The following is a 129,517-nucleotide window of genomic DNA, read 5'->3' as shown; positions in this document are numbered from 1 at the left end:
TACCATTATTTTCCTCCTGACGTGATGGGCAGCTGTCAGTGAGCCATCCCATCATACCTGTTGGTAAACGTCATTCATTGTGTGACACGACAGCATAGTGATAATCATTAATTTTGAATTGATTGCACCACAAACACGGGTCAAAGCTTCCCTAGCATTGCAGCTTAGTTTTGTTTACATCCTTAAGCATTTACGTGCTTCATTAAACACATGATGGGGCTTAGCTGGCTACAAACAGACAGGTGATTTTAACACTCCCCAAATATAGTGAGGCTGAACTTCCAGCTTGGGGGGGGGTCCTAGTGGCTTTGGGGGCCTGATACATCTGCATAGTCCGCATATAGCAGGAAATGGCTCTGGTTAGGTTGCAAGAGCAGAATAATATAGATTTCAAGATAATAAACTGCGCAAAATGCATGGAAGATTAATTTACGCCTTTGGATAATTGTGGCCTTATCTGAGGTAATACAATAATTATTACTTTGTACCACAGGGTCTAATTTTCATGCTTAATTTGATTTTTTTATTATTTATGATAATATTGGCAGACAATTTTTATATATATATATATATATATATATATATATATATATATACTGCAGTGTAAAATGTTTCATTAAATGTCAGTCTGCCAAAAAATAATCTGTTTTGCAGATTTATTTCCGTATAAAACATATCCAAACTGATGAAGTGCAATAAACTACTCTTGGATGGAGTGCCATCCTGCTGCAGTAGCTTACTTGGAGTACAGCTGCAGCTTGTACAGTAAGTACACTCTTAAAAATAAAGGTGCCAGAGCATTTCTTTAGAGCGATGCCATAGGGGAACCATTTTTGGTTTGAAAAAGGCCCAACTCCATGAAGTTTCCAGAAAGAAGCTTTACTTATTTAGACTCACAAAAGGCTCCTAACAGTAAATAACCATGAACAGAAGTTAAGTCCAGGTTTTCTTATTCTATTAGTGTCCTGCTAGGTAGCCCACCAAACATTAAGGATTTCACTTTTTCCCCCACATATTAGAAAGTTTCAGCTAAGCAGAAAGAACCAACATCATATACAAAGAACTCATCAAGCAAAAGTTCTATGAAGAAGCACAAAGCCCAGTAAAGAACCTTTAATATAGACACATGCAATACGTTACTAAGCCGTGCGGTAGAAAGTAGAACTTTATGTTCATTCATAACTTGACTTGATGTTATTTTGGAGTAAGTAGGTGAATAGAACTAGCAAACTTGATGGACTAAATAGTCTGTTGTACTAAGATTATTCAAATGTTCTAGTGTTTCTAATTCTCAGCTTTGTCTTTTCAAACAATTTTTCTCCAATTTTCTATTATGTGTTCAATGTAATGACTTATCTCTCTATTATAAAAGAAAATCTTGAGACCAAACTATTGCCAAGAGATTTTTTCAAGTCCTGCCCTCCTTTCAACCATATTCAACCACGCCTACAGTCGTGTGAATGCTTTTGTAAGACACAGTTCCTACACTCTCCACTCCTATAAATTTGTACGTTTTCCTCACTTTAAGTTCCCATTAAAAGTAGACTTAGTGATGAAACTCTTCAATATGAATTGAACATCATAAGGGTTATCAACAGAAGAAATGAGTACACGGACAATCCCAGCACCAAGAAATGATGAAGACAAATGAATTAACATGAAAATTGTCAAACGGTTACACGGCAATGATATGTAAAATTTTAACATACGACAAGAAAGGTAATGTAGTACAAAGGAAATCTTGATATTCCATTTGCATTAAAACGTTTACAGTTTCCCATTAATGAACAAATCACAAGGACAAACATTCGAAAAAGTCATTTTAGTTATTACAGAGAAAGAAACGATATTCACTCACAGGCAGTTATATTTTGCGTTGTCACAAAGTAAGTCCAAACACAGAATCAAAATTCAATGTGATATTAATGAAAAGTTAATTAAAAAAATAGTTTTTACTGAAGTTTTACAATAAAAGTGTAAGTTTAAAACTATTTGCGTGTTAATTCAAAGCCAGAACAAAACATATAATGCAAGCATACCGTCAAACATAATTTTCTTTCAATTTATTATGTTTTACTATTTTTTAATATGGTTAATTACTCGCTGTAATGAGACAGTTAGTTCTATTATGTATATGTAACATTCCCCATGAAAATAACAATCTGTTTAAGTTGTACATCCGCTTCCCCATACGCAAGCAGCAGATCTGCGAAGTGACTAGCCTGTAGCTCCTGCTGGGGTTAGCGAGCAAAGCAATATTTGGACATATCAAAATTGAATCTTTATTTGAACAGTATCTTTAAATAAAGGTGATATAATTGAAAAGGGAAAAAAAGCAGTGTGCCACTTCCATCCGTGGGAAATAAATCCAGGCTCTCTTAGCTGGTATTGTCCCCTCTAGTTAGTGTTTCGTAAAATTGACTAGTAGTCTCTGGTATTTGCTCCATGCTGAATTCTTTCAGCTATGCAATGTTTGAGGGGTGTCCTTTGTGCACATCCCATTTAAAATTCCCGCACAGCATCCTGATTGGATTCAGATCCAGGCTTTAAATTGGCAATTGAATCTTTCACTTCTTTTTTTTTTTTTTTTTTTTCAGCCATTTCTCAATAATTTAACTATTATGTTTGGAGTCATTGTCTTGTTGCAAGGCCCACTTTTGGCTGAGTTTCAATATTCTAACAGATGGTGTCACGTTAAGCCCAAGCACTCTCAGGTACACTGCTGCATCAGGGTCCAGACAGTTCACCATCATAGAGTCCACCGTGAATTCTTCAAAGTACCCCAAACAATGACATTTCCACCTCCTTGTTTTACAGTTGGGACCAGTAACTTCTGTTCAAATGCTGCCTTTGGTTTTCTTCAAACGTGTTTTCTGGAACATATAACTCTAACTTTGCAAAATCTGTCCAGATCACATTGTTTTCAGAACAGTAAGGGTTTCCTCCTGGCACACTTCCCATTTAGATCTAATGTGTGCAGGCTCTCTATAATGGTAGATTTGTGCAATACAGTAGCAAGAACTACCTGTAGATGTTATGATGAAATTTTGGGGTTATCAGAGACTTCTTTTAGCATCTTAAGTTCTGCTTTTGGGTTGGACTTGCTGGGGTAGTCTGGCCAGGATAAGTTGGCAGTTGTGTGAAATCTTCTCTTAACTTGTAGATCTTCCAGAGAATGGAAAGGTTGATTTCCAGTTATTTGGAGGTTTGTTAAATCCATTTCCATACTCGTAGGCACCTACAACCTTTTTTTTTCTGAAGGCCTCAAATAGCTTTTGATTTAGAAATGGTGATAGCACACAATTCAGCAACAAAGAGCAAACCAAACCAAACTAAACGTCTGAGGTTTAAATAAGATGGGTCCGAACAAAATCCCCTGTAGTGAAATTCTAATCATGTGCACCTGATTCTAATATGAGGTGTCTGAGGCAGTGAGGATTGGAGGGGTTTACATAAGCTTTCTACATGCAAAATTTGCAGTTATGCTTATTTAAATTATACAATGGGCTACAAAGTGTAAATGTAGCATGATGTTTGTGACATTATATTACCTTTATCTATAAATACCGTTTAAATCAAGATCAACTCAGAGAAGGAAAAACATTTTATGAGGTGCACTTACTTTTTCATAAAACTGTAGGAAAATTGTTTTTGGCCCCCAACAGAATTTTCATGCCAAAAATGACATTGACCCCCACACATTTTTATTGCTTTCCCAAAAATGGACTTTTTTTACTTACTTTGCATTTCACTGGCAGCAACACAGGAGCGCCACAGGGGACTGTACTTTCTCCGGTCCTGTTCAGCCTATATACATTGGACTTCCAATACAACTCGGAGTCCTGCCACGTGCAAAAGTTCGCTGATGACACTGCTTTTGTGGGCTGCATAAGGAGTTGGCCGCAGGAGGATTATAGGAACATAATCAAGGACTTCGTTAAATGGTGCGACTCAAACCACCTACAACTGAACACCAGCAAAACCAAGGAGCTGGTGGTGGAGTTTAGAAGGCCCAGGCCCCTCATGGACCCTGTGATCATCTGAGATGACTGTGTGCAGAGGGTGCAGACCTATAAATACCTGGGAGTGCAGCTGGATAATAAATTGGACTGGACTGCCAATACTGATGCTCTGTGTAAGAAAGGACAGAGCCGACTATACTTCCTTAGAAGGCTGGCGTCTTTCAACATCTGCAATAAGATGCTGCAGCTGTTCTACCAGACGGTTGTGGCGAGTGCCCTCTTCTATGCGGTGGTGTGCTGGGGAGGCAGCATAAAGAAGGATGCCTCATGCCTGGGAGAACTGGTGAGGAAGGCAGGCTCTATTGTAAACATAGAGCTGGACAGTTTGACATCCATGGCAGAGCGACGGGCACTGAGCAGGCTCCTGTCAATCATGGAGAATCCACTGCATCCACTGAACAGGATCATCTCCAGACAGAGGAGCAGCTTCAGCGACAGACTGCTGCCACTGTCCTGCTCCACTGACAGACTGAGGAGATCGTTCCTCCCCCACACTATGCGACTCTTCAATTCCACCCCAGCTAAACATTAATATTATACAAAGATATTGTCTGTCTGTTATACCTTCATTGTTATCACTCTTTAGTTCAATATTGTTCTTTATCAGTTTGCTGCTGCTGGAGTATGTGAATTTCCCATTGGGATTCATAAAGTATCTATCTATCTATCGACTTGATTTTAACTGCAACTTCAACAAAAGCTTTAATTAAGATATATGAAGTTGATATTCATGGATAATAAAACCATATGAGCTATATTTTAGAATGGCACAATGGTGCAGGGCATGGCAATGACATGCATTGGGTTAATCCTCTGTTTGTGTAAGGGGGATGAATGTTGTGCCCTTAATAAATAATTTTTGTAGTGTCTTTTTTTTCTACAATTAAGTTAGGTTAAATGCTCACTTTTTTAAATATTTTTCAATATGCACAATAATTTGAAATATCAAATGTATTTGGGCCTGCGGTGGGTTGGCACCCTGCCCAGGATTGGTTCCTGCCTTGTGCCCTGTGTTGGCTGGGATTGGCTCCAGCAGACCCCCGTGACTGTGTTCGGATTCAGCAGGTTGGCAAATGTATGGATGGATGTATTTGGGGGGGTGGTACAAAAATTAATGCCAAATGACAGACTGATACCAGGATTGTTGACATTTTTGCAAATTCATTTAAAATAAACAACTGAAATATCTCTTTGCCACAAGTATTTAGACCCTTTACTTAGTACTTGCTTGAAGCACCTCCAGTAACTATTACAGCCTGGAATCTTTGTAGGTGCCATGTGTGGATGAAAACGTCAGACTAGACAGCAGGTGTGGTTATAAAGCAGCTTTATTTTGCAGAGTCACAGTGAAAGGAGTTTCAGAAAAGCAGACAATCAAATATACATGACAGCGTCAGGGCTCTTCTGAACCCCATCTGTTAGGTGGGGCAACAGAATGCGTGATTTAATATCACTATGAAATGTAACAGTCAACACGTTTATTACACACAATCCTTGAGCCCCTTCAACGCCCCTTGTGCAACTTGATTTTCTTGGCTCCTTTTGTTATGGCGTTCAGATCTAAGCTAAGGGAAAACGTGATAAGGCAGACTCATGTGTGGAATGCTCAGACATTGAGTCTTTTGCACAAATATTTTTCTGATTGCTAAAACAAAGCATGCTTTTACATGGTTTAGTAAGGCTTACTTCTCAGACATGAATTAGTACAAGGGAATGAAGAGAACATTCGTCTTCCACATTCCCCCCTTTTGAGCAAACAAAAAATATTTGATCAGGGTAGAGTTGAGTGGGAAAGGGTAGGAGAGGGGGATGGAGTGGAGTGGGCGGAGGAGTGTGGGGTGGCTGTGCTGATGTGAAGCATTTTTTCTTCGTGTAAAAAGTAAGCCTTTGCCATAGAGGCAGTAAAATACTTGGATACAATATAACTTATCAAGGGAACAATACAGTTGCTTTTATCGTTCTCCTGCTTGTAGCTTGCTGTAAGAGAGATGAAAACTGACTTGAGCCATTTAACCAGGTTGAGTGGAGGTGTGTTCTGGTTCAGGACCCACAACAGTGGCTAAAGCTAAGCTAAATGAGCCACCAGTGCATACAATTTTTACTATTATGTTCTAGAAAATCTGTAGGAAGAACAAAAAATCCAGCTTTCTTTCAAGCAGTGCTTTATATAGCATCTTTCATACATTTATTAGTCCATCCATTTTCTAACCCGCTTCAGTTCAGGGTCATGGTCATCTGGCACCTATCAAAGGTGTGGGCACTGGAACCCTTGAACTGGATGCCATCCTATCACAGGGCACACTCGTTCACATGTCCATAAGGAAACACCAGGCAAAAGTTAAAATTCTCCAGTTAACCCAATTTGTACATCTTCAGGATATGGCAGCAAACAAGGATACCACAATCAAGGGTGCCATCTTTTGCAATGTGAGACGTGAATCCAAGGAGGCAGTCCCTCAACTTTAATTAACAGTGTGTGGTGTCGACAGCAGAACTTGGAACGGTCCTCTCCACCGAGGGTGATGCCAATGTTTCCTTCGAGTATCTCTAACCAGAATCCAGGTTCCTAATGGAATCGGGGAGTCCTTTTATGGAGGACTAGTTCTCCAGGCCTAATTCACCTGCTCGTGGACTTCCTTCAGACTGGAAAGATCATTGTCCACAGTATGCAGTGTAACATTACCTATGACCATGCCGACTGGCATGGGCCGTCCGGTCAGAATTTCGAATGGCGACAGCCCTAAATGCCGATGTGTTCTTCCCCTTAATCCCATCAAGGCCAGGGGTAGAGCATCAGGCCAAGTTAAATTTGTTTGCTCACAGATTTTAGCCAATTTAGATTTCAAGGTACCATTGCATCTCTCTACTATACCCCCACTTTGAGGATGGTATTTGCAATAATGATGTACATTTATCTGAAGCCAAGTAGTCAATTAATTAATTACAGAGTTCACAAAATGACTACCATTATCAGTCTGCAATTTCTGTGGTATTCCCCATCTTGGAATGATTTCCTTTATCAAATCTTTTGCCACAGTTTTGCCATCTGCATGTTTGGAAGGGAAAGCTTCCACCCATCGGGAGAACACATCAACAGTTACTAAACAGTATCGGTACCCCTTTGATGGTGTTAATTCAATGAAGTCCATTTGAAGGTGTTTGAATGGACCCATTGGGTTAGGTGTAATGGCAGGACTTACCTGAATACCCTTTTCTGCATTAAATTTCTGACATACTGCACAGCGTTTACAAAATTGCTCTGCGTATCTAAAGAAGCCTACTGCTTCCCAATGTCTCTCAACCTCTTGAACCATTGCATCCTTTCCAGCGTGATCCAGGCCATGTGCAATTTTTGCCATACCTGGAAAAGAAGCTTTAAGAAGGAAACCAATGATCCTTCCTTAGACCAGTTTCTTCTTTCTTTTTCTGAAGCTGAACTCTGTAAAGAAATGACTAAATTACAGGAATCTCTGTCATCTGTCTGTTGGAATTAAGAGATTTGGGTATTATTATAAGCAGCTTGTTTCGCGAAGTGATCGGCCAGTTTGTTTCCTTTACTAATGGGATCTTGTTTTTCAGTATGGGCTTGGCATTTAACTATGGCCAATTTTGATGGCTTGGTTATAGCTTCTAAGAGGGATTCTATTCGTTTTTGATGCTTAATGGGCTTGCCAGTACTGGTCTTGAATCCCCTGAGTTTCCATAATGCCCCATGATCATGGCAGACTCCAAAAGCATATCTAGAATCAGTATAGATAGTTACAATTTTTCCCTCTGACAATTGATAAGCTCGGGTGAGAGCTATCAACTCAGCTGCCTGCGCGCTCAAACTTGAAGAAATTCGGTTTGCTTCCAGCAGGTGGTCACCTTTGACCGCTGTATAGCTGGTTGAAGGTGTTCCATTTTCCAATCGTAAAGAACATCCTTCCACAAAAATTATCTCTCCTGTTCCTAAGGGTGTTTCCTGTAGGTCTGGTCTAGGTTTTATAACCTTAGTTATTTCATCATGACAGTTGTGGGGCTCCCCTTCCTCTTCAGTTGGAAGAAGAGTAGCTGGATTTAAGGTGGAGCACCTTTATATGGTATACATTTTGATAATGTATTGCCCTAGCAGTAGTAAGATGTGAGGTTTTAGCCTGTACTAAAATGGAGTGTACTGCGTAAGGCACTTTTACCACTAGGGGGCTCATGAGCACTATATCTGTACTGGCTAGCATGGCTTCTGTTGTGGCGGCTACAGCTCTGAGACAGGTTGGAAGTCCCGCAGCCATTGGATCCAATTTTTTCAAAAAATAGGCTATTGGCCTTTGTTTTTCTCCATGGAGTTGTGTAAGAACTGCATTCATATACAGTATCCCCCCTTTTCGTCCATAAACAGAGTGAAAGGACGAACATATTCAGGAGTCCCAAAGCAGGCGCAAACAGTAGTGCACATTATTTTTTTTTAAAGTCACATAGAGCCTTCTCAGCTTGATCATTCCATGCCATCTGACCAGAAAGGGGGAGATCAGGGGTGTTCGCTAAAGTTTGCAAAGGCTATGCTCTTTCAGTGAAGTTTAAAATCCATTGCCAGCAGTATCCTAGAATGCCTAATACAGACATGACCTGTTGCTTTGTAACAGGTCTAGGAAAATTTTGAATGGTGTTTATATGGTCGCTAGAGAGACCACTTGTTTCGCAAGAAATGTCATGACCTAAATATTGCACAGTTGTTTGAACTAACTGCAGTTTTGTTTTAGAAACTTTATGGCCATTTTCTGCTAAAACTAATAACAATTTCTGAGTATCATGTGCACAATCTTCTTCCGTAGTATTACACAACATTATATCATCTACATACTGTATCAATACACTGTCTTTATCTGGCCAAAAGCCTTCTAAATTTTGAGCAAGAGCTTGTCCAAACACACAAGGGGCTTCAGTATATCCCTGAGGCATAACAGTCCATGTCCAACTGTGGTTTTGGAAAGTAAAGGCAAACCAGAATTGAGAGTCGGGGTGCACAGGAATAGAAAAATAAGCATTAGGAAGGTCAATAACAGAGAAATAACGGGCGGACGGGGGTATCGTAAAAAGAATAGTGGAAGGATTAGGAACAATAGGTGCCCTAGGAAAAATTGCAGAATGAACTTGTCGAAGATCTTGAACAAAACGCCATGAACCGTCAGCCTTTTTAACAGGTAAAATGGGGGAGTTGACTGGAGAGTATTTAATTGAAATGATTGCCCCACTTTTCACGAGATCGGAATGTACGGCGGAGATGCCAGCCTCTGCTTCTGGAGACAGAGGATACTGGGCGTGATGTGGGCGGAAGGAGGATTTTGGGTAAATCACCAGTGGCTCACAGTGTGCTATCCTTCCATAATCATTTTTCCCCTGGGACCACAGTTCATTGGGAAGTAAGAAAAGCCAAGAGGGATATGAAGTCTGTAATGAAAATGTGGAAAGGGTGGGATGGCATAATGAATGGATTACTGGAAGGTCATCCCAAAGTAAAACCTTTGTTATCAAATGATCTGAAGTATCAAAAATACCCGGAGCAACGTGTAGCCAGTCCATCCTATTGAGACATTGTTCCACCCATTTCCCAATTTCGACCCAGTGAACGGTGCTAGATTTGGCTAAAGAAACATGGGGAACCGAACCTCCTAACTGGAAAATGCTTTGTGAATATGTGAGGTGAACTGATGCAGCAACTTTGGTGGATGAGAAAAAAATGCAAGGGATATGGAGGGTCTTTGAGCTAGTACCTGAAGAGAGAAAAGATTCTAACCAAGGTGTGGCCACTTCAGCAGGGAAGTACTGGGCAGTGCAGTGGAGGGTGTTGGGGACTTGCAAGTGAGGAAAAAGACATGAAGGAAAAGAGTGTAGGGCTTTAAGGAGAATGGTGTGTGAGGAGATGTTCAGGGTCCAGGCTGCAAAAGAGGGCTTAGTGTGGGGGGAGGTTTGGCACAGGAGTTTAAGAATAGAACACTAAAACCCTTGTTTGGTTAGAGAAATAGAGAGGGAGAGCTTAGTCATCAGATCCCTTCCTAACAGATTAACAGGGCAGAGCTGATTTAACAAAAACAGTGCATCAAAGTGGAACCACTGGAATGAAGCTGAAACCGAAGAGGTTTAGACACCAGCAAAACATGTGGTTGTCCAGAAGCAGTAAGCAAAGTCACTGTATCTTTCGAGGCAGGGACATCCGTCAGCGAAAGGGTGGAACGAGTAGCTCCAGTGTCAACGAGAAAAGCAGTTTCAGTGCCATTCACCAGCAAAGTCAATAAAGGATCTGTGTCCGCATTGCGAGTGAGGAAAGGCAACTGAAGAGAGTGGCTGGGGGTCCCTGCGAATTCCTAGGACCAAGAAATATCCTCAGGTTCAGGTAAGGGAGGCGGTGGAGGAAACTTATGTGGACAATTGCGGCGGAAATGTCCAGTCTCACCGCACCCGTAACAGGTATAAGATGTAGGTGCTTGATCTGAGGGGAGAGGCGGCTGAGCAGAAGAAAAATTCAGATTAGGAAGCAAAAATCCGCGACCTCTCCCCCGCCCTCGCCCCTGTCCTCGGAAAAATCCACGTCCTCCATGTCCTCGGCCCCTGCCTGAGGCGGCTCCACCTGCATAATAATTCGTTTGTGCTGCGATTAACTTGGTTTGAGTATACTGACTCTTTTTGCTTAGTCTGTCGTTCAGCATGTTCCGCGTGTCTTAACTTCATCAAAAGTGGCACTTTCCCATTCAATACAGGATGTGCGTACCTTATTTTGGATGTCACTTCTGAGCCCTGACACAAAAGGAGGAACTGTTGCCTTGGCACGGTCATCTGGGCTGTCTAAGCCAGAATGGTTTGTAATCAAGTCCTGAATGCGGTGTGCCCATTCATCTACCATCTCATCTTTCTTTTGTTTGGCAGCTGAAATAAGGGACCAGTCGGTGCCCATTTTATATTTTGCAGCTATTGCAGTTTTCACGGGTTCCCATTGGGCAAGGAAAGGACCCTCATTATTTTGTCCACAAGGCAATGCCTCATTCCACTGCCACTGTACTCCATTATGCTGCCCATGGTTGACAGTATCCCAAGTTGTGCCCAACTTTCTGCATAGCACCTGGGTCCACTCGGCCGCACTGGGTTTGTACATGTCGTCTAGTTGCTGCAAATGTCCCACAAACTTCAACCCACCGATTACCTTAGGATCAGGCAATTCGAACACTACGTCTTTCAGCTCTTGAATATCCCAGTTACGATGTATCATTGCAGTCGTGGGGTTATCATTACCTGGGGGTTGTGTGGGATCATGTCAGGGGTTAGGGACCTCAGTTAAAGGGCATGAAAATGTGGGTGCTAAAGGTTTTGGGTACTTAAACGGGGTAAAGTGTTCAGGGGACTTATCTCGGAGGGTCTTGCTTCTAGTACGTTGTGAAATGGAGGGCTTTTTGTGTGAGTTAGAACAGCCTCCTATAGCCCCTAACAAGTGGCCGTCAGTCTCATCAATATTGGGGTCACACTAATATTGTTCATCAAAGAAATCATCAGTAGCTGGGGCATCGGTAACCACAGGAGACGTTGAGGTAATGAGTGAATGTGGCGGTGGAAGGGGTTGGGGGTAAAGTGTTGGGGAAGAGAGCACGGGATATAAAGGGTCTTTTTTATCACTCCTTTTCCTCCTTTCTTCAGACTGGGGTCCCGAATCAGCCTGCACTTTCTGTAAAGCTATAAGCAGCTCTTCCTTTTCCTTTCTAGTCTTAACTTCGGCAGCTAAAAGCTCATTCCGTTTCTGTGCTGCTTCCAACGTATGGTCTTTAATAACCAATCCATCCGATAAGGACCTCCATTACAACAACGCTGTGTATTCCTGCACAGTATTTTTCTAATTTCCTGTATCTCACTCATATCTCCGGTTCCTTCCACTGTCCTTATTCCACTTTCTACATGTCATTTTTAAAATCAAATCCTGTCTTCTTTTCAATGAGCTTTCTAGTGGATCCGCCTTTCGATTCTGACAGCGCACTAGGAGCCTGGTGATCCCCCGAAAATAATCCTTCTAACATTAGGTTTTTTGGACTCTGGGGGGACTGTTTCACTGGCTTGCTGATTGTTTTTTCCATAGTGAGCGGCAGGATATCAGAAAAAGTGACTCAGCCCTCAATAAACCCCATTCCACCCGCCGTCCACTCCTATCCCCGGATTACAGCTTCAGGTGACTTTATGTCCGTTTATTCGCATCAGCAGAATCCTACATCAATACACCCCGTGGAGTCCGGGATATGGAGGTTTTAACCCCAATCCCTTCATCAGACGGTTTGTATGCATCAATCTGCCAGGGTATTGTCTCCGTCACCTTAGCAACCCGTTGAGACAAGAGTATAACTAAACAGCGGATGAAAAACTCGACCTCCCGTTTATTTAGACACACATTCTCTAAATACGCCCTTTCACCCCATTCCTCTAATTATTATAGGAGCGTGCCACTCGGCCCTTTCTATTCCAGATCACAATGGGTGACTTGCTAACATTCACACTGTGCCGTTTTCCGCAGGGTCCCTAAGCCACTTTCCATGAGACTTCTGTCTGTCTACAATGCTATAAAGCACAGATCGTTGGAGTTTGGCAGTGATGTTTGCCTCTCTGGAAGTTTCTCCCATCTCCACACAGGTTCTCAGTTGCTCAGACTGAGAGAACATTAGGTTCTTGATCACCTCTTTTACCAAATCCCGTCTCTGCCAATTGATCGCTTTGACTGGGTAGCCAGCTCTAGGAAAAGTTATAGTTATTCCAAACTTCTTTATTTAGAGTGCCACTGTACTCTTGGGAGCCTACAATGTTGAAGAAATTTTCTGTAGCTTTCCTCAGGTCTGTGCCATAACACAATCCTGTCTCTTCGCTCTGTAGGCTATTCATATTTGCTAATTTTTGCAAAAGTGTGGGGCCATCTATGGACAGGTGCGTGTCTTTCTTAATCACATTCAGTCATTTGAATTGAGCACAGGCAGACTCCAAACAAGGTGTAGAAACATCTCAACAACGATCATTAGCATGGGAGGAACCTGTGCCATATTCCAAGAGTCATAAGCGAAGGGTCTGACTACGTGTGTTAATGTGATAATTCAGTTTTTTATTTTTAATAAACTAAGAAAATTTTCAAAAAGTCCTGTTTATGTGTTATCACTTTGGGGTATTGAGTGTTGCTTGATGAGAGAAGAAAATAATTTAAATGCCTTTAGTATAAGGCTGCAACATAAACAAAATGTATATATACAGTATATGTGCATTCAATAAGAACTGATTAGAAAACTCTGAACTTGAGCAGAAAGTGATAAGTTTTCAAAGACGTTTGTTCAACCTGTAGCTCTGGCTCTGCCTATGGGGAATTTACAGATTATTTCATTTTACATGTGGGTCTTCCTCAAGAAATTCCAGATAATCTAAGTTTGCCATGTATCCCTTTTTAAACTATTCAGTAAAGAATGTTTGGTAAATTTGCCTTCCAAGCCAATGAAAGTTATAACAACAGTGACAAATACCATCAGTGAAAGAGATGGATTGGTCTTATTTTGCAGGATACCCTCTTATATCATGGAAAAGGTCAGAATGCTGTTGCCCGGGTGCTAACATCTTGTGTAATCTAGCATGATATGTATCCTTTGTTAGCAGAACTACACTTGGCTCCTTTCAAGATCATACATTTTAAAAACTGCTTAATGCTTAATTGTGAATTTCCCCTTGGGATTAATAAAGTATCTCTCTATCTCTCTATCTCTCTATCTATCGCATAGTAGTACAGTAGGTAGCATCAATCCTGGCGTCAAACCCAACACCTTTTTGGTGGAGTTTACAAGCTCCTTCTGTGGTTTTTTTTTTTGGGTATGCCTTATAGTTAGCTTTCCTTTTATCCCAATAATGACATGCTGGTTAGGATGTCTGGTCACTGTAAATTATCTATGTCTGGGTGTGTACAGTGCATCCGGAAAGTATTCACAGCGCATCACTTTTTCCACATTTTGTTATGTTACAGCCTTATTCCAAAATGGATTAAATTCATTTTTTTCCTCAGAATTCTACACACAGCACCCCATAATGACAACGTGAAAAAAGTTTACTTGAGATTTTTGCAAATTTATTAAAAATAAAAAAATTGAGAAAACACATGCACATAAGTATTCACAGCCTTTGCCATGAAGCTCAAAATTGAGCTCAGGTGCATCCTGTTTCCCTGATCATCCTTGAGATGTTTCTGCAGCTTAATTGGAGTCCACCTGTGGGAAATTCAGTTGATTGATGTGGTTTCTCAATTTTTTTATTTTTAATAAATTTGCAAAAAATTTTTTTGAATTATATTATGTAGCTGGGATTTCATGTTTTCAAAAAAACTAAAGTACTGTAATTAATGGTGTTATTGCCAGGTATACCAAGTACAGTGAAATTCTTTCTTGCATGTCTGAGCAACATGAAACACGCCACTACTCTACAGCACTATGATAAACAAGCCCATTTCATTTGCTTTGGATTTAATCCACGTGCTGCTTTCACATGTGAGCAATTTTTGTGGTGTAGGCTATAAAAGGTTGTTTTGGTCCATCCACCTAATGCAGTTTTCTCCCGAGGGTAAAGTCATTGCCAGCAACTCTCTATTCTCAGCACTATATATTTAACAATGTCACTTTACAGGAAAAGAATTCAAATTGCTAGAGTTTTCATGTGTCTTGAAATTATTGAGCTATAACTGCCGTAACTCTCTTACTAGAATTATTAACCTGTTATTTTAACTTCAGGAAGAAATCTGTGTGAAGTGTAGTGGGGCGAATGATGAGGCAACAACAACAACATTTATTTATATAGCATGTTTTCATACAAATGATGTAGCTCAAAGTGCTTTAAAAGATGTGGGAAGAAAAAAGAAAAATATAAACACAAATGATCTAAATCAGTCCTCGTGATTTTCAGGCTTCATGTGGAAGAATTAGACGATGATGGTCATGTGAAGAGGCACGGTGGCACAGTGGGTAGTGCTGCTGCCTCACAGTTAGAAGACCTAGGTTCGCTTCCCGGGTCCTCCCTGCACGGAGTTTGCATGTTCTCCCTGTGTCTGTGTGGGTTTCCTCCTGGTCCCTAGTGTGTGTGTGTGCACCCTGTGGTGGACTGGCACCCTGCCTGGGGTTTGTTTCCTGCCTTGCACCCTGTGTTGGCTGGGATTGGCTCCAGTAGACCCCCGTAACCCTGTAGTTAAGATATAGTGGGATGGATGAAGGAAAAAAGTAGTGGAAGACATTGAACATTTAGGAAAAAAAATTGCAGAATGAATGGAACCCTGACACTCTACCAAGATATATTGTCTATCAAGATGATGATAAATTATTTACCATATATACTCACGTATAAGTCGGGTCTTGAAACCCGAAAAATCGATCATAAAATCAGACCCCAACTTATACACCCATTCAAAAATACGACACTTCATTTTTTTTTTTTTACATCTTCTTGCCTCCTCCAATCTCGCATCAGTTTCTCAGACAAATCAAATTTTGTTGTTTATTTTAAAACCAGCTTCATATTTTCTTGTAATCGAACGCTCCATTGTAGATAAGGGATGCTCTTACAATAAAGGTGTATGAAGGTGTGAGATACAAAAAACACAAAACAGTGCAAACGTTGCTTCAGAATAGTTCGGGTATTACGATGTGGTCACGTAGACACAATACAAAGAAAAAAGGGCAGTGTCCACATTGGTTAATCTCTCAGGTGGGCGTTAGCATATCATAATCTTGTGGACCAATAGCGTGAGTTTTCCGTACTTGACTTGTACAACTGACATAAAATACCAGAAATTATAAGGTAAAATTAAGCCCTGACTTATCTGCGGGAGAACTTAAATGTGAGTATCCATCCATTATCCAACCCACTATATCCTAACTACAGGGTCACAGGGAGCCAACACAGGAAACAAACCCTGGGCAGGGTGCCAGCCCACCGCAGGGCACGCACAAACTAGGGACAATTTAGAATCACCAATCCACCTAACCTGCATGTCTTTGGACTGTGGGAGGAAACCCATGCAGGCACGGGGAGAACATGCAAACTCCACGCAGGGTGGACCTGGGAAGCGAACGCAGGTCTCCTAACTACAAGGCAGCAGCGCTACCCACTGCACCACCATGCCGCCCTAAATGTGAGTATATACAGTATAAAGTCACTTTAAAAAAGAGAGCACTCAGTTTAACACAAACTCTAAAAGCCATCAACATTACATACAATGATTTTATAGATTCATCTTTGCTGAAGAAACAACCATATTTTGGCCCACCAGCAGCTCAAAAATCTAATTAGATGAGAAACAGATTTATAATACCCAAGGCCTAAAAGGGAAAACAATCGGTACACACAATGGCTGAAGTCGAAAAAGGGAACTGTTGCTCCATTGAATAACAGGGTTTTTATAGGTTGTGGGGGTTTCTGTGGGACTAAGTGTATGCACCAGTTTGTATGCATTACTGACCGGTGGAAGTAGAAAATGCTGGCCGTCTTCACACACAACAGGAATAATGACAATAAAATATATAAATCATGAAGATGCAAGAGCTACTTGGTTATCAGCCAAGTATTGAGCAACTTCTGGCACTTGGCTTGCTTTGATGAAGTCTAGACAAGACAAACCACTTTTATTATCGCAATATCAAGGTGGTGGTTTACATTAAGTACAGAATTATGCAAATACAATCCAAACAATAGATGCAATACTGTACAGTGCCAAAGAGCAAGGTCATAAGAGTGAGACATGTGATTAACTCTCTGAGTTGACGAATCTGGCAGCCAAAGGAAAAAACTGTTCTTGAAGTAAGTGGTTTTAGGGCATGTTCACAGTGCAGTTCCCTGAGTTATTTCCATAGCCGCGTATCACTGGTAATAAACAGCACACCCGTGAAATCAGTTGTATTCATTGGTATTTTAAGGGAAATCATAGAATTTTTAAAAATAGTGATATGTTGCTTATTTTCAGCAATTAGATGCAAGAAAGCTTCCATTTGTTGATATTAGCGCATTTTTTTTCCCCTTGAAAAAATGCGTCACAGAAAGTCTACACCTTGATTTGCCCTAACAAACACTCTTTCTTGGAAAGAGAAGCTGATTGTTAAGATTGCAATTGCCATGATTGCCATTGCAACTGGTAATGTAGCAGCTGCACTATGGAGCGAGAAGTGAAATCAGGAGATGGTTTTGGTTTACTCCATACATCTTACAGATGCACTGGTAAGCATCCACAGTTATGTAATCTGGAATTCTCTGATGTTTCAGGTCTTCAACATCAGGCATACTCATCCAGGTGACCCAGCCAGTGGTTTCAATCCCCAGCTTGCGTCCCAGGATCAGTCAACCACAGGGCTTCCATCTTTATCCAGAGCCATCTGTGGTATTATGATTATCCAAATTGCCTTCTTCTTTGCAAGCCCCACTGTGTCCAACCGGGTTATAACTTTACAGAGTGACTGGCCTGCCGAAGCCCAACACCCCACTTCTACTGGCTCATAGCAAGTGTTCAAGCCCTATCTGATACATTGTTCAACCAGCACCTGGTAGTGTGTGGGCTTTCTCTCATTTGCCTTATAGATGCGCTCTTACCAGGGTTTGGTGAGTTCTACCATAACTGTTTTTTGATGGAGCTCGAGAAGATAACCATGTCTGGATGGAGTGTTGTTCTGGCAATGTATTCAAGAAACCTTAGTGGATGGCCCAAAATCTACACTCAACTGCCGGTCTGCAGCTGAGGCAAGGAGGTCTGCTGCTAATCTTGACCATGAGGTGAGCTTTGACAAACCCTGACAAAGTACAGTAGATGATCTTCTTCTTGTGGTGGTAATGGCTGAGGCTACTATATTAGCAAATGCTTTGAGAGCTTTCTGCAAGGGCAAAAGGACACAAGATGCCCAAACACAGAGGTTTGCTGGACTTGGTGGACCATAGTGTGTAGCCATGATCAGAAATTGGACACTGTGGTATTTTTCTTGCAGGAAACTTTCAAATGTAACCTTGTGCTGTACTACAGATTCCCATCTTGTCCAGACACCCTGTTGTCTCAGTCTCACTATCCTGCTAGGTCTCTCTTCCTCCATACATGCTCATTCCTCAACCTGGATCAGCTCATGTCTCTCTTTACCCTGGGCTTTCTCAGTCTGCCTCCTGGGCAAGTAGCCAAATTTCTCATTAACTCCTTCTGCCTCAGATGGGGCTCTGCCACATTCAAAGTCTTGGCTACTCTCCAATTCCTGCAATGGCACTAGATGACACCTTTAGGTCTCTCAGGTCTCTGTACTGGAGTGTCTTTCTTGTCCACAACACCATAAATTCCTCCATCAGGCCACTGAAAGGGATTCACAAGATGTTACTGTTGCCGTAAAGTGTCATACTGCTAAGACTAAAGGTAGACCAAGTCACCTGCAAAGATAGCTGCTGATCCACCTCTCCAGAGACTCAGCTGTCATATAGAAATCTCCTATACCAGAAGAAACCATAGTATCCTTGGCAGAATGACATACTGGTAAATCCAGCACTAAGACCTTTACTGTTTTCACTTTACATGCTTCTACTGGGATCTATCACTAGAAAACATAATGTTAATTTTCACTCATATGCAGATGACACCCAACTATACCCTTGTTTTAGACCAAATGATGTTTCTTTGATTCGGCCCATAATTAATTGTGTCAGTGAGGTGAAGAAGTGGATGGTTGAAAATGACTTGTCTCAGAATACAGAAGAAACAGAAATGTTAATTATTACAGGAAATAATGTTGACTACAGCAACACTCTGTCACTGTTTAAGTCACTCGGAATTACCATTAGTTTTACAAATTCAGCACACAGTTTAGGTATTATTTTTAACACTAGCGCATCATTTAAAACACGCATTTTAAAACTATCCAAAACCTGTTTTTTTCATGCTTAAAAATATTGAAAGATAAAGGTGTTTTCTAAATATACCAAGGCACTGAGAATTTAATTCATGCATTTATTTCTAATAGGATTGATTGCTGCAATGTGTTATTCACTGGTTGTTCAAGTAATTCTTTATTTAGTTTTCAGTTAATTCAAAATGCTGCTGCAAGAATTATTACAAAACAGAAAATACAAACAAATAACCCCAGCCCTCAAGTCTTTGCACTGGCTCCCAGTTAAGCATAGGGCTGATTTCAAAATCCTCCTTTTAACATATAAAGTCTTAAATGGCCAAGGCCCTGCTTACTTATCTGAGCTTATCATTACTTACAGACCAGAGTGCACATTGGGATCTCAAGATGCCGGCCTGCTTATGATTCCAGGAATTAATAAGATAACAGTGTGATGTTGGGCTTTTATTTACAGGGCCCTGAAGCTGTGGAATGATCTGCCTGCTGTAAAATGCGTACAAATTCAAGCCTGAGAGATAACACAGCCTGGTGACATTGCTGGGCTGAGGGAGGGGATATATGACACCATATTACTCACATTCATGATTGTTTGCCCTGTTGCTTAGGACATCAAGGAAAGACAGGCTCATAAAGATGTCTTAGAGTTTCCAAAACAGGTCTACAGGGTTAATTGTATTAAAGGAGGAATCAACATCTACAGTATGAAGTAGGACTTGATCATAGGTGTTAGAAGACTCCAGACGTTGGAGAGTATAGTGTGGGAGAAGACTGGCTAGATAAGGGACTTACCTCGTATCTAACAACTCAACCTTGGTTGAGCACACTTTTTTGTTGTGTACAATACTTATCAATGTTTTATCAAAAATGTGAAAGATAAATGTTTATGATATTGCTAGCATATTACCAGACAATTTGACTATTTGACCTGAATAATGATCGGCAAAATGATTTATGAAAAATTAAAAAATGTGAAACTAATTTCAAGACTATCAAAATTAAAGCAATTAGTATATATATTTTCACCTCACCGGCAGACTTTCTTTTTAAGTACAATGCATGGCACAATGGGACAACCTGCAAGCACTTCACTGCTAAAATCCATTGGTCTGGATACGTGCCTGCCAATGAGTTTTCAAAAGAATCCTTTTTTTTTAGATTTCTTAGGGAATTTGTGAGAAATGCAGATGCTGTTACCCCTGACTCCATATGAGCAGTGCAAGGCAGTGTGAATCTGCAGGTAGTGCATGAGGCAGATGAGAGCATGTGAGCCAGATGGAAGGAGATGCAGGTGATTGGTGTAGCCAAGAAAGGAGACAACAGTTTTGGCCATATAACATCCCTTAGATAGCAATATTCATCGCGTTCCTCCCCCAGCAAATGTACATTTTATTGAGTTTCACATTTTTCAAAAGGCAACATTATATTTGACTCCCAAACCAGGGAATGGCGCTGTGGTTTAATTGGTTTAATGCCTTACCTCCTCCTCCTTCTGTAGAACAGAAGCCTAACTCCAATTATGATGTCACTTCTATTGTCTGCCTTCCTGGACCCTCCCCTTTCTGTCCAAGACCTATATAATCAAGATGACCACCAGTCTAGTTTAGTTCTAACTTGAAGTAGTGTTTGAAAAGACATCTACGCAATTTTTTGTGTGCTATCCAATATGGGGTTCACCCAGGGTGATGCTCCCAAACTCTTTAATTTTGTCTTATCTTTACAATAGTTAAAAGAAAGAAACAGATTTCTTAAAATTAGCCATTGTAATTTTCTTCCCTCAGAGCTTTAGGAAATGTAATTTATGGCTGGGGGGTTGGTGCCATGCATTGAACCGATTTGGCATGACAGGAGTCTGTAAGCTGTCTGTTGCAGGAAGGTCATAAACTACCTAGCTGGTATTAAGGTCTGAAGGACTGAAATGTGGATGTTTATGATTAGCCATTCTGTGCCACAACACAAAATAGTCCAAAGGAGTTGCCAACACCCATTGGTCCATCATTTGTGACAGGAATGCTACTAGTTAGTCACTCCACCTTTCTCTCATTTTCTTGCCATCTTGGTATGGAGAGAAGACCACCTCTATCTCTTGCCATTTCTTAATGATGAAGACAACTATTTCTTCATCCATATTGGTGCAGACATGTGGCCTGTTTCAATTCCCCATTCAAAGGTCATATAGTAGCAAGGACCAAGCTAGACAGAAGATAAATAGAGAGTCGCCTATAAATACAAAATACACTGCTACTTGTAATCACACCCATTTTAATTGCTTTATAACTTGGGCATATTATCTACAATACATAATTAAATGCGTAGCTCCTTCTTCTGTTTGTTTTTTCATTAATCTAATTGCCTGAGGTTATAGATAAAAAAAGGGAAGGGGGATGGGGAGTGCTAATGTGCAGTACTCCATATGATAAAACACTAACTTTGAGGTCTTGCGTGAAGTGGCATTTTTTTGTCTATCGTTGCTGAGTTGCTGATTGGTCAGCGCTTTCGCACAGGGATGCAAACATACTACTTTTATGGAGGTTTCTCCTTGTGTACTTTTAACAAGGCTGAACTCACTGCAGCTCCCACATCCCATTCCATTATGGTCTTCCTTTACTGTGGTCTGACACTAAATTACCCCTTGGTGCAGAAGGGCTACTCCAGGCTTCTGTTAACACTTTGAACCCAAGATACGAGTTAAGTCATATCTCATTGAGTCTGTCAAAACACGACATACAAGAGAAGCCATATCTCAGTATACAGCCGCTATAGGTGAGATATGCTACTAAGTCTCAGTTATATACTGTAGTGCTGCCATGTAACGGATAGACATAGAATTATTTATTTTTTTTATATATTTTTTGGTGGCAACAGCTTAATAGTGCTATAAATAGACAGTCTGAAGTTATGTTGTCACGACAAAGGTATAAAGCTGCTGATGTTTTAGAACAATAAGCTTTATTGCAAGATGAATATTTTGATGGTAATTACAGTGATCCGGATAGTGACAATCAGTTGGAGGATGTGGAGCCTGTAGGCTTTGGCACTGATGCAGATTGATGCGCAGAAGGGATTTCCTCATCCCAAGCCATCTGACCTGCCACCACCGTCAGGAGCGCATTACATGGACATCCTGCCACCCACTGAGCACAAACAGTCAAGTCGAGTCAAGTTAGGGAGCATGCACTGGTACAGGGCATTGCCGCACCCACTGCACAATGAAACAATTTGGGATCCCGGTTGGCAACCCCCAAGGCAGATGCGCAGTCTAGTCTCACCCTCCAGAAATGACCCTCTATCTGCCGCAGGCAGGTGTTACCTGGGCGACCCCTTGGTCTGGTCCAGCCACCAGGGTCCCCAACAATGAGGATCTTATGAGCCAGATCACCCTCAGGGAATCCTGCCACATGGCCGTAGTGCTGTAACTGACACTCCCTCACAATGCAGGTAATGTGCCTCATTCGGGACTCCATGAGTAACCACTCAATCGACACAAAGTCAAACCAATGGTACCCAAGGATTTTCTGGAGAGATACAGTACCAAAGTAGTCCAGCCTTCATCTTCATATAGCAAGACAGGAAGCACCAGAACTCTATTAAGACTTGGATCCTCGTCCTTTTGCATAGATATCGGGAGTGCCACACACCCCTTTCCAGTGACCTCATGACCCCCATGCTCTCCCAATCCATCTACTGACTTCACAGGAAGAGTCACCAGAGACATGAATGTCACTGCCAAGGTAAGTAAACCTCTCAACAAGGTCGGCACTCTCTCCGCAAACAGACACACTGCTGATGGCTGTGCCCAAGAGGTCATTAAAAGCCTGGATGTTGGTTTTTATTCAGGACACTCGCAAGCTCAGACACTCAGACTCCTCACTCAGTCTCTCAAGCACCCCGATCAGAGCCTCCATTGACTCCGCGAAGATCACAGCATTGTCAGCAAAGTCAAGATCCGTGAATCTTTCTTCACCAACAGATGCTCCATAGCCACTGGACCTCATGACCTTGCCCAATCAGACAAACAGTCACAAACTACCAAATGTGTTGTGTGCAATAAGTATGGACAATGCAAAGAAACATGTTCTATTTGTGGCACATGGTCTTCTAAGCCTGCACATTGCGAGGTGCCATGCATCAAGGATTTTCATTTAAATGGAGACTTTTAGTCGTGTTGCTGGTGAAAACCATGTAAGTAACAGTTTCTTTACATTTTTATAGAGTTATTGTTGATAATAAAAGCATTGCCTACTAATACATTTGTTTACATTTTTTATAAGGTTTTATAGTTAATTATTTACCATATATGCATAGACCCATATTATAGTATCCTGGTAGTAAAAGATTCAGCAATTAATGTGTTAAAAGCCACACACTGGGAAATAGGGTGTCCTGCTTTGGAGCGGCATTCCCAAGGAAAGTGAAGTGCATGCTCAGAGTTGTAACTGTATGCCTTTGTGGTGGACATGACTACAAGAAGAACGTTGGCCAGTACTGATTGAAGCACCTAATTTAATTCAGGAAGCCCTGAGTTCATCATCAGGAGACTGCATCTGAATTATCCGCTTATAAACACCGACGATTTGTCCACACCAATCAAAAAACAGTTACTGCTAGAGCTCACCTCTTCATCTTTGACAGGTGAAAATGACAGTTTTCATTTCAAGGCATATTTAATGCTGCGTGCAGTGTCACTGAAATAAATGTATGAAGAAACAGTTTAAATACATACATATAGAATAAGCAACAAAATGAATGGCACAATTAATTATTTTTGCTCACATATGACTGTGTTTTTATTACTTTTTGACACATTTCACAATACTAATTGTACGAGTAATTATATATTTAATTAATTTTGTCAAAAGTATTCCTCAATACATTATGAGCATCCAGGGCCCATTCTAACTACATGGTGGTGTGAAAAACTATTTGCCCCCTTCCTGATTTCTTATTCTTTTGCATGTTTGTCACACAAAATGTTTCTGATCATCAAACACATTTAACCATTAGTCAAATACAACACAAGTAAACACAAAATGCAGTTTTTAAATGATGGTTTTTATTATTTAGGGAGAAAAAAAATCCAAACCTACATGGCCCTGTGTGAAAAAGTAATTGCCCCTGAACCTAATAACTGGTTGGGCCACCCTTAGCAGCAATAACTGCAGTCAAGCGTTTGCGATAACTTGCAATGAGTCTTTTACAGCGCTCTGGAGGAATTTTGGCCCACTCATCTTTGCAGAATTGTTGTAATTCAGCTTTATTTGAGGGTTTTCTAGCATGAACCGCCTTTTTAAGGTCATGCCATAGCATCTCAATTGGATTCAGGTCAGGACTTTGACTAGGCCACTCCAAAGTCTTTATTTTGTTTTTCTTCAGCCATTCAGAGGTGGATTTGCTGGTGTGTTTTGGGTCATTGTCCTGTTGCAGCACCCAAGATCGCTTCAGCTTGAGTTGACGAACAGATGGCCGGACATTCTCCTTCAGGATTTTTTGGTAGACAGTAGAATTCATGGTTCCATCTATCACAGCAAGCCTTCCAGGTCCTGAAGCAGCAAAACAACCCCAGACCATCACACTACCACCACCATATTTTACTGTTGGTATGATGTTCTTTTCTGAAATGCTGTGTTCCTTTTATGGCAGATGTAACGGGACATTTGCCTTCCAAAAAGTTCAACTTTTGTCATATCAGTCCACAAGGTATTTTCCCAAAAGTATTGGCAATCATTGAGATGTTTCTTAGCAAAATTGAGACGAGCCCTAATGTTCTATTTGCTTAACAGTGGTTTGCGCCTTGGAAATCTGCCATGCAGGCCGTTTTGCCCAGTCTCTTTCTTATGGTGGAGTCGTGAACACTGACCTTAATTGAGGCAAGTGAGGCCTGCAGTTCTTTAGACGTTGTCCTGGGGTCTTTTGTGACCTCTCGGATGAGTCGTCTCTGCGCTCTTGGGGTAATTTTGGTCGGCCGGCCACTCCTGGGGAGGTTCACCACTGTTCCATGTTTTTGCCATTTGTGGATAATGGCTCTCACTGTGGTTCGCTGGAGTCCCAAAGCTTTAGAAATGGCGTTATAACCTTTACCAGACTGATAGATCTCAATTACTTCTGTTCTCATTTGTTCCTGAATTTCTTTGGATCTTGGCATGATGTCTAGCTTTTGAGGTGCTTTTGGTCTACTTCTCTGTGTCAGGCAGCTCCTATTTAAGTGATTTCTTGATTGAAACAGGTGTGGCAGTAATCAGGCCTGGGGGTGGCTACGGAAATTGAACTCAGGTGTGATACACCACAGTTAGGTTATTTTTAACAAGGGGCAATTACTTTTTCACACAGGGCCATGTAGGTTTGGATTTTTTTTCTCCCTAAATAATAAAACCATCATTTAAAAACTGCATTTTGTGTTTACTTGTGTTATATTTGACTAATGGTTAAATGTGTTTGATGATCAGAAACATTTTGTGTGACAAACATGCAAAAGAATAAGAAATCAGGAAGGGGGCAAATAGTTTTTCACACCACTGTAGTCTAGCTAAACTACATAGGCATACAGTCTGTAAATGAAATGTACTTTAAAAGGGTGTCTTTGAGAAAACTGACAGTTATTGCAGGCCAAATGGAACATGGTTTAGATTCAGATGAAGTGGGCCTTTATAAGCTTTTCATTTCTGCTGTAACTTGATTTTTAGTGATTTAAGTTGCTATTTTATAATGATTTTCAGTCATCTTGCAGCCACTCTGGAAGTTTTCTGGAGCCCCCTAATGGGCCACTCTGCAATCCCACCCCAAGCTGGGAACCACTGTAATACTGTATATGAAGTGGGACCCTTAAAATTGTTTTAAAAAAATATTTATCATAAAATTTACAGCAAGCCCCTTTAATTTACTTTTATGACACTCTCCTTGAGATGCAATCCACTTATCCCAGAGCTTCTCCCATTCCTGGAAACATTTCCTGTACTCATCTTTTGTTACTTCAATTTCTTCCACAGCAGCAAAGCCTTTTCTCTTCAGTCTCAGTTTTAAAAAAGAAGTCACAGGGAGTGCGATCATCTGAATATGGGGCTGCAAAGCAAAAACAACAAAAACCATTTGACTTATAGGGGTGGGGTTGGATTGATTTGTGTTCAATCCTATTTTTTGTAAAAATTGATCTATCTGTATGGAATGATTATGATAAAATCAATAATATAAAAAAAACTATTTGACTGACAATGCAGTGTTGTTCTGGTGCACTATCATGGTGCAAAATGCAGTTTTGCATACGCCATTTGTCCTCATTTTTTTCCCATGGACAACTCAGAAGTTCAATATAATGTCACTGATTTAACAGTCTGTCCATTGGGAAAAAAATCTTTATGAACGGGTCCACCAAGGTCAAAAAACATAATCATCATTGTCTCTTAAAAATCTGTTATGTTGACAAAAATTGTCCAGATCTTCAACACCAGAAATAACACACTCAGTCAACTCAGCATGATGTCACTTGGGCCATCCTTCTGATGAGAGGACCGGGGGAGAGAACATTTTAACAGCAGTACCTCCCCCAGAACACTAGAGGGCAGCCCCCTGAATTGGGTCATGGGCTTGGAAGCTCAACCCTGCTCAGCCACACCTGGAAGTGCTGCCGGAGGATGATCAGGGAGTGCCTGGAGCACTTCTGGGTGCGTTTTAAAAGAGGCCGCCTCACTCCAGGAGCCAGAGTTGGGAGGTGGAGGACAGAGCTTGCGAGGAGAGGAGTGGAAGCGTCAGAAAAAAAGAAGGAAAAAGAAAGGACTGAGCCATTATTGTGGATGATTTGTGCACTGTGTGCTGTGTAGAAATGAAATAAACATGTGTTTTGGGACTTCTGTGTGACCTGTGTCTGTTAGGGTCTGAGCTAATTCTACATGATTAACCAGAAGATCACCACGTGAAGTGCCAAAGATTGCCACTGCAATACAGTTGGACCTCACAAGATGAAATCAAACAAGAGATACACTTGAACAAAGGAAAATGAAAAGCAGCCATGTGCACAAGTGAAATCTCTGCATGGGCCTTGAACATCAGGGCAAAGCCTCCCTCCATTGAGACTACAGGAACCAAATAAAGAAGAAGTATTGATGAGCGCATTAGCATGCATATTTCTGATTGTTGGTTGAAAGTGAAGTAAATCCTTAGCTTTAATAAGTTAATTCCACCAAAGCTCTTGAAAGTATCAGCTCTTTCCATAATGCTGGTAGAAGTTGGCTCAAGCTTCCCTTCATTGATTTAGACCATATGTGACATCAAACACAAATGTAAACGCAAAAGCAAGAATGCTGTTAAAAAAATGGTATAAAAACTGGCTAATACACCAGAAATCTTGCAAAGCAATTAAAAGAATCAAATGAATGAAGTTTTCTTTGACATTTTTTGCACAAGAATTAAACAAAGGGATGTATGTGTGATTCATAAGATAGTGTCCTCCTTATAGAAGAAAAAGAAAAAGCAAATCAAACTTATGCTTTGTGATGCTTATTATTCAGTTTATGCATACACCTGCTTATATCCATCTTCTCAATTCCTTGTGTAATAAATAAATTATTTTCATTAATGCAAACATTTTTGAGTTAGTTATTGAATGGTATAACTTGCCCAAGGTATAAAATGAAGAAAGTGAAGAAGTTTATGTGATCAATTTCCTGGAGTTAAAATGATACATCTAAAGGGAAAAGGAAAAACAGTGCAAAATACCATGCTCAATAACAAAAACTATCAATACTTGATTTAATGTATTAAGTTATTTAGAGAAAATTAAAAATCTCAAATATCTATATAAAATTAAAAATTAAAGAAGTCATAAAGATTAAAAAATCTACATTACAAAATAAAGTACAAAAAAACATTCAAAAGAAAGCCAAACGCTCACAAAAAATGCAATCCAATAAAAGACAAGGCAGTCCCGATCGAAGGCAATTTGGTGCCCTAGGCAGGTTGAGGAATGGTGCCCCTCAGTAGCCAGTATGAGACCCTTCCATCACCAGTGTTCAGAGGAGACAATGCTATGGCGCTCATCTGTGTGCATACCACAGAATTTACAGAGTGCCCACCCCTCAGGTGAAGGTGCATAAACAGCATTACCGGACTTCAGTCATCGGGGTTGGTGCCCACCTGGGCCGGTCCTAGACAGGCATATATGAGGGGGCAGACAGAAATGTGAAGGGGGCACATGGTGGCAACGGAGGTGGGAAAGGGGTGGGGTGGTGGTGGGAGTGGGGGTGCTCTGGATAACTGTTTTTGTCATGTAATTGGATTGCACTTTGTCAGGCCTCTACCCTAAGACCTGTCCAACTTGGGTGCTCCACCTGAAGGCTAAGCTTCTGCTGGTGTAGCTCTTAGGGTCACTGAGGCATGTAAACCCCCTGACCACGATAAGGTGGCAATCCCTCAGGAGGAAAACTGAAAAATAAAACAACAAAAAATAAAATAAAATATTCCTCTTCAGATTATAACAACTAAAAACATGACATTTACCTTAATTGGATGGCCTATATCAAATATATTCGAACCCAACAATAACACTTCTCACTATTACCAATATTAACAAAACTAAAAAGGGTAGGCCAAGTTATAAAAAAAAAAAACAATTCACCAAGTCTTGAAAAATAAAACTGAAAAATAGAGTAAAAAATAAAAATAAAGAATAAAATAAAATATCCATCCAGATCTTTACAACCAACAACATAAAATGTATCTTAATTGGATGGCCTAATTCTCAAATAAATTTGCAAAATAAGGTAAGAATAAAATAAGACCTCTCAATATAACCAATATTTACAAAACTAAAAAGGGTTGGCATAGTAATTAAAAAAAAAAAAACAATTCACCATGTCTTTTCCTACAATTCTCAAACTAATTTCTAGAACACAACAGATTTAGAAGAGAACATTTGAACTTTTTTCTTCTTTTTTTGTCTTGTTTTCAGCTTGTTTGTTTTGTAAGCCACTGAACTCTCTGTTTGTAACTGAACAGCTCCGCTCTCCTTTCTCCTCAATCCACTCTACAACAACAGTCTCCTGTTTCCCTTTGCAAAAACTCTTCCAAATTCATCATATCCAAGTTATTTGTTATGGACTTCTCATGGGCCAAGATCACCAAATTCCTCTTTCTTTTATTTAACATGGTGTGACAATAGGGGGTTAGGACACGTGACAAAGTGGAGAAGGAACTATCACATGATGCTGAAGACACACCAATTACCAGGACTGTTACAATTTATGCAACATAGGAAAGGCTTCCTTGTACTCCTGCAGGAGTTTACACACAGTGGACAGGTCTGTTTCCTTTGAACATTTTTTGAGCAGCATCTGTTTTGCCACAAGAACTTCATTTTTCAGATTTACAACATCTGCTACAGTGCCAGTCATCACAGCCAGAGGGTGCAACAGGGAGGGATCTAGAAATGCTAGATTTGGGTGCAAGACTAGATATGGCTCTCATCAGGTCAATATTCTTGTGTGAAAATCTAGTTTCCATTTCTGAAATGGCCCTGTCAAGGATGTTGAGCAGGGATCTTTTCAGAGACTGATGGGGGGAAATGGTAGGGTCACCAGAGTCTGTATGGCCCAAAGCTGAGAGCACAACACTTTGACCCAGGTGTTTGCTCATTGTTCTCCTTCTCTTTGTTGGATGTGACTCATCCTCAGCAGGAGATGACACTCCCCAACAGTCATCCTCACGGATGGTTTTTAAGGAGTCCAGTGCTGAACTAACAACCTCAGAAGCACTGAACAGATCAACTGACTGAGACTGTAGAATAGCATTTGCTGGTTTCAAGACACCAAGCACCCGCACTGGGAACTTTCCAATCTCAAAGAAGTGATGCCTCTTAATTTGGCATAGCAGGCCTGATGCCTCGGTGCACAGGTCAACTGCAGCATCATCATCCTCTGTCATCTCAGATAGGATACTAAGGATTTGTTCTTGATTGTCCACAGTGCACCTTGTCACCTCATAGTGGCTTGTCCATCTGATCTCAAGCAGCCTTTTAGACAAGGTGCATCATGTTTATTGAGCACATAGTGGTGGTGAAAAAAGTTGTAGAGTGAACTAGATAGGCTAAAAAATTTATTTGCACATGGGTCACTCTGCATGGCATGAACATGTGCACACTAAGTGCAGTTGGTGGTTGTAGCAGTGGATGTATGGGACATATCTGTCAAGCTTCTTTTGGAGCAGAGCTTGTACACCACCTCTAACCCCACTCATCACAGAGGCCCCATCATAACACTGGCTCAGTATACTGTCAGCACTGTAGCCAGCATCAGAAAGGTGTAACAGCATCTCAGAGGTGATGTACTCTGCATCAAGTTGTTGCAAGTCAAGCAACCCAATAAGATGCTCCTCTGGCATGGAATTTCTGACAAACCATATTATCACAGACTAATGTTCCACATTGCACCTATCCCTGGCCCCATCACTTTTGAGGCAAAACCCTGCAGAATCAGCACTTTCATATTTTTTCCTGACCTCTTCAAGCACCATGTGAGCCAGTGTTTGGATAATTTCATTTTGGATATCCTTAGATGTGTATTTTGCATTTTTTTGGGATACCCTTAGAAATGCTTGCTAGCTTCTCATCCTTCTTTAAGGTATATTCCATCAGTTTTAGAAAAATACCTGAAGCAATGTCATCATCATTACCCACTGCATCATGTCTCAAGGTTTCTGCAGTCCCACGGAGCCCCAACTCATTTACACAGAGAAACCTTATAGCACTACCAATACTCTTGACACAGTAATGTTTTTTTTTCAAGTTGTGTTTTACCAACCAACATTGAATCCACAGTCCCCCTGTGGCCTCTCTGCTTTTATGCTCAGTCCAGATGGTTGAAGCATGCACATGGTTGTGGCTGGACACATATCTCTGTAGCCCCTTGTCTCGATCAAGTGCTGCTTTCCAGTTGTTAAAACCAGTTAAGGTAAAACTACATCCCTCTCATTAACAGTGCTGCCATATTTTCGACAGGGGAAACAGAAGCATGCATCCCGCACAACAGAGTACTCCAGCCATGGTCGTGTGCGGTACCAGGCAGGATTGAATGATCTTAATGTTGTACCACCAAATACACATTTGGGGTAACTACCTAGTATTGGCTGGGATAGTGTATTGCCATTTAAGTCACTGGGTAGCTGAGTGGGTTGTTTTGGGGCAGCAATTGTTGGCAGAGGTACAGGAGAAGCAGTGCCTGTTGATGCCACAGGAGTAGACATGCTAGCTGCCGTCTCTGATGTACCAGCAGCAGCATCATTGCTACTGCTATTGGTACAGGCAGGAGCAGCGCCACACTTTTTAAAAGCTTGGAAAAAAGGATGCATCTCACAGCATTAACTTTCCCTTTGTGGGCTGCTGGAAGCTGGGGTGGAAAGTGAATAAGCTTTACTAAAATCGCTGTGATTGCATCAGTATATGAAACGAGAAAACTGTTGAGTGCAGACTAGTTGAAAGCTGGGGTCGGGCTTTGTGTCAGGGTCTGACAGACAGACACAGGTCCTCCAGTCGGCTCTATGTAGTGGTGGTGCTTGTGGGATCGAGAAAGAAACACTTCTCTACCAGACTGAAACTGTGAGAAGAACACTGGACTAGTCCCCCATTGACTGTACAAATATAGATGTATTTTTTAGTTGTTAATTATCTCACGAGTCGCTGTAATTGATGACAGAGATTTGCTGCTTCCTCAAAGCCTCCCGCCGTTGCGCAGCTCATTTTGCTCTGCCCTGCCTACTGAGAAACCTGACACCGGGTCATTTGCATACTAACAGTGATTGGATGTTTAGCTGGGGGGAGGGTGAGTGGGGGATCTCTGCCGAGTTCTGTGTGAGCCTGCGGACAAAAAAAGCATGGAGGGAAAGAGCGAACAAGAGGTCAAACCTATCATCTCATTTGTGCCTTTTCCAGTGGATTTTTCAGCTACTGTAGTAAATCTTGTCCATATTCAGTTTGTGGGCAATCTATTATTTTCTTTCTAAACCTCTAAAAGTTTGATTTAAGGGGGCAGGACGTTTATTTAAGGGGGCATTGCCCCCTCTTGCCCCAGCGTAGAGCCGGCCCCGGTGCCCACCTCGGTTTACAATGGTAACTCTCATAAAGGGCACCCCTAATGAATTGACCAGCTCAGTCTGCAATCACCATTTGGTGCAGGCACCCCAAGAGCCAAAAACCAGAAGATCAAATCAACAATGTTCAGACAATCCAAAAAACTCATTTAAAAGGATATTCTCAAAGGAGAGCCAAAGAACACTTGAACGAGTTAGCTATTGTGTTTAGCATATTTAAACAAATGTCTTAAATTGGACCTGGACAAATTTAAAGAATCAATAAAAATGTAGACAATGGAAAGACAAGCGGTGAGTCGGGTGCTAAGTGGGGGAGAGGCTGGTTTGGGGGAAAATGTCAAAAAAACAAAAAGACTTAACAACAAAATCAAAATCAAGTTACAGTAGCTCATACATTGAAGTTACTCTTTCCTCCCCACAACAGCAAGACTGATGAAAGGAATTCTGCTACTGAAGTGCGGTTAAAACACTGAGAGAAGACCAGGTTTAATAAGTTAATACTAAAACTGGTTGTAATTTTTTGTATCTTTTATTCTAGTTTTTTTTTTTTTTTAAGATTGTATTACTTTCTTCTTTTCAATCTTTTTACCATTAATTTCCATTTAAGTGGGTTTATTTTTCTTATTTTTTGGTTTGTATTTATTGTTGAGTGTTTCGGTGTTGTCAAATTCTAATATCATAGCAAACCTTTATTACATATTGTGGTCTATGGCCGGCTTGTCATCACGGCCAATACCCCCAGGCCGCAAGATGGAGCTCTCCCTGCAGCATGGAGGTGCCCCGGATACCAGCAGGGAATCATGGACTTTGGAGTTTTCCCCTACAAACCTGCAGGATACCCCAGGGGCCAACAGAGGATGCTGCAGGGAGGCATAGAAAGTCATATGTGCCCTATAACCCGGAAGTGCGTCATAGGCAGAGTGACAGCAGAAGTGACGTAATTCCAGGATGAAGAAAAGGACTTTTTATCTGACCCGGAAGTGATAAGGATCACATGAACTGGGGATTGGAACACTTACGGGTCAGGGACTTTAAGAGGACTGTGACAACTCCCAGACGGGGAGCTGAGCTAGGTGGAAGGGTGGCAACGCGTCTGGGAGTTGGAGGATTGGTTTATTGTAATTGTGGTTAATTTAATGAGTATTGTGGATAGGAGGGTGTTGTTTTTTATTTGGTGTCTGACGTTTTATCGGAGGGTTCAAGGGAGCGATAGCGCCCCCAATCTGTCACAATATATAATTACATTGTTAGTGATCAATTTCTATAAAAGTTTGTGAAATTAAACAAACAGAAATAAAAACATACTGGGTTGGTTAGCCTTGTAAAGAACACTCTGCCCTACCTATACTGTATACTTTAGTTGTTCATGCCAGTCACCAGAAATCACTAGCAGCTTCACAGAAAATGGCAGCACAGCACCAGTGAGAGAGACATTTTAAGGCTTAGTTTTTACAGCAAGGGCTGATTGAAACGTTTTGAGAGTTGACAATAATGTGTGCATGCCAAGGGTGCTGCAGCAGTCATGGTCAAGGCAAAGTCAAGCCTGTATCATCATCTTCTTCTTCTTCTTCCATTAGGGATCACCACAGCGGATCATCTTCTTCCAAATCTTTCTGTCCTCTGTATCTTGCTTTGTTACACCCATCACCTGCATGTCCTTTCTCACCACATCCATAAACCTTCTCTTAGACTTCTTTTCCTCTTGGCTGGCAGCTCCATCACTAGCCAACTTTTTCCCAATATGCCTAGAATATTTCTTCTGCACACATCCAAACCAACACAATCTAGTCTCTCTGTCTCCGAACTGTCCAGTCTGAGCTGACCCACTAATGTTCTCATTTCTAATCCTTTCCATCCTCATTGCACCCAGTACAAGTCTTAAAATCTTTAACTCTGCCACCTCCGGCTCTGTCTTCTGTCTTTTTGTTAGTGCCATTGTCTCCAACCTATATAACACAGATAGTCTCACTACTGTCCTGTAGACCTTCCCTTTTACTCTAGATGGTACCCGTCACTTACAAACCACTCCTGACACTCTTTTCCACTCACTCCACCCTGTGTGAACTCTGCTATTCACATCTTTCCATATTCCCCATAACTCTGTACTGTTGATCCCAAGTATTTAAACTCATCCACTTTCACCAACTCTACTCCCTTAGAGCCAATCCGATGTTGTAATCCCACCTCAACCTTAAATGCATCCGTCACTCCTATCGCAGACCTCACCACTGTCTCACTTCCTTCATACATATCCTGTACAACTCTTTCATACTTCTGTACCACTCCTGACTTCCTCATACAATATAACAACTCCTCCCTAGGCACCCTGTCTAATGCATTCTCCAAGTCCACAATGACAAAATACAACTCCTTCTTTGGCCCTCTATACTTCTCCATCAACATCCTCAGAGCAAACTTTGCATCTGTAGATGCTCTTTCCCAGCATGAAGACATACTGCTGCTCACTAATCATCACCTCACTTCTTAACCTAGCTTTCACCACTCTTCCCATAACTTCATTCTATGGCTAATCAATTTTACCCCTCAATAGTTACTACAGTTCTGAACATCACCTTTATTCTTAAAAATTGGTACCAGTACAATTCTTCCACTCCTCAGACATCCTCTCACTTTTCAAAATTCCATTAAACAATCTGGTTAAGAACTCCACTGCCATCTCACTTAAACACCTCCATGCTTCCACAGGTATGTCATCTGGACCAACATACTTCCCATTCTTCATCCTCTTCAACTGTCCTTACAAATCATTCAACCTTCTCTCTCTCTCTGCTACATTAGAACATTTTTGACCAGAATTGTCCATTCAGCCCAACAAAGCTTGCCAATCTTATCCACGTAATTTCTCCAAAATACATTTTGAGTTTTGAAGGTCCCAAAGGTTCTACTGTTTATCACATTATTTGGCAACTTATTCCATATGTCTGTGGTTCTCTTTGTGAAGAAAAAGCCCTAATGTTTGTGAAAAGTTTACATTGAACAATTCTGAGCTTAGAGGTTCTTGCATCATCGTTTTTAGATTTCTAGTTCTCTCAGTTACAGTCTCATTTTTGTCCATTACTTCAGTTCAACTCCTAGTTCAATTAAAATCTTTACCAATCCTTTTGTTCAGTTATTAAACAGAAAAGAAATCAGCCTTGTCACTCTTCTCTGTAGTTTTTCTAGCACTGCTATGTGCTTTTTTATCGTAGCCTGGATATTAAAACTTAACACAGAACTCCAGGTGAGGTCTCACTAATGCGTTATAAAGCTTAAGCTTTACCTCCTTTGACTTGCACTTTACACATCATGTTATAAAACCTGACAGTCTTTTAAACTGCTTAATGGAATATGAACACTGTCTTGATGTAGATAGTGATGATTCCATTTTGTCAACCAGGGGTTTCCTCATCAAAGGTATATTCAAGTTCCAGACCTACCATTGTGTGTATTCAAATCGAACATATTTACTTCCAAGTGTAACACTTTGCATTGACTACTCTTGACACAGTCCCTTATCTGGCAATCCATCTAGCTTGGTATCATCTACAAACTTAAATAGGTATATTCCTATCCAGATGATTTATACCTAATAAAAACAGCAGTTGTCCCAGCAGTGACTCCTGTGGGACACTACTCTTAACATCAGCCAATTCTGATAAAATTTCCTTGCACCATCACCCTCGGCTTCCTGTGTTTTACCACACTACATCCTGAACTATCACATCTTTTAGTTTGATGCCCCACCTCTATGTGGCAGCTGACCTTACCCAATGCCTTCTGAAAATCAAGATAAACAATAAAGCACAAAAATGACACTGTAGCTCTAGAAAATCAATCAATTTCTTCTCAGGACTAAAATATGTATCCTATTTTGACAGGATTAGGAAATTAAACTTTTTTAGTCTTGAACAAAGAAGATTGTGTGAGGACCTGATGAAAAAAGTCAATAAAATTGATCAGGCAGAATTCTGTCAGTAAAACAGTTAGTCACATAGCTGAGAACACTCTTCGAAGTTATGAACAAGAAACATATCTTCTCACAAAGGCTCATAAAAATCCAGAGCAGAATTCCCAAGAAAACACAGACGACTTTTATAAAGTATCTGGATGAGATATTGGGGCAACTGGGCCATTAGCTAACCAAACAAGCTTGCTACACTGAAAATTCCTCCTCTCGTTTGCTATATGTCTTATGTATCTTATGTATAAATGAATTTAATAATAAATTAATAACACATATAGATTGTGTTTAGTTGATTAAATATCAATTAAAACCAATTCTTTTAAAAATCCTAAATTAAAAAAAACAGACTTTAGGAAAGAAGATTGACAAAGATGATCACCTGACTGGACAGAGGCTTTTATATCCACCACAGTGCTCAGGCATAAGATTCAGATTTCTTATAGATATAATTCAAGACCTTTAATCATACTATAATGAATAAAAAACAATAAATAATATTGAGTTCTAAACCATCATTATGAACACATTCCAATTTTGAGTTGCAGAAGTCCTTTGCTATGCATCTGCATGTATAACAGGAATTCCTCTGACATCTTGTGCACTCCTTTCTTCGGTCCTACATTATCGTAGTAATGGTGAAAAATGGGTTTTCGATTCAAGTTTGAGGAGAAGGGCCAGAAACCATAAAGGGTGACTTTGGAGCAAAGCTCTAGGGCAACACTGACCAACATCATGCCAGATGAGAGCCGCTGGGCAAGCAATCCTTTACTTTTCCAGTAATTATTCAGTCGGAGTAGATATTCAGGATGAAAGAAGGTGACATTCTGCAGATTGAAGTCCTTCAGGGTGAAGAAGGCTCTGAAAGAAGGCTCTGTACATGAGGCATAACTGAACGCCGGCATGACCACCACAGACTGGCCATACACCTCCATCATCTTTTCAAATGATTTCCGAGTGTAGCTTAGGAAGTCGAATCTGACAGGAAGAAAAAAGCAACAGACATTTACATGGATTCATACAATTGTCCCAATTTATGTATGATGCTGTACTCAGAATAGGACAAAGTTAAGTCACATTTCTGCTACGCAGGACTTGTAGAATTAGTTCAAGAAATCATATACTTTCAACTAAGACCAGGTGTATACAGCACTCAAATATTACTAATGTTATCAATTAATTCATTAAACCTCTTTAAGTTAATGCAGGGTAGGTGGGAACTGAAGCCAATCCAAGAAAACAGGCCAAAGAGCAGGAACCAACCTTGGATATTGTGGCAGTCTATCACAAGGGGTATACACATTCTCACTAATTCCAGGGACAATTTCAAGTCATCAATTAACCTAAACTGCATATTTGTGGATTATAATAAAAGGAGATCACAGGAGAAAAAAAAAAAACATGTAGGCATAGGGAGAACAAGTACACTTTCACAAACAGACACCAAGTTTGAGTTTCAACCCAGGCTCTTGAAATTGTCAGTATGCAGTAGAAACCACTAAAATGGCTGTCATAGTGAAAACAGATCTCTGCAAAGAGATAAGAACTGGAATATAGCATATGATGATGTTATAAGTGACACGGTGGTGCAGTGGTAGTGCTGCTGCCTCGCAGTTAGGAGAACTGGGTTCACTTCCCGGGTCCTCCCTGCGTGGAGTTTGCATGTTCTCCCCGTGTCTGCGTGGGTTTCCTCACACGGTCCAAAGACATGCAGGTTAGGTGGATTGGTGATTCTAAATTGGCCCTAATGTGGGCGTTTGTATGTGTGTCCTGTGTTGGGTTGGCACCCTGCCTGGGATTGGTCCCTGCCCTGTGTTGGCTGGGATTGGCTCCAGCAGACCCCTGTGTTCAGATTCAGCGGGTTGGAAAATGGATGATGTTATAAATGATTTTGCTTCAAGAAAGTCAAGGTGTGTCCACTTTTAAAAAGACTTTCATTTGCAATGTTAAGACCCTCCATTTACCAGCGATAGGTTTCTAATATTATTTATTTGTTGTAGTTTGTAAAGTCTGTTAAATACGTTATTTAATACAAAGTAGTTTTATTTTATTTTATTCTTCTATGCAGTTTTGGATGTTTTGATAAATAAAATATTTACATGCAAAAGATTTCTATTTTTATATTATTATTGTATTTCTATAATTTTGTTTTTAATTAATTAAGAGATTAATTTGTGTCAGTAGCATTGTGCAGTTTGTGTGTGTTTATGGTGGTGTGAAGGGAGGGCAGATTTTTTGCCTAGGGCACCAAATAGGTCAGAAATGGCCATCATTGGGGGTTTGTGGGAAGAAATGTTGAGGGTGTAAAAAACACACGGTGCATCAGCAGGGCTTGAATCACAGCATTTGTATGATTTCTATTTTGACATGTTATTATTTGTCTTTGGTTCACATAACTACTTGTGCAAAATAGCGACATATTGGGGTTAACAAACAAGCACCTTGCTGAAAAGTGAACAAGTTTTTATGGTGTATTTATGAAACAAGGTCACGGAAATGTCAAAAAACATTCATAAACCATCATTCTAAGAATTGACCACCATTCAGCCGGGGTCACTACAGAGGGGGCATCTAATATAATATTAAGTAAAAGAAATATAAAGATTTAAAAAAAAATTGAATAAACTGTAGGTATATTATATTGATGCATAAAACATTACACGTGTTTGATTTTTACGAAAGATGTGTGGTCTATCCACATTCTCTTGTGGGCAGCCGTTAGCAGTGACCTTCCGGCTGTAAGCATGTCAGCAGGCTGAGCCTACCTTATATTATGTCAGGCCTATATTGTACATATTATATTTATATTTTATTTATTGCACTGCTGACAACCTACATTACTACAAAATAAGTGAATAACTCACAACAATTAAGACAAAAAATAATACCCAGAGCTGATTGGCGCAAATACACAAACAGAAATTATTGTACCTTGATATACAGTTTCTTCTACTAGAAGCAATACATACATATGAACTTAGCAATACATCAGCCTCATTCTGAGTTTTGCACCTTTTGTCAACCATACACATAGATGTGCCTTGTTCAGAACTTTAATTATTGTCTTCCCATGCTACTATTACATTCCATAAAGGCACTGTTTCATGTTTTAGGTAAGAAATAACAATTATTTCTACAGTATACAATTTCAAAGAAAACTGGCATATAGCTGACTTATTAACCAAATTTTCACATTATTTCATTGTATGTTGCCGCTTGACTTGCTACTGCTGCTACCCAGTTACCCTTCGTCATTTCAAGGACGGGATTGTGACCCCTAAGTCATATGACCAATGACAGCTGCTAACAGATCTTGTAACAGGAGCTGTCATTGGTCTAACAGTTTAAAACCACATGCTTTCAAACCACCAATCGCAAATCATACAAAGTTACTGTAAGGATTGGCAAACATGAAATGGTGGGAATTTTTGGAAAAAAAAACAAAAACAAAGGGCTTAAGGTGCACCACAGGCTCAATGGCCTGTGGGAAATCCCATCAACTCTTCATGGGTGCTACACCACTGTAGCCATAACTTCTCAAATAGATTGAGATTTGGAATCCCAGCTACTGTTATACTGTAAATTCTACTTTAAGACACTAAGCGGCAATCAATCCTTAATTATTAAGACTAAGAACTGAACCAGCCTGAGAAAATAAATGCATTAGAGCTGGAAGTAGGAGGGAAGTCTGACATTAACAAGAATTTGGTACCTAGTATTATGGTTTCTGCTATTTATACTGTTATATACAATTGTTTCCTTTCTTGGCCAAATGCTTTATGTACATTTTCTTGTACATATTGTCACACGTGGGTCACAAAGTTGCACAGGAACACTCAGGAGATTCAAGAGACAAAACCTTTATTCAAACACTTCAAATAAACAGGTGTGAATCAAGCTCCATGTGACCACAGCTTCGTCTCTCAATTAAAGAACAGAAAATCTTGCTCTTCATAGGGGCACACCTTGGGAGTGGGAGCCTCAACAGAAGCAGAAGATGTCTGGGCGGACAGAGGCAAGGCAGTGAGACAAAAGGACAGCTGCAGCACAGGCTTTTAAACGTTTGAAGCACCGCACGATATGCAGATCATCTGGCACAGCAGCAGCAACAAGCCTGCAGGTGATCTATCAAAGAGCAGGTAAAAAACTGTATTTGTTTTCCATTGAACCATCGTTTAAGAGGGGGTTTCGGAGGAGTGACCACGTCTCCTTGGGGATGCATTCAGCCTGTTCACAATATATTTCATTTCCTTAGCTTAGTTAGGCCAATAAAAATTTAATAACAAAAAAAATAATAAATCCAGCTGCCTGATTGTACAAGATGGGTAGAAAGGGAGTTCACTACTCCTCAGATGATCTCTTTCATTTTATTTGGTTCCTGGAATTTCAGGTGTGATGTACCATCATCAATCCACACCTTGAACCTGTCCCAGTCATTCAATACATAAGACACAATGTTCCTCCGGATATCAAGAGTGAGCCTGATATGGCCGTGCAATATGTAACAAAGAGAATGGAAAAGGTAGGTGCTATCTCCGGGCATGGAAACCACTCGGTAAGTAATAGTTCTTTGATCGATAGTGATCATCTCGATAGACATGGTAATGCGGGTTGAAATGATAAAGGAAATGGGTACCTGAACAATGTAAAGTAAGTGTAAAATACCTATACAATAACTATAATTGTAATAAACAAACAATAAAACAGCGGAGAAGCCATGGATTAAACAAAAAGGCTGTAGTTATCAGTAGGGAGACGTGAACTCCGTGGCGAAGCAAGGTAGGGAATGTAGAGACTGGAGCGATGGACGGCCTTATATAGGCAGGCAGCCAACAACGTGGGAGGCGTTGGGATAGGGGAACCAACGGCGCCTCACACGGTGACCGAGCTGCAGGCTATGGACGTATATATGTACGTAAGTAGGATTCAGTTAGCGTTGGGAACTCGTGTACCAAATTTCTTGAAGATGGGCCCATAAGTAACAAAGACTGTTGAAAAGTTCAATATGGTGGCCGACAGTGGCATCATACCACCGAAATAAGTATGTACATTGGTTTTGGTTAGTGCAGGGAAGCCGCCAACCAAATTTTGAGAAGATGGGGCCATAAATAAGAAAGTTCAACATGGCGGACATTGTTGACCGTTATGACCATTACGCATAGAATTTCGAAATGAAACCTGCTTAACTTTTGTAAGTAAGTTGTAAGGAATGAGCCTGCCAAACTTCAGCCTTCTACCTATACGGGAAGTTGGAGAATTAGTGATGTTGGAAAATTCAATATGGCGGCCGACAGTGGTGTCATACCAACGAAATAAGTACGGACATTGGTTTCCGCTAAAAGTTCAATATGGCGGCCAACAGTGGCACCATACCACCGAAATAAGTACCAAATTTCAGCCTTCTACCTACACGGGAAGTTGGAGAATTAGTGACGTTGGCAAGTTCAATATGGTGGCTGACAGTGGCGTCATACCACCGAAATAAGTATGTACATTGGTTTCGGTTAGCGCAGGGAAGCCGCCTACCAAATTTCGTGAAGATGGGGCCACGAATAAGAAAGTTCAATATGGCGGACGTTGTTGATCGTTATGACCGTTACACCTAGAATTTCGAAATGAAACCTGCTTAACTTTTGTAAGTGAACTGTAAGGAATGGGCCTGCCAAATTTCAGCCTTCTACCTACACGGGAAGTTAGAGAATTAGTGACGTTTGGAAAATTCAATATGGCGGCCGACAGTGGCGTCATACCATCGAAATAAGTACGTACATCGGTTTCGGTTAGCGCAGGGAAGCCGCCTACCAATTTTCGTGAAGATGGGGCCATAAATAAGAAAGTTCAACATGGCGGACTTTGTCGACCGTTATCGACCGTTATGACCATTACCTGTAGAATTTCGAAATGAAACCTGCTTAACTTTTGTAAGTAATAAGCCTGCCAAATTTCAGCTTTCTACCTACATGGGAAGTTGGAGAATTAGTGATGAGTCAGTCAGTCAGTGAGTCAGTCAGTCAGTCAGTGAGGGCTTTGCCTTTTATTATTATAGATCTAGTGAATTCAAACTCATTAAACATTTGACACAAATACAGAGGGCACTTTGTTCAAGTCTCACTAATGGTAGTTGCACCTTTTCCACAAGCATCTCTCAAAGAAACATCTGGGTCTGAGGTAAAGCTTCTTCAGTGTGTGGAATTAGCATGTTCCCTCTGTATGTCTGTGGGTTTTCTCCCTTATCCCCAATAAGCAAAGGCTATGTAATTTTGCAACTCCAAATTGGCCTGCTATGAATGAATATAAGGGCACTATTCTACCACTTGTTTTTTATTTACATCCATTGATATAAAAATATGATATAACTCCAAATGACTATGTAATCTGATAAAAAAAAGGTTTGCAAAGGTCAAGAAAAGAAAATACAAATGAGTCTGGGAAATACCAAGGAAAAAACACTGAAGTTCAGCATTCTAGGGATCACGATAAAACAAAGAAAAGTGAGACATACTTTTGTGATTCTCATGATAAGCTTCTTGCTTTTGCTCTGGTGCCAACTTTTCACCACATAGCACAGCTCATGAAATCTAACAAATGTCCAAGTTAGGACTGCTCTAAAGTGAAAGAGGCCGATACACTGTAATTGATTTCTGTTATACTTTTATGATGAACTAATTCAATATTATTTTCAGAATTTCCAGGTAATTACAAACAGAAATGATTTAAGCATAGGAGTCCTGAAGCTGACCTTCTCAAGATGGTGGGATTCGCTGTCACTAGACTTGTCTTCATGCCGACATCATTTTCATTATTTAGTGGAGGCAGGTTAAGCCTAAAAAGAGATCAATAACAAGAGAAGCTCTTCAAAATACAGTAAGTGAAAAGAAAACATAACAACAAACTGTACATGTGTAACCTCTGTCTAAGTGCATTAGTATATAATGCACAAAGCACCTATTATGATAGCTAATGTCTGTCCTTCAATCTGTCCGCATGAAATAATTTATCCACCAGTGGACCAGTAGTTTGTTGAAATGTGGCACATTTGTTAAAGGAAATTTGTTGAGTCAGTACAATTTTCGTCAAGATGTCTTGAACAGATTGTCCTGTACAAAGTTTTAAAATTTCTAAATCTCCCATTGAAAAGCAATTGCAAATTTGCAAACATATCTATCTTTAAAGAAACATTCTGTGCAATTTAAACTGCAAATAGTTTACTGTTTCAATTTCACCTTAACAGAGGCTATATCAATGTTTACATATTGCATATTTTCCACTTTTTCGCCTTTCAGAGCCACTATTGATAACAAACAGATCCTCAGTACAAGTTAATCAAACACCAGCAGACTGCGTGTGTGGACAGAAAATTACTCGCTGTCACTGTCTGCTTGTGAGGACATATGAACTATCAGGCAATCCGACATCTGCAGGTCCATCCTGGCACATGAAGAAACCTTTCTATCAGCGCGTTGTTTCTGCTTCATAAAGTCGTCCCAGAGGCTTGAGCATAAACAGAAGAGAATCGATCCACCAGCATTTCACTCCTCCCAATGCTTGAGCGTTTCCCATGGAGCAGCACCGGTCTGTTTTGTGCCAGACCATGAAAAGCCAAGCGAGGCAATTATATTAACACTGTAATTGACTACTGCCAGTCCATTTAAAGCTGGCTATGAATTCCACTGGTCCACGGACCTCCACTGCTAGAAAATCCAGAAGTAACCAACTCTTGCATCTACTATTAATTGAACAAGCTTCTGAAAATCCCACAGGGGGCCCAAGTTTTTCAATCAAATGTTAATTATTTGCTCTGCTTGAAACTCCTGGGAGAAAATAAAAAAATAAGCCACATGAAGATTTTAATGCTCAAACAGACTGCTTTAAAGGTTAAGCTGCACAAGACAAGTCCATTAGGGCAAACAACACTGCAAGTACAAATGCAATTAAACAAACTGAAGGTCTTCACAGCTACATGGTGGAGGCTTGGAAAAGGCCTGACCTGGCAGATATGCCCAATTAAAGTAGCTTTACTGAATGTCAATTTGCATTGCAACTTAATCTATTGAGACAGAGAAGAAATGGTTGATATCAAAAAGGGCTATAAAAATGTGATAGTGAAAGGTGGAAGGATTCCAGCCACAATCACCTTGATCTAACCCAACTTAAAATAACAATTACAATACATGGTAGCAAAGTATAGGTCGGCTGCAAGAAAAAGAGACTAAGAAGAACAAGGGCAAGGGCATATCATGCTTGTGATGATGGCAGGACAGTTCAAAGTATGTCATTCCTTTTGATGGATTATCTTATTGAGCAAAATTAAATGAACTAATTGAGTTTCCCTATGCTGAAGTTACAGCATCAGCACAAACAGACAAAGTCCAAGCTCCAGTGAGTCAGTACTCTGACCACCTTTAACCCATGTAGAGGCTGTAATACCAAAGACTCCTGTGCAGATGAGGATGAAAAGTGATAAAACGATAAGTATTATATGTAATAAGCAAATATAGAGATTGTAAAATGTATGGTGTGAGCCATAAGGAAATGGGAATTGGTATTTTGAAGCATTTGGTTTAAATGTGGATTGGTGTATAGTTTAAAATTTCATAAGCAGTACATTTAGTTTTGTCAGAAAGCATCCTGATATTTTGAGTAACTAGGAAGGCAACTAAGGGGACATGGCATGAACCTTTGTCTCAAGAGCCTAACCCACAAGGCAGCAGGTGCTGCTACATTTGCAGTCCTCCAAACTGTCTGAAGCCAGAAAAGAGGGGTCACATGTCACTATGAGAAGGTCAGCAGCAGGAGATGCCTGCTCAAAATAACAAAGAGCACAAACAATGACTAGAACAAAGAGAAGAGTGACTAAGTATTTTCAAAATACCAAAACAGAAGAAAAGAAAGTGTTAAGGTATTCCTGGTGTCCATTTCTTGAAAGATGATAGAAGAAGCATCCTTATTTGCGAAAGGAAAGTAGTGTCAAAATGGCAGGAATATTTTGATGAATTGCTGAATAAAGAGAATGACTGGAATAATGATTTAAAGCATCAGCCTGTTGAAGGACATGTGGAGTAAATAAGCAGATGGGACATTGTTGAAGCTCTGAAATGGATCAAGAACAAAAAAGCTGCTGGCCCAACTGGTCTTGATGCAGAGATGCTAAAGGCGGTTAGCAACTTTGTAACCAATAATTTCACAGAAGTCTTCAATATCATCGTTTCAATGTGTGAAATGCCTCAAAGTTGGTCTCTTAATGAAACTGTCCATATTTTTAAAGGCAAAAGATAACCTATGAAAATGTAGCTTGTATGGAGGAATTAAACTTTCAGAACAAGACAAAATTATGACAAAAAGTGAAAATCGTGTAATCTTTGTTGCCAGACAACTCCAACGAAAACACAGAGAGAAAAGTGAAGGTAAAACTTTGGTGGTCATTTGTCGACCTTGAGAAGTTTTTGATTGGGTATCTTGTGAGGTGGTCTTGTGGGCATTAAGAGAATCTGGCATTGAGGATTAGTTAGTGCCAGCAATGATGATCATGTATGTTGGTGCTAAAACGAGAGTCAGGACCAATACAGGCTGTAGCAACTCTTAATGTCAAGGTAGGAGCTCATCAAGGGTCCACCTTGAGTCTGCTTTTCTTTATTATTGTGCTAGAAGGTTTATCATGGGCACTCCTCAGGATCCTGTTTGGCAACACCCCTCCAGAAATGAGCATCTATGAAATGAGCAAGGTCGACACTCTCTCTGCAGACAGACACACTGCTGATGTTTTGCCCAAGTGGTTATTAAAGGCCTAGATCTTGGTTTTCAACCAGGACACTCACAAGCCCAGACACTCAGACTCATCGCTCAGCCTCTCCAGAGCCCTGATCAAAGCCGCCATTGACTCTGTGACGATCACAGCATATTCAGCGAAGTCAAGATCAGTGAATCTTTCTTCACCAACAGATGCCCCATAGCCGCTGGACCCCATGACCTTGCCCAACACCCAGTCCATGCCAGCATGAACAGAGTAGGAGCAAGATCACACCCCTGACAAACCCCAGAATCAACTGGGAAAAACACAGAGGTTCTGCCTCCACTTTACACAGCATTCACAGTACCAGTGTACAGGCTGGCCATGACAACTAACAACCATGAAGGGATTACGCAAAGTCTCACGATGTCCCACAGGGAAGCTTGATCAACTGAGTTGAATGCTTTATGAAAATTGACAAAGGCTGCAAAGAAAGTCTGTTGATATTTGTGTTTGCATTGGAAAAGAACCCTTAGTGCCAGGAAGTGAACAATGGTAAACTTCTTAGGCCTCAAACCAGACTGCTCCAGTTTGCTGGTAGGTGAGCAAGTGATCACAGATCTTAACGAGAAAGACCCAAGCAAGGCCCTTACCCAGCACCAAAACTAATGTTATCCTCCTGTATTTGCAGTAATCCAGGTGATCACCCTTCCCTTTCGAGATAGGAATGACAAGTCACACTTTCCAGTCAGTTGGGATGACAATCCGCCTCCCAAATGGAAGCAAAGATTACTTACAATGCCAGAAGGACAGCCTTACCATGAGCCTCAAGAAGTTCACCCCACATACTACAGATTCCTGCAGCCTTCCCTACACTCAGTTAGTTCACCACCTGTGCAACTTCAGTGGGATTGGGTGCTTCACAGCTAATTGGAGAATCAGCCTCAAGAACCTCAACAGATGTCCAATGTCCTAGCCAGAGGATCAACTTTAAACAGCTGCTCAAAGTAGCCAGCCCAGTGGGTCACAAATGCAGCATCATCCATAAGGACCATTCCATCACCTACCCTGACTGAGACTCTCCAAGGTACAGATTCAGATGTATGTAATGCTTTGATTCTTCTGTAAGCAGAATGTGGGTCGCTAGACCATAGATGGTGTGCCACTTTCTCACAGATTCCTCTAGCAAATGGCTCCTTATCAGCCCTTAGAGCCCTCACAGCTGTCCTTCTCAGTTCCTGGTACAGACCACAGTTGCCATCAAGCCATGTACTGCAACTTCTCTTGATAATATCCAGTGTTCCCTCAAGATGAAATACCTTTTTCTGGGAACACCGGCCACACCAACACAACCCTTAATAATCTTCATTGTTTTGTCATGGAAGGTCTTTCACATCACATTAAAATCAGTAGTAGTACCCAAGTTCCACACATAAACAACTTGTAAATTCATTAAAAACAGCCTGATCTCAGAGTCTGGCCAAGTCAAGCCTCACTCTCCTAGTAGGTGATAGCCTACTGGACCTAAGGTGGATCTTCAGGGTACCAACATCAAGTCTGTCACAAACTGGGCACTTCTGTAGACCCTGCATGTCTGTAGGATCCTCCAGTGTCCTCCCATGAGGATGTGATCAATCTTATTTACTGCACGACCAATATTGGAATACTAAGTTCAATGATGCAGCTAAGGACAATGGAACCAGAATCGACAGATCTGCAACCTCTGACCTTTTGCAAAGTCAAGGAACATGGTGCCACTTTCACCATGCTTGCTGGACCCATAGGGACCATCACAATCCAAGGAGCCAGCTCTGTGAGTTCCAGTGGTTGTATTGAAGTCACCAATGACCAGAGGTGTGTCACCTCGTGGGTACCCATCAACAACCAAGCAAAGTTACGAGTGGAATGTTTCCACATCACTCACCACAGTCATAGCATACACTGAGACAAAAGACAAGGTACCCAGAGAGTGCCATTAGCCTCATAATACGCTAATTGAAAGGAGTGTCATCAGACATCATTGGAAGAAGTCAGTGCTCCACAGCATCAGCTACTCCTTGAGTATGACAGCCATCAGAGTGACTAGACCAATAAAAAGTGTACACTACAGAGATCTGGCATACCTCAGAGAATGCCGCAACTGAAATGTGGAATTTACAAAGCTCCTCCCACAGCAGAGGAAGATGGTTGTCACACCGGAGAGACAAGATGTTCCACGTGCCACGTATGGGCGACGCCTCAGCACTACACCAGTTCTGAGCCCAAAGGGCCTGACTCCATTGGCTCCATTGGTATCTCCTCCTCCCAGGAAGAGGCTCCCGAGGGCTTTCTCCCATCCCCTTTATACTATGAGCAGCCTTCCTGTGGGTGGCTGCAGCAGAGCTAATCCTGTGGAGAGCTGAAAGGAGTTGTTTCGGAGCTGCTTGAAGTTTTTATGGTGGCAGGAGTTTTCCCTGCAAGTTGGAGGACCATTTGCAGGGCCGGATGCAGTTTAACATCATACCCAGGATGCTGATGAATTACAAAAGTTTTTTTTTTTAATTTATTAATTCAGGCTATGTTACTTGGCACTTTCAAATTGTCTCCATGTATGAATATGGTGTGTGTGTTTGTATTTTTGTGCGTGTCTTGGTGAGATTGGTCCCTGCAATGGACTAGAGTACTTTACAGGCCTTTTTTTAGCCTTTTGCCCAATCCCAGTGGAATGGCCCTCATAACCCTGAAATGGATTGAGAAGATTCTAGAACCTAACTACTAAACTAAGCCCTTTGAGGGCTGCAGTACTTGGACAATCTCTAAATGCACCAGAATGTTACGACATGTGTACATTTTCTAACTTGTTTACCATTATTGAAAATAACTTTTGTTTTCACTTTGTCAATGGAAGGCACAACTGAGAAAGGTCTTCACTTATAAAAATTAAAAGTTAAGTAAGAGTTATGGAAATACATGTAACATTAAAGACACAAATTTATGATACAGTGGGATGCAAAAGTTTGGGCAACCTTGTTGATAGTCATTATTTTCCTGTATAAATCGTTGGTTGTTACGATAAAAAATGTCAGTTAAATATATCATATAGGAGACACACACAGTGATATTTGAGAAGTGAAATGAAGTTTATTGGATTTACAGAAAGTGTGCAATAATTGTTCAAACAAAATCAGGCAGGTGCATAAATTTGGGCACTGTTGTCATTTTATTAATTCCAAAACTTTTAGAACTAATTATTGGAACTCAAATTGGCTTGGTAAGCTCAGTGACCCCTGACTTACATACACAGGTGAATCCTATAATGAGAGATTATTTAAGGGGGTCAATTGTAAGTTTCCCTCCTCCTTTAATTTTCTCTGAAGAGTAGCAACATGGGGGTCACAAAACAACTCTCAAATGACCTGAAGACAAAGATTGTTCACCATCATGGTTTAGGGGAAGGATATAGAAAGCTGTCCCAGAGATTTAAGCTGTCTGTATCCACAGTCAGGAACATATTGAGGAAATGGAAGACCACAGGCTCAGTTCAAGTTAAGGCTCGAAGTGGTAGACCAAGAAAGATTTCGGATAGACAGAAGCGACGAATGGTGAGAACAGTCAGAGTCAACCCACAGACCAGCACCAAAGACCTACAACATCATCTTGCAGCAGATGGAGTCACTGTGCATCATTCAACCATTCGGCGCACTTTACACAAGGAGATGCTGTATGCGAGAGTGATGCAGGGGAAGCCTTTTCTCTGCCCACAGCACAAACAGAGCCGCTTGAGGTATGCTCAAGCACATTTGGACAAGCCAGCTTCATTTTGGAATAAGGTGCTGTGGACTGATGAAACTAAAATTGAGTTATTTGGGCATAACAAGGGGTGTTATGCATGGAGGAAAAAGAACACAGCATTCCAAGAAAAACACCTGCTACCTACATTAAAATATGGTGGTGGTTCCATCATGCTGTGGGGCTGTGTGGCCAGTGCAGGGACTGGGAATCTTGTCAAAGTTGAGGGACGCATGGATTCCACTCAGTATTAGCAGATTCTGGAGACCAATGTCCAGGAATCAGTGACAAAGCTGAAGCTGAACCAGGACTGGATCTTTCAACAAGACAACGACCCGAAACAATGCTCAAAATCCACTAAGGCATTCATGCAGAGGAACAAGTACAACGTTCTGGAATGGCCATCTCAGTCCCCAGACCTGAATATAATTGAAAATCTGTGGTGTGAGTTAAAGAGAGCTGTCCATGCTCGGAAGCCATCAAACCTGAATGAACTAGAGATGTTTTGTAAAGAGGAATGGTCCAAAATATCTTCAACCACAATCCAGACTCTCATTGGAACCTACAGGAAGCGTTTAGAAGCTATAATTTCTGCAAAAGGCGGATCTACTAAATATTGATTTCATTTCTTTTTTGTGGTGCCCAAATTTATGCACCTGCCTGATTTTGTTTGAACAATTATTGCACACTTTCTGTAAATCCAGTAAACTTCATTTCACTTCTCAAATATCACTGTGTGTGTCTCCTATATGATATATTTAACTGACATTTTTTATCGTAACAACCAACGATTTATACAGGAAAATAATGACTATTAACAAGGTTGCCCAAACTTTTGCATCCCACTGTACATGATAGTTTTAAAGTTGAACATGAATGGGCTTGATTTTTTAAAAGATCACTGATTTGCCTTTTTTTTTTACTAAAATAAGTGGCTTATTGCAAATATTATTATTACATATAACAGTGGTCTCAAACTCCAATCCTGGAGGGCCGCAGTGGCTGCAGGTTTTCATTCTAACCCTTTTCTTAATTAGTGACCTGTTTTTGCTGCTAATTAGCTTCTTTTGAATTCATTTTAATTGACTTGTTCTTGAGGACTCAGACCCCTTTATTGTTTCTCTTTTTCCTTAATTAGCAGTGAAACAATAATGAGATATAAAATGAGCCAAAACATGACCAGCAAACTGTAACCAGCATGCAATATCTGAAAATAAAGATCTGCTCAGATCCCCAAAACATTTTAACAGTGCTCTTAGAAAAGAGAAAATCAATAATTTTGGAAATTTATGCTATTGCACAATGAGAGCAGCAACAGGCCACAGAATTAAAGAACGGGTTTAATTAGCAACAAGACTCAACGCCTAATTAAGCAACTGGTTGGAGTGAACTTGGTTGGAGTTTGAGGCCCTGACTTAGTTGGTCTTCTGTTGGTTCACTCACGTTACATTTCATTTCTGTTAGGGTGCCATTTAAGTAAAGAAATGACACAATTCACATGAATGATAAAGAAATTCAGGGGATGACTGTGACACATATACAGTACAGGCCAAAAGTTTGGACACACTTCCTCATTCAATGTGTTTTCTTTATTTTCATGACCATTTACATTGGTAGATTCTCACTAAAGGCATCAAAACTATGAATGAACACATGTGGAGTTATGTACTTAACAACAAAAGGTGAAATAACTGAAAACATTTTTTATATTCTAGTTTCTTCAAAATAGCCACCCTTTGCTCTGATTACTGCTTTGCACACTCTTGGCATTCTCTCGATGAGCTTCAACAGGTAGTCACCTGAAATAAAACCATTTTGCGTTTAGTCCCCCTCTTCATAACAACTCATAGCACTGGCAGAAGGGGAAAGAGGTTGGCGAGCCAAGTGAGTAGGGAGCGAAGCCCCTAGTCTATCTAATAATGAAGGTACAGAAAATGGCAGACATTATAAGGATTAGTAATGGGGGATATGACTCCATTCCTCATGATTAGATAAACATAACACGTTCAGAATGACCAGAATTTTCACTCCTGAAATGAAGCTTTACGACCTCCAATGTTTGACATAATGAATTTAAACAAGGAATTTTAGGCAATCTATACTAATAAAAGGCAAAGCCCTCACTGACTCATTCACTCACTGACTCACTCACTCATCACTAATTCTCCAACTTCCCGTGTAGGTAGAATGCTGAAATTTGGCAGGCTTATTCCTTACAGCTTACTTACAAAAGTTGGGCAGGTTTCATTTTGAAATTCTATGTGTAATGGTCATAACTGGAACCTATTTTTCTTCATATACTGTAATGGACGCTAGCTCTATGGCCGTGGGGGGGCAGAGCTGCGTGTGACATCATCACGCCTCCCACGTAATCACGTGAACTGGCTGTGACCACAGTACGTAGAAAAGAAGAGCTCCCTGAAGAAAAACGCTGAATACTTTATTCACGAGATACAAGTTTAATGAGAAGACACGAGGTATAAACGAGACTTTGGATCACTTTGTAACGGAGTTAAAATTGCTGTAGCAAGAAACTTTTCAGTGCCAGGTCTTTGCTAACATTAAATAAAGCCGTGGAGAGCAGCTCATGTGAACTGACTGAACGCAGTACGAGTGATCACTTCCATGCATCAAACCTGTTCAAAAAACGCATTACACAATTGACAAGGTAGGAAAAGAATATGCTCCGAGCTGAGCTCCACAGCTAACGCTGTCTTGGGAAGCAACTTCACACGCTGCCACCAAATACTCACAGAAAAATCCACAAGTTAATACACACGCTGTCTCTAGAGTTTCTCCACACTCAATGTATTCCTCGCATCCCCGTTATACCCTCTGATCTCCCATTTCAATTCAGATGCCTCCAATTTCTAGTAAGGCTCTGCTTCGCGATGACAAGTAATAAGTTCAGGGACACACCCTACAAAACGATGCCATTGATTTCAGGCAAGATTGCTTTTCTCCTGGACAACTATACGTTGCATTCTCAAGAGTGAGCTTGCGCAGCTTCATCATATTACAACCGGAGTGCAGCCAGAAACTTTTAAGTGCCGGGTCTTAGCTAACATTAAATAAAGCCGTGGACATCGCAACATCACACAAGAGAGCAGTTCACGTGAACTGACTGAACGCAGTACGAGTGATCACTTCCAAAAAACGCATTACACAATTGACAAGGTGATGGCTTTATATGTCATTCATTTATAAACAGTGGAGAAGCTGTGTAAAGGCTGTTTCACAAAAAAACAGCGGAGCGCCTTATATGAGCAGGCAGTCAGCTAAAGAAGGGAATCAATAAATATCTATAATCATAATAAACGAACAAAAAATAACGTGCAAGCCGTTGATTAAATAAAGGAAATGGGTACCTGAACAGTAAAGTAAGTCTCGAATAGCTACACAATAACTATAAGAATCGTACTAAACGAACAATAAAACAGTACAGAACCGCGAAGCAAGGAGAAACGATGGCCTTATATGGCGTTCGTTTATAAAGCAGCAGAGAAGCTGTGTGAAGGCAGCTACACAAAAAAACAGCAGAGCGCCACACTCTGAATGTATTCCTGGCATCACCGTTATACCCCTGATCTCCCATTTCAATTGAAATGCCTCAAATTTCCAGTAAGGCTCTGCTTCGCGATGACAAGTAATAAGTCTCAGGGACAGACACTACAAAAGGTTGCCATTGATTTCAGGCAACATTGCTTTCCTCTTGGACAAAACTATACGCTGCATTCTCAAAAGTAAGCTCAGTGCACAGCTTGGTCATATTACAACCGGAGTGCTGAACTGACAATGTGGTATACAAAGAGATCCTTAACAGATAGTTATTGGTATATTTTCCCTCAGTTTAAAAAGGTTTTCTTTTCTTCTTAATAAAAATTTAAAAGCAGTTCTTCATCGCTGCGAAGCGTGGGGATTTTGCTATATGCAGTATATATATATGTAGATATATATGTATGTATGTTTATATATATATATGTAGATATGTATATATATGTGTATATGTATATATATATGTGTGTGCATATATGTATATATGTATATATATGTAGATCTGTATATATATTGTGAGCTGGAGGGCTGATCGCACCCCAAATAGAGACAGACGCCCATGGGAAAACCACAAACCCTGAAACACTGACTACACATTGCTCCTTATCCTTGCACTATAACGCGTAATACAAGCCTCGCGGTACTCCGCCGACTTATAAGCCTTGCAGCGCCTGTCAGTTTGGGAATTGATTGTTTGCTTTTATCTCTCTCTGCTCCTAGCGGAACTGTTATATCTGACTTGTCATGGAGCACGTTTAAGCTCATGTGTTTGCGGTGTCTGAATAAAAATCCTTCTTTTTTTTCTACGACCTTCTGTGTCTCTGTGCAAATCTGTGACCCAAGCGTGACAAGTGGTACCAGGAGTGGTTGCACAGATGGATGCCGCCGAAGACTTATTTCAGAAGTCTAAAACATTTGCACTTAAAGACTGGAAACTAAACATGGATGACCCAATCCGTGCGCAAATTCAAGATTTGATACATAAAGTGCACTGTTGGTTTGAAGGAGACGTGATGGAAACAGTTGTCGTGAATATATTACTGGCGGCATACCTGAAGTTCTTCGAGATGAATTTCTACGCCATGATATTAAATCATTAACGATTATGTCCAGACGATTAGAGGGTTCACAGTCCACTTGGAGAAAGAGCGGTGGATTTCGTGCTGCTTCAACCTGTGAGCGAACGTCCAGGACATTCTCGCCGCTCGATCACAAGCTGCAGGACCTGAAAATCTAATGGGGTCAGGTAGGACCCGGAAATCCAGTCGTAGATGGGACGCCTGTTTCTGGGGAGACAGCGGCAACAGCGGTCGACAGACCGTGGAGGCTACAGAGCACGCGTCGGCGTGACGCGTCGCAGAGGATATTTCGAAACGGAGCCGACCGTAGATGTTTCCGATGTGATCAGCTCGGCCATTTGGCAAGAGATTGTCGCTTGTCTCCAGCTCATTCAATGGAGATTGGACTGGCCGAGATTTGTTGCTCAACTATTACATATCCGGATGGAAAAGATGGCTTGTTGATCCCGGTGAAATTGGGGACAGAGAAATCTCAGCATTGTTAGATTCGGAAGTGACCTTTGTATTGTGAGACGAGACTGTCTTAATGAACAATGCCTTAGAGACTGTGAGACTGTAAAATACGCTGTGTACATGGTGATGTTAAAGATTATCAGACTTTACTTCTTCCTTTAACTTATAGGGCGCCACTTTAAGGTTTGGTCTGCCGTTTGACTCGTGCCCTTGGCCATTACTCATAGGACGGAGAAATGCCCTTTTTCGAAACTGATTAATAAATGTAAGGGACCAGTAGTCCAGTCCACTAATGAACTTGGTGGGGGAGAAGAAGAAGAAATCCAAGACGAAGAACTGGTAGCGGCCGGGAAAATCTAGAGCCCAACTTAGATATTGAACCCGATCTCTCCAGCGAGACGGAGGAGGTCACCCCCGACAATCTTCCAGAATGGGCTGCTCCTTCTACATCTTCCCAGATTGCAAACGCCTCGAACACAAACCGAGTGTTAACGAACAATCAGATTTTGTGCGTTTGCAGCATACTGATAGCTCATTAGAATATGCATTTAAACAGGCTCGCCCTGCTAATGACTCTTATTACCAAGAGCGTAATTCCGGGGGTGTGAAAACCCCACACTTTATAGAAAAGGACGGTTGCCTTTTCAGAGTGATCTCAGATCATTTGGAGGGGGAATTTATTGAACAACTGGTGGTACCTGAAGCACATAGGGAAACTGTTTTGCATCTGGCACATTCACACATCTTGGGGGGGCACCTCGGTGCCGACAAAACTAGAGACCGGTTATCAAAACGATTTTATTGGCTTAATATGGGAAAAGATGTTGAACGATTTTGTACTTCATGTCCAGACTGCCAGATCGTCTCTGCTTATAAGCCTCCTCGGCTCCCCTTTGTCCTATGCCCATATTGGAAGTTCCCTTTCAGCGTGTGGGATTAGATATTGTGGGACCATTACCTAAGACTAAGGATGGGTACCAATATTTGCTGGTGTTGGTTGATTATGCGACACGATATCCAGAAATGATCGCTGAAAAGGCCAACTCTTCGGCTGTAGCCAAAGCACTATGTGAAACTTTTACTCGTATTGGTATCCCTAGAGAAATCTTAACTGATCAGGGCACACCTTTCACTTCTCGTGATGAAACAATTGTGTGACAGCTTTGCTATTAAGAAATTGAGTACTACTGTTTACCATCCTCAAACGAATGGTTTAACCGGCGATTTAACAAAACATTGAAACAGATGATCAGGCGAGTTGCTCATAATGATCCCACAACATGGAACACTGTCCTACCTTTGTTTTGTATGCGTGCGAGAATCACCACAGGCGTCCACTGGCTTGAGTCCCTTCGAGTTGTTATTCGGCAGGCGGCGCGGGGCATCCTGGATGTGGTATATGCGTGAGGAATGGATAGGAAACGAGAGAGCAGCTAAGGGTCCAAGCTTTGCAGATCGACTAATTTCGTTGCAAGACAGAATTTCTATGCTTTCCTCTATTGCTGTGGAACACCAACAACGAGAACAGGAAACTCAGAAGCGTCTTTACGATAGGCGCAGCAAGCTCCGTGAGTTCAAACCTGGCGATCGTGTTTTGGTACTGGTTCCCTCGGATCCACACAAATTCTTAGCTAAATGGCAGGGCCCGCCATTATTGAGGAGCGTATGAGTCCGTAAATTACAAGGTTAGAATACCGGCGGCGCAAACCATTCCAGATTTTACACATTAACCTCTTGAAGGAATGGCACGACCGACAAGAGGTTAACACTTCCTTGGCTGCTGTTTCTCAGTCCGATGTTACCATTGGTAACGATCTTACTGACACGCAAAAGACAGAACTGTTATCTTTGATAGAACGGAACACTGATGTCTTTTCAGATTTACCAGGCAAGACTAACATTACAAAACATAAAATTACCACTGCACCTGATGTTCGCGTACAGATGCGGCCGTTCGGATACGGAAGCGCGAAATATTGTGCGAAGAGGTAAAAAAGATGCTGACACTGGGTGTAATTCGTGAAAGTAAAAGTGACTGGTGCAGCCCAGTCGTATTAGTCCCAAAGCAAGACGGTTCGGTTCGGTTCTGTATCGATTTCAGACGCTTGAATAAGGTCTCTAAATTTGATGCTTATCCCATGCCCGTGTCGATGAACTGTTGGAAAAACTGGGTCAGGCGAGCTATATCTCCACGCTAGATCTCACGAAAGGCTATTGGCAGGTGCCTTTAGAGGCTAGCAGTTGTGAGAAAACGGCATTTGCGACTCCTGACGGACTCTATGAATTTACAAGACTCCGTTTGGTCTTCACGGGCACCTCTAACTTTTCAGCGTATGATGGATCAGATCCTACGTCCTCACTCTGAATATGCTGGGGCATACCTTGACGATGTCGTGATTTTTAGCAATGATTGGAAAACACACTTAGAGCGGCTTCAAGCCGTTCTTGAAAGCTTGAGACAGGCTGGCCTTACTGCTAACCCTAAGAAATGTAAACTAGGCATGTCCGAGACTCATTACTTAGGCTATTCTATGGGCAAGGGTTTACTTAGGCCACAATTAAGGAAAATAGAAGAAATGCTTGTTTACCCGAGACCTGAGACACAGAAACAAGTACGCGCTTTCTGGGACTCGCTGGTTACTACAGAAAATTCATTCCAAATTTTGCACATAGAGCTGCTCCTCTTACAGAACTTACTAGAGGCAGAAAAAACCGACCTGTCCTGTGGACAGAAAATTGTGAACGTTCTTTCAACGATTTAAAAAAAGCATTGTCTTCTTACCCGGTTCTAAGGAACCCGGATTTCACAAAAGATTTTATCTTGCAAACAGACGCAAGTGCATTTGGTGTGGGCGCAGTCCTGTCACAAATTTTGATGGAGAAGAACATCCAATCACATATTTGAGTAGGAAATTACTTCCTAGGGAACGCAATTATTCTACAATTGAGAAAGAATGCTTGGCAATTAAGTGGGCTGTGGAAGCGCTTCGCTATTACTTGTGGGGACGAAACTTCACTTTGGTAACTGATCATGCTCCACTCCAGTGGTTGTACCGACAGAAAGATACAAACTCTCGTCTAATGAGATGGTTTCTGGGTTTACAACCTTACAGTTTCACAGTAAAGCACCGACCAGGTTCTGAACACGTCAACGCAGACGTGTTATCACGACTAAATGAACCTAGTACAGAGAGTCGCTTGATTCACAGGAATGTGAATAAAGCTGAAGGGGAGGGTATCAATTCCCAAACTGACAGGCGCTGCGCAAGGCTTATAAGTCGGCGGAGTACTGCGCGAGGCTTGTATTACGCGTTATAGTGCAAGGATAAGGAGCAATGTGTAGTCAGTGTTTCAGGGTTTGTGGTTTTCCCAGGGGCGTCTGTCTCTATTTGGGGTGCGATCAGCCCTCCAGCTCACAATATGTATATATGTGTCTGTGTATATATATATATATATATATATATATACAGTATGTATGTATGTATGTATGTATGTATGTATGTATGTATGTATGTATGTATGTATGTATGTATGTGTATATATATATGTATGTGTATATGTATATATATATATAAATATGTGTATGTGTAGATACTGTATGTGTATGTGTAGATATGTATATATGTATATGTATGTGTGTGTGTGTATATATATATATATGACAGCAACACTCATAACAGTGACAAAACAATTACATTGACAATCATGTTATTTTTAAAATGTTTCCATTTCTTTTTCATAACTTCTTTAACACACTACTTCTCCGCTGCGAAGCGCGGGTATTTTGCTAGTATTTAATAAATAGGAATTTCAACTGTGATTCATCACTATGACCCTGTCGTGATTTAGACAGTGATTCTTCTTGGCTCAAGCATTGTGTCTATTAATTCAACCTTTCCTGTTTTACAAATGTTACTTTGTATATTTGGATTTTTTTTATTATTATTATTTGATATTGCGTTATTGAATAATTGTATCATTTTTACATTGCATATACTAACTTGCTTTATTATTGTCAACTGCCTTGTCTCTTACATCTAGAGCCCAGGGACGTAGGGCCACTTCAATGTACATCTAGGGTCCTATCCCCAACAAGCATTTAAAGAGAAGCTGTTTTATTGCTGGCTTGTGATTTTTCATTTTGAGTTGGGTGTTTAAATTTGCATTTACTGACTTCCATATTTGATTTAATTTTCAAAAAATTTTATATTTCTGGTTTGGATTTCCTTTTTAGGCAAAATCTATATTTGGTCCTGCCTATTTTAAGTGCTTTTTTTCAACATTTTTAAATAAATATCTAAATAGAAGGAACTTTGTTTTGTTACTCTTGAACCAGATGTGTGTCAGTTTTTCTCCTCTTTAGTGGGACAGTTTGGGATTTTTTTTGTTTGGCCTATTAATGACAGTAAGCCTATATTTTGTGTTTGGGGCAAGGCTGTCTAAGCTGAGGCTTATTCATTAGCAGGACAGGTCAAGCCTTTTGTGTGGGTTTTCTGAAGCCTGATCCCATTTTTGAGCTTGTTGTGGCAAGAATCTCAACTAACCCAGACTGCACACGATAATTAAAATATTAGATGTTGCTTTAATGTTTTAAGTATGGTAAAAAATAAATTCTGAAGTTAGACTTAATTAAGGATTTTTATTTAAAGTTGGAATGTGTCAAACTTAAAGGATAAGTTTGATATTTTTCAAGTCAAATACATTTTTCACAGTCATGGTATACAGTACATTAATTTGCCACAAGAAATTGTGTTTTTAAGTGAATCACTTTCATAAATTGAAAAAAAAATACTGCTTCCATTCTTCCAGATTAAAATACAGTCTATGGGCCATTGGAGTAAACATGAATAAAGCCCTCAAATTTACCTTTTTCTTACATAGTTGTTTGTTCTACTCGAGTTAAAATGGGGTCTCCTCCCACATCTCCAAATACATGTTGTTTATGTGAATTAGATAGATAGATAGATAGATAGATAGATAGATAGATAGATAGATAGATAGATAGATAGATAGATAGATAGATAGATAGATAGATAGATAGATACTTTATTATTCCCAAGGGGAAATGCACATAATCCAGCAGCAGCATACTGATACAAAAAACAATATTAAATTAAAAATTAATAAAAATGCAGGTAAAAACAGACAATATCTTTGAATAATGTTAGCGTTTAGGGGGTGGAATTGAAGAGTCGCATAGTGTGAGAGAGGAACGATCTCCTCAGTCTGTCAGTGGAGCAGGACAGTGATAGCAATCTGCCGCTGAAGCTGTGACAAGTGACATCAAGGGACTTTTGAACCAGAAGAAAAGGGCCTTTAAAGGCGGTGATCAGCATGAGCTCAAGCGTAAAAAAAAGATTGTACCCTAAACAGGTATCATGAGTTAGAGCTAATTCCATAGCAAAAAGGGTGTGAGGTCTCAAAATACCTTCACAAGCCAGATCTGGCCTTCTATGATTCCCTAGATTGGAACTGTAGGCTGGCATCAGACATTGAAGGCTAAAAGGGTTTGTAAATAAATAAATGAAATAAATGTAAATGTCCTAAATATGAAACGTATCTCAAAGAAAGGAAACTACAAAAACATTTGTACATATTTTTAGAAAAGCAAAAATATTACACTGCACTAGAATAAGACAATCCACCACAAAAAAGTATCAACATACGATCAATAAGAAAAAAAAAAAACATTAACAGAGGATTACATAATTTAAAAAAATCCAGAAAATCCAACAAGAAACACGGTACTCGCAATAACTCCAAAGCACTGTCTCAGAGTTCTCCTTTGGCTTTACTCTAAATAGCCAGAGGAAGTGCTCAGGCATGGTGATGTCAAAATGGCCCCACCTCTTTTATGGGGTACCACCCATAAAATACACAGGACATAAAGAGCATTTAGAGGAACAAAACACAATAATAAACATAACAGAAAATACTTAAAATTAAGACATATAATCGCTTAAAAATAACAATAAAATACATAAATTCAAGTACTATAATACCATAACATCAGGGCTCAACAAGCAGAAAGCCAAGCAGAGATTGTATCTATCAACCAGGCACAAGGTGGCACTCATAAGCACACTGGCTCAAACATACAGAAAGCTCAACACACAGCATTGAATACATTGTTTTATGTAACAGAAGGTAATAAAATAAACAATAAAAATACACATGCAAATTTAAGAATATATTTTTAATAGCTTAGCTTAACAAGGCCATTAAAATAACCCTGACAGGCTGCAGGCTTAATATTTAGTCAGCAAAAGACTTAACTGTATAAAAAGTAAACCTGTCTTAACATTGATGTGTAATACTGCTAGCTTAAGACACACATATATAAACTGCTGAACTCACCAGTAGAAGAGTTGAACTTAATGAGTATGGAAATTGAATCTCTGCAATCTCAGCAACCCACTGCTGTCTAGGAAAACTAATAATAACTAAATAATTAATTAATTTTAGTTAAATAATTGACAAACAGTAATTCTTATCTGGTTCATTTTTATTATGTAATTTCTAGCATGTATATTAGTATGCACATATATAAAAATATGTTTTTTTAAGAAATCATGCGGCGAGGGGCAAATGTGTCCAAGTATTTTTAAAATGATAGAACCTCAAAAACATATATATATATATATATTGTCACGCACGCGCGAGTAGGAGGCCGCGGACGGATTTTAACACACCTGGGAAAACATTCGCCGGCAGGGAATGGCGGGTACTAACTTTCTCCCTGTGCTTTCTTACAGAAAAAAGGACGCTCCGCTACCATAAGCCGGCCTTGCCCGCAGTACGTTTACTTCCGCCCTTCCTCCGCCATCTTGTCCTGACATCATTGGTCCCAGCATCCCTCACGGTTCCTTCCCAGCATTCCTCCCTCATAAAATGGCCGCCGACGCCATGTTTCGGCATCTCGCATTTGAATTGTTTAGTTTATGTTTGACCTGCTTTTCTTTTTTTGATTATTGTGGATCGTCTACAATATACGGGGCCGGAAAACCCCAAACCTTTGTGCTGTCTCCTATTGGAGTTATTACAACATATATATATACAGTATATATTTTTGTTACTGGATATATTTTACACTAGTCTTGTGCTCTCAAGTACAGATCAATATTTAGTAATATACTTGGTTTCAAAATGGACGGATTCAGTACTTTTTCTTGGTTAAGTTCATGTAAAAGTGCTCCACTTAAGAACACAGTTCTCAGTCGCAAATTAATGTATACAATGATTGGAAAAAAATATTTGACTTGAAAAATAGCAAACATATCTTTTAATCTCAACTTTCACATTCACATAATACCTGATAACAAAGTCGGCTTTGTCAATCTGCTGTCCACATCTGCTATTATTTAAAATGCCTCCATTCCCAACAACAGCACAGTGGCCCAATGTTTGGCTCCATAAAGGCTCCTGAAAAGAAACGTTCCTCAAATGAAAAACTCTTTGACACTCTATATGTTTCAGCTAAGAACATTATATTTTTGTAAAACAGAGTTCAGATTAATACAAGTACTAGTGCTGTGAATAGGCTGTTAAATAAACTATCTATTATTAAACAGGTTTAAACCACATATGTTGAAAATATAAAGTCAGACACTTAGTTACAACAGAGAACAGGAAAAGAGATGGTCCAGCATAAAATGAATGCCGGAGAAAAACAACTCCTGAGGAGCTTTGATTCTTTCACAAATAGACACAATTCAGCTGGTGGTCCAACTCATCCAGGACTGACACAGCAAAATAGGCCCTCATCCAGATTAAGAATATAATGATGCTGCTTTAATATATTGTGAACATATGTCTCATAGTAATTTGGTGATTAGCTGAAGCGATACTCAAGAGGCCTTTAAAGAAAGTCTGAAGACTCATTATTTTAGCATTGTATCCTTTTATTTGAGCTGCTGCTGTGTCTTTTCAAACTGTTCTCCAAAATTGCCTTTAAAATTGACTGAACATTCTTTATTGATTCACAATGACAGAATCTTTTTCTTTCTCTTACTGTATGTGTAAGGCCTAGAGCGATCACAAGGCAATTTGGATTTGTATTAGGACCAGAAGATGAAACAAAGTCTTAATAATGGGCAAGAATGAATACCAGAAAGTCAAACGCATCAAATAACCAGGCCAAAACACCAAACCAAAAAGTAAAACCACAGTAATCTTTTACTGGGAAGTTAACACATCTTTTTAAGAAATCCATAATCTTGGATAAACTCTTAAGTGCGCAACTTTGACCTTTATACCATTGTGATGGTGATGCCATGTGTTGCGTACCTGCAGGCACCTCACATTTTCTTTACGTAGGGAGACTGTAAGTTAAGGATGGCGTTTTGACATTTTACACAGGTGGACCCCAGTTTGCCATATACAGGTATATGCAGCTTCAGTCTGAATAATGTTCTAGTTTGTCTCTGTACTTCTGTTAATTCAATAGTGATATTCTGCCATGATTTGTAACAAATGATGCTCTGTGCCATTTGTGTCAACTGTCTGATATAGTGACAGAACATTCTGTATACCATGAAATCATCTGATTGCGTAGCATCTGACATAATTCACATCATTCGCCAACACCGGTGACACAGGTATACTCAAAGCATACTATTTCCTTATGCCATATGTACTCAGTGGTATTTTTTTATAGGAAATGCTGGCATGCATACTGAATCACATACAGATATTATGGTTTAATAAAAGATGTGCACTCATAACATGGTCATTTTTTTTTCCTAAAGGGTTTTTTTTTTCTCCTATTACATTCACACGAGTTCAGCATAGTATGTACTAGCAAACATGCACACAGTGGTACCCTATGGGCATACCATGGGCAGCACAGGCTTGGTAAAACCCAATTAAATACCACACTGGCCCAAAGTCGGGTCTGTAACAAGGGGCTGTGACAGTGTAAGTCGGCTCCATGTTCCCACTACTGTTTTGGGAATCCTGTAGAACCCGACACCATCGATAATGTATCCGGATGGGCTAGGCAGATAAGGACACACACAACACAATGCAAGGGGTAGGTGCAAAGTGCTTTTATTTTTAAATCAAAGCAAACCAACAAAACACTGTGCAAAATTAATAAATAATCAAATAAAATGGTGTTCATAATGGAGGTTAAAACCAATAGAAGACCCATGAAAACAAAGTTAAAAACACAGGCAAGAAATTGTCCTTAAGTCAGAGCCCTTGTACCCTATTATAACTGACATCTCCTCAACCTTTTGTCTTGGGCAGAGTTCCGGCCTCCAATACCACAGCATTCAATGGAGAGCCACCAAAACCTGCTCTGCTCTACACCCACCACTGCCGAATGGCTCCTCCTGGTAAAAGTGAGCTGTCCTCCAACTGCTATGGTTCCTCGTGGCGAGAGCACACTCCTGAGCATGATGGTCGCTCCTGCTTCCTGGTCACTCAACAGGAGTGACCCCTCAGCCCCCTCCTGAGCTCTGGTCACACACAAACCTCTGTGGGGCTCCATTCTTGTCTGCCTACTTCTTTTCAACATGCAGTGGCTCTTACTCTCTGTTTCTGTTGCTCACATCCCTTTAACCTGTGTTTCTTCCTTCATTTTTCTTTCTTTTTTCCTACCCCTCTGTGTCTTCTCACTCTTCTTTGATATAGTGGGAATGCTTGGAGGTGTGATTGTCTGATTGCTGCCCCAGGTTGATAGCAAGACAATCAGACAGTCTGCACGTGTTGACAAGGCAGCGCGTGGTCAGCTGACCTCCTTGCACCAACTCGGAGATGAGCCGTCCTCTCAGCCAATTGCTTCTCTCCCAAGATTCAGCGAGCCACAGACCTGTCTTACCACTGGTGCCCCTTAGCAAAGTTCCCCTTGTGTTCCAGAAAGCGCTAATCATTGGCACAATTATCTATCACACTAATCCTGGAAGTGAATTCAAGTACAAACCAGGCATGATTCTTTGTCCAGTCTGTACTTTAAAGGGCTTCACTTTGAGAGAATCAGACCAGGACCTGGGAGGTTAAAGAAGCAAAATCCATTTGTCTGCAGAACTGATGGACCAAAGTGTACAAAATCTACAGCATCTTTATATATACACTAGAGTGTGTTCTGGGAAACTTGTAACATTTTAAAAATGCAAAATGATCTATAAATGATGAGGTATACTGAACGGTAGGGTATAACAGCAATGAGATAATCTCCCTGGCCTTATAAGAGAGTGCCACCTATTCTTCCTGCCATCTTCTTTCAGTACCCAACCTAAGCTCCATGTTTACTTCATACCTTTGGCAGCATCTGGAAGAGCATGTCTTTCACAATGACTGATTTCTTTCTGTTTGTTTCATACAAAATCTTCTGCCCCATCACAGTGTTCTCTTGGGTCAGAACCAGATCCTGACTGGCATTGCAGCATTGTTTAAATTCAGACCTGATCAGAAGTCGAAGAAAAAAAGTCAGTTGTTAAAAGGGGGGTTAATTTGATCAGAGGCAGTATTGACTACTTAGTCCAGAGAAGTTTTAGGAGTTTAGTTAATTATTACATCATGCCTGAAGATGGGGCCTGAGTTGCCTCGAAAACTTGCCTATTGTAATCTTTCCAGTTAGCCAATAAAATGCTTAACTTCTCACCACATCCATAATGGCTAACATGGTACAACACCCTAGTACTACAAATTAACTATTGAATTTGCTAAAGAAGAATTATTTACTTTATTTATCATACATTTTGTTTAAAGTTAAAATTAAAGCTGAGAGCTACAAATTAACAAACCTCATCTGAGACATCTGAAACAGAAGTACTTTAAACACTTACCAAATAATTACCATCGAATACTAGCCAAATTAACAGGAATTGTCAGGGTCAAAATAATTTAGAAATGTGAACATGGCTAAACAAAACCCATGATGAGACCAAAAAATGTAATCTTAGACTAAAGCTGTAAATCTGCAAGAAAATAAAACTATTATTCAAATCAAATGAGAATAAAACACTGAATGTACCTGTGGTCATAAGTGAGATTCCACTTTCACTAATGTGAAACTATGTGTGTGATGACGACGGAATCCTTGCTTTACTGCACTCGTGCTGTCTGATTGAAAAGACACATGTAAAATTTCATCATAACCAGTTTAGCTGTTTTTGCATGATTAGTGGAAACAGGCATCCAAATGACTTGTGGTTTTACTTATATAGATAAACTAGCAAAATACCCACGCTTTGCAGCGGCAAAGTACTGCCTTAAAATTTTTATTAAGAAGAAAATTAAACCTTTTTAAACTGAGGGAAAATATACCAATAATTATTTGTTAAGGATCTCTTTGTATACCACATTGTGAGTTCGGCCCTCCGGTTGTAATATGACCAAGCTGTGCACTGAGCTTACTCTTGAGCATGCAACGTACAGTTGGCCATGTGAACAGTAATCTTGTCTCAAATCTCACAGGTTGGATTGCTGCTGTCATAATTGGTTTGAGTTTCATGGTTTGTTTCAATTACGACAGTATTTGTAGGACTTGTGTTGAAGAGACATTCGGGATCTGTCAAGCGTTGTAAGTATACAACCGGTTTCATTGATAACTTCACATCCAGCTTTTGAGAGTTTAAACATTCAGAAACATCAAAGTGTCCACTACTGAAATCGTCACCTGTCAATCTAAGATGTTTAAAAAGGCATTGGCGGTTGTCGAAAGGTGTAAAATATTTGGCCATTTTGGTACACTTGAAAGCGACAACCGAACAATTCAGCGGCAGCCATCAACTCACATGCAGATGCATAGGTGAAGGGCTTAAGCATTTCACTCTTATAGCGCTCCTTTGCAGTATAATTATCTACTGTACCATCATCAGTCCACACCTTGAACCTGTCCCAGTCATTCAATACATAAGACACAATGTTCCTCCGGATATCAAGAGTGAGCCTGATATGGCTGTGCAATATGTAACAAAGAGAATGGAAAAGGTAGGTGCTATCTCCGGGCATGGAAACCACTCGGTAAGTGACAGTTCTTTGATCAATGGTGATCACCTCGATAGACATGTTAATGGGGGTACGGTTGGAACAATAAAGGAAATGGGTACCTGAACAATGTAAAGTAAGTCTAAAATACCTACAAATTAACTATAATCATAATAAACTAACAATAAAACAGTGGAGAAGCCTTGGATTAAATAAAAAGGCTGCAGTTATCAGTAGGGAGACGTGAATCCCGTGTCGAAGCAAGGAAGGGAATGTAGAGACCGGAGTGACGGATGGCCTTATATAGGCAGACAGTCAATAACGTGGACGGCGTTGGGATGGGGGACCCAACGCCACCTCACACGGTAACCGAGCTGCAGGCTATGGACATATATATGTACGTAAGTAGGATTCAGTTAGCGTTGGGAACCCATTTACCAAATTTCTTGAAGATTGGCCCATAAGTAACAAAGACCGTTGGAAAGTTCAATATGGTGGCCAACAGTGGTGTCATACCACCAAAATAAGTACGTACATCAGTTTCGGTTAGCGCAGGGAAGCCGCCTACCAAATTTCGGGAAGAATGGGCCATAAATAAGAAAGTTCAACATGACGGACGTTGTCGACCGTTATGACTGTTATGTGTAGAATTTCAAAATGAAGCCTGCTTAACTTTTGTAAGTAAGCTTTAAGGAATGGGCCTGCCAAATTTCAGCCTTCTACCTACATGGGAAGTTGGAGAATTAGTGATGAGTGAGTGAGTGAGTGAGTGAGTGAGTGAGTGAGTGAGTGAGTGAGTGAGTGAGTGAGTGAGTGAGGGCTTTGCCTTTTATTAGTATAGATAACCAGCCTAGCAAATAAAAGAACAATTAACTGACACCCCCCCTAAAACCCCTAAATTTAGAAATGAACTACAAATATAGAGTGCTTACCATCCCCGGCCAATATATTCAGCCTCCACCCCCTAAAAAAATTAAATAAATAAATCATTAATTGAAGATACCTGTACTGTGCTACAAGTTTGGCGTTTTGCTTCCAAGGGCAAATTTGCATCAGTTGAATTTGTTTAGTTAGTGTCTCAAATATTATTCTGGAAAATAAAAATAACCACATAAGTAAAACAAGTTCCTGTGTTTACATGCATAAACCCTGAAGCCCACCTCATTCACAGGGCTGCAAAAGTGGGATGACCCCCACCAAAGACACATACACATTCAAACTGATACACAGACAAGGAAAATGTACAAGCATCACAAAGAAAACAAAAACAAATTTCCAAAAACAATAAAAAACAAATTTTGTAGGCACTGTAATATACAATATGTAATAGTCTAATGACATTTTGGCGTATTTAGGGTACTATAGCTGATAACATTGTCATCTCACCACTCTCAGTACCAGTTTTAATCCCAGCTGAAGTGAACAGCTTGAGCTTTGCCACTATGTTCCTCCTGCAGACTTAACAGAGATGTCTAATGATTGTCTGTCAATTCCAAACCAAATTGAAATAAAAGTGTATGAGTGTAACTGTACCCTGGAATGAAGGGCTGGGGAATATAAAAATGAACAAAAGAGCACACAAATGGGCAATTGGAATTTTAGAAATTTAAATTAAAATATTGTTTCTTGTATTATTTTGTCAGACTTATTGTGACAAGACTACAATGCCCAATAAGGATGTTGCCTAGGCTGTAAGGGTCCAAAGTAAAATAGATGCGAAGGACTTTCTGCTGGTAATTACTTGCCTGGACCAATAGTCATACCAAAATATCACTGGATGGGCAGATGGAGGCCTTTGAATCAAGAAGAAAAGAGAAGATGGCCTATGGGGCAGAGGAAGGTGCAAGTTGATTTGCTAGAGTACAGTGGTGGATTTCTGTATGGGCAATCACCCAGGATAGCACAGGGCACCTGCACCAAAAAATTTGGAATAATGATTACACCCTGAGCCAGTCAATACATTAGGGGTAATGAAAGTGAAGTGGTGCACACTCCAGAAGCCAAAGAGACCTAGATGTGAAAGTCTAGTATTACAATTTGTATGAGATCACCCAAGGGGTACATGCTTCATAAATTACGCTAACATGTATACAGAGGAGTATTGCACATCAAATTCTGAACACCTGCTATAGACACTGAGGAGTGCCACCTCCTACTCCAAATGGGCTTCATCAGGAATCGCCAGTATCATAAGAAGGTGCAACATTAGGGCTATTGTAAAGCATCATAAATTATTAGTACTTGGCTGACAGCTTCATCCAAGTGACTTACAACATCTGAGATACAATTGATTACACTACTTTTTGCACGGGTACATGAAGTGACTTGCTCAAAATCTCCCAGTGTCAGTAACATGATTTGAATCTACAGCCTTACAACTTGAAATCCAAAGTCTTTACCACTACACAACACTGCCTGACTACTACTGGATGGGCTGGAAATAATTTATTTGAGGGTGTCAGAGCAAATGTAAACATATTGCCTGAGGGTCCTACAGGGTAGACATTTCAGCAGATGCTAGGGGTGCTTGACCCTCTTTTCATAAAACAGAGGGAACTCAATGAGCGCTAAAATACTGTAGCTTTGCAGGTTAGGTTAACTGGCAACTCTGGTTGATAAGGAATGGTACAATGTCCCAAGTCAGATTTGATACCATGGAGACCCAGCAAAGAATAAGTTGATATAGACTAGCAGGAATCCATTTATAACCCTCCTGCCCTTTGGGTAACAATATGCAGTTCCCTAAAGAAGACCATGAAACTGTGTGAACAAAAAACTGCTGGAGAGATCTGGCCTTTGAAGGGACAGCATTAGGGGGTGGCAGAAACTTTTTGTGGGTTCAAGATTAGTGTCCCAGCAGGAAAAGGCAGCCCTGACCTGAGAAATAATTAAAGGGTATGGGCAAAAGTGGCCCTTTTGAAGGGGTCAAAGCCACTTCACAGCAGAGAAGTTATAAAGAAGTCAGCAGAGAGTGTCTGGAGGTGAGTAGGAGCAAAGAGACACTGGCCAATCATAAAAGCCAACATGTTGACAGAGAAGGTAAGTGAGGAGGGAATACAGAAAAGGAGGGCAAGTGGGAAGGGCATCCCACCAGGTAGACAAAGGGTTCAATGTCTTTTACAGCTAGGTTCAGTGTTACATTTGTGTTGTTAAGTTTATTTGACACTTTGTTTTCTCCACGTTAATCCTTCACATGTTCTGTAGTTTTGATAAAAATACAATTTTTGGTAACTCTATGGCATTATTCCAGTCGTGCACCTACTAACATTACAGTTGAAACACTTACTTGTCTAGTATCCTCTTTGAAAGTATTTTCTTGTTTAGACCCCGGCATTTCAGCTGCATCTTTTTGGACAACTTGACAGTTTTGACAGTTTTTTCTTTTGCCATTCTTCTGCTAAGATCATTTTTCCTGAAAAGCATCAATGAGGGAGCTTGCTGCAGTTACATGAGTGAAAGGTCACTTTATATATCACAAAAACTGTACCTGCTTGAAAAAAATATAATGGAACAAGTCACAACAATGGATCCTGAGACACTAGTGTCCTTTAACTTGAGTTGACAAATAAATCAGACAAAAAATCAAAAACACAAAATGTGAAAGAATAAATTAAACTAAATATCCTGTATGAACTGAACCTGAAATTTCAGTAATCTTAACGGAATAACAGAGGACGTCTTACTACTGCTCCTGGGACCAAATCCAAGCCAGTTCTCCATCTTTGTGTAATTTGCATGGTCTCCCCATGTCAGCAAAGATACTCTGGGCTTCCACCTTCATCCCCAAAGCCACTTAGAGATTCTGAATTGAATATGTGTAGGGTTGGTGCAGGAGTTTGATCTATAGCTTTCTGAACTGGAATAGTGGGCAGGAAAAGAGATGGATAGGTCACTTCTTATATCCATATTGTTTTCTATGAACACATCATCATCATTTAACAGGCATTTTCCAGGTTTACTCAGATAAAGCAAGTTTTCCAACTCCCAGTCTTTTTCTTCCACTCTCCACGGTTCTGGGCATCCTTTGTGATGAGTTCCATTCTTTTCCTACAATCTGATATTACCCAAAAACCTTTTCATCTTCAGCCTCTCATTGGACCTTAGCCCTGACACCTCCATCTTGGTGCATCACTTAATCTTATAATTATCGTCCTTTTACTCCACATGCCAGGAAGACCTCACTTAGTTTCTCCTCAGCACAACACTTGCCTTTCTCCTAACTCAGCATTCACAATTTCCATTTTCCTCCTCAAAGATCATCGGTCTACAAGAGCTCCATGGCATCCTTTAAAGATTTCTATGGTCATCACCTCCATCACTAGCCTGAAAAAGCAATGGATTCAGAGTGGATGCCAGCAACAGACCAAACTTTACCTCAAAGCTCTCACTCTGCCCATCTGCTGTCCTCACCACCATTTGTGCTTTCTCATACATTGAAATCACCATGGGCACCAGCCATTCATCTATCGCTAACTTTGTAAGTGTCCACTTCACCACTTCTCATTATACTGTGTCAGATGTCTTGTTCTGATCTGATTTTCAGTTTCCAGAGGGCACTCCCTCTACCCATCCTCATCACCTACTCCAAAAGGCTGACTGATCCAAATGGCACACATTCCAATGGATCATCCTTTCCTTTCTATACTAGATGAGCTCACTTTTTCTGTAATAGCCAACTATCGTCCCTTCATGCTGACCATTAATTTACACCTACTTCCACTGATTTCAACATTTCTATTACCACTCTAGCTGGGCCTTTTATTTTGCTCATCTTTATCTTTATCAGTGCCCTTATGGACTTCAAAACTTTACAGCTTGGCCCTTTTGTTTTCTCTTTATCTTATTCATTCTCTTCATTCAAGGACTTCTCCGTGTATTTCCTCCAGTTAATTTTTAATCCCTGACAATCAAGATGTTCCTTTTACAATTTCTCAAGCATTTTACATATTGTAATCTTTCTAGTTAGCCAATAAAAGGTGTCACTTTGCTAGACTTTTCACTACATTCATAATGGCTAACAAGGTACAACACCCTAGTACTTCAAGCAGTTTACACAAACTACTGTATATCCTCCCTTCCTTTTGCCATCTGTTTGTTGACCCTGACCATATTTCTCTTTCCTTCCTCATACCACATCTCATTTGAAAACTTATACTGTATATATGTGTGTGAACAAATAATAAGAGGCAACTGGCATTGATTTTCTTATCACATGTGGACCTGAATTTCTGCAGCAGAAATAATGGGGAATCAGAACTGTTTTATCAGGTTACGTCAAGAAAAGCAGTTCTTTTGGTAATCACATACAATACAGAGTGCACGGTGAATAATTAAATTATCAGTATATCTTTTAAGAATATCTTATTCGTAAGAAACACATCAGATTATTTCCAAAATTTTATTTTCCTAACTTTTATAGAGCAGTGAGCTCTCCTATTAAATCCCCATAATCCCCCATCATGAATTACCTCATGTTTGCCATACTGATTTTCATGGGGTATATGGCATAGTTAGGCACAGTTAAAGGTAATCGGATTCAAAAGGGCTATAAAAAATAAAAAATTAGCATGGCTAATTAATAGGGTGGTATGGCACCCCAGTCTATAAATGGAGGTTTCATAACCAGTTTGCTTAGTAATGGGTGACACTAAATTGCCCAGTATTGAGTGAGCGTGTCCTGCGATTGGCTGCCACCCCTATCCACAGCCAGTTCTTGTCTTAAGTCCAGCGCTGCTGAGACCCTGGATTGAATTAGCTGACCAGAAAATGAATGAATGGATGGACTGACTGGTCAATTAGGCAAATGAGGGACACTGAAGAGTCCAAACATGAGGGTGGGATGGTGAGTCCAGTCAGACTTTACGCCAATGCAGGCCGAAATGATTAACTGATCCTGACCTGTGCTTTTGCACACAGGATAAATTCAAAACTGACTTTCAAGTTAGACACACAATGCTAATAGAAAAATGTACAGGAGCTAAAAATCTTCTTTATTTTAAATTGCAGGATGTATTTTGCAATGCAGTTTTGCAAGTTTCATGATAAAGTTACATGATTTGATGAGAAAACATGAAGAATATTCAATAGGAAAGATCAAACTTTCAACTTTTGAAAAGTAAATATAAAAACAGAACCCCTTCCCTCTACCTTTATGACAGCCCTGAATAGCTGAAATGGAAAATATGCAGGCCTGAACACACCAGGAAGAGAGAAGAGGAGCACATCACACACACCAAACCCTGAGACAAGAAGATTATGAAGAACAGTGGCAGCGAGGAGTTTAGGAAATTCTACAGAACTTCATAGGGAAGACACAAATCTGCTCACTGAACATACTGATTATTTTTATTTCTTGGGTTTAAACTATGTATTATACGTATAAAGTTTACTTCGGCTCTGTACATTCAAAGTAACCTGGGTCATATTCACTATTTGAGGCACAATTTAAAGATTGTTAGCTTAGTAAAAATAATTTCAACCAAGTCAATATGTGAGCTGTACAAAGCTGTAAAAGTTTATAAGTATAAAATTACAGTCTTGTTCTGTTCTTGGTGTGTGCGTTGAGACGGTGCTCACTCCAGAAAGCAGCTATGTGAAGATTATTAGCTTATTAAGAAATATAAGTAACTAAAATGGTAAACTGTAGTATTTTACTAGTTAAGCCTGGACCATACATAATGTCAGCCAATTCTAAAGTCATGTACTGTACTGCAGAGGCATCTGCTAATTACAAAGATGTACCTAGAGCTAGACATGTAGATGTACTTTTGTGTGCTTCTCCACAAATGTCCTAGTTTGGTGGTACTGGCAGTCCATTTAAGCTAAGCCACCACTGGCTTTTAGTTTCACAATTGACTAAATACTTCACACTAAGCTATGATTTGAGTAAAAACTTTGTCTGACTTTTCCACTAATTTCTCTTGCAATGGTGTCTGAATGAATGTAAATTGCATAATTCTTTTATTCTATACCACAAACAAAAACAATCAAGCCACGTCATATGACCTAACTACAGTAAATGAAACTGAGAAAATCATATAAAACTGGAATAAAAAATAACTGGTGTGCAACACAAGCAACTAAATATGCCACACATTACATGAAAACAGAAAAAGAAACGGAAATGCAAATGTTTAGTTTCCAAACATCCATTTTTAATCCTGCTTGCCCTAATTAGGGTATCAGGGAAGCTGGTGTTTAGCAGTCAGTCACATTGAAATGTTTAGTTCAGACTGAGAAATAGTGGAGATGTTCTTCTGAATTTATTGTTATGGTGTGATGACTACTGACTGTCATGAGCTGTGCTCATTGCCATCTGTAGTCAAGTTGAATGCATTTGTATTCACACAGGCACATGTTGTCACAAATGGTTTAAAGGTTTGTACTGATGTGTACAGATTAGAGTCCAGAACAGAACTGAGGACATGGAGGAATGGTGGTAGCTTTAAAGGCCAGTATAGGAAGTGACATCAAAGGGGCAGGAACCGGAAGGGTCTTTATCAATAAGCTCACACCCGGAAGTGACATCGAAGGGGCCGGAACCAGGAATGATGTCATCAGGGCCAGGAGGAATTTCCTGTGAACGGTTCCTCCACATGTCTTTATGAACCTCACTTTGTGCACAGGGTCACAGTCCAGCTGGAACAGAAAAGGGCCTTCACCAAACTGCCACTACAAAATTAGAAGAGCAAAATTGTCGAAAAATTGTATTTTTTTTTTCTCCAGCCTCTGGTGTTTTTTTGTTTTTTCTGTCCACCCTGGCCATCGGACCTTACTTATTCTATGTTAATTAATGTTCACTTATTTTTATTTTTTATTGTGCCTTCTATTTTTCTATTCTTCATTTTGTAAGGCACTTTGAGCTACATTTTTTTGTATGAAAATGTGCTATAAAAATAAATGTTGTTGTTGTTGTAAAATGTCTTTGTATGCTGTAGCACTAACAGTAACCTTCACTAGAACCAAAGGTTTGAGCCCAAACCCTAGAAAACAGCCTAGACCATTATCTCTTCTCCAACAAAATCTACATTAGGCACTAGTGCTCTCCTGGCCTCCACCAAATCCAGATTCATCAATGAGGCTGGCAGATAGTAGTGTGATTCATCACTCTAGAGAGCACATTTTCACTGCTCCTGAGATCAATGGTGGCATACTTTGCACCACACCAGCCAATACTTGGCATTGCACATGACAATCTTAGGCCCATGTGCAGCTTCCTGACCATGGAAACCCATTTCATGAAGCTCCCAACACACAGTCCCAGTGCTGAGGTCACTTCCTTGGGCAGTTTGAAACTCTATTGTAAGTGATCCAACAGATGACAGGTGATTTTTACACACAATGTGTTTTAACACTCTGCGGTTCTGCTCTTTGAGTCCCAATAGTCTACCATTTCATGGCTGATCTGTTGATACTCCCTGATGGTTCCACTTCACAACTATAGCACTTACAGCTGACCAGGGCAGATCAAGGAGAGCAGAAGTTTCAAATATTGACTTCTGTTAAAGGTATCATCCTATGACAGTGCCATTTTTAAAGACACTGAGCTCTTCAGTACAGCCCCTTTGTAAATGGAGTTTGCATGGCCATTTGCTTAATTTTCATGCACCCATTAACAATGGTTGTGGCCAAAACACCTGAACTCAGTAATGTAAAGGGGTGTCCTCAAACCTTTGGCCATGTAGCATATGTTGAGGCATGACACAAGATGCAATGTAAATAACGCACACCAAGCAGTAGTAAGCTGGAACATAAAATGTATGTGGTACTGGACTGACACGGAGTTACCAGACATACTGTAGTGTCTTACTGCCCCAATAAAGTCTTGCATTGATTTATACAGAAGAACTGGACTCACTTTTTGCCTACCCAGTAAATCTCTCATGCATAGATATGGATACATAAAAAAATTACACTGTAATTCTGTAGACTTAAAGTGGTTGGCTTCGTAGTCACTCATGAAGGGCACTATATAAAGATTGTTTTCCTATAAAGGAATGTTTACTCGTAGTTTAATAATTAAACTGTACAATGCTTTAATAACTTACACAAATAAGTTTGAAATTGCACTTTGGTTCTATCCATGTCAGGTAATAAAAATAATTATTCAAAGGAATTAGTTATTGGCCTTTCATATATATATAGCCTTTCAAAACTTAATGCAATAAGCTATTACATGTTGACTGGGGTGGTTAATAAAATGTATTATTCATATTATTATTATTATTATTATTATTAATGTGGCTGTTTCACAGGGACATTGGTTTGGGGTCTGGTCCTGTGACTATCTGAGTGAAGCTTGAATGTTTACCCAAGTCCTATCCCTGATTCCCTCTCAAAGACATTCATTCATTTGTTTTATTGCATCTCTCCACATAGACAGTGACTAGCATGACAACTAAACCCAGGTCCCAGGACTGAGGATAACCAGGCCCAGAGGGACAACCATACTTTGTTTGTGTTATGTTTTAGATATTTGCAGGTTCTGAGCAGGTGCAGGTGCATTAGTGAGCAGCATGCATGGACCACTCCAAGGTTAACTGGGGTGCTTGGCTAATCACATAATCATGGGCAAAAGCGAGCAGGTCAATCAAGTGCTTCATTCACAGCTCGGAGCAGATGAAAGACAACACCTGCACAACACCTGCACCTAACTGGTTTTATAAAGGGTCCAGCACAGCAGAATGGCCAGAAAAGGAGAGGTGAGGGGTGAGAATTGAGAGAAGAAGCAATGGAGGTGATGGAAAAAGAAAGAGGCAGGACCAAGGAGGTGCCCATGCAAATGGGATGGAAGCAGGTGATTAGGAAGACGGCCCTATAGCAGCGAATGGCTTGTGCTTGAAGGGCAGGGGTCATTCCTTCTGAGAGATTTTGGGGAGCAGAGCTCCCTGTAAGGCCAAGAAGTGGCAGTGGGTGTCAGAGGAGCAAAGCTCGGTGCCACACAAGGTCAGGAGTCTGGGACTGGCAATGGGGACCCAAGGTGTGTTAAGATTGACTGCTCCTGTTGGTGGATGTCTCCTCTAGCTGCTGAGATCCCATCTGGGGTAAGCGGAGGAGAGAAGCACTGTGGCTCAGGATTAGATTTTAAAGGATAGATGCAGCGTATGACTTTAACCTTATTTTTATGGCATATATGTATCAAAACCTTTAACCTCCACTTCTCACCTTGCTGTTATGGATCATTTACTAAAGATCTGGAGCACTGCACATTTGAACACTTTGTTTGATGTCGTTTTAAATAAAAGTGCCCAATACTTTGCACCAACCCAATGCTGACTGTGTGTGTCCTCATTTACCTGGCTCATCCTTGTATCAACAGTTCTGGGGTCAAGAGACTCCCAGAAGCAACCTGGGATTGTAGAGCCAACATGGACCATCACACTACTGAGTAAGTAATGAGTTATTTGTTGAACTTAAAGTTTTCATTTTATTGCTTTTATTTATGACCTTGTGGATCCAGCATTCTGAGATTTGAATCGCGTGACTGGTTTCTGTCGGTGTGGAACTTTGTATGCTCTCTTCTCTGTGTTGGCTTTCCTTCAACATTCTACAAAATGTACAGGTTAGAATAATCTGTGATTCCAAATGGCCCTGTGTAATGTGAGTGTGCGTACGAGTGGGGCCTGAGATGGACTGGCACCCTGTCTAGGTTTGGTTCCAGTCTTGCACCCAAAGCAGTTGGGATAGGCCCCCGGTACCCTGCAACCCTCATATGGATTAAGATAGTTTTATGGTTTTTTATTGATAACTAGCAAAATACCCGTGCTTCGCAGCGGCGAAGTACTGCCTTAAAATTTTTATTAAGAAGAAAATTAAACCTTTTATAACTGAGGGAAAATATACCAATAATTATTTGTTAAGGATGTCTTTGTATACCACATTGTCAGTTCGGTTGTAATATGACTAAGCTGTGCGCTGAGCTTACTCTTGAGCATGCAACGTACAGTTGACCATGTGAACAGTAATCTTGTCTCAAATCTCACAGCTTGGATTACTGCTGTCATAATCGGTTTGAGTTTCATGGTTTGTTTCAATTATGACAGTATTTGCAGGAATTGTGTTGATGTGAAATTCGGCATCTGTCAAGCATCGATAACTTCACATTCAGCTTTTGAGAGTTTAAACATTCATAAACATTAAAGTGTCCACTACTGAAATAGTCACCTGTGAATCTAAGATGTTTATGAGGCATTGGCGGTTGTCGAAAGGTGTAAAATATTTGGCCAATTCGGTACTCTTGATAGCAACAACTGAACAATTCAGCGGCAGCCATCAACTCACATGCAGATGCATAGGTGAAGGGCTTAAGCATTTCACTCTTATAGTGCTCCTGTGTAGTATAATTATCTCCTGTACCGTCATCAGTCCACTCGGTAAGTGACAGTTCTTTGATCGATGGTGATCACCTCGATAGACATGTTAATGGGGGTATGGTTGTAACAATAAAGCAAATGGGTACCTGAACAATGTAAAGTAAGTCTAAAATACCTACACAATAACTATAATCGTAATAAATGAAAAATAAAACAGCGGAGAAGCTGTGGATTAAATAAATAGGCTGTAGTTATCAGCAGGGAGACGTGAATCCCGTGGCAAAGCAAGGAAGGGAATGTAGAGACCGGAGCGACAGATAGCCTTATATAGGCAGGCAGCTAACAACATCCCATGTTGTTAGCTGCCTGCCTATATAAGGCTATCCGCCTCACACGGTGACCGAGCTGCAGGCTAGGGATGAATATATGTATGTAAGTAGGATTCAGTTAGCGTTGGGAACCCGCGTACCAAATTTCTTGAAGATGGGCCCATAAGTAACAAAGACTGTTGGAAAGTTCAATATGGCAGCCGACAGTGGCGTCATACCACCAAAATAAATATGAACATTGGTTTCGGTTAGCACAGGAAAGCCGCTTACCAAATTTCGTGAAGATAGGGCCATATATATATTTCAGTGCTGACTTTATATATTCTGACGCTGACTTTATATATTCAAGTTTTGACTTTATATATTCCAGCGCTGACTTTATATATTCAAGTTTTGACTTTATATAATTAAATTTAGTCATCATTGCATAACTTTTTCTTTACCATAGAAATTTAAAGACTAAATTCAACTTCCATTCCTAACAAAGATATTTCTGGCGACTAAATAGAACCTACTTATATCCAAATTCGAGCTATTGAGCCGTCGCCTGCCTGCCTGAATAAGTCACCTCGCTTCGCTCTTACTTTTTTACCATTCATTTAATCATGGCTAGTGGCGGAAAAGTTATAAAATGGAAGGAGGATTACACTGAGTATGGCTTTACCAAAACAATTGATGATATTGATGGCGAATCGATTATTCATAAAGCTTGAATTGGTGATCTGTTTTTCTGTGTTAACCTCATATTTTTCATACTTCTTCTCAAACCAAGGGAGTGCGAGGGTAAAATAATTTGGGAAGCGCTGATCAATGTAATCGGTGTACCAGGAAATCATGCATTGACAGAAGTTCCCCTTTGTTTGGAATGCGAAGTGTGATTAAATGCATTATTTTTTAACGTGTTATGGAGCACATGCATCGAAGCTTCTCAGCTGTGCTTGTGCTAAGAAAAGGAAACATTTTAAAAATAACGTAACACGATTGTCAATGTAACCTTTTGTAAGTAGTGCCTGGAGGATTCAGTGTGGAGAAACTCTAGAGACAGTGTGTGTATTAACTTGTGGATTTTTCTGTGAGTATTTGGTGGCAGCGTCACAAAGTCGTAACACTGCGTTAGCTGTGGAGCTCAGCTCAGAGCGAAATGAGGTGAATGGGAGGGGAGATGATGACGTGACTCCCCCACCCGCCTTAACTGTCAGTTCCCCCACAAACACAGTCTCTGGAATTTGCATAAGCATAGCTCTTCACCTGCAATTTTAACTTAGTTACAAAGTGATCAAAACTCTCGTTTATATCCTGCATCCTCTCATTAAACTTGTATCCCGCATTACCCATGGGCATGACAAACACCAGCGGCAGCGTGTCTATGAACTTAATTTAAACTTAAATTTACACCGTGCTTTCTTTCCGAAGTAGCAGCACTCATGAATATGGTTGTATATGTCACTCGCTTGCTTCTTATTGTTTTGCTGCCTTCTCAATTATTTAATGCATGTTTTCTTCAGCTCTTTTTGGAGCTCTTCCTGGTTTTCTACACACTGTGTTGACAGTCAGTTCACGTGATTACGTGGGAGACGTGATGATGTCACACGAAACTTCGCCCCCCCACGGCTTTCAAGCTCAACTCCATTACAGTAAATGGAGAAAAATAGGTTCCAGTTATGACCATTACGCGTAGAATTTCGAAATGAAACCTGCCCAACTTTTGGAAGGAAGCTGTAAGGAATGAGCCTGCCAAATTTGAGCCTTCCACCCACACGGGAAGTTGGAGAATTAGTGATGAGTCAGTGAGTCAGTGAGTCAGTCAGTGAGTCAGTCAGTCAGTCAGTCAGTGAGGGCTTTGCCTTTTATTAGTATAGATGATAATACTGATAGGCTTACTGTCTTCCAGGGAAATTGAATACAGTAAGTATTGTGGACGCTGAAGTTGAAAACAACAACGGGAGACAAAAACACCAATTTAATATATAAAGCAATTTCTTTATTCTTGGTGAATCAGAGAGACTGCTGCCACCACTGCCGTTCCCCCACCCCGCTCAGTGCCACTGGCTGGTCAGGTCAGGTCAGATCAGACAGCCTGCCTGCCTGCCTGCCTGCCTGCCTTAAAAGAAAAAAAAATCCTCTCTTTATATTACCTATCTTATTCATTAACCAAAGAGAAAAAACATGGCAGTTCATTTTGAAGTTACAGTTACATCCTGATTTATTACATGCAGGAGTGTACAGAGTTTATTACCAACTTAAACAGTCATCAGGACACTCACATTCCTAAAAATAAGCCCTTATCAGCACACAAGACCAGTTTAAAGCAGTTCCTTATAGTTCAGTACATTAGTTATAAAGAAATGACATTCTTATAGCTTTAATATCTTTATTAGATTATATTTATTTGGTTATATTAATAATCTTTATTTATTAATCCATAAGGGACATGTTTCTTATACAGTAGTTTTAAGTAAGAATTCAGAAACTATCACATTGATTTATAATATCACAGGGTGTTCTGTTAGTATCAAGAGGTAAAAGAATGCAAGTTAATCTAATAATTCTGTGTACAAACTTAATTCTTTTTCTACCTAAATGAAGAACAAATTCATATAGAAGTAAACATCATATAGCTCTCTGCAGCATGATTAATATAAAATACAGTCCTCGGTATTTGTGAGTTAAATACTTATAATCATTACAGTTAATAATGTTTTTTTCTTCCTCAGTATGGATGGATATATTAAGATTATGAACAAATGAGAAGGAGCAACGGAGCAATACGTATATCAACATAAATGTAATAGACTTGGTCAAACCAACTACAGTTATTAATAATAACCACAGACTATGAATTGAGTATTGTCTTAACAGTTATTTATTTAACTTGAAGTTATATTATATGACATTGGAGCAGCCATTGTGATGGCTCACCAGTTTTTAGTTAAGTCCACCACTTTGTCTTCCCTGAGTTATTTTTATGTTGGAAGATGAGACCCCCAGTCGCAATATGAAGCTATGAAAAATGCCACCCATTTATCTACCCACGTTCCAATCAGGTCAGAGTGGTAAGGCTGCAGCTTCTTTGGGCAGCATTGGGCACAGGGTAGGAACCAACCATGGAAAAAATGCCAGCATTATTAGAAATGGCGGGTTATTTACATTTATAACATCCAGAGACGAATTTTAGAGAATCCAAAAGAGTCATAGAGAGATTTAAAGAACGAAACCTGCTTCTTCACTGCGATTTCCTCAGGCAGCTCCTTGCCTTGGTTGACTCCTAGGGTGATTTTCCTACTTTCTAAGTACAATTTCTCTTTCATCTTACTGCCCATTTATTTTAATCTAATTACACTCTATCGTTTCTTACTCACAATAATGAAACCTCACTCAATTGCCAGTATTTTTATGTCAATTTAATTGAACAGTCAAAATAATCATGACAGGCTTTCTGAGGGTTTGTCTAATTCAGCCACATTTCTCCTTTAAAATCTCAGCTTCACCAGGCATCTGGTTTGATCTCTGCCAAAAGTTATTGTTGCTGTTGGTGTTTGGCCAGTGTATCTGGACAAGCCTTCATAGACATGTGTTGATGAAGGTCCAGAACTTTCTTTCTCGACATAACTGTCATCCTCCAGGTGTTGGTTTTATAAAGAATGTACTATTGATATGGTATACAGTAATCCCTCGTTATATCGCGCTTCGACTTTTGTGGCTTCACTCTATCGCGGATTTTAAATGTAAGCACATCTAAATATATATCATGGATTTTTAAGCTGGTTCGCCGCTTTCTGCGGACAATGGGTATTTTAATGTAAGTTACATGCTTCCTCAGTTTGATTGCCCAGTTGATTTCATACAAGGGACGCTATTGGCGGATGGCTTAGAAGCTACCCAATCAGAGCATGTATTACATATTAACTAAAACTCCTCAATGATATAAGATATGCTTCCCGCGCCATGCTTGTTTGCTTTTCTCTATTAGTGATGGGAAGTTCGGATCATTTTACTGACTCGGATCTTTGAGTCTCGTTCAGCAAAATGAACAAATCATTTTTCAAGTCATTTCGTTCAATTCTCTTTCCGGCTCAGACTACATAGGTTAAGCTTATGGGGCTGTCATGTGATGAACGAACGACTCGAACCCGAAGACTCAAGAGATGAACTAATCAATTCTGTTTCCGGCTCAGACTGCATACTAGGTTAAGCTTATGGTGCTGTCAAGTGATGAACGAACGACTCGAAAAACCCAAAGACTCGAAACAGGTGAATCAATTCCAATACAGAAACTATAGGAAGTTGCGCAAATGCGCATGCGCGACTGAACGAATCACTCCCACGAGACGACTCGTTCTTCCCCAGTCACATTAAAGATTTGTTCAAAATGAACGAATCGTTCAAGAACGACCCATCACTACTCTCTATCTTTCTCACTCTCTCTGCCTGACGGAGGGGGTGTGAGCAGAGGGGCTGTTTGCACAGAGGACACGGAGGCTCCTCTACAAAATGCCGCTTTATCGTGGTGCTTCTGTATACTTAAAAGCACGTATTGATTTTTGATTGTTTGCTTTTCTTAGCGCTCTCTCTGACATTCTCTGCTCTGACGGCTCTTTTGAAGATAAGATATGTTTGCATTCTTTTAATTGTGAGAAAGAACTGTCATCTTTGTCTTGTCATGGAGCACAGTTTAAACGTTTGGCTAAAGGGTGTTATTTTATGTCTAGAGGGCTCTAATAATGTTAACAGGGTGGGAGAGTTTATAAGGGCTTAAAATATATAAAAATAACCATACAAACATATGGTTTCTACTTCGTGGATTTTCACCTATTGCGGGGGGGTCTGGAACGCAACCCCGCAATCGAGGAGGGATTACTGTATTCTGACCACGGCTTGTTGCATTAGCTCCTTGGAACTCCAGATGTTTTCAGCAATAAGAAATTCTGCCCCAGTCTTGCCAATTCTGGCCCTAACATTGTCATCTGGCCTTCCTCTTTGTCAATGACACTACCCAGGTAGGTGAAGGCTAGGTGTTAGTCATGTTGGCCATTATGACTTTTGTCAGTCCTGTTTTAATGTTTAGCTCAACGGAGAAAAGGTGGTGGCTCAATGTACATGTCTGATGTGTGTGAGCGGACCCGATGATGAAGTGATCGCTGATTCAGGGTTGTGCTTGTCTTGTGAACTGGACTAACTATCTTTAGGTATGCCCTATCTCTTTGTGGTCCCTACATCAAGGTCAAGCTGCTGCATGTGTGTCAGGAATGCCATTTAATTGGCAAAGTCAAGATCATAGAGCTACGTCTAAGCAGTCCTCTAGATTCAATTCTGTGTCTGAGGTTTTTGATGACATTTGTTATAAAGTTGTTCACGAGCAGGAATAGAAGTGGTTAGAGTAGGAAGTGTTGCCATTCTGTGGTTTTCCATGGGAAGTATTTGGTGAATTGTCCAACATGGATGACTTTGCATGTCAACCCTTCATATGAATTTCTGATGATGTTGATGAGTTTTCTAGCCACTGGCTCTTTATTTTGGTGTCCCTGAATTAAGGTCTTTAAGACATAAAAGTTCCTTTAATTTGCCACTTAGGTCACCTTTATCACTGTCTGATTTATCTTTTAAGTGTTTTTTTCAGTTATTCTAAAGAAGCCCACTTTAACAGATATTTACACTCTTTCTTTTGTGAGAGCCACATAGATTAGAGAGATGTGCATTTTTACATTATTGTAAAGAAAGAATGTGGGTGTTGCGAAATAATGGATCATATAATAATTAAGGACACCGATGTCTGGTTGCCAGGCTTGAGAAATAAATATCACCATCAGCATGACCACAGTGCCACAGGCAGTCACAGTTTGAGGCAGAACATCTGCAGCACTGCAATCACACTGGGAAATGGGCAGCACCGGGTCTCATTTGAGTCCTGGAGGTCCGCTGTGGCTGCACATTTTCATTCTAACCATTTTCCTAATTAGTGACCAGTTTTTGCAGCTAATTCACTTCTTTTGTCTTAATTTTTATTGACTTGCTATTTTAGACTCAGGCTACCTTAATTGTATTTTTTTTAATAATTAGCAGTCAAACAATAAGAAGATACAGAACAAGGTGTCACATGACCAGCTCGTATGTATCCATCATACAATATCAGAAAATTAAAAAAGGTGAAGGTCTCAGTAATGTTGACCTGCAGACAGGTCCACAAAACATTTTCATGGTGCTTTAAGAAAAGAAAATGAATAGTTTTGGAAATGTCTGCTGTGGCAGATTGAGAGCACCAACTAGCCATGGAATTAAATAACGGGTTTAATTAATGACAAGTTTGAACCTCTAAATAAGAGACTGGTTGAAGTGAAATTGGTTGGAGTTTGAGGCCCCGACTTATCTGTTGGCTCACTTCAAGTCTCTTTTCTTTTTGGGTGTGTTTATGGGGGAGGTAAAGGCAACTCAGAGGACTGCATTTTAAAAATGAAATGAAGGGAAATGAAAAGTCAATTAACAGTAGAAACTGGTCACTGACGAAGAAAGTAACGGGAAGGAAAACCAGAAACCACTGCAGCCCTCCAAGATTGGATTTGGACAGCCCTGCAGTGGAGATAAAAATCTGGAAACTTCCATTTCCTTCATTCTGTGGCTAAACAAATGCGTCTGTGTGGCTGTTCAGACAAAATCAATTTTCAACATGCACATTTACACAGAATATGTAAATGTACTTCCAGTCAGGCATTTTGCTGGATGTCTATTTTTTTCCCATTACTGTCAAATACTCTGCACATTTATTGAATAAGTTTAGTTTTGTAAAGTTTGTAATTACATTTACCTGCACTAGTTACTGTGGTTTGGGCTTACACTCAATAAATTGAATTGGGAAAGATATGAGATAATCTGTCCTCTTAAGAAGGCCTTAAGAGTTTCCCAGAGTGTTCCTGCAGAGATCTCAGGGGATGTATTTGTCTCTAGAAAGAATTCAATTTGTTTGGATATAAATTCAGTACAATTCTCGTCAGCTAATAGAAGCGGATTGAGACGCCATCTGCGGGGTGAGTGTATGGGGCTTAGTAATTTCAGCTCCAAGATCATCGGAGCATGGTCTGAAATAACAATAGCATCGTATTTACAAGATTTAATCTTAGGCAAGAAGTTATTATCTATAAAGAAGTAATCAATCCTTGAGTAGCAATGATGTACTGGTGAGTAGAAAGAATATGTTCTTGAATTTGGGTTTAAAAACCTCCAGGGATCTGATAAGTTGTGATCAGTTATAAACTTTGTAATTATCTTTGCGGTGTTAGTTGCCGTTCCCCCTGTGGAGGAAGTCTTATCTAAAAGTGGATTTAGAACACAATTAAAGTCCCCAGCCATTATAAGTTTATGAGTGTTCAGATTGGGAATGGATGCAAATAAATTTTGTATAAATTCCTTATCATCAACATTAGGTGCATAAACATTTATCAAAATCATTTTACAGTTAGATAAGTCTCCCATGACCATCACATATCTCCCTTCAGGATCCAATACTACATCTGATGCTACAAATGGTACTGTTCTATGTATGAGAATTCCCACCCCTCTAGTTTTCTTTGTAAAACTAGAATGGAACATTTGGCCAGTCCAGTCTTTTGCAGCCGGAACTGATCCTTACTTAGTAAGTGGGTTTCCTGTAAAAATACTATTTTAGCATTTAGACCTGTTAGGTGAGAAAGTACTTTCTTTCTCTTTAATTCGTGATTCAGGCCTTTAACATTCCAGCTTACGAAGTTAACTGTCCCATCATGGAGACACTGATTCTGAGTTTTGGTGTCATATTATAGTCTTAACTGGAAGTGAAATAGTTTAGGTCTTAATTTCCTATTCCCCAAGAGTTGTTGCCATGCAGCTTATTATTACGTTGATAGTTATAATTATAAAGATTGAGATGATAGATTAGATATAGATCAAGCCTGCTCTCTTTCTCTTCCCCTTAACCCCCACCCTCCCTTTTTGCCTCCCCAGGTGAGGCTAAAACCCACTTCATGCAGTCCCAGTCCTCTGACATACCCAGAGACAGAGCACGTCCAAAGCACATCAAGCCCCCATGCAGTGGCGCTTTAAGGTTAAAAGATAGAGATATCTGTTACCAATATAGTCTTTAAAAGAGGAAAAAGAAAGAAAAGAATTTTGCACTTATATATATATATATATATATATATATATATATATATATATACACATATACATATATATATATATATATATACATACATACATACATAATCTTCATCAATTTTAGTGCATTAAGATGATATCCCCAGATAATAAACCCAGGTGATGGTGTTAAAGATGTGTCCAAAACAAGCATAACAAGTCTTAATGCAGTAATAGCAATAACAGCAAACCAAGGGTATGATATTGAACAGTCTCATTTAGGGTACACATGAAATAATTAGAAAAGAAAAAAAAAAGAGGAGGAAAACGTAATTAAGCACAATAAAACACAAACATTTAGCCCTAGTAATACTAAGTAATGATAAGTAATAAGTAAGTAATAATAATATAAGAATATGAGAATATATGCTGATAAAAACCCGTATTTTAAAACAAATAGATCAGACAGTAGATTATTAATCCTAGCTTTATCATTTACCGCCATGACTCACAATTATGTATCAGAATAGTCCGGATCAGCTTTCTTAACTCATTTTCTGCCTCCTCCTTGCTAGCGAAAACATAGAAATGCCCCTGCCATTCCACTTTCAGTTTTGCGGATACAGGAGGCCGATTTGACATTGGCTTGCCGTAGCAGCTGTTTAATATTATAGAAGGCGGCGCTTTGATAGCTGTTGCTGGAGAGAAGTCAGGGAAGACGCGAATTTGGCAATCTTCATATATAATATCTTCCTTTTTTTCCTGAGGAGTTCCATCACCTCTAACTTAAATGATAATCGTTCAAAACGGACTATAAAAGATCTTGGTCGGGTCTGACGGTGTTTGATCAGCGTGACGCGTAAGCCGCTGCTATCTCAGATTCTGCTTTAAAGTCGCCCGATTATTTTAGAAAAAAGTTCAGTTGCGAATTTCACCGGGTTTAAACTTTCTCGATTCTCCGGCAAGCCTTCAATTCTGACATTATACCTTCTATTCCCATCTTCTAAAGCAGCCAGTCTGTCTCCAAGTTTTTCTCCGAGTTTTTACATTCAACTGACATTTACTGCTCTTTCCTCGGCACTGGCAGCTAGATGTTCGCTATTTCGATCCGATTCGTGAATGTCTCACTAAGATGCTCCAATCGATCAGCAAGCGTGCTCAGTTTAGCGAGTTTTTCTCAATGCGCTCTTCAATTTTACCCAGCACCTGTCGAAGTTCAAGCTGTACCTCTTGACGGCCTTTCATTTGCCTGTTGGATTTCCTGTCGCAGACATTCATTGGCCTGTTTCATCTCCTGTTTCAGTCTCTCATGTGCCTTTGCCGTTGCTTTCTCATTAGCCTTCTCGCTTTTCTTTATATCTTGCCTGAGGTCAGCGAGCAACACTTTCAGTTCAGATAGCTCAAATGTGCCTTCTTGTACCGTAGATGAAGCAGCAGACTCTGCTGAAGCGGTGTCCCGCTGCTCCAGTCCCGCGTGATTGCGTAACTGAAGCCGCGGACCTCCCGGCCTTTTCCAGTTTCAGGTAATCCTCTCCAATCGGCGAGCTATCCACATCTGCACTCACGATCGCACCTTCGCCCCCTTTTCGCTCTCAGCAGGCGACGATGTAGCGGACCGTGGTCCCGAGGAGTCTGTACTTTCGCCCATCTGATCCAGGTCTGTCTCTGAGAGGCCGTATCTCGAACTAGGGCTTGCTGATCGCAGCTTGGATGTAGCTTTAGTCTTCGATTCTTTCGGACCCCCCTTCTTGTTGGCCATGTTTATATGTGTTTACATATACTGTAGCGGTCCCTCTCGGGTTGAATAAATACAGGATATCTCAGAATAATAAGCAAATAATATGAAAAATAGCACCACTGCTAGCGGAGCTCCACTTCAGACGTCCATCTCTCGCATCGGACGAGACCAATAAATCCGAAGCGAAGAAAGTAGCAGAGATAAAAAGCGAAATTACTAAAATAGATGAAGAACATGCCAGACTACCAAGCGAGACTCTACATAAGAGGAGGCAGGCTCTACATTCAGAATTAAACCTCTTGACAACTAAAGAAACCGAACAACTAATTTACAAATCCAGACATCATTATTATGAACATGGAGAGAAAGCTAATAAGCTTTTAGCGCAACAAATTCACAAGCAAGAAGTGCGCAACGCAATCTCGTAATTACTAACACTAATGGAGATAAAATCATCGAACACAAAAATATAATGTGCACTTTTAGAGACTACTATAAATCCCTATATACTACTGAGTTTAAAGAAGACAATATACAATCTAATGCATTTCTGGATAAATTACAGATACCACAAATTGACGCTATTAGTGTGGAGGAGCTCGATAAACCTCTGTCATTATCAGAATTACTGGATGCTATAAAGTCACCCAAGGTGGAAAAGCAGCAGGCCCTGATGGCTACCCTGCAGAGTTTTACAAGAAATTCTCCGCTCAGCTAGCTCCCTCCTATTAGCAACATTTACAGAAGCCAGAGATAACCAATCTCTTCCACAAACCTTTCGCCAAGCACTAATCACTGTCTTTCCAAAACAAAATAAGGACTTATTACAATGTGCATCATACAGACCAATTTCACTTCTGAATAACGACGTTAAAATACTCTCTAAAATCATAGCTAGAAGGATGGAGAAAGTGCTCCCTCAATAATATCACAAGACCAAACTGGATTTATTAGGGGCCGACACTTATCTTCAAATCTTCGACGCCTGTTTAATGTAATATACTCACCAACTAAATCAAACACCCCAGAAATATTATTATCATTGGATGCAGAAAAGCATTCGACATGATTGAATGGAAATACCTTTTACTATTTTGGAGAAGTTTGGGTTTGGCCCAACATTTGTGCATGGATTAAATTACTGTATACTAACCCAGAAGCTTCAGTTTGCATCAATAACATTTGCTCAGACTACTTTAAACTAGAACGTGGCACAAGACAAGGATGCCCTTTGTCACCACTGCTGTTTGCAATTGCCATTGAACCACTGGCAATACATTGTCGAAATACTGATCAGATAAAGGGGATTAGCAGAGAAGGACTGGAACAGAAAATCTCATTATATGCAGATGACATGGTACTGTATATATCGGACCCAGAAAATTCTGTGCCTGCAGTCTTAGCAGCACTCACAGAATTTCAAAAGCTCTCTGGTCTCAGAATTAATCTGAATAAAAGTGTACTCTTTCCGTGAATTCAAGCATATAATATTAGATTAGACACCCTTCCTTTTATCATTGCAGAACAGTTTAAATACCTCGGGGTAAACATCACAAGTAAACATAAAGCTCTTTATCAACAAAATTTCGTCTGCCTGTATGGAAAAAATTAAACAAGACTTGCATAGATGGTCAACCCTTCATCTCACACTAGCTGGAAGAATTAACACTGTTAAGATGAATATTCTTCCTAAGCTCCTTTTTATTTCAAAACATACCAATATACATTAATAAATCGTTCTTTAAGCAATTAGATTCAACAATAACCTCATTTATTTGGAATTCTAAACATCCACGCATCAAAAGAGCGACCCTACAAAGACAAAAGGCAGAAGGCGGCATGGCTCTACCTAACTTCCAGTTTTATTACTGGGCAAATATACAGTCGATAAGAACCTGGACACAAATAGAAGAACATACACAGGCATGGACCGCAATAGAAGTAAAATCCTGCAGTACTTCTTTGTATTCCTTGCTTTGTGCTCCAATAAACACACGCTATCGGCAATACACTAATAACCCAATTGTGCTCCACTCACTTAGAATCTGGAACCAATGTAGAAAGCATTTTAAGACGGAGAAGCTTCTTTCTGTGGCACCCTGCAAAAGAACCACCTCTTTCAACCCTCACAAACATATGCAGTTTTAATATCTGGAAAAATTTGGAATTAACTTGCTTAGAGATCTTTATATAGACAACGCCTTTGCATCCTATGAACAATTACATTCCAAATTTAACATTCCAGCTACAAATTTCTTTCACTATCTTCAAATCAGAACTTTGTTAAACAGAACCTTCCAGATTTTCCTCATCTTGCACCCTCATCCACGCTGGAAAAATTATTGCTCAATTTCAAGGAGTTAGACTCCATCTCTACAATATATAAAATCCTTTTACAATCCCTTCCTTTCAAAGATCCAAGAGGACACTGGGAAAATGACCTCTCAATTAATATATCAGAAAAGGAGTGGAAAGTAGCAATGCAGAGAATTCACTCAAGCTCCATATGCAAAGCATACAATTATACAACTCAAAATTATATATCGAGCACATCTGTCTCGACTAAAACTCTCCAAAATGTTTCCAGGGCATGATCCAACCTGCGAACGTTGCAACCAAGCCCCAGCCTCACTAGGTCACATGTTCTGGGCCTGCTCCAAATTAACATTATTCTGGACAAAAATTTTAATTACCTCTCAGACAGTCTTGGACTCACAATCCCTCCTAACCCATTAACAGCTGTGTTTGGGGTTCTTCCAGAGGGTCTTAAAGTGGAGAAAGACAAACAAACTGTGATTGCATTCACTACACTGTTGGCACGCAGACTTATTCTGATAAACTGGAAGAACCCAAACTCTCCTCTTTAAGTCAGTGGGAAACTGATGTGTTATATTATTTAAAATTGGAAAAATCAAATACTCAGTTAGAGGATCTGTGCAGACTTTTTCAAAACATGGCAGGATCTAATCAGTAATATTTTGAAATGATTTTATAAAGCACAGAGAATTTGTTGATTTAGGTATTTTTAAAAGCCTTAAATTTTACACCGCTTGGCTTGCTCTCTCTCTCAAGGGTGGGGATCGATCTGTTCTTAGCATATTTTTTTTTTTTGTAAAAACTTGATTGCTATGTATTGATTGTAATAAAATTAATAAATAAATAAATAAATAAAAATAAAAAAAAAATAAATAAATAAATTGAATTGAAGCACATCTGCCCACCCTTCTGTATACTCCAGTATTCTAGTACAGGTCACTGAGGACCAGCTTTGGGTGCAAGCAACCATCCCAGGCCAGGCCATTACAGAGCCAATCAAGTGCTACCTATTAACATACGTTTAACATCTTGGAGTTGTGGAAAGAAAACTGAAGCATCACAAGAAAAAATATTCAAAAATGTTCAGATTAACCAGAAACACTGTAAGGGCTTGGATCTGACTTATTGCTTTGCTATGGTGTACGGTGCGGTGCACCAAAGAGATGGCTATGAAGAGTGATGCAGTGAGAAGTGCAGCACAATTGTGAGTTCATCGGGACTCCACAACACCCCATCGCCACCATATGGATTTGAAGTTATCACAAATTCAGATTATTACTTCAATGCAGTGCATGGAACAGCGCAACATGGAGGAGGCTATAAACAGTAATGATGTGCAAAGTATGGCACTCCATTTTCACAGATAACTCTCCAGAATTTAAACTACTAACAGATTTGTAAATAGCGCCAGTGCTTGTCGTCAATTAACAAACACAATTCATCTCCCAAGTCCCACTCATGATAGTTCCTAGTTGAACCAAAAGCACATACCCTGAAGTAAGTACCAGGAGCTACAAATGGCCGTGAGCTCCTGAGATGGGAATGCTACAAAAGTTCCTGAGTTTCTAAAAGTTCCTGGTTCCATTTGAAATACATAACAGCCTCCAGCCTGCTTATCCCAATACATTATTCGAGTGGCTGAAGCCTAACTTGACATCATTAGGCACAAAGCAGGACTCTGCTCTGAGTGGCGAACCAACAGTCTGTTCACACTCACACACACTCTTAAATTTAGAATCAATAATCATACTTTTATGCACACACGTGTTTGGGAGGTTGGAAGCAAACAGAAGAACCCGAAGGAAAATCCACATAGACACTGGTGGGAACACACAGTCCACAGGGCCATCTTAACAGCATCATAGGCCCCGAGCAAAGTTGTGCTCTAGTGCCCCTGTTTTGATAGCAAAACAGAAACATGCATAGGCATCAGAAATACTGTGGGCCTCTAGGCTCCTGGGGCCCCCGCCAGTACCAAATGTGCCCATGTGTTAAGCCCGCCATACGTGCAAAGTCCATACAGGACTGTCAACAGCATTACCCACTGAGCCACCATGCAGCCCCCGGGATGATATAATACATTTACAAATATATTTCACATACATTTATGTTATCCATAACCATATATTCTAATCCATAGGTGTAGGGACTTGATATTTAAACATTTTGGTTTGATAAATGTGTTATGAAAGGCACTACATTAAGTAACGATGATTTGATTATTTCTATGAAACAATATGAACATGTACTGTAGATCTAGCTCTCTCCCTCTTGGGTGTTCATGTCAATGACTTTTCTATGCAATAGTAGATACAAATCTCTCCAAAAGCCCTTCGGCACATAAGTTATAATGAGCGGACAGAAAGGTGCGCCAGTCTTGTTAACAGACAGCTGATGAGACTTTCAGCCTCATAAAACAAAAAAGAAAAAACAGAAAATATGGGAGAACTTACTGTGTGAGCTCTCGATTCTTGTGAAGAATGTACAGTAAAAGCAGACATGCGAGTATAACAAATACAGGCAGGATTTTTCTTGGTTTCATTCTGCCATCTGTGTGGTTACCCTGTTAGCACTGAACTCACAGCAGCAGCACAGTTTTTACTGTTCAATACCTCAGAAAAAAACCAAAACGAGACACTCCACCCACTGCTATTGTAATGTTTAGCTGCAGGCTGTGCGGGGCTGTTCAAATTTCATACCTCACTTTAGCAACTTATTAAAAGAATCAGATGGCTTGCACTGTCAATGCCAGAATAGTTTCTGTTGATAAAGTGAAATAAACCGGGACCAGGTCAAGGAGATGAAAGGCAGGCAAACATATTAATACAAGAAATGAAATTGAGTATTAAAGTGCAATCAATCACACAGCAGCGTCTGGAGAGCAGACGGTGACTGTCTTGCCTCAGTTCACCTGTGAACTGTAGAGCTGTACATTGAAGGCTGAAATTGTCAAAGTAGTCAGTTTCCTAAACCTCAGAGCCCTAGTGATTGGAGCCCGAATCTGTCCTGTTTTTAATTTTTATGAATTTATAATTTGCTGACATGATATTTGAGAATCATGGAAATGTTATAAGGGTGTGCAGCACAAGAATCCACATTGTGGAGGTTGACCCGGACACAGACAGGCAGACACGTTCATGTCACCCACAAACACGTTTATTTATAAATATATACAATAATAATTGGTCACTCAGACCCCAAATTAGTGCACAAACCCCAAAGTCACAGTCCTGGCCACAATGCCTTTCTTCGGGCCACCTTCACTCTCCTCTCTTGCCTCGTCCTTCTTCCACCCGACTCTAGCTTCGAATGAAGGGAGACGGACCCTTTTATACAGACCCCGGATGAGCCCCAGGTGTTCCCATCACTCCTCTTCTGGCCACGCCCCAGCGTGGCGGAAGTGCCGGCTGTCCTCCGGGTGCCGTCCTAATTCTTCCCCCCAGCACTTCCTGGTGTGGCGGAAGTGCTGGGGTAACAGGTCCCCAAGGCATTGGGGCTCCTCCTGGCGGTGACCACGGGCCCCTACAGGGTGGAGCTTCCATGCCCTGTACCCGTGGCCCCCAAACCAATCAGGAAGGCGACCCCCACGTGCTCCAGGGTGGGCACAGACCCACATCCGGTCCCTCATGGCGTCCCGGCCAGGTCATGGCACCTGGCATCCCTGACACCATGTAAAGGAATACTCCCTTTATTCTTTTTGTTAACTTTTACTTATAAAGCTGTTTTTTCCTTTGCAGCTTCTTTTTTTAAAATCTTTATTAACAACACTGTGGAGTTTTTTTTCCAAATTTCCATATCTCTCTATTGTAAAAAGAAATCCTGAGACAAGACTTTTTCAAAGAGATAATTTCATTTGTCACGAGACAACACTTTGGCCATGCGATTTTTTCAAGTCACACCCTCGTCGCAACCATATTCAACTATGCACATGGCCCTCTCATCTCTTATTCGTGTGAATGCTTTTGTCAGACACAGTTCCTGCTCTCTTAGCCCTTATAAATTATTACATTTTCCTCACTTTAAGTTCCCAATAAAAGAAGACTTATTATGTCCAAATCTTATTGAAGAATTTCATCCCAAAGGGTTGTCAACAGAAGAAATGAGTACACAGGCAATCCTAGCATAGAGAAACGATGAAGTTAAATGAATTAAAACGAAAATTTTTGATCAGTTACACTGTAAATTGGTTAAATGCGTATCAATAGACTATGCTGAAACAGTTGGTGGTGATGGTGCAGAAGATGAGAACATCAGCTTATAATATTCCATAGAGTATAAACAACCGTTAACACTGTACCGTCTTCCACCGCCCGAATTACTGTTGAAAGAAGGATGTATCCAAGAAAGGTAATGTAGTACATCCTCCGCTGATAACATTAGACAACAAAAGAGTTCTTGATATGCTATTCGTATTAAAATGTTGTTCCCCATTAGAATAGCTCTTCTGCTCCTCCATTTATATGTTTATCCCAGTTAATATTCGGACAATTAATATTGCCTTTTCAATATTATTAAAAAGATGTGTGTTTGAAATTACTGTCTGAATTGGGTGGTCTATAACACACTCCTAAAATAAGGCCTCTTTCCCTAATGCTTTCCAGGCAAAGCCACATGTCCTCACTAAGATGGGGCTCATCATCCAACTGAAAATTAATGACATTTAAATTCTACTTGACATAAACAGCAACCTCACCTCCTTTACTGTTCTGTCTATCCTTCCTAAAAATGTTTATCCCTCTATGTTATACTCATCCCTATATTTTGTTATTTAGCTAGGTTTCCGTTATTGCTATAATATCATAATTCTGCTCTCCTACATACAACTCCAACTCACTTGCCTTATTTTTGATACTTTTAGCATTAAGGCAAGCTATTTTTAATGTTTTACTCGTTCTGCTTTTAAATGTTGGATTAGAATTTACATTACTACTCATTTTTATTTCTACACCATTGTTTGTTCCTTCATATATAGTCCTAAACCTTGCCTGTCCTAAAGTCCCTACACCCTATTCCCTAGTTTAAACAATCCTCGACTAGCCTACTCATACACCTCCCCAATACATTGGTGGCCCTCAGGTTGAGATGTAAACTGTCGTAGCAGAACAAGTCCCATATTTTCCAAAAGTAGTCCCAATGCCCCATAAACCTATACCCTTCTACCCTGCACCAAGATTTCAGCCATGCGTTAAGCCTCCTAATCTTCTCAATCGTACCTGGATTGGCACGTGGCACAGGCACAACTTCAGAGAAGACTACCTTATCAGTTCTTCTCTTCAGCTTGGCACCTAACTCTTTGAATTTGGATTGCAGAGCTGACAGACTACTCTTATTTATGTCATTTGTTCCAACATGGATAATGTATAGAAATGTAATGAATTATTATTATTATTATTAATGACAACTGGATCCACCTCTGCAACACACCATGTGAGGCTCTCTGTCTCAGGAGCAAACCTGTGCTTCAATCCCCCTAATGACTGAGTCCCCAACTATCACTACCTCTCTCTGTGAATTGGTTTTGAGGTGGCCTGTTGGGGCTCCTCATCCCTACCTAACACTTCAGAATCATCAGAAACACTGCCCAGCTCCACAAGGACGTGGAAATGATTTGACACTTCTAATTCTGGGGTTGATGGCCCCGGACAGTGTGCACCCTTTACCTTATGCCTTGTGACCGCAACCCACCTATCTCTACTTGTCTGGTCTGGAATCTCCTCCCGCACCACCTTAGGGGTGCACACTATCTCTCTAAAGGACACCTGGGCCAGGTCTGCCAATTCTCTACTTTTCTACATACAACACAAGTAAAGGAATTATTAAAGATAAGATTGAGCAACATATGGCAAGACCAGGAATTTTACTGAACAGTCAGCATGGTTTCAGAAGAGGGAGGTCATGTTTTACCAACATGCTGGAATTCTATAAGAGAGCAACAAAAGGATGTCATCAAAGTGGCGAATATATTATTTATCTTGACTTTCAGAAAGCATCTGATAAGGTGCCACATGAGAGGTTCGCCATCAAACTAAAAGAAGTGGGAGCTCAAGGTATTGTTTGTAGATGCATAATTGGCTTGGTATATGAAACAGAGGATTATGGTGTGTGGAACCTAATCAGACTTGGCTGATGTTGAGAGTGGTGTCCCTCCGTGGTCAGTGCTGAGGCCAATGCTATTTTTAATATATATAAATGATTTTGATAGAAATATAAACAAAATGGTTAAATTTGTAGATGATGCCAAGCTAGGTGGATTAGCAGATAATCTAGAGACAATTGAATCATAACAGAGGGACTTGGACACCATGCAGGTTTGGGCAGATTTGTGAAATTTAATGTCAGTCAATATAAAGTATTACATGTAGGAAGAAAATGTTAGGTTTGAGTAAACAATGGGAGGTCTGAAAATCCAAAGTAAATCTTTGGAGTCATAGTGGAGTCGACACCATCAATTTCCAGATAGTGTTCAGAAGCAATTAAGAATGATAACAGGATGTTAGGTCATATAACGCCCTGAAATGTAGAGTACAAGTCCAAGAAGGTTATGCTAAAGCTTTATAACACACTGGTTAGACCAAATCTGGAGTGCTATGTGAAACTGTGGTGTCCAGGCTACAAAAAGAGGTGTGGCAGAAAAGTAATGAGACTGATTTTTTATTTACCAAAGTTTTAATTTTTTTCAAACATCAATGTTATCCCCTTCAAAGTAGTTCCCTTGGGCAGCTACACACCGATGGAGACTTGTTCCCACTGTTGGTAGCAGCTCTGGAAGTCTTCAGTCGGTATGGTCTTCAGCATGTCCGTTACACTCTTTTGGATGTTTTCTAACGTCGCGAAATGACGTCCTTTGAGGACATTTTTCAGTTTAGGAAAAAGGAAAAAGTCACACGGACTGAGGTCAGGTGAATAAGGGGGCTGGGGAACCACAGGAATGCCTTTTGAGGTCAAAAATTCTGTTAAGGAGAGTGCAGTGTGACATGGGGCATTGTCATGATGGAGCATCCATTTGTCTGCAATGTCTGGTCTCACGCGAATGACCCTTTTTCTGAGCCTTTCAAGGACGTCTTTATAAAAAACTTGGTTGACAGTTTGTCCTGGAGGAACAAATTCTTTGTGGACGATTCCCCTTTTGTCAAAAAAACAAATCAGCATTGGTCGAGGAGAGTTTGCAGTGTGCCACTCCTGACTTTGCCTCTTGGTCTCAGGATCGTATTCAAAAGTCCATGATTCATCACCTGTGATCACATGACTAAAGAAATCTTGCTCATTAGCGATTCTGTCAAGAAGATCAAGACACTTGTTTTTTTGATTGTCCTTCTGCTCAATTGTGAGGTTTTTAGGCACCATTTTGGCACAGACCTTTCGCATGTGCAAATGTTCAGTCAAAATTTAATGAACGGTAAATCTGTTCAAATTTAATTGTTCACTCAACATTCTTAATGTTAAACGACGGTCTGATCTCACAAGAGTGTTCTCACGTTCGATGTTTTCATTGGTTTTCGAAGTCCTCCCTGAACGGTGTTCATCTTCAACGTGTTTTTTGCCTTCCAAAAATGATTTGTGCCAGCGAAAAACTTGAGCTCGGGATAAAGAATGTTCCCCATAGGCCTGTTTTAACTTTTCAAACGTCACACTTGCCGCTTAATGGCACAACGTTGCTCCAAATTCCGCAGTTCCATTTTGCGTGACGCACAACCAAAAACACAACTTCGCTAATAGCAGTCACAAAAATCACGTAGTTAACGGAAGGAGTTGAAACTCGCACTGAGCTATGGGAGGGTACTGATACACGTGCTCTATCAAGGACAACAGCGCAGCGTTGCCAGATCGCTTGCAGTGTTGCCAGTCTCATTACTTTTCTGCCACACCTCGTAGTAGCACTAGAAAAAGTCCAGAGAAGAGCTAATAGGCTGACTCAAGGAATGCAGGGGATGAGTTATGAGGAAAGATTAAAACAACTGAGCCTGTTCAGTTTAAGAGAAAGAAGAGGTGACATGATTGAAGTGTTCAAATTAATGGACGGAATTAGTCCAGTGGATCGAGACTGTTATTTTAGGATGAGTTCATCAAGCACAAGGGGACATAGTTGGAAACTGTGGAAAAAGCTACAAACTAGTCTGGGAGAAAGGACTTAAGGGATCGATCAAAACTTGATTTCATGCTATATTGGAGGAATTGGGTGGATAGGAAGAATGGCCTGCTCTCATCTAGATTGTTCTAATGTTTTCAACGAGAACAGAGATAATAATGTCTCTGATAGAATAGGCACCTATGATGACCAATACTGAACCACAGCAAACAGTATTTCATTCAACTGATTTCAGTTTTTTTTTGGTATAGTGCTCATTACTGAGTGCAGGTGCAGAGCTGTGACAAGTTCTTAGGTAAAATACAAATATAAATTCTATAAATGACTAAATACAGAATTAACGCACTTAAGACACATATTGGTTTAAACACATAGAGAACAGAATATTTGGATACGATTTGCCATAAATGGAGTCCAGCAATATCTGCCCATTAATTAATTGTTGAACTATGGCCAGTTGACATTGAAGGAGAGGAAAACAAAAACTCCAGTATTTTTTCCAAAATACTTCCAGAAAATCAGAGCAATGCACACAGAGGGAATGTGTTCAAATGGAAGCAAGATTTTGAATAGAAGACCCACATCCATTGGTCAAGAGTCCTGTCTTGAGGAGTATGGATTTCATGTGTTACACAGCTGCAGAAAAGAACACAGACAAACATGGAAGTATTTTTCTCATCAAAAGCACATAATTCTGAGTGTACAGTATATTGGGTTTTTCAAAAAAGCAAAGCTGTGATTTGATAAAAAATTAAATCATTTAATCTCAGAGTTATTGCCACGTGTAGAGTATAATGAAACTCCTGTCTACATGTTTGACCAATATGCACTGCACCATCACTGTCCTCTGCAGGTTATGTAAAAGGTAACATTACAAAAATATTAGGTGCTGTTCAGAGAAATAGTTGAGTCTTACTTCACATAAAACAGATTGCAAAACTAACGTTAAATTTTTGCCTTGTTTACGATTTCTCTAGCCTTTTTTTGAGTTTTTAAAAGTATTTTGGGGGATGGAAAGAAAGGAGCATTTTTCCCTAAGGGTTTCACAACAACAAACACCTCTTTAGGACCCCATAAACTTTTCACAAACAAGTCCAGATGAAAATAAACTCCAGAAAAGTGTCTTTTAGGGGTGCAATAAGGCTAAACATAAACCACAATGAGAGAGAAAGGCACAGACCTAGACAAATGATGTAATCCAGCAAGGTATAGGTGGGATAGCGCAATGACATCATCATTGGTGTGACTATACTGTATGAAGGTTACCTCTCACAGCTCTGATTTATCCAGATTGAATTTATTTCTGAACTATGCTCTTTCTTTTGTGAATTTTTAGGACAGGACTTTTGCTCTGCTCTTTGACTTTGATTTTCGGGTTAGGGTTAGGGTTAGGTAAGTGTGCACCACATGAGTTAAAAAATGGTGCCCCTCACTATTAAGAGTGCATGCCACTTAAATTTCAGAAATGGCACCCTACGTGGCCCATCTATGTCACCTAATGGATTAACCGGTTTTGGTTATGTTATGTTATGAGGAACAAAACCAGAAAACCGGGTGAAAAACATGCTTACAGACATGGCACTAGAGTTGGAGAGGCAACCATGTAGTTTGAAATGATAGCGGAGATCCATCCATCCATCCTCTTCTGCTTATCCGAGGTCGGGTCGCGGGGGCAGCAGCTTAAGCAGAGAGGCCCAGACTTCCCTCTCCCCGGCCACTTCTTCCAGCTCTTCCGGGAGAATCCCAAGGTGTTCCCAGGCCAGCCAGGAGACATAGTCCTTCCAGCGTGTCCTGGGTCTTCCCCGGGGCCTCCTCCCGGTTGGACGTACCCGGAACACCTCACCAGGGAGGCGTCCAGGAGGCATCCTGATCAGATGCCCGAGCCACCTCATCTGACACCTCTCGATGCGGAGGAGCAGCGGCTCTACTCTGAGCCCCTCTCGGATGACTGGGCTTCTCACCCTATCTTTAAGGGTAAGCCCAGACACCCTGCGGAGGAAACTCATTTCAGTCGCTTGTATTCGCGATCTTGTTCTTTCGGTCACTACCCATAGCTCATGACCATAGGTGAGGGTAGGAACGTAGATCGACTGGTAAATTGAGAGCTTTGCCTTACGGCTCAGCTCTTTTTCACCACGACAGACCGATGCAGAGCCCGCATCACTGCGGATGCCGCACCAATCTGCCTGTCGATCTCACGCTTCATTCTTCCCTTACTCGTGTACAAGACCCCGAGATACTTGAACTCCTCCACTTGGGGCAGGATCTCTCCCCCAACCCTAAGAGGGCACTCCACCCTTTTCCGGCTGAGATAACTTTTTAAATTAATATTTAAATGGGAACCAGAGACAACAAAGTCTATGTAGAGAGGACTCTTTAAAAAACATGGTTAAATTTTTTTTCTCGGCCATCACTACAAAACACATGGGGTAAGTAACATACTGTATACAAACCATTCTTGGGTGGAGCAGTCTTTTAAGGACAGGTAGGGCACTGCCCCCCCATCGCCCAGCAGATAGCAATGTTGTGCAACAAATCAATAAGTAAATTCACCTCAATGACTGAAAGTATTGTTAAAATGTTTACAGCAAACTCAACTTATTCTGTATTTCCAATTTTTCATGAAATTCTACAAATAAATTTTTATATCTAGAAAAAAAAACGTTTTCTTTTGTGCTTGACGCTGTTAGCCTGTTTCCAGGATGCTCAGGGTGGTTCTTGGACCCTGCAGTGTTGTTGCTTAGATATGTGCGGGTGTGCTCCAGGGTTTTTCAGTTCCACCTTGGGGTTTGAAGGTCAGTGTCCCTTAGACTGATCCATGGATTATTTTATTATATATATTTCTTGTTACATAATTCAAGTTCAGGTGGGTGAACTTCTACATCTTGGTGTTTTGGAGTAGCTGTCATTACGATCCTGAAACACTCTGAACTTGCAGTGAGTGAAGAGTAAAAAATAAATAAATCAAACTGAATTACCCCCAATATAATTTAGTCCTTTGCCATTGAACAAAAATTTCAAATGTGTTAAATTTTGTGCTGCTGCTGCTTTTAGTGTAGGGTATTGGATATTTTAATACTGTACAATTGATGGCTCTACTATATGATAATGTGCAGTTAGATCTTCATTTTGTGTGGGTTTCTTATTGCATTATTTGGATGCTCATCATGCATGCCGCTGACACATTATGAAATGCAGTGTCCCTCCCTCGTTCTCTGAAATTAGGTTTTATGGAAGTCATCTCCTTCCTGGCCTGCCCTCCAGTGCTGCTGCCACCAATCTGATCATCCATGGCTCCCATGATCTTACTTCGCATTGCCTCAACCTCCTGCACATTCACACCTCTGGTTTGGCCGCAAACCACTCACTTGTGGTTACAGGTAATATCTTCCCTTAATTGCCCAACTCTGTTAGCCAATCCGAACCGGAATTCTAACCAAGAGTCACTGGCAGCCACATAACCAGGACAAAGAATTTAAGCAGAGGATCAGGTCTTGCAAATTCTACTCTTTTAAGTGCTTGATCATTTCTCTCTTTTAAACAGACACGCACATGTCCACCCTCTGCTTTACTTCTCAAGAAGCCTCTGTCCCTTCTTCTGTCGCCTCCCAGGTCTGAGTAGCCCCACTAGAATTTTCAGTCCAAAATGCTACTGCAAAGATGGTTGGATTCCTTTATTAGGCTCGCACTTCATCTACTGAAACTAAAGGAACATCTTGAAAAATTACTTTATAAAATACTACATCTTTCTACAGCGAAAATCATCCTAGCCTACTTTACACATATAGAGTGGTGAAACGTTCTTTTCATGCATTTTTAACAACTGGAGCACAAGCAGCTTCAGCAACTCTCTAATGGGCAAGGACTTATCAGACATCTGAGGGTTTCCAGTCCAAAGCTTTAATCACTAGGCCACATTGCCACCTCCTCACCCAACCAACACCCCAAAAGGCCACACACTGTTTGCTATTAATTTCTTAGAGGAGTTCAACAAAGTTGGAGGAACTCCAGGGCTGCATTAACGGCTTTAGTAGCATTTCCGAGACATCACTGCCTGTGACACACTCAGCTGGGTGTTTTACAGTTTTCTCAATAAATTGGAGTCCAATGACTTTCAAAATTGCTATAATTTGCATCTGAACATTGGTTTGCTGTGAGCACTGTGCTAGTGTTTCTTCACACTCACTCTTCACTGTACTGGTACAACCAGAAAATCAAGGATGAGAGTCTAGCCAAAGAGGAATGAGCAATCTGACAGGGAAAGGTGACAGAAACATCCACCAAGGGCACAAAGCAAGAAGGGTTACAGACTTCATATTACCATGTCTTGGCTCAGATAAAGGGTGGGGTCCTTCAAGAAAACACTATTATGCTATTATGTAGATAGGACCCCAAAAAAAGCATTGTATAATAAGGTAGGGCTTAATGTGAAAGGAGAGTCTTACAGATTCATTCTAATACCTGCACGACCAGACCATATCTCTCTCTATCACATTCTAAAGGTGATCTTTTGGATTGAGATTTGGTGACAGTGGTGGTCATTTAAGGACAGTGAACTCATTGTCATGTTAAAGAAATCAGTTTGAGAGGATCTGAGCTTTGTGATATGGCATATTATCCTATTTAAATGATGCTCAACTGGTACTAAGGGCCCAAAGTGTGCCAAGAAAATATCATCCATACCATTACACCACTACTAGCCTGAACCATTGATACAAGGCAGGATGAGTCCATGCTTTCATGTTGTTGACAAGATATTCTAACCCTGCCATTAAATTGAAGAAAATTGAGACCTCATCAGACCAGGCAACATTTTTCCAATGTTCTTTTGTCCAATTCTGATGAACCCATTGAAAATTGTAGCCTCAGTTTCCCGTTTTTAGCTAACAGGAGTGGCACCTGGTGTGGTCTCCTGCTTCAAGGTTTAATGTGTTGTATGTTCAGAGATGCTCTTCGGCATACCTCTGTTGTAATGAGTGGTTGTTTGAGTTACTATTGCCTTTCTATCAGCTCAAACCAGCCAACCATTTTCCTCTGACCTCTGGTATCAATAAGGCATTTTCAACCAGAGAACAGCTACACACTGGATATTTTCCCTTTTTCAGACCATTCATAGTAAACAATTGAGATGGTTGTGTGCGACAATCCCATTAGATGAGCAGTTTCTGAAATACTCAGACCAGCCTGCCTGGCATCAACAACCATGTAATATTCAAAGTCACTAAAATCACCTTTCTTCCCCTTTCTGAAGCTCTGTTTGAACTTCAGCAGGTTGTCTTGACAATACCTACAGGCCTAAATACTTTGAGTTGCTGCCATGTGATTGGCTGGATAGATACTCAAGTTAACAAGCAGTTGAAAAGGTATACCTAATAAAGGGGCCGGTGATTGTAATTTGTAGTGATGGCCAAGAAATAATTTTAATCTCATGCTTTTATTGAGAATGGAGATCTCTAAATTCAATGCACACCAACACTCAACAACAATGTTAAAACATTCATGAAAACAATCACAGGTTACCAATGTCATATAATACACTTGCCAGTTTTCCAGTCATATTCTCACAATGTCCAAAAGACTTTTGTTTATGTTAAAACAATATTAAATTTAAACTTCTGGAAAATGAGAGTACAGTAGCACCTGAAAGAAAATCATGTTCCAGAAAATTTGAGCTCTGGAATTGAAAACCACTGAATGAGGGAGAAAGTAGGTCTTCAATTCAAAAGCATTTTTTTTTATAAAGCTGTTGATTAGGCAACACAAGTAACCTGAGATTTTTTCATTGATGTTTTAATAACGAAAGGGTACAAACACCACACAGAGACAAACAAAGCAGTTCAAGGTTCACTGATAGCAGTAATTTCAAAATTATTATACAAACTTTATTTAAAACATTATTCAATACATAACTTTGAGAAGTAGGACTCCATACATTCTTAAATTAATACCATACAGAGACACTGTGTAAAGGTTTAACACATATTGAAAATATTACCAACAACAAAAATTATCTTTAATTGAATAAATCAAAGTTTTACCTGGAGGGTCTGTGCTCGTCCCATAAAGATGACCAACTGATCCTAGTAATTGGAAGCCTCAATTAGAACGCAATTTGGCTTGGTATTCTTGCTGTGTAAAAAACTTTTTGTCTTTTTTTCCTGCATTTCAATAGTGTTTAGTTGATTCCTGATAAACACTTCCATTAGGTAAGCAGTGATATAAAATGCAGAGAACGGTGGTGTCAAACAAGCAGAAAGCTTACAGAATATACTGTCACAAATAAAAGCAGAACAAATCATAAATCAGACCAAAGTGCCTTTATTAGGCAAATCAAATCCAGAGATTGCAGAAATAAAATCAGACTGTCCATTTGAGGCACCTGAAAGAGAGAGAGAGAAAAAAAAAAAAAAGTTAAATGACTTATTTCATATTAAAAACTGTAACAAAAATATTTACAGGATGAAACATGCTGAAAAAAATAACATTGATAAATTATTACACTGAATAATGGCAATATTTTAATAATACCTTTCACAACACATGAAAAGGAAAGCAATCAAAATGCTTAGGACATGAAGAGGATAAGTATATGTAATATGCAATATTGAAATATACAGTAAATACATTGTTAAAAAAAAATCTAAATTTTAGAAATCTCAGATATTCATTCTATTAATTTTGTGTAGATAACTATTAGAAAAGCTGCCCAAATCTTCTGCCTAGACAAAAAGGCTTAGAATCACACAAGTGCGATATAAAATACATGTTTTCCACAAAATGCTATCATTCAAACATAACCTCTAATTACAAACAATGGGAGGAATATTTTGTTATACTTCAGAAATAATATTTGTGTAAATAAAAGATATCCTACTTTCATGTAGGTAGGAGATAGGTGACCCCAAAATTAAACCAGTACTCAGCTGGAAGTCTATGTAGAGCAGCGTTTGAGAAAGTCGATAACCTTCAATTGAAGTATAAATTCTTTATAAAGCTTTCGGCTCAAAATGATCGAGATAGCCTTTTTCACACTAATTTTTAGCTAGGTGTATATTGCTTTGCTTAGCAAAACTCTTATTTAGTAACAGTGTAAAAAAGGCTATTTTTTTTTTTTTTACAAGAAATTGAAAATCACTTTTTATCAAATCATATACAACTACTGGATTAAAGTGGGATAGGATAGTGTGGGAGATTAGGAAAAAAAATCACTTGACAAATTAGGTTTAATTTATAGTGGGCAACTATGGGTATGAAAAGGATATTTAAGAATGTAATTAATAGGCTTGTTTTAACAGGTTTAACAGTCATTGTTTTCGTATAGTATAGCAGAAATAATGCCAAATGTCAAACATACTGCAAGTATCTTGAATTATGTAAGAAGATTTGGAAATATAGTATGTGCTTAACACTAGAATTACCAGAGGTAACGAAAAAACTCGTAATTCTGGCCCACCTTAAATCCCTTCGCACCTCTCCATCAGCCTCTTGTCTTCTAAATGTGTCGATAAGCCCAAGCAGCCTTATACCATACCCCCATCTCCCCAGAACGGCCAAGAAGATCTCTCAGTTCCTGCCTTGATTGATTATCTGGGAGTGAGCTACTCAGAATTGTAAGGGAAAATAACTTAATGTGCGTTTTGTGTCTAAAAGTTTTTCATGTTATAGTAATAAATGACAAAATGTACACATGAACTATATAATATGTAAAGGCTGATGGGCAAATATCAAATAAACACAACTACAATAAAACAGCTTTCGTGGTGCAGCGGTTAGAGTTGTCAAAATATAATCCAAAGGTCGTGAGATTGAAACCAGCTCCCCTGAAACTTTACTGTTTTGAGAAGTGAGCTGCTCTTATTGTTACTATTATACAATAAAAACCATACGTTTGTGTCTGTAATAGCCGCTGTAAATTTACAGGACTTGTAAAAGCATTTTTTTTTTCACTCTTATTTTCTCAGTCACAACCACGATACAACGTCCAATGCCCCCGCCCCAGATCTTACGCGGTTACTTTTTATCTAAAACTGGGAATGACTGTAGGTGTGAGTGGTGTTTTGAGACAATGGAACTGGAAATTCTCTGATCTGGAGGAGTAAAAACTGACACACAAACGCTGGTGAATCTGTCTTCTTCGTATATCGTCGTCACTTGAATTTTTTTTTATTCAGTTTTATTGAGTGTTCCTGCTCACGCTGAATTAGTATGCACCTCACGGTCCGTGATTTCAAATAACTCATTTTATGGCCTGTATAGTACATATCGGAAAACATTGTTGTAAATGTATGGCATTTCTAAAAGTTAGCTTTTTTCCAGTTTTATTATCTCAGTCTCGTTCATGCTCTCCCTCGTCCCTTCTGATCTGACTCTGACTAACAGCGGCAGTATAAATTCACACCCAATCTGACGCTGTTCGTTTTCAAATAATATTGCATTAATGCAACACTGTTTTCTGATTGATACTATTCAGGTCATAAAATGATTTCTTCAAAATGTCACATACAATCGTCTTTCTTTTTTACCCCGGTGCAGCGTTGACATCGAGTACCAGAAGGTGTGAGCTTATTCAGTGCAGCAGGAGCACGCAGGTGGCCAGTTGCTGTGTGATACAACATGGTTGACTTGGTGGCGATCTGCATGCATGTACTGTACAAGGCATGCACGGTAAGCACTGAGAAAAGAAGAGTGTTTTTTGCTCAACTTGCAGAGGAGCTTCATCATAGCTTCTTACAAGAAAAGGCGATGGATAAAGCAAAAGAGGATGCAACATTGAGAAGCTTCTGTTCCAAGACCGCCGCTTCCCCAGGAAAGCAAACACAGTCAGTATCAGGCGCCTCTTCAGTGTAATAGTAACCACAGCAAAGAGAGAAGTGTGTACACTGCAACAAGCGCAAGAAGGCAGGCAAATGAATATGAATAATGTGAATAATGTTGCATCAGTGCCACAATGTTTTCCGAAATGTACTATACAGGTCATAAAAATTCAAGTGACGGTGAGATACAAGAAGGCAGATTCACCAGCATTTGTGTCAGCTTTTACCCTTCCAGATCAGAGAATTTCCAGTTCCATTGTCTCAAAACACCACTCACATCTACAGTTATTCCCAGTTTTAGATAAAAAGTAACCGAGTCAGATCTGGGGCGGGGGCATTGGACATTGTATTGTGATTGTGACTGAGGAAATAAGAGTGGGAAAAAAAATGCTAATTTTTACAAGTCCTATAAATTTACAGCGGCTGTTACAGAGACAAATGAAATGTATGTTTTTATTGTATAATAGTAACAATAAGAGCAGCTCACTACTCAAAAGAGTAAATTTGCATGGGAGCTGGTTTCAGACTCACGACCTTTGGATTATAAGTTAACGGCTCTAACCACTGCACCACGGAAGCTGTTGTATAGTAGTTGCCCTTTTAATGGAAGTGTTTATTTGATATTTGCCCATCAGTCTTTACATATTATATAGTTCATGTGTACATTTTGTCATTTATTACTAAAACATGAAAAACTTTTCTGTTTTAACGATTTGTTTACATAGATTGTTTGGACACAAAACGCACATCAAGTTATTTCCCCTTACAATTCTAAGTAGCTCACTCCCAGACAATCAATCAAGGCAGGAACTGAGAGAACTTCTTGGCCGTTCTGAGGTGATGGGGATGGTATAAGGCTGCTTGGGCTTATCGACACATTTAGAAGACAAAAGAGGCTGATGGAGAGGTGCGAAGGGATTTAAGGTGGGAGAGAATTACGAGTTTTTTCGTTGGCTCTGGTAATTCTAGTGTTAATAAATAATAAGCAAACTCTGGCAGTCTTAAAAGTTACTGAAATACACTTGAGTACCTAGTGGTGTAAGTAAAGACGACATTAATATACAAGGTAGAAAACAGGACACAGTGGGACTAAAGCTAAATTAGAGAGCAAGAATACACTGCATGCAAAAATGTAAATATAGCTATGTTAATTCTAAATAGGAATGCTAATAAACCGTAACTGTCACTGATAACAAGATCACAAAATTGCTTCCATGTACTTCTGAACTGAAACAGTATGACAAGTAAGTTAACACTGGTTACAAATTACCTCAAAATTTCTTTCTAAAAGTAGTACTTATACCACACTTGCTTCTATATTGGAGCAGATGCTTAAAACTTAAAAAGAATTTTGGAGTCCTGGAGAACCTATCATAGAAGACCTTGCATGGACAAAACATACCTTGGCTGAAGTCATGAAGGCTCACAACACTTTAACTTAAATGTTTGAGGAAAGCCTGGAAAGCCATCAAATGATGTCTTCATCTAGGCTCACCACAGGTACAAAGCGGAGTCAGTACTCACTGGCTGCATAACATCCTAGAACTGGAATTTGTCAGCTCAGGATTGTAAAGCACAGAAGAAGGTAATCGACTTGGCACAAAATTGTATGTTCAGTACATATATAACACATGAAGCCTTACAAAGTGAAGCTGTATTATTAAAGTAATAGTGATGCATAAATAGTAAAGCAGGTTACTGCTGTATGAATAAAAAAAGAACCAGGAAGAGAGAGGTAAAGAAATCAAAGAAGTTCTAACTACAGTAAAACCGATTAGATTTACTGACACCAAAAATGTTCTTGATTCGTAATACCATTAACTCTCTTCAGTTTGCCTGTAACTATAACTTCAATTTTTTTTCCCCCAATCTCCATTTTGTTTAGAAAGAGTTATTACCCAAATGTCAAACAGTGACTCAACAGTCATCCACACTGACATATGTGTTGAATTATATCTTATTAAGCTGTGCACATGTTTCTCTTGGTCTATTGCTCATATTGTATTACTTTTGCTAGTATGACTAAGTACTAAGTTGAAAACAACTGAGATGTTATGTACACTCTAGCATGCATTAACATAATAGGTGCATAATAATAATTACTCTGTCTTTCTTTTCTGTCAGTTTAAGGGTTATTTTCTGGACTTACTCAAGTTGGACAGTTGCCCCTCAGGTTTTGGGGATATTAGAGCATTGCGTATATAAGTGTTCTTTCAAGATGGTACAAAAAGTACAGCTCATTTACAACTGTGAGGCAGAGGCATACCTACTTTGTTCTCAAAATGTCCTGACATTTTATTTTAAAATTTCCATATCCAAGCATAGAAAAATGACCTGATCACTCCTGATCATCATCACATCTGCCCCATCCTACCCACTCATTCCAGCTTTTATTCTGGAGTGTTGTTTTAAGTAGGATTTCTGTTACAATTTTGTCTGCCAGGCAGAACTGCATTGGACTTTGTTTGACACTTCTGAGTGAAAATAAAATAAACATACCTTGACAATTTTTAAAATATACTGTACTTGGATGAAATATTGGAACACCTTATCTATTATTTAACCAAACAAGTTTGATGGACTAAATGGTTTCCTCTCATTTGAGGAAAATGTTACATTCTAAACACAAATGTTCAATCAGGGTAATGGTCACAAGGAGTAGTAGCCTATCTAAGAAACACTGGAGCCAAATCTGGATACAGCACCAATCCACCACAGAACCCACTTGTACACCCATCCACAACCTCACTCATTAACGCTCAATGTAATTATTTAGGGGAAAATAGAGGACAATTGACGGATAAATTAATTGTCATTAATGACACAAGTGGAAACTGTTTCTCTTCTACTGGGAAATTTAATTCTGACAGTCTGTACAAGGGCAAAACAATCTTTCAATCACTGTTTGGTAACATGTAATGCGTAATTCATTTTTTTTTTAAATGTATATGCTCCATTTAGTGGAAGGAACAGAAAATAATAATAATATATTATTTATTATTATTAATAATAGTATTTTTACAATAGATTTATTTAATTAAACAAATATAAAACTACATTTGACCACTATAGTTCAAGCATCTTCCACTTATACTGCAAATTAGAGCAGAATAAGACACAACCAATATACATCTTGCAAATGTATTGTCAGAAGATGTCTTAAGAATGAAAAAAAATGAAAAAGCTGGATATATAAATATTCAAAACCGACACAGTAATGTTTGGTTGAGACAAATATTTCTGCAAATAAAACTTTCATTCTTTTCGGGTAAGTGGCTTTGCAAACTAGTCAGGGGAAATTTGTGCCCATTAAAATTGGTACTGTACTTTTGCTCCACAGTTGGGACTTTGATGACACCTCTCCATGAAAATTACTTGTTTTACTACTAAGCCTCTCCTATACTGCTTTGGCCCTGTACTTGGGATAACTGTGCAATCCAGATAGGCAATTCTTATTCCCAGTGTCCATGAATTATTTTCTAACACTGTGTTCAAACAGTTTTTCCATCTATTCTCACAAGATGGCCACCACATGCTGGCGAGGAGCACACCATGATACTGTTGCCACATAACTTGAATGTAGAGATAGTGTTTCTTGCAGCATGAGTGGTATTAGATATACATCATATATAGTGCTTTGAAATTTGACTAAAAAGCTCAAACCGACCACAAAATGTTTTCTGGAATACTTGTTTATCACTTAATTTTTTAAGAAATGAATTAATTTAGGCCATCATAATTTTAAGAGCAATGTACTGCTCTAAAAGCAAAAAATCTACATTGGCATTAGTTATACTACAAGCTATTATCCAAGAAAGAAAAATAATGAATAGCAGACACCATTCTCCCAAGGTATTAAATCAAACAACAGGGAGTTCATTTAAACTTACCTTGTCTCCTGATGGGTGCCCAAACACTTGACACAACAGTAACGTGCTCCACATGATACACACGTATAATTGGAAGGGAAACCACACACTGCACAGAAGTGTCTCTGGGGTAGTTTGGATGGAGGGGCACAGGCAGTCAAATAGTTAGGTCCTTCACTGACACTTAAATTCTATGGATGAAAACAGAAAAAAAAATGAGTTTACCAGTACAGACTTTCTGAACATTTCTAATTTTACAAAATTGTTAATTTCATTTATTACAAACCTGTTTGAAAGAAGAAAATACATGAAATGAGGAAAAATGTAAAAATTATGCATGATTAACCATGAATCAGAAAATAAAAAATATGTAAACATTATTGCATGATTTTCAAAATGTTAAAGCACAGCAGTATTATAAACGTACGTTTATGATTGCAGAGGCAATTCTAAACTATATTCCTAAATCGGACTTCCATGTGGGCCGTGTGGAATACTGGCTAAGGTACCTGACAATAATCTCCAATGATGAATGTCCAACCCCCTCTTTGAATCAATTACTTGCTGAGCAAATGATTTAATTTGCTTATATGTTAGCATTTGTACTACAATTCTAGACTGTAAAGTGATTTCAAATAGTACCCACTGTGAAAAGACACCAGAAAAAACAAGGTGTGGAAAAACATTTCTGCAGTACAGTAATCCCTCGCTACATCGCGCTTCGACTTTCACGGCTTCACTCTATCGCAGATTTTATATGTAAGCATAACTAAATATATAACGCGGATTTTTTGCTGCTTCGCGGGTTCTGCGGACAATGGGTCTTTTTACTTCCTGTACATACTTCCTCAGTTGATTTGCCCAGTTGATTTCATACAAGGGACGCTATTGGCGGATGGCTGAGAAGCTAACCAATCAGAGCACGCAGTTAAGTTCCTGTGTGCTGAATGCGGTGTTAACCAGGAAGTCTCGTCTTGCTCATTCAGCATCAACGTTTTGCTGTGTAAAGAGTTAACTTTTGTGCTCTTTTGTGTTTATCTTTATGCATAGTCAAGCCCTTCATTAAGGCTCCAAAACGATCTGCTCCTGCTACTGCTTCAGGGTCTGGGCCCAAGCGCCAACGGAAGATGTTAACTATTGCCGAAAAGGTAAACGTTTTGGATTTGTTGAAGGAAGGGAAAAGCTACACCACTGTAGGATGTCATTACAGCATCAATGAGGCTGCGATTTTTTTTATTTAAAAAGTAGGAAAGGAATATAAGATCTATGGCCGCAGTGTCCTTTTAACCAGGGTTCAAAATGAGTTGTAAGTGGATGTAATAAGGCAGTAGTCTGGATGGAATCTGCTTTAAGGATTTGGATTGGAGAAGAATAACGGCGGTGCTACACAGTCATCTGAAGAGGCTCCTTTAGAAGGGCTGTAACGCTCTCCTTTGTCGTGCAGTAAAACTAAACTCATCGTTATCGGACAAGTCATTGTGTCATTGTTGGTGAGTAACCATAATTAATTTTCTACTTACAGTACTTAGTACATGTACGTATGTTTAGTGTCACTGTACACACATTTACTGTATACAATTTTTGTTGCATTGTACGTATTTATTGCTGGTGGCCTGTCTATTGTAATGGCTGTAGCATATGTGATATCTGAGACACTCGATATTTTTAATATAATATTTAGGTTTTACTGTATATAAACAGTGTGTTTACATACATAATTTCAACAAATCTTATCTAATATCTAAGAGAATACAAAGGGATTATGCTGTAAAACTGTGCAGGGAATATTTATAAACAGTGTGGGAGAGTTTATAAGGGCTTAAAATATATAAACATAACCATACAAACATATAGTTTCTACTTCGCGGATTTTCACCTATCGTATGGGGGTCTGGAATGCAACCCCCGTGATCGAGGAGGGATTACTGTATCTCCTTTTTATAATCTGTACCACTTTAAGACATTTAGCTAATTACCCAGTTACCTGCTCTTCCAAAAGTGCTTGAAAGTTTTTACGAAACCTTAACTTAAAATGATCTCCTCGAGTCTTCTTCCTCTTTTTACCTAATAAGACAAAAAAGACTTGTAAAAAACATAATTAAGCTAAAGAAATTGCTACAACAGTTTTATAAGAAATTTATGCACGTTAATAATTTGTTGCAAATGAGCTTCAAACTCCAACTGTATCCCACCATCACTACCCTAGGTACAAACCTAGGTCATAAATGTACTTTTAAAAAATACATTACTGAAATGAGTTGATTAAACTGCTGCAAAAGTAAACTCATACAAAAAGATGAACTAGACTAATAGGTAATTCCCATTTGAAATGCATGCTTAAAATTATTTTTGTGCCAGTATAGAAGGAAAATAATTAACATTTTAAATGCACATTCAATGGTTTTCCTGTAGGCTCCCCTGAACATGAATTTAGGGGTTGCGTTAGTGTGTCAAGATGCAAGCCTCTGGGTCTGACAACTGAAAAATAAACCACTTAAGACAGTTATTAGGACTCATTTCGAGAAAATCATCCCAGATGATTTTGTTCTATAGAGATAAACATTTGCTGTTTTTGTATATACTGGCCTATAATATCTTACTGTTAAAATTACAGCTTTACGCAAGGAAAGCCATAATTGTGGTCGACACATCCATTTTTATTAAACATACTCTATCAGTATCATTAGTTTGAGTTCTGCATTCCAGACATTAAATCCTTTCCTGAAACTGTCTACACAAGATCTGAGTGGTGGTTCTGAGGCTAAGGATCTGCGCTGTTATCCCGAAGGTTGCCAGTTCGAATCTCTGTCACTGTCAAAAGTGATGCTACTCTGCTGGGCCCTTGAGCAAGGCCCTTAACCTTCAATTGCTCCAGGGGTGCTGTACAATGGCTGATCCTGTGCTCTGACCCCAAGGGGTATGCAAAACTCCAAGTAATTTCCTTTGGGATTAATGAAATATAATAAAAAAATAATAAAAAATATCTTGATATATATGTAGATTTAGAGCTGCTGTCCTGATTATCTGGTCAGTCCTGGTCTTGATTGACCTTAACTGTTTATCAAACATTTGGAAAGAGTGCAGAAGGTGAGATGGGTGTGACAGGTAAGGAAAGATCTGAATACCACTATTTTTTAAAGCTGAGAAATTACACAGAATTAATTGTTGAAAGGTGGTGACCAGTAGTTTTAGAAACAGTATACACCACTTTCTATACCTGTTTACTGTTCTCGGTGAACACGCTGTAACATCAAAACATGACGGAGAAGGTCAAAACATTCCCAATGATGGACCTGTTCAAAACGGTCACTGAGTCCTGCAACACTGCAAACTTCTTTAATGGTCTCTGAATGAATTGACACAGGTGAGCTATCTTCATAACAATAGATGTGTTGATATATCAATGTTGGTGCTCAGGAACTTCAAATTCTCCACTACCTTTACAGTCTGAGTATTTACAGTGGTGTGGAAAACTATTTGCCCCCTTCCTGATTTCTTATTCTTTTGCATGTTTGTCACACAAAATGTTTCTGATCATCAAACACATTTAACTATTAGTCAAATATAACACAAGTAAACACAAAATACAGTTTTTAAATGATGGTTTTTATTATTTAGGGAGAAAAAAATTCCAAACCTACATGGCCCTGTGTGAAAAAGTAATTGCCCCCTTGTTCAAAAATAACCTAACTGTGGTGTATCACACCTGAGTTCAATTTCCGTAGCCACCCCTGTTTCAATCAAGAAATCACTTAAATAGGAGCTGCCTGACACAGAGAAGTAGACCAAAAGCACCTCAAAAGCTAGACATCATGCCAAGATCCAAAGAAATTCAGGAACAAATGAGAACAGAAGTAATTGAGATCTATCAGTCTGGTAAAGGTTATAAAGCCATTTCTAAAGCTTTGGGACTCCAGCGAACCACAGTGAGAGCCATTATCTACAAATGGCAAAAACATGGAACAGTGGTGAACCTTCCCAGGAGTGGCCGGCCGACCAAAATTACCCCAAGAGCACAGAGACGACTCATCTGAGAGGTCACAAAAGACCCCAGGACAACGTCTAAAGAACTGCAGGCCTCACTTGCCTCAATTAAGGTCAGTGTTCATGACTCCACCATAAGAAAGAGACTGGGCAAAAACGACCTGCATGGCAGATTTCCAAGACGCAAACCACTGTTAAGCAAAAAAAATTTTGCTAAGAAACATCTTAATGATTGCCAAGACTTTTGGGAAAATACCTTATGGACTGATGAGACAAAAGTTGAACTTTTTGGAAGGCAAATGTCCCGTTACATCTGGCGTAAAAGGAACACAGCATTTCAGAAAAAGAACATCATACCAACAGTAAAATATGGTGGTGGTAGTGTGATGGTCTGGGGTTGTTTTGCTGCTTCAGGACCTGGAAGGCTTGCTGTGATAGATGGAACCATGAATTCTACTGTCTACCAAAAATCCTGAAGGAGAATGTCCGGCCATCTGTTCGTCAACTCAAGCTGAAGCGATCTTGGGTGCTGCAACAGGACAATAACCCAAAACACACCAGCAAATCCACCTCTGAATGGCTGAAGAAAAACAAAATAAAGACTTTGGAGTGGCCTAGTCAAAGTCCTGACCTGAATCCAATTGAGATGCTATGGCATGACCTTAAAAAGGCGGTTCATGCTAGAAAACCCTCAAATAAAGCTGAATTACAACAATTCTGCAAAGATGAGTGGGCCAAAATTCCTCCAGAGTGCTGTAAAAGACTCATTGCAAGTTATCGCAAACACTTGATTGCAGTTATTGCTGCTAAGGGTGGCCCAACCAGTTATTAGGTTCAGGGGGCAATTACTTTTTCACACAGGGCCATGTAGGTTTGGATTTTTTTTCTCCCTAAATAATAAAAACCATCATTTAAAAACTTCATTTTGTGTTTACTTGTGTTATATTCGACTAATGGTTAAATGTGTTTGATGATCAGAAACATTTTGTGTGACAAACATGCAAAAGAATAAGAAATCAGGAAGGGGGCAAATAGTTCACACCACTGTATATGTAAACATATCTCCATACATTTTTTGCTTCTTTTGCCACTTAATTACAATTTATTAGGACTAAACCATTTATGTTACTTAATTTCAATACGTGGTATTGCTATAATCTGTGATACCAACCACTGTGGGGTCATCAGCGAAACTGATCCTTCTTAAAGAATCCATATGTAACATGCAGTCATTTTTGTACAAATGCAGGAATGGACACAATACCAGCCTTGGGGCCCTTATAACCAGGGTCAGGTGTTAACAGATATTGGGATTCGGCTTCAGAAAGAAAAACAACGGTTTCCATTTTACGACTTAACCTTTGAGCAAATACACTAAAAACATGTACAGAACATGAGAAACTCAAAAGGATGTAGATGTCACCTTTGCTTACCCAATATGTGGTGCTCAAAAATGATTCTACAGGAAATTGTTTCAGTCCCAGCTTTCAAATTCAATCTAACCCTTTAAGTTATACCATCTATATTGAACATTTGACTTTGTATTAATTCAGTTCAAATTACTTATGCATAACATTCTTCACAGAGTACAGAATCAGGGTGCTTACAAGTTTCCAGCAATAAAACAATATATTTTGAGGGATCATTTGTTTTTTTGCTTTCTACAAACTTTGTGTGATAATTACTTTAAGCCTTTTAAATTAATTAATAGAATAAGAGATGCTTTATAAAATAAAATTATTAGATTTAAATGGTATGACAAACCTCTTCAACTTCATTTTAGTAATGTATTTTATGAAAAAGTCTAACTCTTAACAACTCCCTGAAATTCAATTCCCACAGCACTATTTTTAAACTCTCCAAAAGATATTGTTACAGAAAACTGGCATAATTTCAATTTTACTTGATTCATTGTTGTCATCAAACTGTGGCAGCCTCTTGACCAGTTGTGGCAGGTTGGCATGTGGATCATCCTGAAAATTGTCTTTCTCTAAAGCCTCAAGCTGACGATTCAAGCGACGCTGCCGAGTGGCACAGTCAAGGATCCGCCGTTGACTTGCTTCCTGAGATCGTGCTGCAGCAGCAAATAAAAAGGGTTATTAGTATGAGCATGTTCAAAATTTACATAGAGGACACTGCAAAACATTATTTAAAACGGTTTAAAGAGATCAAAACATGGCTTTTTGTCATGTTCTTTGTGGGAGGTTGCAGCTTAGTATGCCATCCTTGCACAAGTAGCAAGCATAAAACAGTGAAAGTTGTGAAGCAATAATTTATACCAGTTCTTTGCAGGTAAGCTACTTAACTTTGCTCCTGGGAAAACAAAAAAGCAACCCTGAAGCACTAGAACAAATGTGATTTTCATTAAAAAAAAAAAATCCACAATGCTTCAAATATAGTATGATAGTAACTGTTTGGCAGTTTGTGAATCCTTATTTTTCTTTAAAAGGTATCTTCCTAATAAATTATTATAGGCATAACATTCTAAAATACATATAACCCATTTTTAATTATCATTTACTATTACACAAGTTATTTTTATTGTAATCTTTGAGATGCATGAACTTAATATGCTCACCATTAGAGATTTCTACACAACGGTGATGATTATGAATAAGTATGCTTGTTTGTGGGCTCTTGGGAGATTGATGATTACAAAGGTCACTTTGCTGTGTGTTAGTATCACTATATTACTTGTAAGAGCTTCACCAAATCAAATTCCACATAAGGGACATTAGTAAAGTTTAATAATAGTAAACTATTCACTGAAATGGAGCTGTTACAAGTTAATCCATAGTATAAAAATACAATTGTTTAAAGTTTCCTGCAAGAATAATTCAACATATATCAATCTAGATCACTATGAAGAGAATATCTTTCTATTCATTATTCTAAACCCGCTTATCTTGAGCAGGGTCACAGGGAAGCATCAGGTGCAAGGCACATACAAACCCAGGACAAGGGTGAATACATTCACATAACACACATATACACTAGGGAGACCATATTTTATTTTTCAAAAGGAGGACATTTGGGTGTGGGGCTAAGGATAGTAACAGAAACTAAACACATCCCTATAAAGTAATGAACCTTTACTTTTTCAAAAAAAAGTCTGAATTTGCGCAAGATGCCCTATTTCAGGGAGTTCATTGAAAGTGTAATAATTTACTTCATGAGACAGAAGTGCTAATATACAAGAATTTTTACACCAAATATTTGAAATATTAAAATGTATGTTTCAATTTAAATGTTTAAGGACTAAATATTCTCAATTGAAATTTGTCATTTTTCACCTTCTGATAGAGAACCATAGAAGGCTACATCCCTAGTAAAGGATTAAAAATCCAGAATAACACCATATCTATAAGCACTATCCTTGAAATAGTCTAAAACAATATCCAACACACTTACGTTTGAAATTTGCCATTTTTAATCTTCTCAGATTGGATCTTAGACGGCTAGGACCACCGGTAAAGAATCAAGTATCAGAAATATTATCATATTTACAATCAGCAACCTCAAAATAGCATAAAAAGACACTTCACTTCAAATGTTAGCAAAATGTTGCATTTGGTCAAGAAGAACATATTGCTGTCCAAGTGGGCTAGTTTCTTCCATCAGGTTTTCAGTTCCATGTGAACAAAAAGGTTTGTAAGATGAAAGAAAAAAATCACTTTACTGTCCCAATATAAGCTAGAGTATTTTTCAGTTTCTTTGTTACACCTTGCCTGATGAAGGGGCCTTAGATGCTTTGAAAGCTTGCATTTGTAATTTATTTAGTTAGCCAAAAAAAAAAAGGTGTCATTTCACCCTACTTTCTCCTATATCAAATTTATGGCTAACACGGTACAACACTCTACTGCTATAATTAAATGTATCATAATTTAGAGGAAATCTTAATTGACTCTAAAAAAAATCTCTTAAAATGTTTCATTAAAATGACACAGTGGAAAAAAAAAAGAATTCTCAATTCCCATGACCATAAGAACGGCCAGATATACAACTTCCTTTGTTCTCACAGCCTGCTGATGTGCTCTTCTTTGGCGAGTGGACATTTGCGCAGTTCTTTGAGCCTTTATTTGTGGCTCTACAGAGAATGCTTTAGGTTTTAGACTCGTTTCCTCTAGGTCAACAACAGGCTTATTTAATGCAAAAAGCATTTTTTAATAACAAGAATGGTAATACCCGCTGTGTAGCAACTGCTGAAGCATTTAAATTATTACCGATGTATATATATATATACACATATACACACACACACACAGTATAATCTAAAGCATTGTTCAGTAGCAAAGCTACTGCTAGCAACAGTAGCAAAGCAGTAGCTAGCAACACATTGTCCTATACCCAGGTAGGGTCTTGCTGCAGCTCCTAAGCTCCACTGCATGGTAAGAAAAACACTTTATCCCTTAGCACTCACAAAATTTTAGTGAGCAATAGAGTATCTTGGAAAATTTTATTCTTGTAAATCCCTGCCGGACTGATATTTAAGGCACCGAAAAGAGGACCTGTCCGTTTAAAAAGAATGACATATGGATGGATGGAGATATATATATAATCTACCTACCTGGAGGCAATTTAGAATGGTCAGAGGCACTTAAACTGCTTGTCTTCGGGTTGTGGTAGGAAACCCCGGCGGACACGAAGGGAACATGCAGTCTTGCAAGTAGGATGCTACTTTGTCGAAGTATCCTACCTACATTAAACTTATAACGTTATACCCTGTCATCATTTAACATTTTGTATTTAGAAGTCGTCTATCAAATGTATGGAAATGTTAACATTTCTCAATTTATTCTATATGCATCGTTTAATGCCCGAAAGAGACACCGCCTGATGCAAAGATTTCACAAGACGGTCATTACTCGTGCATGGATACAATGGCCTGTACAAGATTAAAAGTCACACATGCAAAAAATATAACTTATAAAATGTTGACAGTAAATATCTATGCAGTAAACTGTAATAAATGCATTAATGTAATAAGGCTAAGAAAGCCATACATAAAGTTGCGTGATTTTGCTCTGCGCATGCGTAGTACCAGCGAGTAGATCATTTCGATGGGTAGGATGTTTCGTTAGAACACCGGACTATATTTAATTCAAATATTATCTTCTCGATGTCTTATGTACCGGTGGGCACACGGCGCATTTTTTCCCTACATCATGTTTTGTGTACTTACGTTTTCGGTTGTAAATGTCCCCATTTCCCCCCGAAACAAAATTTGGGAGATGGGCCGATTATATTTGCTACAGAACCACAGTATTCTGGATACTGCCTAGCAAATGCTAAATCTAGTAGTTTGGGAAACACGTATTAACAATGAATGCTAAATAACTACATACCTACTGCTGTATCCAAATAAAACCGAACTTTTCATGTGACAATTTTTTTTCTTTCAGATGAAATAACTTCAAGTTTATCATTTTCGTAGAGTTTAAACTTCAGTAAAAGGTAAACCGATAGCGAACACATGAGTTTTGCGTTTTTACAACAAAACATACCTGATGTCTTTTTCTCCACCATTCCGGCAACAACTACGGAAGCCTCTTCGGGACACGACACTAAGCGCTGAAACTTTCTGCCCGCGAGCCATTGCAGCGTAAATAGTGTACCCTACAGGTTAGAAGGAATAACTACAGTTTAAATTATCTAAATATAACACAGGGACACCGTTGGAAACTTGTTAAGGGTAAATTTTGCACTAACATTTGGGAGTTTTTCTTTACAGAGAAAACCATAACATATGAAATAAGTTACCAAGCATTTTAGTAAGCAGTGGTTGCAGTAGGTACCACCAGAACTCAACTTGATGTTATTTTGGAGGAGTTAAGTGGAAAGGACTAGGCAAGCTTTGTTAAGCTAAATGACACATTCTCGTCTAATTTGTTCTAATGTTCTACAGGTTACTTCTCTTTTTTGGACAACACTGAAGGCAAATATTGCTCAGAGAGGTAGCAGAAAAGGTGTGATTATAAGAGGAGGACATGGGTGTGGACAAGCACATGGAAGAAGACAAAGTAGAACCATCACCAAGTCCTGGCAACCCTGGTTGATTATGGGGTCAGCCATGGTTTGAATATGAAGGAGTTCTGTTCTGGTCTGAAACCGGTTCATTGACCATTCATGAGTTTTCACACTGTATCTCCCACTATACCCATCATTCCTGTACAAACACTGAAGTATTTTTTAAATCATGGAGGCGGAAGGTGTGTGATCACCAATCCTATAGACACATACCATCTTCTCTAGGCAACAGAGGAGTCCTGTGGGGTTATAAATGAGGGGGCTTGCCACGTGTGGATACATCACTCCAGATGAAACTTCCCCCACTGTTTTGGTAGAGAGAACGTCACTTGTGATGTAGATGAGGTGCTGTGGCCAAAGTCAAACAGGAGACAGGATGCAGCATACTTTTTTCCTTTCGTTCTTTTGTTTTACTCCCTGTAAAACCTGTTCCTTGCATCTTCAATGTTTATTTTGCCTATAAGCCTAATGTTCATAACCATGTATGGATGAAAATGTATTATTAGAAAAATAAACTTGACTTTCCCACCATATTTATCTGTAGATTACACGTATGTGCACTCTAAGAACTGTTTGAATATGTTGGGAACCTTCTACAGCAGATGGCTATGCACTGTCCATTTTGCATTTATGCCATCAGTGTTTAGGATGAGCTGCTCATTTGCTGGCTTATGTGTTTGATTATTTTTGATGCAAAAGTACAATTTTTAGAAGAGAAAATTTGGCTCTCAATAAAGTGTGTACTTTTGTAAGAGATGTCTGACAGTTTTCATCTTTGTTTGTAGAGTTTTGAAAAAAATGAGCTGTAGTTTCAGAAATCATGTGGAAACATTCAGAAAATACTATAACCGTGGAAAAGAGGTACTTGTCGAGAGAAGCCTGTGTTATTCAACTACGAAGACACCTGAGGTTACATGTTTTTATTCTGAGTTCTTTTAAAAACAGTAGAGTGTTGTAAAGGAAAGAAAAGCTCAGAGTCTCTTCAAAAAGTCTGGTATTACAGGGGTGGTCAGCATTGGTCCTGGAGGGCCTCAATGGTTTTTGGGTTTTGTTCCCACACAGTTTCTTAATAAGAAGTCAATTATTGCTGATGAAGCACTAACTGCCCAAGTGATAATTTGATGCTTCATTTTAGTGGTCTCGCTTGTTAAGTTTCCCTACCCCTAATTTCTTATTTCAGTCTTAAACAATAATATACAGTACAAATGAAAAAGGAGCCAGGCCACCAGTTCTCCACCTAACTTGTTTCCATTGACACCTGTGTGGATTAATTGAAAACTGTCTTGTAAATAAAACACTTAAGAGAAAAATGTGACAGAATGAGAATGATCTATTTTAGGCTTCAAATCATTTGGATGATATGCTTGTAAAGGAAAACATCTATGAAATAAGAACCTAAACTTGCAGTCTAACAAGCCACAAAATTAAACAAGGTCTGAGATTGGCAAGGATTGGTTTCTAATTAAGCAATTGGATTGGAACGAAAACCTGCAGCCACTGTGGCCCTCCAGGACCGACGTTGCCTACCCCTGTATTAGAATGAAGTATATTACAATTTATGACTTTCATGACCACTGTTGGTTTGAAGACCTTTATTATAGAGTATTGGCAAGGGATGATGGGCTACTTCTCTGTAAGCAGCATTAGCATGTGTGAAGATTCTTTCTAGATTAGGCACTTTGCTTTATATTAGTCTTTTAAATTTATATAAATGATCTCAATAAATATGTAACTAGCAAGGTGGTTAAGTTTGTAGATGACACTAAGCTAAGTGAATTTGCTGATGTCTTAGAATCAGCCCAATCATTACAAGAGGACCTGAACAGAATTGAGAATTCAGATGTGACATATGAAGTTGAACATAAAAAAATATAAATATATTGAAATATTGGGTATTGTTGTACGATAAGGGGCTAAAACTTGAAAGTAGTCCTTATGAGACCAAGACTCACAGTGGACTCATGTTTGTCCCTGTGCAGAGTACAGAAGTGATCAAGAAGGATAATGGGATGTTAAGCTATGTTGTGCCTATGCTGTGTTGAGGATACATCAACACGTTATACTTAAGCTATACAACATGCTAGCAAGACCTCAACTGAAATACTGTGTGGGGTCTCTATATTACAAAAAAGGGTGTAATAGTGTTAGGGAGGTCCACAGTGTATGGGCTAGGCTAATTAGACCACAAAGGGAGCCCTTCAACTCTCCAACCCAAGATAGTGTAAGTAATAATAATAATTATTTGCATTTATATAGCACTTTTCTCACTACTCAAATCCCTCAGCAATTGCAGGTTAAGGGCCTTGCTCAAGGGCCCAACAGAGCAGAGTCCCTTTTGGCATTTACGGGATTCAAACCGGCAGCCTTCCAATTGCCAATGCAGAGCCCTAGCCTCAGAACCACCAATCTGGCTAAATAACTGATTTGGTTCCACTGGGACTCGAACCCAGGACCTTCTGCGTGTAAAGCAGACATGATAACCACTACACTATAGAACCACATAGTGATTAAGTAAAATGTCAAAAATATCAAAATTCCACACTACTTCCTAAATCTCACCAAATCAATATAGGTGGCTTCTTCTGACAGCACTGAGCACAATGCAGGAAGGAAACACCTTGCATAAGATGCTGTTTCAACACCATGTACTCTGACAGAGGAGACCACAGTTGAACATTTTGATAAAAGTACAAAGTGGAATGTTTAACAACAAAGTCAAAGCACCTGAAATCAACACCAAAACCCTACCTCACTATCATGGTGTGGACTTGCTTTGCTGCCAGAGGTTTTGGATGGCTTGAAATCATTGAGCAAACAATGAATTCAAAGTTGTATTAGTAGAACATTGGGGCAACTATGTGAGGTCTGGAGTGGTTGAGTCAAAGCATGTCGAAACCAAAGATAGAAGCATAAACATAAAAAATGTCACGTTTTTGAATGGTCAACTCAGCATCTTGACCTCACTTCTATTGAAATGCTGTGGACTGAAATGAAGAAAAGCATTCATGTAAGACATCTCAGAAATATAAAATAAACTGAAATAGCAAGGACCAAAATACCTCTGAACATCAAACGGTTCCATCACAAAGTGTTTGAGGTTATTGCTGCTCACAGGGGTTCTGCCAGTTACTGATCCTTACTATAGTGCCTTTCCATAGTGAACACTATCAACACCTTGAGCCAGTGCTGGAGACTAAACCAGGAGCCTTCTGATTTGCAGTCCTACAGATTATCCATTAGACCACCATAAACAAAACAGGAAGCTTTTAAGAATTTATGATTGTAACTTCCTGTAGCTCAGCCTCCTTCTTCTTTTTTCAGGAGTCTAAAACTTGTGTACCGCTCGCAGAACTCCTTTATTTATTACATTAAAAACCTAAACAAGCTGGTGCCAAGAAGTTTAATTTCTCATGTGATAAGGAACCACAGGAGAGGTTGGGTATTAAACTAAAAGAAGTGGGAGTTCAGGGTGTAGTGTGTAGATGGGAGCAGAACTGGAACAGAAGAGAAGAGTGATGTCCCTCAGGGATCAGTGCTGGGGCTACTGTTATTTTAAATATAATATATATAGATGATAGGAACTGTTTTGTCTTACCAGAGTCCTATATGGCTTTACTTTCCCTTTTTGTACTCTTAATTGTGTAGACTTTAAGAGAATGTCTCAAATCCCATATACTTACCACTGTTTGTAAGGTTGAGTACTTTAGACCTTCTCCCCACCTTCCTTTCTACATCAATAACCTCAGGAAATTAAACATAAATAAAGGGCAAGCAGGTGTTACATTAGACATTTTAGTAATGTTTTATTGCTAATATTCATGAAATAATAATAATGAAAGGCGGCATGGTGGTGTAGTGGGTAGCGCTGTTGCCTCGCAGTTAGGAGTTCGCTTCCCGGGTCCTCCCTGCATGGAGTTTGTATGTTCTCCCCGTGTCTGTGTGGGTTTCCTCCCACAGTCCAAAGACATGCAGGTTAGGTGAATTGACAATTCTAAATTGTCCCTAGTGTGTGCCCTGCGGTAGGCTGGCACCCTGCCTGGGGTTTGTTTCCTGCCTTGTGCCCTGTGCTGGCTGGGATTGGCTCCAGCAGACCCCCGTGACCCTGTTGTTAAGATATAGCAGGTTGGATAATGGATGGATAGATGGATAATAATGAAGCAGACTAAATGTGAATATTGGCAACCATACAAGCTGGTAAATGATAGATGTGTAGTTTCAAGGAAACACGGTTGTAGTTGTAGGTCAATTCAAATCATTTGTAGTCAGCTTTTATCAGGACACACCACATGTCTGTCTCAATACGGCTGCTGAGTTGTGCTCCTTTATGTGTTCTCTTCATGGCCATGTTGTGAGAGAGAAAGAAGGAAGGTGTCACACATGAGCACTAAGGAGGCAGCCAACAAGTCCTGAGGTGAGTGAAATATAGCAAGACAGAGGGTTGATATAGAGCATTAATGCCTCTCTCCTTCTTTCACCTTACTTACGGAAGAAAAATAATTAATTAGCTCACTCACCTTCTTCATTTCCGGTTTCCCAAAATGGTGCTTTGACAATGATGTCACTTCCATCTATACTTCCTTCCGATCCTCATTTCATATAAAAAGCCTCAATCCACCTCTGTATTTTGTTACATTTTTCATCTTTTGATCACTCATTTTGCTTATTTTTTCACAAGACAACTGGACATTATAAGGGGACAATTCCCCAACTCTTTTTAAAGTCTACGGTGTCAATTATTTTACCACAGAGCGAAAAAGCAACCAACTTAAAAGACATTCTTGTCTTTAATCCGTAGACCAACAGGGCATAGTGGTACAGAATGGCCTCCAATTCAAAACCAATCCAAAGTAGACATACAGTGCATCTGGAAAGTATTCATAATACATCACTTTTTCCACATTTTGTCATGTAACAGCCTTATTCCAAAATGGATTAAATTCATTTTTCCTCAGAATTCTACACACAACAGACCATAATGACAAAGTGAAAAAGTTTACGTGAGGTTTTTGCAAATTTATTAAAAATAAAAAAACTGAGAAATCACATGTACATAAGTATTCACAGCCTTTGCTCAATACTTTGTCAATGCACCTTTGGCAGCAATTACAGCCTCAAGTCTTTTTGAATATGATGCCACAAGCTTGGCACACCTATCCTTGGCCAGTTTCACCCATTCCTCTTTGCAGCACCTCTCAAGCTCCATCAGGTTGGATGGGAAGTGTCGGTGCACAGCCATTTTAAGATCTCTCCAGAGATGTTCAATCGGACTCAAGTCTGGGCTCTGGCTGGGCATCTCAAGGACATTCACAGAGTTGTCCTGAAGCCACTCCTTTGATATCTTGGCTGTGTGCTTAGGGTCGTTGTCCTGCTGAAAGATGAACCATTGCCCCAGTCTGAGTTCAAGAGTGCTCTGGAGCAGGTTTTCCTCCAGGATGTCTCTGTACATTGCTGCAGTCATCTTTCCCTTTATCCTGACAAGTCTCCCAGTTCCTGCCGCTGAAAAACATCCCCACAGCATGATGCTGCCACCACCATGCTTCACTGTAGGGATGGTATTGGCCTGGGGCCTCATGTATAACGCCGCGCGTAGAACTCGCACTATAACATGGCGTAAGCACAAAAGCCGAAATGTGCCTACGCACAGAAAAATCCAGATGCTGGAATCCGTGCGTACTCCAAATTCCACGTTCTTCCGCTACATAAATCCCGATCAGCGTGAAAAATAACGCTGTGCACGCGCTTTATGTAACGCCCCAACTCCTCCCAGAATTACGCCTCTTTGAATATGCAAATGAATATAAATTGCCCTTAAGCTCAGCCTTCTGTGAAAAGACAATGGGAAAAGCACGGGGAAAATATAAGAATTTCAGCGAATACCAAGTGGAGGCAAAGGAAAAACATACTATTTGTTCAAATAAACCGTGGTATAATCAACAAAAGGAAGCTGATCGAGTGACATAGCGTGTTGGAGAAACTTGAAAGCTCACGTTCACAAAATCGCACAGTGCGGAAATAAAAAGAAGTCACATATCAAAGTCGCCTTGAAAAGAAGAGTTGTAAGCCCACTGTCTGAGTGTCATATGAAAGCTTATTAGGGTACAGAGAAAAAAAGGCACACAGTGGGGAAAAAGCACGAAATGTCAACTTCAATCTCGACATTTCCACTTTAATCACGTAGTTTATTTTGTCATTAAAGTAGAACATCATAAACTTCATCTTAAAATCGTTTAATTAACCAGTTTCTCAAATCACATCGTAATTAAAGTAGCACGTTAAATGCTTTGTTTTGTATTTGATCTTCTACTGTGCTCTATGTGTGTGAATCACTACTTGCTTCTTAAACTGGCTCTCTTCCTCCAACTGGACACAGAATCCATTACATTCGTGATATTATTGCTCTCTGAATAACTAAAATACTAAGATGTATACGTGATATCATTTTCATGATGATAGGAGTTAAAGCACGTTATTAAACATGTGTTTCACTTCAATGAAATAATTTATTGCAGCAGTACTCAGGGGCGGCTCTAGGCTTGTGGTGGCACTGGGCAGAGGAAGAATCGGTGGCTCCTTCGCCCGCCAATGTCAGTAAGGTAGCTTATGCACGGTGGATGGCCACGTCCGTTGCGGACACTGCATAGCCTCCTCGTTCTCATGACACAAGCATTTAACTTTTGCCGAAATTTGTCGCTGCGTTTTTAGCTGTGTTGTTATTTTATCTTTCTGTTTTATGTTCAATATATATTGGCATAGCCGCTACTGCAGTCCTTGCTTTTCTTTCCCCAAGTAACCGATTGCCACACAATCAGCTCTGTAATAGAAATTAAGCCATCTGTAAGCTTAGCGCCGATTCTTCAAAACGTTTAAGGAACATTGAAATATCTTCGTAGTACATGTTTAATTATTATATCCTTCACGACACTCCCAGTGAAGAATATAGATTATTTAAATGAAGTTAAAGTTTTATGTGTATAATTTAATAAACATATTTTGCTGCATTTCACCTTAAAAATGATATCGTCATCATATGTAAATACGCACTTTATAAAGTGGCTCAGGTTGTGCGATATTATAACTATAGTGCAAGTTTACAGTGGGGTGATTGTACTTATAAGTTCAAACAGTTCTACAAGGTGCAATTGATGGAGTGCATTTAAAGTTCTTGAGATGAAACTGTTTCTGAACCGCGAGGTCCGTACAGGAAAGGCTTTAAAACGTTTTGCAGTGGCTGAGATAGCGTGTACTTGAAGCTGTATACCGATAATTCTCTTTCCGATCAGCTGCTGCTGTGATTCACACTCAGATACAGTGATATAAATACTCCGAGTGGTGCAGTGAGAGTAATATGAAAAAAGATGATCCGCTGTGGCAACCCCTAACGGGAGGAGCTGAAAGAAGAAGAAGGAGAAGTGAGAGTAACAACGGTAAAGCAGTTATGGTATTTGGAATACTATGGCTATTCCCTGGACCATTATATTGTTACAAGTTAATTACAATCAGATGCGTTACAATAATAAATAATATGCGGTTAGTTTCAATGTATTTATAAAGCCGCGTCAGGAAAATAAAGGTGTAACCACACAGGAACAGTAGCACTGCTTTAACGCTGGGTGCCGCCAGTCTGCAAAACCGAGCGTAGAACTTGCGTACGACAAGGTATGAGGTACCGTGAAAAAGTGCGTGGCTTTACGCCAAGTGTAGGTTTTATACATCGCGATTTGAAAGTGGAAAAGTTCTTACGCAATATTTCTGTGCGTACGCACCGTTTATACATGAGTCCCCTGGTGATGAGCGGTGCCTGGTTTCCTCCAAACGTGATGCCTGGCATTCACACCAAAGAGTTCAATCTTTGTCTAATCAGACCAGAGAATTTTGTTTCTCATGGTTTGAGAGTCCTTCAGGTGCCTTTTGGCAAACTCCAGGCGGGCTGCCATGTGCCTTTTATTAAGGAGTGGCTTCTGTCTGGCCACTCTACCATACAGGCCTAATTGGTGGATTGCTGCAGAGAGGGTTGTCCTTCTGGAAGATTCTCCTCTCTCCACAGAGGACCTCTGGAGCTCTGACAGAGTGACCTTTAGGTTCTTGGTCACCTACCAGACTAAGGCCCTTGTCCTCCGATCGCTCAGTTTAGATGGCCGGCCAGCTCTAGGAAGAGTCCTGGTAGCTTCGAACTTCTTCCACTTATGGATGATGGAGGCCACTGTGCTCACTGGGACCTTCAAAGCAGCAGAAATTTTTCTGTAACCTTCCCCAGATTTGTGCCTCGAGACAATCCTGTCTCGGAGGTCTACAGACAATTCCTTTGACTTCATGCTTGGTTTGTGCTCTGACATGAACTGTCAACTGTGGGACCTTATATAGACAGGTGTGTGCCTCTCCAAGTCATGTCCAGTCAACTGAATTTACCACAGGTGGACTCCAATTAAGCTGCAGAAACATCTCAAGGATGACCAGGGGAAACAAGATGTACCTTGTGCCCAGAGGGGACTGG

The 129,517-nt window shown here is 39.8% G+C and overlaps 2 protein-coding genes and 1 non-coding gene across 3 annotated transcripts; all 3 read right to left on the bottom strand.

Annotated features, from left to right (window-relative positions):
• Positions 1–36,451: 36,451 nt before the first annotated feature.
• Positions 36,452–92,823, bottom strand: LOC120526466 (alpha-2,8-sialyltransferase 8F-like). Its single transcript, XM_039749632.1, has 7 exons — positions 92,701–92,823; positions 69,736–69,861; positions 67,453–67,539; positions 64,777–64,921; positions 61,828–61,937; positions 42,673–42,756; positions 36,452–36,911 (listed from the first exon to the last, which is right to left on the bottom strand). Exons 1-7 carry the CDS (start codon positions 92,787–92,789, stop codon positions 36,452–36,454), a joined length of 1,101 nt encoding a protein of 366 aa, XP_039605566.1. The 5' UTR covers positions 92,790–92,823.
• An 11,812-nt stretch (positions 92,824–104,635) lies between these two features.
• Positions 104,636–120,585, bottom strand: znhit1 (zinc finger, HIT-type containing 1). The gene is made up of 5 exons (XM_039747059.1): positions 120,504–120,585; positions 116,903–117,073; positions 113,000–113,079; positions 111,037–111,206; positions 104,636–104,712 (listed from the first exon to the last, which is right to left on the bottom strand). Exons 1-5 carry the CDS (start codon positions 120,523–120,525, stop codon positions 104,691–104,693), a joined length of 465 nt encoding a protein of 154 aa, XP_039602993.1. The 5' UTR covers positions 120,526–120,585; the 3' UTR covers positions 104,636–104,690.
• Positions 120,586–123,451: 2,866 nt separating this feature from the next.
• Positions 123,452–123,524, bottom strand: trnav-uac. The gene has a single exon. It is a non-coding gene; the product is annotated as a tRNA-Val (tRNA).
• Positions 123,525–129,517: the final 5,993 nt, after the last annotated feature.

Source organism: Polypterus senegalus, chromosome 3 (genome assembly GCF_016835505.1).
Source record: "Polypterus senegalus isolate Bchr_013 chromosome 3, ASM1683550v1, whole genome shotgun sequence".
Taxonomy (NCBI): Eukaryota; Metazoa; Chordata; class Cladistia; order Polypteriformes; family Polypteridae; genus Polypterus; species Polypterus senegalus.
Note: the sequence above shows the minus strand (reverse complement) of the source record. Positions and strands in the feature narration are given on the sequence as shown.

Coding starts and splice junctions, on each gene's coding strand:
- znhit1 (XM_039747059.1), bottom strand. CDS start 120,525: ATGGTGGAGAAAAAGACATCAG. Junction 111,207..112,999: donor AAGCACTTTTGGAAGAGCAG/GTAACTGGGTAA, acceptor TTTCATCCATAG/AATTTAAGTGTCAGTGAAGG. Junction 104,713..111,036: donor GGCACCCATCAGGAGACAAG/GTAAGTTTAAAT, acceptor TCTCTCTTTCAG/GTGCCTCAAATGGACAGTCT.
- LOC120526466 (XM_039749632.1), bottom strand. CDS start 92,789: ATGAAACCAAGAAAAATCCTGCCTGTATTTGTTATACTCGCATGTCTG. Junction 69,862..92,700: donor AAGAATCGAGAGCTCACACA/GTAAGTTCTCCC, acceptor GATGCTTTTCAG/GAAAAATGATCTTAGCAGAA. Junction 61,938..64,776: donor TCTTCCAGATGCTGCCAAAG/GTATGAAGTAAA, acceptor GTTTCTTTTCAG/GAGCCTTTATGGAGCCAAAC.